Source organism: Buteo buteo, chromosome 2 (genome assembly GCF_964188355.1).
Source record: "Buteo buteo chromosome 2, bButBut1.hap1.1, whole genome shotgun sequence".
NCBI classification, from domain to species: domain Eukaryota; kingdom Metazoa; phylum Chordata; class Aves; order Accipitriformes; family Accipitridae; genus Buteo; species Buteo buteo.
In genome coordinates, this window is record NC_134172.1 from 70,693,794 (window position 1) to 70,809,389 (window position 115,596).

General features: G+C 46.7%; 5 protein-coding genes across 8 annotated transcripts; 3 read left to right on the forward strand and 2 right to left on the reverse strand.

Annotated features, from left to right (window-relative positions):
* The first annotated feature begins 4,058 nt into the window (after positions 1 to 4,058).
* Positions 4,059 to 35,429, forward strand: SLC9A8 (solute carrier family 9 member A8). The gene is made up of 16 exons (XM_075019060.1): positions 4,059 to 4,214; positions 4,934 to 5,112; positions 9,589 to 9,669; positions 14,079 to 14,137; positions 17,645 to 17,728; positions 18,688 to 18,789; positions 19,481 to 19,515; positions 20,595 to 20,738; positions 22,048 to 22,186; positions 24,048 to 24,153; positions 27,035 to 27,151; positions 28,688 to 28,770; positions 30,537 to 30,648; positions 31,081 to 31,301; positions 32,393 to 32,539; positions 33,804 to 35,429. Exons 1-16 carry the CDS (start codon positions 4,207 to 4,209, stop codon positions 33,909 to 33,911), a joined length of 1,725 nt encoding a protein of 574 aa, XP_074875161.1. The 5' UTR covers positions 4,059 to 4,206; the 3' UTR covers positions 33,912 to 35,429.
* A 6,510-nt stretch (positions 35,430 to 41,939) lies between these two features.
* On the reverse strand, positions 41,940 to 61,357 carry LOC142028735 (opsin-5-like). Of its 2 annotated transcripts, none has more exons than XM_075022571.1 (8): positions 60,882 to 61,357; positions 59,905 to 60,076; positions 52,217 to 52,351; positions 50,273 to 50,360; positions 48,578 to 48,740; positions 47,879 to 48,006; positions 45,628 to 45,956; positions 41,940 to 44,816 (listed from the first exon to the last, which is right to left on the reverse strand). In XM_075022571.1, exons 3-8 carry the CDS (start codon positions 52,217 to 52,219, stop codon positions 44,262 to 44,264), a joined length of 1,266 nt encoding a protein of 421 aa, XP_074878672.1. In that variant the 5' UTR covers positions 52,220 to 52,351; positions 59,905 to 60,076; positions 60,882 to 61,357; the 3' UTR covers positions 41,940 to 44,261. The 2 variants fall into 2 exon arrangements, with proteins under 2 accessions (XP_074878672.1, XP_074878671.1); XM_075022570.1 differs by having other exon boundaries at positions 52,217 to 52,417.
* A 19,613-nt stretch (positions 61,358 to 80,970) lies between these two features.
* On the reverse strand, positions 80,971 to 90,952 carry SPATA2 (spermatogenesis associated 2). Of its 3 annotated transcripts, XM_075019093.1 has the most exons (4): positions 90,030 to 90,515; positions 86,863 to 87,005; positions 86,580 to 86,736; positions 80,971 to 84,792 (listed from the first exon to the last, which is right to left on the reverse strand). In XM_075019093.1, exons 2-4 carry the CDS (start codon positions 86,895 to 86,897, stop codon positions 83,539 to 83,541), a joined length of 1,446 nt encoding a protein of 481 aa, XP_074875194.1. In that variant the 5' UTR covers positions 86,898 to 87,005; positions 90,030 to 90,515; the 3' UTR covers positions 80,971 to 83,538. The 3 variants fall into 3 exon arrangements, with proteins under 3 accessions (XP_074875194.1, XP_074875185.1, XP_074875175.1); XM_075019084.1 differs by lacking the exon at positions 90,030 to 90,515 and adding an exon at positions 90,590 to 90,952 and having other exon boundaries at positions 86,580 to 87,005; XM_075019074.1 differs by having other exon boundaries at positions 86,580 to 87,005; positions 90,030 to 90,516.
* Positions 90,953 to 91,181: 229 nt separating this feature from the next.
* Positions 91,182 to 97,871, forward strand: RNF114 (ring finger protein 114). The gene is made up of 6 exons (XM_075019108.1): positions 91,182 to 91,343; positions 92,006 to 92,156; positions 93,808 to 93,914; positions 94,552 to 94,666; positions 95,537 to 95,644; positions 95,869 to 97,871. The coding sequence occupies exons 1-6, from the start codon at positions 91,210 to 91,212 to the stop codon at positions 95,932 to 95,934; spliced, it is 681 nt and encodes a 226-aa protein (XP_074875209.1). The 5' UTR covers positions 91,182 to 91,209; the 3' UTR covers positions 95,935 to 97,871.
* Positions 97,872 to 102,457: 4,586 nt separating this feature from the next.
* On the forward strand, positions 102,458 to 106,164 carry SNAI1 (snail family transcriptional repressor 1). The gene is made up of 3 exons (XM_075022572.1): positions 102,458 to 102,553; positions 103,157 to 103,660; positions 104,930 to 106,164. Exons 1-3 carry the CDS (start codon positions 102,475 to 102,477, stop codon positions 105,109 to 105,111), a joined length of 765 nt encoding a protein of 254 aa, XP_074878673.1. The 5' UTR covers positions 102,458 to 102,474; the 3' UTR covers positions 105,112 to 106,164.
* The last annotated feature ends 9,432 nt before the right edge of the window (positions 106,165 to 115,596 follow it).

Consider the following 115,596-nt stretch of genomic DNA (forward strand, 5'->3'; position numbering starts at 1 on the left):
TGCTCCCCCTCCTACAGGGGTCCCTGGGATCCTTGTGCTCCTTCTACCTTTTCCCTTTTTCTTCTTTTTTTTTCCCTTCAGATCCTGGCATTTGTGAGGTTCAGTCCTGGGTTTGTGTTACTCTAAGTTCCCAGGCTTCTACTTTCCTGGCTCAATCCTCCTTCCTTCCATGTCCCTTCCTCGACCCTTCCCTTGGCCCCCAACACCCATGTGTGGTTCCCCTTGGCCAGGGCCAGCAGCCACAGAGAGGAGAAGGTCAGCTCACATCCTGAAGAGTTACATCTGCATTCATCCCTTTTCTACATCAATCTCTCATGATTAAAAGCACATGACAACTACAAGGCCAGTAAAGCAAAACAAGCGTGGAGTTTCCTGATTATGCCAGTTGAAAGATTTAAGGAACAAAAACAACTGAAAAAACGAGGCCAAGGCCAAAACCAAAAAACCCCAAAACAAAAGCAAAGAAAAAGCAACAAGAAAGCAAAACAGCTAAAATTTCTGGCTTTCATTCTTAGGCCAAATGACCTACTCTTCACGCCAAGCAAAACTCGAGTAACCAGGAAAGATAGTTTTAAGATTTTCTTTATTCTGCACCAGCCTGGTGCAGAATTGAACACCACTCTGGTGACAACTGCAAGAGCCCATTGCAACAGGTGAAGTTTACACAGGACTCTAGCCATGCCCTTTTCCCTGACCGACACTGCTGCAATGGCTCTACATCATCCACCATTTGCTGATTTGCTTTTAAGAAACTTTGCCCTTGCAGACAGATGCAGCTACTCCTTTTAACCCAGAGCAGCATAGGCACAGCTGTAAGATATGGAGGAAAAGGGGCTACAGGGAGGAGGAGCAGACTTCCGTCAGAGCTGCACAACAAAAGAGGCACCAGTTATTAAATGCAACAAGGGGGCTTCCAGCTGCACAATAGGGAAAAAGTTCTTCACCCTGAGAGTGGTGCAGCATGGGGACAGGTCTCCCAAAGCAGCTGGAGACTCTCCATCTTTAGAGATTTTCAATATTTCTCTGGACAAGGCCCTGACCAACCTCCTCTGACTTTGAAGCTGGTCCCACTTTAAGCAGGCGGTTAGACTGGAGCCCTCCGGAGGTGTTGTTCAATGATTTTTTTTTCTCTGATTTCTAGGTGGACAGGATAAGGACTGGGCGAGGAGGGCTGGGCTGCACATCACGGGAGCTTCTTCCTGTCACCCAAAGCACAAGCTGTACAGCGCAGAAGCAAGATGCATATGGCCCCCACTGTCCTTCTCTGCCACATTCCCACCCACCAGTTCTCCCCCAATTTCACTACTTTCAATTTCACTGGGCTTCCCAGAAAAGCAAAAGAAAAACCCCCAAAGTCATTATGACCTAAAACCATGCAAATTTGCAGAAGACCAATTTCTTTTTAGAAATGTTCTCAAGGGAAACACTGACAATTCACCTTTTAGTGACCAGCTACTTACAGCAATCTAGAGTGACCTGCACCAGTCTCAGTTCATCCTGAAGTGACCCTCCATATCCCTCTGGTGCTTTGACACAGCACATTTGGAGTAGTTCACAAATACTGGAACTGGTCAAGGCTTGGCAAACTTTGCATTTTAATTTTTGCACAAAAAAGGAAGACAGTGTTCATAAGGAAACTTCCTCTGTTTCACCAGCTGAAGTGTAACCCATTCTGGATCAAGCTTCATTATTTAGGGATGAAGTGCTGTTCATAATCTCCACTCCAGAGCATTGTGAAAACTGAGATCAAAGAGCAGAAGCACCTGAGCTTCTGACGTGTTGGAGGCCTACAGTCCCCCCAGTTTCCAAATGCAGTAAGATGTGCATATTACCTCTGGAAATCAGCTGAGAGCACCTTGCAAAGTGCCATCCTCGTTTTTCACTGGCACCAGTGAGTTTTAAGTGCACCACATCACATGTGCCTAAGCTGAAGTCATGCACTCTAAACTGTCCCAAATGCTACTGGGATGGAGAGAATGAGTTAAAGCAGATGGGGCTTGGCAAACTGCAGATTGTCGGAAATTAGCCAGTGTGGAAAAAAAATTTGGTTATAACTGTAGTAAGACTAAGTAGGTCACCAAAAAACAACATCAGAAGATGAGAGCAAAGAAGGAGGTGTGGGTTCAGTCTCAATACAGGAAACCAGACATTCTCCAGCTCTGCCTCACCTGTGACACAAAGAAAAAAACAGCTGCTGCCCAAATCTCACTGTTTTTTAAAACTCATGCATGTTCATACCTATTTGAATGGCCTTCACTTTCATTTAAACAGATCACATGAGTGTCAGTGTGTCTGTGCCATAAATCTACATTTTTGTTTTGATTAAATGGCACAGCTGATATTCTAATGGGCCTCCAAAAGGACCTGAGGGATACAAACCAATATGTCTGTTTGTACAACCCCCTTTTTTTTCCCTGAGGAAGTCAAACCAGAAATTAACAGAAACGCATGTGATGCTGTTATACTATTTGTTTCCGTAGTGCCTGTCATCTCAGCATCTCAAACTTTCACAGACTGGATGTATGTATGTCCATGACTGGCTTTGTAAGCTGGGAGGTGCTAATTAGCCCCATTTTCAAGGTAAGAACTGATACATGGGAGAGCTTAGAGATCCAAGTCACAGCAGCAGCCTGTGTCAGAGGAGGGCATTTGAAACTTACACCAGATAAGGCCGACAACTCAATGATATTTTAATTCAAGATTATTTTGACACTCATTTTGCAGCAGTGGCTTTCTGATTCAGCTTGATGGTAACTTGATAAACGCTAATTTGATACTTTCTTTTTGCTGTAAGGCTAGGCTTTCAGTCCGTGGTTGAGCAGTGAAAGCCAACCATGGATCAGCTGTGCACATACCCAGGTCTGCTCAGCCAGCAGGAAAGGGTTAGGGGAGCTGCAGGTTGAACATGTCTTATCTAAAAAGTCAGGATCCATTTCCTGCTTTTAGGCACCACACAATATTTTGATGTGATGCTTCAGCATACTTCTGCAGTCATTATACCCTGGGTTCCAGCACACCCTCTGAAACAATAACCCTGTGCCACCATGACCTCAGTCTCCATTTAAGCACGAGGGGTTACTTATGAGCTTGGGTAGTGGCAATCGAAGGGCAAGGAGCCACCAGGCAATGACAGTTGAGGGACAAGGAGCTGCTGGGCGATGGCAGCTGAAGGGAAAGGAGCCAGGCAATAGTGTCAGGGAAGGAGCTGCCAGGTAACAACTGAGGGACAAGGAGCTGCTGGGCGATGGCGCCTCTGAAGGAACGTGATGGGCCGCTTGGCAACAATGGCGACTGAGGGACAAGGAGGTGCTGGCTGATGGCGGTTCTGAGGGACACGATGCCCGGCAGCAATGGCGACTGAGGGACACGGAGCCGCCGGTGGGTGATGGCGGTTCTGAGGGACACGATGCCCGGCAGCAATGGCGACTGAGGGACACGGAGCCGGTGGGTGATGGCGGTTCTGAGGGACACGATGCCCGGCAGCAATGGCGACTGAGGGACACGGAGCCGGTGGGTGATGGCGGTTCTGAGGGACACGATGCCCGGCAGCAATGGCATCTGAGGGACACGGAGCCGGTGGGTGATGGCGGTTCTGAGGGACACGATGCCCGGCAGCAATGGCGACTGAGGGACACGGAGCCGGTGGGTGATGGCGGTTCTGAGGGACACGATGCCCGGCAGCAATGGCGACTGAGGGACACGGAGCCGCCGGAGGGTGATGGCGGTTCTGAGGGACACGATGCCCGGCAGCAATGGCGACTGAGGGACACGGAGCCGGTAGGCGACGGCGGCTGAAGGCCTGTCCGCAGCGCGAGCCTCCAGGAGCACGGGGCGCAGGGTGTGGCCCTGAGGGCGGGCCATCCCCGCCGGGCAGCGCGAGAAGGGTGACATCACACCGCGGCCCCAGCCCATGACGACGCCGCGCCGTCACGCCACGGCGGGACACCGCGCTGCCCTGCGCGCGCGCAGCCGCCCCCGCTCTCACGTGACACCCCACCCTCCCCGATCACGCGAGCGCTTGAAGGACGCCGGCGGCAGGCAGCCGCCGTGTACGCATGCGCGCTCTCGCCCCCCCGACCCTCCCCTTTCCTATCATAGAGATTGCGGACGCGCCCGCTAGAGTGTCGCCTAGGAGCCCCGGAAGTGGCTGCGTGCGGGGCGGCTCCGCAGGAGCGCGGTGGGAGGTTTAAGCCGGCGGCCGGCAAGATGGCGGAGTGAGTGTGGTGGCGGGGGGGGGGCGCGGGCGGCAGGAGGGGTCGGGCCGCTCCCCTTCCCCGGGCCCTGCTGGCGGGAAAGCGTCGCCTCCGTGGCAAGGCCTCGCTGCCGTGTGCCCGACGGGCGGTGCCTTTCCCCTCAGCAGGGTCTTGCGGGGGGGAGAGGGGGGGCAGTGTGTCCCCAGCCCCTCGGTGCCGGCCCCTCCGTGTAGCGGGAGCAGCCCGACGGGCTGTGCCTACCCCTGGGCTGAGGGCTGCAGCGCGGGCCCCTGGAGGGGGTCCAGGAGCATCCTGCCCACGGGAGGAGGAGGGGGGCCCTGAAGCGGCCCTGCGCGGCGGGGAGGGCTATGGGAGCTGGCAAGTACAGTCCCTGCGGGTGCCGTCGGTCTGGCACTGCGGGTTTGTTAACACTCGGTAGGTTAAGTGGGCTAGTTCGTTCTCTCTGTGTCAGGCTTTCACCTGCATCCCAAGCTGTAGTGCAGAATATTTGGTGTATGCTGTGCATGAAAGAACTCGGCAATAATCAGCCTCATGAATCTGAGCTTCCAGTATTTGTCTGTAATCAGAGTCCACTTTTAAAAGACAACCTTAACGTATTGGTCACTGGCACAAATTCAGTGTGATCTGGTGGTTGTTTCATGTGTGCGTGTCTTTTGTAGGCTAAGTCTTTATAATGCTGTTCCCATCCAGTATAATCACGTATTATATTATCCTGACAGGTCTGCAAATGCCACCCATGAAGTCATCAATGTCACCCTCCACGCTACGCTGGCTGCTACTACCAAATTGGTGGTACCTACACCTGCTAAACCTATCCTTCCAGTTCAGACTGGAGTCCAAGCACAGCAAGAGGAGCAATCTAGTGGCATGACGATTTTTTTTAGTCTTCTTGTTTTAGGTGAATGATGAACTGAAAAGTCTTTTAATCTCTGTTAATCATGCTCTGTATCTGAGGACATAGGCCACCTTTCAAAATCATAGCATTTTATTTCTCCTCTGGTTTTCTCTCTATGAAGTGGAATATTGTACAGGCACAGGGATTTAGAAAGTGGAGTATATAACTGCCTGAACCTCCCAAACCTGTGGAAAGCTGAGGACCATTGCAAACCTTTTCACCATGGTCTCAAAGTGCAAACAACCTGTTTAATTGTCTTTGCCTTCTTTATCAAGCACATGGCATATGTTCATGTTTGAAAAAGGACACTGTGAGAATACTCCATGGAGCTTGCAGCTGTGTTTGAGGACAGTGTACTAGATAGATGTCAGTTTAACTACTCCTAGCACTTCTGGACAGCCTCCAGATATTCTGTTATATAAGACAATAGAAGGCAGGCAGATTTACATGCACAAGGACTAAAGTTCAGTATCTATTCTTCTGGCTCTCCTTACTTTCTTACATTCCTGCAAGAGTGCGATAATAATATGCAGATTGCCATAATTATATTAACATTGTTGTACATATATAGACATTTTGAATGGCAGATGTGTGCCCAACTTTTCTGTAAGTCTGGGCTGTTACCTTTCTTTAATAGAGTGTAATTATCTCTCACCATCTGCTTAGAGAGCAATGCTGTAGTCAAAACTAACAGTCACAAAACTTTCATGGAGGGTTAAGGGTTTGTCTGTTTTCCTTCGTCTGTTTATGTGCTTGGTTCCTCCAAAGCAAGCTACACTGAGAGACTTTTTCTGTGACAGATGGGTCACCTAGTCTTCTATGTGGTTATTCTTTGCAGTAGCAAACGGAGAAAATAATAGGTATGGAGTTGGCAGCAATGCAGAAACTTCTGCAAATCATTTGGGCTTTAAAAAAAAATGTCTCCTATAAATAACTATTAAGTGCAGCAAAAAGTAGAAGGCTTCTGCTTATTTTTAAAGTATCTGTTTGTCTTCAGAGAGGGTTAACGTTTTCCCAGAGGTCAATGGCATATTAGAATTTGAACAGAAATGAAAGACCAAAGCAAAATGCGGTAGATCAGAAGACTTCTAAGATGAAAATAAAATTTCTGAATATGTGTGTCTCATGGATTTTAAAAGGGCCATTCATGGTAAAATTGTATTCCTAGGACTTAAGAGCAGAGCTATGACTTTTTTGGCTGTGTTCTGCCCTATTTATGCTAGTCTGATAACTTAATGGTTCTTAAAAGCATCACCCTCAGGACAGGGGAGTTCCCTGAACAAAGTAAAGCCAGTATAAAAGCTTCTTGTCCATAGTTATTCCCATTCATAATCTCTGATTTAAGAGTGTAGGAAGGGTGAAAATGAATGTGTATACCATAATCTTAAATCTGGATCTCATGAGCTGTAAAATGGTCTTTAGAATGTTCTAAACTGGAATAGACCCAGAAGCAGATCTGTTCTGAGCTGCATTGTGTCAAAGCCAAGCCCCAAATTTAAAGTGCCTGAAGTAGCATGAGTTAGTCTCTGACCCCAGATTTCTATGGTTCATTTATCTGTTCAAACACCACTTTGCTTTCAAAGTCATACCTCTGTTCTGCCATGTTCATGTGATCCATTAATTCCCTTCTGTTATGTTACATGCTTTTACTGTGCTCTTCCTTAAGGGGACACTGAAATGTTCTTTTACCCTGTCCAGAACACTGCTTTTTCCAGCCTCTTGCCCAGTTGTTATACTCCTGATACATGCAAGTGCTTGAAGCAGATGATATGCTGCCAGATACAAACTGAGCAGTCTTATACAAGGAATGGGTGACCAACAGCTAAAGAATGTACCAGGCTGCCATAATACTTAAGGTCGTGGGAGTTACTTCATAGACTATGGTTGCTTTTTGTTTTGTTGCCAAAGCAAAGTAGTCGAAAGCTGGTAGGAAGGAGATGGTGATTAGATCTGCTAAATAGAAAGCATGTTTGTGCTTGTGTTGGAGTTTGCTGGAAGTCCGAAATGTCCAGATGCCTTTATGGATCTATTCCAAAGAGCAGTATCAAATGCTCTTAACACAGTAATCCTAGATGTCTTTACTGGATGCATATTTTTCATGTTTAACAGGCAGGAAATTGATACGAAACTCAATAATACTGATTGACAGGTGAATAAAAACTTTGCTTAGGATATCATAAAGATTGGTGGAGTGGAAGTGGGGTAAATGGGGAAGGGAGCCCTGCCAATCTTCATGGATGGAGCCATCCCTGCTCATCACTCCGAACCCACAGCTTTGGCCCTGAACAAATTACATGCCAGTAGTTGAGCAAATATTACTGTTTTTCATGAGTCCTTGCTCAGTTCATAAGCCCAACCCTCTATTCATGTGCACATCAGTGAAATGCTCACCATGTTGTGTATGAACTGTGTGTACGAGATAACAAGTGGGAGAATACAGGTGTCAGTGTGATACCCATTCCTTAGCACTGTGTTGGAGAACAGGACGATGAAAAGTGGTATTTGTTTTTATGAGGTTTGTACTTGGTTTTGTGACACTGTATAGTAAATACAAATCATGTTGTAGACCCCAGTAGTTCACAGGTGGCATGATCCAGCAAACCATGTCAGTGCTCAGAACTACTTGTGGGCCATTTTGCACCTTTTCAGGTTGTAAATTGAAAGCATTCTTCTGAACCATCTGTGAGTGGCTGTTTGGTTTTTAGTTAACTAGAAGGAGCTGTTAAACCAAATCACTAAGAGCAGTTCCAAGAAGCGAGTTCATTCCCAAGTTCAAAATGTGTGCTGCTGTAGTGTGGCCTGGCACTGTGCTGCCCACACTGAAATAGGGTGAGAGTCACGGACGCAAGGCACAGAGTAAGAAGAATGAAGATTCCGATTGCAGTTATGACTAGGTTTGCCAAATACACAGTTTAAAACAGTCTCTGCTGCGATTAACAGGCCACAATTTGATTCCAGTATATAAGATGCTATTGACTTTGCTTGAGCTTCGGTTGCTTTCTGACAAAGCACAAGCAGTAATACTGCTTATATCCCAGGCCGCTGCAAAATGATTTGTTAGCAAATAGAGCGAAATACATGTATTACAGACATGCAGGCCAGATGTTGTTTCTTTGACCCTTTGTTGAGCTAAATTAAAATGGGAGAAGAATTGTGGTTTTCAATGCTTTTAAATTTCAATGCCGGGAATATTCAGATCAAAATTGTTAGGAATTTAATAATCCAGGATTATCTGATTCTTATAGATAAGTTTCCTGTCTACAGTAGTTCTAAAAGAATCAAGTGGTATCTTCCAACTATATCCACAGGTGGTACTCAGATCTGCTATAGATGCTTTGTAATTTGCCTTTACCATTGGCATAGAGGCTGTGATGGCATTTTCATATTACTGTAACCTTCATTTTTGTTGTGAGATATAGACTTTCTCCCAACTGGGTGAAATACATTACTACAGTACAAAATTCAGTTTTTAAAAATAATAAGTGAATGTTGCATCAGGTTTAAATTCTAATTATTTTTAACTTCAAGCCAAATCTGTTTTGTTTTTTTCCACACTGGTCCTTTCCCCTTACTGGTTTAAATTTCAGCAATGCTTAGCAGTAAATGTCTTTTGCTGATTTGGGTAAGAATTTGGCCGATGCTTATTATGAGAACCAGGATATTTAAATGGTTACCCATTCTGCAACCTCGTAGCCCCACTGAATGGGAGTTGCAGAGGGTATGAAGCCAGACTTTTCTGAGGTGCACAAAAGAACAAGAAGCACCAGTCACAACTTGCAACAAGGGAAATATGGATTGGAGAGAAGAGGAAAATTCTTCATCGTGAGAATTAAGCACTGGAACTGGGGTTGAGAGAGTTTTTGACTTCTTTATCTTCAGAGACTTGACTGGACAAGGCCCTGGGCAACCTTCTTTGACTTTAAAGTTAGCCCTGCTTTGAGCAGGAGGTTGAACTAGATGACCTCAAGAGATCCCTTCCAATGTAATTTTACTGATTCTGAGATTATCCATTTGGGTAAAGCCCATCTGCTCAGAGGAACTCAGATATGAAAGTGTGTAGCTTTGAAATTTTAATTAAGGCCATGTGTACATGTATGTTTTATTTCAAAATTACAAAATATTTACCAAAAACTTTTATTAAAACAGTCTATTCTGTATAACTGACATTTTTTATAGCTACTGCTCAAATACAGTTTTCTTGTAAGCTGACTCAGGCTCTAGAAGTACTAATACTGGTATTTTTAGAAGATAATTTTAAGTCCTAAAATTTGCCTTAGTTATTTTCTGTCATTTGTAGATCCATTTACGTACTTCAGTGAGAATTAGGTTTGAACTAAAATTTGGTTGCTTGCATTGGTGGATTTCTACTAAATCATTAGGTGAAGTTTTGCTGTGTGTATTTTAGAAATACTACTTAAAAGTATATTTTATTCTCTTCTAACAGTTCTAAATCTGCAATTTATTTTTTTTCCTTCACAGCTATCTGCATCATATTGGTGCATTTACTGATAAAATACCGACTTCACTTTTTACCAGAGAGTGTGGCTGTTGTTTCTTTAGGTGAGTAACCATGATGTTTTTATATTGAATTTGTGTTAATTCAGGGACTCTCAGTAGTCTGTACTTGAAATAATGCTCTGTTGTGTGTTAACCATGACTAGAAAGATGCAGCAAACTGGATGCAGTGCAGAAAACAACCAATTCATAGAATTAAATTCGTGGAAGAAGCATGGAGCATATGTGCAGAGACTGGCCCAGTAAAATGACACATACAGGCACTATAGGGTTGTCACTACATAAGTACTTTGCCAGCTTTCTCTATTTTGGCATCTGCACTGTAGTACAAGATACTGCAGCACTCCCTGGCAGCAGGGACCTGGCCTTCCCTTTGTAATGGTAAATGTGTTTGTATTACTTTCAGTAAAATTCTGTCTGTATGTGATTTTAATCTAGCTGGGGACTGTAATTGTATCCTGAAAACTTGCCTTTACTGGTAGATACTTAACTATCCCTGTAGTACCATGACAAGAGCTCTTCCTATGACTTAAGAATGCCACCCTTAATGAAGATCAAGTGCTTACTTAATTTCAATTAAATTTGGAGTATTTCTAAGCCTGTAGTTTTATGTTAGGGTAATTTAATTCATTTGTATGGTGTTGGTCCTGATTTATAAATGTGTAAATGAGGAGGAAATCAGGCCAAATACATTTATTATTTTCTGTACATACTGTCTAAGACAATGTTTAAAGAACCTGGTCTAACTAATCCCAGCAACAGTTTTTCGGTTGTCTCTATAACTTGCTTACTAGAATCTGTGGTATTTTTGCTTCTATTACTAGTGATAATTTCACTGACAGCAATTCTAAAAATACAACTAAAAGAGAAGGATGCTTAGCTGTAAAACTAACGTAGTGTGGAGGAGTATAATACTTGTTGAGCAGGTAGATTTTTGTCTTTCTCCTGGGCTTTGCCCACTGTACTTTCTGGAACCTTCTCTCATCTCTTAACTGTATTTTCACACAATTTTGCAGTGGGAGGAAATAAGCTTTCTGGTGCTTGTCAGTACCTTATGCTTTCTGGAAAACAGGAATCTTCTTGCATCTTGGGTGCTAGATTGAGAATATCTTAGAGCTGTTACTTAGCAGAAAGAAAAACATATTTTCCTACAGGCGTGACTCCCTGAATTTTTAGATAACTCTGTCTGGTGCAGACCACATCACATTACTAGCATAGTAGAAGGTGTTGAAGCTTAAAGAGACATTCACTTGCAAAGTCATATTGAGTTTTGATGTTTCTGTGCAGCTGAAAAACAAATAGACCTGTAAGAAATCTGTCATAATGCTGGTATGGATTTCCTGGGTGTTGCATGCACACCTTATCTTTGTAGGAGCAGCATCTATGAGACTTTTGTGTGTTTATGCTTCTGTCTATCATAGTATGACATAGAAAGATCAGAGCTGCTGCAGATCATCCTGACTTGCTTTGTCATCCCCACAGAAACCATGCAGTGTTTGTTTCACTATTGCCACACTTCTCTTTCCTTCCCTTCTTACATTATTGCTGTGGACAGGTGAGATGTCTTGTGTGGTATATCTTCCACTGTCTTGAAAGGTTCCAAAAGGATATTACTATCCCTTCAATATCCTTCCTCTTTGTACACAAAAATCCAGGTGAAAGGTGTTAATTTAGCTTCTAATCAGGTTAGTTACCATTGTTATCAAATAGCTAATCTAAATTTAAGCATAATCCCCAATTTAAAATGCAGCAGTATATTGGCTCTTGCTGGCCTACTTTTGGATTTTCTTTACTATCATTTCTTCTATTCTGCCCCAAGCCAACTACTGGGCAGTGCTGAGCTGAGGTGTTAGGCAAGCTTGCATCACTGCTCCTGCTGAGCTTTGCAAAGAGCAGCAGAGGCACAGACATTCTTTTCTTTCTGTTTCTTTTTTCTTGGCATCTCAGCAGCAGGGCAAGGATTTTAGCTGTGCTGGTATGTTTCGTGCTCCTGTCAGTCCCAACAAAAGCTTGTTCATGAAACTGGTAAGTTTTCTTGCTGGCACTGTCACTGCCACTCAAGATGGGTAAGAAGGAGCAGAGGGCATGTAGGAAACTTGAACAGTTCGGTTTTGAGTGTGAACCACAGCATAGCTGTAGTCTACTTCCCAAACCAGACAAGATGATACCAGCAAATGCAATTCTGCTAAGTCAAGAGAGTGTTATACCCAGTAGCAACCCAGCTAACAGATGTCCTGTGTCACTTAAGCCTTATTTATTTAGTTTATTGACTCAGTCGTGTTTAATCTACTGTCAGCTCTGTTGACAGGACGCGGCATCTGTATAATCATTGGAATTGCCAGCTAATTGCTGGTCAGTGAACCTCTGTTACTGGTAATGATCTGCACAGCTGCAAGAGCACAGCTTGAGTTTCAAGTATCCAGTTTTGCTAGCAGTGCCAGAAGTGAGATGTGTCCTATTTTGACTTGTAAATTAAGCAGATGTTCTGAGGAAATTATTGAAGACTAATAAAAATGGCAGCAGAGAAGGTAAGTATGATTTCTCACAGCTGTTTTTCCTCCCATTGGCTAAGCTGCTCAAAAGCTTCTGTTTTACAATTTCTAGGGCATGTTACTCTCCTGGTGGACAGGGCTGGAGTGGATTTTCTAAGGATGGATCCAAGTTATTCATTTAACTTTTGACATCATGAAAGGACCTTGTCTGTCTGTGGCACTGTTGTTAGGGTCAGTTTGTGATTAGCTCTTCCTCTAAAAAAGAGATTGAGACTGGCCTTTTACTTAAGCCTCTTGAGCTCATAGGATAGGGATGTCCAGCTTGTAGCCCACAGGCCAGAGTTGGCCTGCTCACAGGGGTCCAATTTCACAAAGTTGCACTGGAGTCCTTCCACTTCAGCAGAAGTGAGAAGGGATTCTCTTTTCTTTTAGATCCCCTCTAAACATAGTTTTATGTGAGGGCTCTCAATATACTAATTCATAAAATACTGGAAGTTTGTTCAGGAAGTACAGTTCCTGAAGTCTGCCTTCAGATGTATAGACTCTGGTTGTTGTGGTTTGTTTTTTCCCCACATAAACTTCTTGTTAAGTGATGCAAGTACTGCCTGTACCAGTTAAAGACAATGTTGCTGCTCTGCAAAAATTAGAAATGTTCTAGTCCTTGGCTTCTGACACTGCCTCCATCCCAGAATGGAAAGCCTGACTATTAGTAGGAGACCCGTGTTTATATGGTATGTGAGTGGCTATGCATTCTGTCCTCCTTCAAAGGACAGCAGACCTTTGATGTTCCTTCATTAATGTTTTTCTCTTCCTTTCCATATAAACCATTTCATGGAACAGCTATTTCTACCCTCTGGGACCAATGCCTTCACATATTTTTGTATGAAAGAAGGCTTAAGCCTCATGGTTTTGTGTGTATGACACATTTATCAGGAGTAATCCATGTGATGCTACTTGTAAGACTCTTTTGATAGCTACAGCGTGAGAGGATGAAAACACATGAGTTACAGGAAACCATACTTTAAGCTTCTCAGCCACTTTTTACCTTTCATTCAGTGTATTTCACTGCTACATCCCAGTGTTTGACTATGAAGACTCCATTCTGTAAATAATAAAACACAGCTATGCAGAAACACAGATCTGGAATCTGTGACTAAAGACAAATTCGTCATAACTCCTTGAAAGCAATTAATGACAGTTCATGAATTATCTTCATGACTTCCAGAAGAAATGTTATTAGTTTGGAGTTTTCTGTCTTATCTGTTTGGAGATGTGCAGGAGGAAAGAGCACGATAACCTTTAATCATTGATTTTGCAGCACCCTTGATAAGATTCTTTTATACTCAAATTAGTATTTCTACATGACTTAAAAGATGTGTAATTCATTTGGGAAATAGTTCTGACAGTGTCTCCACCCTGATCAGAATTTGTTGCCTACTTCATTGCCAGTAAGTGCTATGATTTCATTGAGACAAAATTCACTTCTGTGGAGAAGACTGATTTCACTTAAGCTGTGTTAGCATTGCAAATAGCATTGAAGTGACGTGAAGGTTTCATGCTATCACACAGATCTCTAACTCATAACTTTCTGATTCTTTAGCAAGAAAGGTGGAATTTTATTTGAATGCAGCTTAGATGAGAAGCGTTTTTGAGTAGTTATACCTGTTACCTTTATGAACCAATGAACACAGCACTCTCAATATGCGTGTTCAGTATTTGGATATCCCAAGTGACAATCTTTTGTGCAGGGAAGCTATGTAATTATGTAACATATTGGAAACTGTCATCTGTTGGACCCAAAACCACTTTGTGTTTTTGTGATTTGGGAATGAAAGACTTCCTGCTTTATGTTTTGCCTTGTTTTCACTTTTAAAACTTTGTTGACTGAGAGTCAATAAACAGTTAATGGAAACAGTGATGCTTTTTGTGAATATTTCAGAATGTTATCTCATTCTTTCCTAGGTATCCTTATGGGAGCTTTTATAAAAATCATAGAGGCTCAAAAGCTGGCCAACTGGAAGGTATATTTGAAGCAATTTTTAATTGTAGAACAATCCTTAAGTGTTCAAAATAAGACTGTTTGTAATACTCGTTTATTTCGATGTAATTTCCAAAAACTTATGTACATTATACTTGATGCCAGAGTTTTTGGGGGGGTTGATGCTAATAAAACCAATTTGAGGTCCCGATCCTGCTGGATATTTTCTACACAATATTTTTTCCCCTGAGTAATCCTTTTTGTGGTGCCAAATCTGTTCCTATTAGATACATGGTAGAAGAAGGTACTGGGCATCTTTGGGATCAGTTACAGTAAAAAAAATAGCAATTCATTTATTTGTCTTGCTTACTTTTTGACTGTATTTCATCCTCTTCCTCCTTTTGGAGTTAATTTTGTAGGTGTTTTCATAAAAAAAAAAAAAAAAAGTGTTTTAATAGGTTGTAAAGTCACATGTTTTACCTGAAGATGTTAACATAGATTTCACAGAGGTAAAAAGGAGCACTTCTTCAGAATAGCTGTGCTAAAAGTCATGTTATTTACTTATTTTATTTAGTTATACTTAAAACTGCAACAAATTGTGGTGCTAAGAATAGACAGTTCACAAAGCAATCCATTCAGCATGGCACATTTCTTGGGTACTCCATTGGTTCTTGTGGAAGGACTACCGAAACTGGTGTGCCTGAAGCAGCAGCATTTTTCATGCTGGCTGAGACAGTGGAAACATGATTTGAGCTTTATTTCCAGCAGAAAATACAGGCAAGGCTTCTGTGCAGAAGGTCATCCTTGTCCTGGTGCCCAGTGCTTTACAGACTGAGGTACTAGGAAGAAAATGTTAACAGTGATGCCAGCCAAACACAGGAACATGTGACCAGAGAGATTGTGGGAATCTCCATCCACAAAGATATTCAAAACTTGGCTGAATAAAGCCTTGACCAGCTGAAGTTGCTCTGAGTTGGCCCTGCTTTAAGCAGGGGCTTGAATCAGACAGCTCCAGAGGTCCCCTCCAACCTGAATTAGTGTGTGATGCTATGAGGTCTTACCTGTGCATGTGTGGAGTTCCAGAGGCTTGCTGAGGGAGAGAGAATCCTGGCAGAAGTGTTTCCAAGAGGTGAAGTCTACAGTGAAGCAAGGATTTTGCCTCCTACGGTTTATCTACATTATCAGAGCAATGAACTCTTCACTATTCCTGCTTTAATTTAAAATCTTGCAGTATTTAAATTGTGATTTTGTTTCATAGGATCAAACAGTTTATTAGGATTAGATCAGTGAACTGATTGAAATCACAGTGATTTGAATTGCCAGTTTTAACAGGATTTATATATCTTGCTCTGAGTAGTGGATTTTAATCCTAGCTTGCACTGTAATATTTCTTGGCAGTTATTTCACTAAAGAAAGATATTTTTTTTTCTCCTTAGTTGAAATACATTAAAATGCATAGATTTTCAATCAGATGTAGCTTTTTAATTACATATTATACTATTTTGTCAACTAAGTACACTAATTCTGTGTACATTCATTTAAGCAATTACATAGTTCAAGAGTCATGTTGTGATATTTCATTTTTACATATTTACTTATTGGAAACAGTGGGTAGTGCACAAGTTAGTGTTTTTTCATTTCTGATTTGTCAGCTGGATTTGACTTTAAATTGAAAGTCAGTTAAACAGCCACAAAATCAGTATTTTAATATAGCTTCTTACTGGTTAAATAAAATAATCTGAAGAACATCATGTATGTAGGAAGAAAAAAAAGCTTAAAGTATGCTCTGATTTGAGCACTGATTCTATAAACAGAGGAAATATTGATCATAGTGAATTATGTAGTTTATTTCTGGTAAGTATTGGTCAAATCTTGGGACGCACTGAGGGTGATGTGTCCAGTTGCTCACATTATCAGCTGAGGTAAAGGGTCACAGATACCATATTATTATTTGCTTATTTAAGTTACTTTCACTGTATTAAAGCTTAGGTTTTAACATAGGCTGTCATAATTTCAGATGTGAAATGTTCTAAGCAATAATTATTATGTACTTTATAAAATGGTTTTAAATGTTTTGAAATTTACTAGAGGATTTTTCTTTATCTGATATGGAAAAAAAAAATAGAGTATTTAACTGCAGGCTATATCTGTGTACAAAGCAAATCTTCGTTCATATCCCTGCCTTAAGAACTTTGTAATGCAATTTCTTGCAATCATGCCTTACCAAGTCTTCAGTGGACCTTGTACTAGCTGGTGATTCTTGCTGGCTAGCGTGGCTGATAATTACAGCTGTCATGTTTTGCTTTCCTGATCTCTGCTTCAATGCAGCACAAATGCAGTCCTTCCTTTTCATTATTTCTCACCTCCTTGTCCAGCTCTGCTTTCAGGGGCTTTTAAACAGTGTAATTAATCAGGTATGTGGGGTTTTTGTTCTAGCGAAGTTACTGTATTGACAGAAACTAGGTAGTGTTAACCATCGATGCATGGAATTGTGCGTGCAGAATAACGGACTGGAGCATTTCAGTATAAAGGATGAGTTTTATTTTCTAAGTCCCTTAAATCCTTTAAGATGATTATCACTGGTACAGACAGGAATGAGACTTTAAAGGGATGAGTACTTCTTTTTTGAAAGCTGGTGTTTTAACAGAACAGTCAATCAGCTGTTTAACCTGGATTTAAACAAATTAATCGTTACTTACAAAGGTGACAAGTTCTGCTGTATTCAGAACTGTGGGGACCAGGAGGGAGGCTGGTGGGTAAAGAGAGAGAAGCACATTCAGCCATGATTAATTTGTCTTCTGGGCTTAGTCAGCCAGCAGAAAAAAAACAGGGTGCCAGTTTGGCAGTACAACTCCAAAAAGCAATGTTAGCCAAGTGATGAGATAGGTGACAAAGAGTAAGGTCACCAAAACATAACATCTGACTTCACAGTAGATTTCATTTATATCACTCCGATGGTAGAAAGGAACCATCAGAATAGTGCCATTAAATTACAGGCATAAATTACATTTACCAAGAAGAATCAAGCCTCAGACTCTTAACAGTGGTGTATATATATTGAGCCTGTTCATTTGCAAGTGTACTAAGATGATGATCTGATTTCTTCTTGTCAAGTGATGAGTTTTCTAGTGAAACCGTACTTGTCACAGTTGACCTAGATTATAGTCAAACCAGTGGCCAAGAAGTCACCGTTCCTTGACAGTCCTTACAGATTTTGAGACTGTCCTATAAGATGGGAATACTTTTTGTGTAAACAGAAACAGTTTTCCTTTGCCATAAATAACCTGTTTTCTCTGCAGCTTATTTGGAGACAGTAATTTAAAATAAGTAATGCCTAGATTTCTATCACTGGATTAAAAAAAAACAATAGAAGTAGCAGCCCTGGAGTATTTTACTATTCCTCAGTCTTTTATTTTGTGATAAGAAGAGAGAAAGATTAATGCCATTTTCATTTCTCAACTTTTTTTCTAATGATTTCCTTTTTGGAAGATTTGATGTTATTTCAATAATTATGGTATCCTTGAAACTATACTTCATTTTTGTTTTGCAGGAAGAAGAAATGTTTCGTCCAAATATGTTTTTTCTGCTTTTGCTTCCACCTATTATATTTGAATCTGGATATTCGTTGCACAAGGTTAGCCCCTGCCAGACACTCATTTTACATGTTGAGGTTTTGTTTGGAACACATTCTGCTTTTAGTTATCTTCATTAAGTTTAGAATAATTGCATTAAATTCCATCGCGTTAATCATCAGGGAACTGGGAATGCAAAATTCAAACCTCTCCAACCCAGAATGCAGGGATTGTAGCTTGTTACTGTTAACTGAATGTTGGCAGGGTGTTAGGTACTGTGCAGTAGTTGTTTTCCTTGGTTTGAGAGGTTTCTTACCTCATCAGAGCTGTGCAAGGGCTGATGTGAAGAAGGCAAAATGGGAAGGAGCAGGATCAGAAGTGGAAAAGGTGGGGTCACTTCACAGCTAAAGGAGAGGAAAATGTTTACAAGGTTTTTCACCCTTTGCCTGGGAGCCTGTGTTTCCATGGACATATTTCTAATAGCACTAGTCCTGGCTGAAGTGGTTCTGGTCCTCCCTGTGTGCTGCCTTTCCACTTGAGCTGTGCTGCAGGGGAGGGAGGGAGCAGTGTGTGATAGTAATATCATGAATTGGTACCAACACTGAAGGTGTTTACATACAAAATCACAACCTAAGAAATGGACTAGCAACTGGGAAGTTTACAAGCCTTTTTCACATGCCCGGTCTACAATAGATGGATTAATCTACAGTTGTGTCAGGTGAGGAATGTGTCAAAGTGCTGATGAATATCCAGCTCTTCATCTGAGGATTAGTTTGTTAGGGTACCAGACTGACATCCTGTCCTGGGTATCAGAGAGATTGGCTGTTGTCTTCAAGAGAGCACGCTCTTTTGGGGAGATGGTATGGATGTATGTATGTCCTGGGGTACCTGGAACCAAACTAATGATGCTTTCTTATCAGAAACCCAGTTGTGTATCAGAATCTAATTTAGATGCAAACCCAAACATGAGTTTTCCCTGAGATCATTTTCACTAATTTACTACTTTATTATTGTGTTCCAGGGTAATTTTTTTCAGAACATCGGTTCCATCACTCTGTTTTCAGTATTTGGCACTGCAATATCAGCTTTCATTGTAGGTGGAGGAATTTATTTCCTGGGCCAGGTAAGAATAACTGCTTTGAAGCACTTAAGTTTATGTGGCTTGCTCTTTGAAAGTCCATTTTTTAAGAGCAGACAAATGTAGTGAAAATGAATTCCTGGATCACAAAGTCCAGTTCTCTGCTGTCACAAGGGCAATGTTATATAACCCCTTCCATAGATAGAGCATGCTCCATGTTAAAAGCAATTAAGACTTGAGTTTTACTTCTTTTTTTTACTTACTCAATCTTCCTATCAGAAGGCCGTTCCAAAACCTGTATTCTCTAGAGCCATCTTCTAATTTCCAGTATTAAACTTACTTGTTCTTCTGTCAATAATTTTTTTTAGCTTCTCTGCTTTGCTGTTCCCCCATTGATTAGATACAGACATAGATAATTATATTTTCTCTCAGACTTCTTTCTAGAAGGCCAAATAATCCATGCTTTCCTCTTTGCCGCTCAGATTTCCATTCCTTTGAATGCCTTAGTTACTCTACTCACCTGTACATGTTCCAGTTTCACCTGGTCTTCCCTGATTTTGAGTGACCAGAATTGTAACACTAGATCACTGTTGGAGGGCAGTGTAGACTGGGTAACATCACTACTGTGATTTTTTCATTATAACGAACTTAGGATTTGATGAATAGTTTCATTTTTAAAAACAGCAGAAAACCACAGTTGATTGTGATATTTTTTATGTTTTACCTATTCTTTCAGGCTGATGTAATTTATAAACTCAACATGACAGACAGGTAAGCTCTTGGGGAAATGGTGTAGTATATGAAATGAAGCATTCTTCAAGATAACTGTATATGGGAAATGCACTGTAGTTGGCCAGCTCTTCTGGTTACTGTTTAGATTGCTTAGATTCAACATGGTGTATGAAACTAATAAACAGATCAAACACTTCTAAACCCTATTTATTACACCCTTATTTCCAAATAGTGTTCTGTGCTCAGTGATTTTTCTAGATAGGAAAGATACTGGGTTTTTTAACCAAGCTTTAAAGTTAAAATATGTAAACTTTGATTAGTTTGTATTATTAATATATATGATAAGGGCATAACCTACGTGTCCAAATCTTCTCTTAAAAGACAAAATGAGTTTTTCAGCATCAATAATGTAGATATTTTAAGAGCTTGGCAAAGGATCTAACCAGTTTTTTAGGAGTACACTGCCCTACCATTAAATAAAGTTCATTCCTGGTTTATTTGGGGATTTTTGTTTGTTTGTTTATTGTATAGCAAATTCAGCAGTTTTCTGTTAAAATCCATAAATAAATTGGGTGGCAAGCAGGAAACATAACAAGTAAACCATGCATGAACAGCAAAACTCTTCCTTACTTGGTTCCAGTGTTTGACTTTACACAGCTGAGCAGTCCCATTACCTCTCTATTGTCTATCTTTGGATTCCAAAGTAATGATGTTTTAGCAGTTCCCTTTAAATGTTCCTCTCTAGTACTCCTGAACAGGTAACACTATGCATGTATGATACATAGTTTGGGCTGTGTCTGTAAAATTGTTTCGTTTCCCATTCCTCTGATTTTTTTCTGATTTAGCTGGAGTAAGATATTGACACTGTTGTTGAGAGCTAGGAGATAGGTATTTCTCCAACATCTCTTCCAGCTGGACAACTTTTCTCTTTGGTATATCAGTAAATGAAAAACAAACACTTCCCTTTTGTCAAGTTCTTATGAATGTGAAGAGCGCATAACTTTTCACTGTGTAGAAACAGTAACACATAACATCTTTCTTACTAATACTTCATATATGTTTACTAGGTACTTATTTTTCTTTCATCTAGTTTTCTTTTCTGTTTTGTGTTCTCCCAGTTTTGCATTCGGCTCTTTAATATCTGCAGTTGACCCTGTGGCTACTATTGCCATTTTCAATGCCCTCAATGTGGATCCTGTACTTAACATGTTGGTTTTTGGAGAAAGCATTCTCAATGATGCAGTCTCTATTGTCTTGACCAAGTAAGTGCATTTGAACTACACATGTTTATGGAAACAGCAACCACATTATTTTCTGTTAATTAGTTAATTCAGATATATAGTAATTCTTCCATCTCCATTTGGAACAAATCATGTATTTCTGGTGTAAAGCTGAATTTTGTATGATCTGTCTTTGTTAAAAGCAATCCACAACATGAACTGCATAGGCAGAAGACAGTAAATGGATGCCTTAGTACCACTATCTTAGTGCCTTATCTCATTGACTGCAGATAATAGATTGCTTTCTAAGTCCATACATTTACCAGCTCTCTTTCCATCTGAAGGTCCTGACAACAGAAAACCAACACGTGTCCTTTCAGGCTTGCACAAAATATTTACCTTGCCAAATATGCAGCTGTGTCTCCTGTATCATTAGCTTATTCCCAGAGGCACACTTCAATTGGCAGGGCGGGGGCATACATCAATGTCCATGCAATAGTTTTACATTTATGTTGGGGCTATCACAGGGAAGAAGAACATCCAATATCCTTATCCTTTGCCCATGATAATTCTTTGGGGCTGAAAGAGTGAAAAAAATTTAGATATACCTTCATGTTATTGCTGAAGTCAATAGATGTGACTATGAATGTATAGAAGGACTAGATATAGTAAGAAGGCAGTGAAGTTAAGAGTCATTTTTCAGTGAACTAATTGCTTTTAATACAGCCCTGGTTCTTTTATGGAAGACCATGAAGGCTAACAGCAGTCAAAAGGAACACTAGTTAGAATCCATGTTGTCTTTGCATGGAATTCTATGAAATACATTCCTGAAATTCAGAGATTTCTCCCCTTTCCCCATAAGAGCTTCTTTGTTTTTCTTCAGTGGCCGCCCTGTCTCTAATCCACACCTAAATATTTGATGAGAGGTCTTCCTGTTCATCTGTTCTTCTTTGAGGATCACATGATCCATCTCTTTTCTTCTTCATGCCCTGAGTTTTTATCACTGCAAAATGGGTTTCCTTTTCCTTTTCAGAGTTTGAAAATTGTTTTGTAATACTGGGCATTATCATAGCCTATTTACGCCATTCTGGGGATTCTTCAGAAGAGCAATGCTGGATTTCCAGATTTTTAGCAGAATTGGGTTTCCCTTTGGGGATTACACTAAGACTTGATTTAACATCTTTTGACATTCCTCTTGTTATATACATCACAGTAAAAGCCTTTTAAGAGAGGTAGCAACAAAGAAATGGAAGTCTTTGTTGTTGTTGTTGTCAAAAGTTGTTTGGTATTTTTGGATCCAGGCTTAGAATTTATAACCATTTCTTTTTATTTATTTTTTAATTATATCTAGCACAGCAGAAGGTTTGACAAGAGAAAATATGTCAGATGTAAGTGGATGGCAAACCTTTCTACAGGCTCTGGGATACTTTCTTAAGATGTTCTTTGGCTCTGCAGCACTTGGCACACTTACTGGTCTTATTTCTGCATTAATATCCTTTTTTAATTTTGGTGATACACATGTATAAATTGGTGAACTTCAACATTCCAATACTATTTTTCTTTCCCATCTTCTCCAGCATTTCTTAGGGGATATTTCTTATTAGACATTATTTTGTTAGCTGAGGATATTCTCATGCTCATGTTGTTTTTATGTTAGTGTGCATGGGTGTGTGTTAAACTTGCATCAAATTTTAATGAATATAATTAAGGTCTGAATTGTTGTATAGTAGCTTATGTGCATTGGAGCATTACAAAAATATGGTAATTGTTTTGTAAATTCAAAATATTAATTCCATTTCAATACTGATCCATTTTTACAAGCATATGGCTCCTTTTTTACATACATAAAATGGTTAATTAAAAAGAAAAAAAAAGCTGCTTTTCCCGAGGGCTTTTGAGTCAAACCGGCTCATTTGTCCCGATGTATCATATTCAGGCAGCTGAATACAGATACTGTTCTGTTTGGATTTACGTTGTGTTATATTTTGCCTCTTCCACTTCCATGAATTGGTTGCTAAACAACCCAGAAGCTTCTCTGCTGAGATAAGGAAGGGTGTTTGTTCTAAGTCAGACACCTTTGTTACTTTTCAGAGCTTGTTTAATGTTAACACTGACTTCACTGTAGGTAATCTTTTGTGCTAGGCTTGTAGAACAGTTATTCATGTCATCTGGGACATCCTGTTAAGCGCTTTCTTTGTAAATAACAAGAACAGTGTGTTTGATTAAATATAGAAATATTTCTTCTCTTGGTTCATTAGCCTGATTCCATGAAATTTTAAATTATTCCATACATTACAACAAAAGAGGAAGGCAGATGTTCAACACTTCTTTCACTGATACCTAAATGATATTAAGACAAAGTGAAAAGCAGCTTATTTGCCCTATTACAGTTATTTGTGCCTCCAAGTATTGGATTTACCCTAAGCATGCAAAATTTCAGTGCAGCAACATACATCTCTTACTAGTTGCCAGCGGATAAATATAGTTTAAGGTTATTGCTGGTTCATGACCCAGGAGGAATGTGAACTTCCATGTTACAGGCATCTAATCCTCTGAATTTTAACAAAGATGGTAGGTGGAGTATTTTAAGCATTAAGGCAAAGATGTGATTAAGGGAATATTCCTTACTGTTAATATTACTGCAGAGCTGTCACATCCATTTGAAAGGAACTAGAAGGCTAGTGACTGAACAGAGGATATTGCTTGCATGCTTAGTGTGGCAAATAACAATGTCTGAGGCAAAATCTACTTGTACTTGGCAGCTGTGCTGCAGAACTGTGCATGAGATGCAAAGCAGAACTTGCAGCCCTTGACAAATGTCCATGTTTATGACTACAAATGTAAAGTAAGTTTTAAGTATCTTGAGTATCAAAAGGACATTATCTTTGTTAAAACATAAATGAGAGCTATTTTAATTTTCTGTTTCATAGCTCTCCCCTATTTTTAGAAAAGCCTTTACTATTTAATGATTCTCGGTGGATTTTCTGCAGTAGTTTTAGAGCAGAGATTTCAAAGACTGAACGTGTAGGGAAATGGCCCTTCTAGATCCAAACAAACAATTTAGCTTGTTGTTTTCAGTATTACATAGGTACATCAGTAGCAGATGTTTTCTGTCTCTAGGTCTGTCCATTCTGATAGACTTCTACCAGCAGTAGCTTCTGTAAGAAACACTCCTTGTAAGAAATTACTAATCTTTCCATACTTGAGTCAAAGGCCAATGGGTAGACTTTATTAGGTATTCAGTAGATAAGTACATTAAGCATAATCGTTGTTTTGTAATGGAATGACACAGCTTTAAGTTTTTCTTTGAAATTTTTTTATTTACTTTTTCCATAACGTTTTCATGTGTACGTGCTAAAGCACATTGATTTAAGGAAGACACCCTCCCTAGAGTTTGGGATGATGATTATCTTCGCTTACCTTCCTTATGGACTTGCAGAAGGTATCTCGCTCTCAGGTGAGCAGCAAAATGAGTATGTGCAAGTTTCTTTGATAAATTTAGGGAGTAGGTATTATGTGTGGCTAAGAGGGCCCCTGGGTTTTTTTATGTTTTTTTTCCTTTAACCTGTGCTCTTACTTCTAACTTTGACTTATTTTAAAGGAACACTTATTCTCTACTTTATGTTACAAAAGTATAGAAAAGGTAACTGCAGTTTTCATAGATATTAGTTAGCCAACATAAATACTAGTATTCTCCCCAGTTACCTCTGCCTAACACAGAATTAAAATTTCAGCTGCACACTGTAGATCTCAGCCACATCAGCTAACTTAGATAATGTCCAGCCTACTACCCTGTAGCCGTTTTTCTGCCTGTCCTTCAGTGCCTTTGGGGAAATCAGCTGAGACCACTGAGTGTTGTATATATCTCTGAATACTTGGTAGAAGTTTTGCTGAAGGCCACGAGAAGAGGCTGACAGGTGAACTTCTTCCATAATTCTGTAGAATCAAGTACAAAGACAGGGTCAAGTTCTGCTGGATGCCCGATGTCTCTGAGCTTTGCTGATTTAAATGGGTTTTCAAGGCAATCAGCTTCCTGTCTCATTTCTCCAAGGAAAGTGGGAGGGATGCAACAGTTACTATAATTCAAATAGCTAGGGAATCTGCTTAGTTCCTTTTTTTTCTTTTTCCTGTTTTCTTGGGTTGTTGTTTGGGTTTTTTTTAAATAAGTTTTGAGTGCATTAAAAGATATATTTGCTCTACAGCTTGGATGGTACAAGAATGTTAGAAGTTTGTTACAAGTCCTGTTACAAGCAGGACTAGATTTCTTGTAAATAAGTTGCAGGTATGAAATCAGACTTTTTTGAAATGTGCATGTAAGCTAATGTGAGTATTTTTGGATGGATCTGTAGCAGTGTATATCAGCATAACTTCACTGATGTTAGTAGAGTTGTATTTTTTTATACATATGAAAATGTGGCCTATAATCATGGTAGTTACACAATCAAGATGTATAATCCTAATGCAAACATTCCATTCTGCCCACTTGCATCCAGAACTACTCTGTATGTGTGTATAGGGCAACACATATGTAGGGGAATGAAATTATATGAAACCTGAGCAAGCAGTTTGATAATGTTAAAATATTTGTATTGCTGCAAAAACAAGTTTTGCCTTGTGAGAAGTTTATTCTGGAGGGTCTCAGCGCATGGCCTTTTCTATTTCTAGTGTATGTTTCTTACTAATATAAAATTATAATAAAATATTACAGAATTACAGTGCCATAGCATTATATAACCAACACATCTGTGTGTTGGTATACAGTGAAAAAGAATTTACAGTAAAATTCCTACTTAGTTACTCTCAGGGTGATAGAGGTTCTTTGTCATTTTATTTGTGAAGACAACCTCTCTAATTTGCTCAAGTGCCTTCAAGAACAACTTCTCAAGAAATGTAAACTTTGAATGACCTTATTCAGGTCACCTCTGTGTCCAAACAAAGGATTCTTTTGACTATACCTCAGCTATTCTAATCCTTCCAGTTGTGGTCATCAGGGCCACTCCTGGGCACGTAGCTAGGAGTCTAGTCTTTTAAACTTCCCTTGTTTTGGGCAAAGCAGGTATACTCCCGCATGTCATCCTGTCCTCTCGAGATTTGCATTGCAATTGATTTCTTCTGGGTTATCTTGTCAATTTTGGTCAGTTATTTCCTCACAAGGAGTGCTGTAGTTCTTCATGTGGACTGCTAAATCTTTCCACAATCCTAACCATCATTTCAAATAACATCCTTTGTGGGTGTAAGTCTATGCAGCAGCTGTGGAAATGCTTAAAACTTCCTTCAAGGTACCCAGCTCCTTAGGAACAGTGAACAACTGACAGTGTCTGTGATATGTCTTGAGCAGTTAGCGAAATAGGTTGAAATTCAGATTCTTCCCATAAATAACCAAGAGCTGGGAAGCAAGGTAGATGGAAAAAATCCCTAACACAAATCAAAGATTTGTGAAATACATTGAAATCTGAGGTAGCTGTTCAGGCCTGTGATATCAGTTGCTGTCCAAGCTGTGCATGTCATTAGGGCAACTGAACTCTATAATGGAAAATGCGGTGGCTTTTTCCCGTAGTTGATAGCTGAGATTAATCTCTGTAATAATTTAGAGCAGATGGTTTAGTGACCCTTTCTGCTGGAGGCAAGGGACATTTTGCACAGTAGCATTCCTTGCAGGCCCTACGTATCTGGCTATACCTTCCTTATGGTTGGACTTGATCTTAAAGGTCTTTTCCAACATAAATGATTCTATGATTCCTACAAAGGTAATTTTTTGCCTTGAATTCTCAAGTATCAATAGCTTTTCTGATTCTCAGATTGATAGAAAATTGGTGGTACACCCATATGTGCTATTTGGTTTTAATTTTTTATGGTATTAGATGTGATACACCATACTGGAGTGGATTCACATCCGTGCCCTGTTGGTCTCATTCTAATTCTGGTGGAGTGATTGGGCCTGGCTGATCAGCAGGTGGGAAAGAATGACACACTTTCTGGGAGAACTGAATCATACAGTTCTCTAGCCCTGCTATTCTCAAATTGTTCTTATTCTTCTTTTGATCTCACCTCTCTGCTTATTAGGAGAGTGAAAAAGCAGAAAAAACACTCAAGGATTGGCTTTTTATTTCCCTCACTTTTATGGGAAAACCTGACATAACAGGTATTTATTCTAGCTTGCAAGTGACCTATACTGGACCTCATATGACTATGATCAGTGGAATGAGACCAGTATGAGTAACAATGGTGATAGAAACCCCACTTATTGTTTCATAAGCTTTTGCATTAGTAAGGATTATAAACAAATATTTGGAGAGCGCAAGCTATTCTTCTGTTGACTACCGTGTTTTTATCTACAGGTATCATGGCAATCCTCTTCTCTGGCATCGTGATGTCTCACTATACACACCATAACTTGTCCCCAGTTACACAGATTTTAATGCAGCAGACGCTGAGAACTGTTGCTTTCATGTGTGGTAGGTGCTACCTGCTATTCATATCTAATATTAATAGTTTAAAAATTTATTTGCCTGAAATGGTGATTCTGGGAGCAGCAGAGGTGTGAATTTTCTTCTAGCCATTTGTATGTCGGTAGTACATGTCTTTAAGGGAAGAATTCCTAATAGTGGAGGCTGGAAGGCAGTCAAAAGTCACCTTTCCTGCCATACTGGATAAAACACACAGTAAATCTCTCTCTCCCATCCTGCAGGCTCCTGCTAAGATTTGCCATAAGATTGATAACCGAATAGAGATCTCTGACTCCTGTATTCCTCTGGTCTATTTTTAGTTTTAGGAGATGGATTTTTAGCAGTATTTTTTTAAATGGTTTTGGATATACAAAGCTACTTGCAAAAACAATGGCTTCACAAATTGGGAAGAAGTGATAGAAGCAGCTCAGAGCCTTTCCGTTTCCTTTTACAAGTCAAACTTTTAAAGAAACTACTTGCTTCTGCATCACAAATATATCCCTGTTGTTTTTTTAGAGGATGGCATGAATGTTCTGTATTGTTTGCAAGAAGATGCATTTGGAACACGGTCAGGGAGTGGCCTTGCTGCAAACTAAACTTAACCACTCATTACCTGAACACCATAGCTCATCAGGGTTTGGTCTTAATCTATTACAAATGCTAGAAAAGCACGTATTCATTCAAGTCACTGTAAAGGTGTTATTTAAGATACTGTGCAATTTCACGCGTTTGCAGCAGGTTTTGAGCATGCAGATATAAGTAGCCAGTACCCAAACCATGACAAAACAATGTCTTATGCTACAGTAACTCAGGTATTGCTACTGTCTGTCCAAAACTGTCCTGTTTTTAACTGCCTTTATGATAAGGAACCTATCTTGCTACGACAGCAGTGAACTGACGAAACATCTTGACTCTGCGATTCTCTGATGGTAATGGGTTGGTGCTGTGGAAATAATATGTTTGAATTCTTGCAGTCACTGTGCAGTGGTGGTACTATTACAGATTTGCAAACATCTCTTCTAGAGGTTATTAGAATATACAAAGGTTGTTAGATCATACAGTGCAGTATTTTATTACAAAGCAAGCCATGAACTGCTGCCGTTTATAAGAATTTAATGAATTGAATACTTTATAATAGTGTTCAACTTGCAATACATGAGATTGTGCCTGGTGTTTCAGTTTTATATAGAATCTGATTCAAAGCTACAGAAGTCATTAGTAGTTACTCCTGTAGCTTGTGTTCTGCAGCTTGTCCTGTATTCCTCAAGGAAAAAATTCCTCAGTCTTTAAAGCAAGGTTTTGCTAGCTTTATTCATACTTATTAGTAATTTACAGCTGAAAAAAGCCTACACACACAGACTGAGGTGCTGCCCGCTGACAGCGAGCGTGGAAGAATCTGGCCTTTTGCATAATGGCATTTGTGCCTATTTGGTGCATTCAAAAGTCAGGAAATAATTATTTTATGTACTGTATGTAGTAACTTATAATAGGAGTAGAAAAGGTTTTATAGAATTGTTTATTTAAGATGTAATTTCTTTTTTTCAGAAACGTGTGTTTTTGCATTTCTTGGCCTGTCAATTTTTAGTTTTCCTCACAAGTTTGAAATGTCCTTTGTCATCTGGTGCATAGTAGGTATTTACTTTCTTCCATACTTGTTTAGAGGTGTTTTTGATATTGGGGAGGAGGGGAAACACCTTACAGTTAAAATATTTCAGAATAGTTGGGGGTTTTTGTAGGTTTTTATGAAAATGCTTTCATATTTTTATATATTGCACAAAGTTAACTCTAAGAGCATGAAATTATTCTTCTTGTTCTCAGCACTTTGGTGTATAAATACATCAGTCTTCTTTAAGAAATTCCAGTTTGCTGTTATTTTGGAGCCCTTCTGTATAAGGTTATTAAAAACAAGGAAAAGAACCTTGCTTGGTTTGACCCTATTAGATTTATTAAAAGAAATCTCAAAAGATATTGAGATTATTATACATGCCGCTTTATTCCAGAAGTTATTTTACCAGAAAACAATCCTGAGTTTTTACATATTTTTAGCTTCATAGGAACGATTTGTGTGAACAGACAGTTTGTAGAAACTGCAGAGCAAACTAGTATCAAACTCTGCTCCATTTCATTTCTCCAGGACTAGAGCTTTTGAGTCTTTCTCTCTCATATGTCACTACAGTTTGTTTACATAAAGCAATTTAGTCCAGACATCAATTCTTCACTCTGAGCTCACCTTCTTCAGAGGAAGTCTGTACTCAGACCTTCTCCAATGTGTATTCATTCTTTGACTGCATTTTTAATTCTTTTTCTTCTATTCTGTATTTCAGTGTAGCTTTATATAGTGGCACTTTGAATTATGTTTCACATGGGGGTTACCTACTTCTGTTGCTATTATAATTGTTTAATATAGACATGAAAAGCATGTTCACTTTTGCAGAGTCAAAAGAGGGAAATGTGAATCCATTTCCAGTTGCATATAGCAATGTATACTAGCATGATTTAGTCCATGGTTCAAGGGAAGAATTGTTCTCTACAATTTACAGATAGTGGTATCAGCATGGGGAACTCCTATTGCTGCATTACACCCAACTTCCTTATCTAATACATATCTAAGGTGTGACACTTCCTTCTCTGTAGCATTGCCCTCAAAAGTATAATGCAAATTGTGTAATTTTGGGGTGATTCATAAAGGAAAACAGCACAGCCCTTCAAGGATCCTGCTGACTAATTCTAGGATGTTTACCTTATCAAGGTCTGTTTGTGGTAGAACTTAAAAGCAATGCCATTGTGATAACCTTTGCTTTTCTGAGTTAAAGTTTTCACTCTATTTGTTAATTGTCTGCCATTAAATCAATAGGGGTTTTTTTTCCCCCCCATCTCAAAACCTTGCTTCAATGTGTGGTATATTTTATAACCATATACAGGGGAGTGTTGAGGAACCAGATTACATGCTATTTGGCTTCTGGCCTTTTTCTCTGAGGAACTGGTCCATGGGGAGACAATAGAAATATCTTATTGCCTCTTAGCTGCTGCGCCAAGGGAATGATTAAAGGAGGTGAACTGACTGAACTGAGGAGAACTTTTACCCAAAGTAATTCTTGGTCTCCCTGGAATGCCTCTTGGGTTTCATTTATTTATTATAAGTAAAGTAGTGTCTGGTCTCTGTCAGTGACAAGTCTGGTTTAGTTTCAGTTAAGCAGGCAAAATGTTTAAAAGGTTAAATTCCGCATCGACCTATGCTGAGAGATTTCTTTACATTAGTTTAGCAGCACAGCTACTTGCAAGGCTTGTGAGTGAAAAGAGCATATTCACCTTGCCCTGTACAAACCATATGCAACTGTGGCCTGTGTAAATGTAACACATCAAATGGTCTTTTGCTTTTGTTTCTGTTTTTCAGGTACTTGTTCTGTTCGGTAGAGCAGTGAATATTTTCCCACTTTCCTACCTACTCAACTTTTTCCGTGATCATAAAATCACCCCCAAAATGATGTTTATCATGTGGTTTAGTGGTAAGTTAAAGATCACGGTATGGAGAACTGGAAAAAATGTTTTATTTTTTTCATTATGTGGGCTACTCTGGGAAGAACTGATTTTCCATCTGTGGACCAAAACTCAACTGAACATTTGCACTGTTCTCAAACCCAAGTGCAATATGTTCTCTTTCCCCTTTGTGCTAGAGGACTGTGCAGTGGTGATCCCCACTAAAGCTTTTCTGCAGAGTCTAATTTTCTTTCTAGGCCTTGCAACTTCACAGTCTGAACAACAGTATCTGAAGAGCTCAGATTCATTTTAGGATGGTAACCAAATGATAGATAAATGGACATGGTATAGGATTGTAAAAATCTTTTAAAGATGGAGAATTCCTGTTGAGTTATCAGGGTACCGAGGACCAATATAGTTGTTGATTTACTCTTCATTGATTTACTGTTCTCTCTGATAAGGTTTACGTGGTGCAATTCCCTATGCCCTCAGCCTCCATTTGGGCTTGGAACCAATAGAGAAGCGGCAGCTCATTGGGACAACAACAATCATCATAGTACTGTTCACGATTTTGCTGCTGGGAGGAGGAACCATGCCCCTCATCAGACTGATTGACATTGAGGACTCCAAAGCACGCAAGAGGAACAAGAAGGACATTAATCTTAGCAAGACAGAGAAGATGGTTTGTTTGGGTTTTTTATTCAGAAGATCAATGATTTTTTTTTCTTAATTTTTTTATATTTTCCAAGACTAGTACATTATTTTTTACTAAAAGGTAAAATGAAAGCAATGGAAAATGCCCAGGGTGGTAGGAAAAAGCCAAGCAATATAATTTTAATATATCCCAAAGACAGAGCTTGGTTAGTGTTTACACAAGATAACTGCTTAGAGAAAGGGAGGAGAAATAGTCTCTTAACTCAATCTAATTATAAATTGATCCATACAAATTAAAGTAACCCCTGCAAAAGCATAAAGTAGATGATACAGGATTGAGTCATATACAGAGGGAAAGTAGCTAGTACAGTGTGAGTCATGAATTAATCATAAAAGGCAGATGGGAATTATTTTGAAAAAGTCAAAGCAAAGGCCATGAGAAGGTGGTAATAACAGCACCCTTCTGACTGGGTTTTATTTTAAAGCAATTTCTCGCTAAGCAAGACTACTGAAGAAAACTAACAGCCAGTCTGAAACCTCATGTGCAAAACGCTGGAGTACATAAAGCATCCCAGAGCATTTGCCTGGTTTTCCCCAAATCACTGAATAACACGTGCAGGGTATTGTTTTGTAGGATCCAAAGAACAGCTTCTCTTGGCATGAGGTTTCAAAAAGCTTGCAGTCTTTAGAATTATCTTACTCTGTCCATGTAGGAAGATGCATATAGGAAGAGCACAGGGACAGGGTGTGTTCCGATACAGGGCTTATTTCCAGTGACACAATGATACGAGCATTGCTTGCAGGATAAAATCATTGTCCAGCTCACAAGAGAAAACCAGCACACTAGAAGTCTGTTCCCAGCAAGTAATAATACAAAATATGGAACATTTGAGGTCTTTTACCTTTCAGCGTGGAAAAGGAAGCTAAGTGGCTCTGGGAATCAACAGCTGGACAGATTCATACAGCCATAAGCCCTGGTAGGCTGGGATGATAATTTCCATATTGTTCCAGCATGTGAATTGGTTGTGAGAAGGGAAAGCACAGAGCAGGGAGCTGAAGCAAGCTGGAGGGATGACTGCCACGTTTCTGAGGTTATTCCAATATTTGTGATCTTTCTAGGGAAATACCATAGAATCTGAACATTTATCAGAGCTCACAGAGGAAGAATATGAAGCCCAGTACATAAAACGCCAGGACCTCAAAGGGTTTATGTGGTTTGATGCCAAGTATTTGAATCCTTTCTTCACCAGAAGACTCACACAAGAAGTAAGTATTTCTTGTTTTCTTGAAGAAAAGAAACTGTGGTAGAGTTGGTTGTCATTTCACTCTGCACCATTCAAGGCTCATAGTGTAGCCATGCAACTTCTACATTAGGAACAGTAAGCTGTCTAATACATTACTTGTGCATATGTAGAGCAGCTGTAATGAAAAGCTGGACTGTAAAATTGCAGGTTGGATTAAATGAGCATCTCTCAGGGCTACCACAATTAAACTTTAAAAGGTGTATGGATTTATTGAACTAGCCTTTAATCTTGCAGAGTACCACAAAGAGTATCAGGAGTTACTAGTTACTACTGTTGTTAGGAAAAGCTGCTGCCACTCATACAGAGTTTTTAAAGTGCCTCTTACTGTACATGGTCCTGTGAATTCTGGAGCTGTAATTTTTCTGCAGACTGCAGTTTTTATGTGGGAAATATGTACCAGCATTGCAACCTTCACTTTTAAGACTTCTTGACTGGGAGACCAAGACTTTGAAGCTGTAAATGCAAAACGACACCTGATTGAACATGTAACTTAACACTGAGTGGCTCTGAGAGGTGTAAATACTATGCCATTTTCACTCCCATGACTCAGAAACCTGAGACTCCTTAGCCACATAATTCACTGTTTTTCCAATTTGCCATAGAATTAAGCATTTTTGCTGTGGAGCTGATAATTTTGTGTAAAGTGTGCACATTCCATCTTCCTAGCCTGCTCAAACATACTATTTTTCCTCTTGTTTTGTACATCCCTTTTCAAAAGAATGTTTTCAGCACTTTCCCACAAAAGCTAACGGCATTTTTTTGCAAAACCAAAAAGGAATCAAGAAACCAGAGTAAGCATCTGATTTGTAGTTGGTAGCCAAAAGCAAAGGCTGCCATTCAGATTTCAGCGAAAGGTTAGAAAAGTAAGTACATGAATCGCCAAAGCAGGCCACAAGCTTCCCACTGTCCCTGGGAACATATAGAGAGGAGTCAGATTCAAAGCCAGGCCATCCAGACGGTATTAGGATTTTTGAAACCCACAGAGCAGGACTGCCTAGAAGACACAGGTAAAAGTACCTGTCATCAAAAATACCATCCTTGGAAATAATTACTGACTGAACACTTGATAAATATTTTCTGGTAGGAAACAGAATTGCTTTGCATGCTTTAGAGACCAGGAATGGATTATTTCCTAAGGACTGTGTTAAACTAGCCTTTCTCTTTTGCTCTAACACAAGTAGTGTTGTAGCTAAGTAACAAACTGTTCTGGTTTGCTTTTGCCTTAGGACTTGCATAACGGGCGCATACAGATGAAAACCCTCACAAATAAATGGTATGAAGAGGTACGACAAGGACCCTCAGGATCTGAAGATGATGAGCAAGAGCTGCTATAGCAGACTGGGGCAGGAGTGCAATGAGTTTATCATTAGAAAGAGGATTTACGTATCAAGAGTCTGACTGCACAAAAGCTGGAAAGCTAAGAATGAACTTTCTGATTTCAGGCATGTCTTGTGCTACATGTTTAGGTATAAAACCGCAGATCTACTGTGCTTGATATTACTAGTCAGTGATGGAAACCCATTAAGTGTCACACACTGGACTGAATGAAGAACCTTTTGTTCAGACTTTACAGCATAACAAATTTCATGCAGCCTATTGAAAAGCAGAAACATCTGCCATGAAATGATTACATTGTTTAATGGGGGGGGTCTTCTTCCTGTTATGAAATCTGCTGTAAACATATGTTGAACTACAGAGCCATTGTATGACTCTGCAAAACAGACTGAATTGCACTTTATTTTTTTTTTTTAATATATATATTCATTCACAGCATGGGAAGTCCTGACAGTTTATACTGTGAATTTGTTTCAGCACTAGTAAGGGAATTTGACTGGAATAAATCTATAATTTATGGGATTTGCACATTATGAATCTGGAGAAGATGCATACTTTGACAAAAAGCAGATGTTGCACATACAAGGAAGCACCTCTGAAAACTGGTGGTTTTGTCAGTTAAGAAATTCTTGATTTCTATTTTATGGGTTTGTTTGTTTTTGTTTTTGTTTTTTTTAATATACTGAGGTATCCAATCCACAGTACTGATTATAGCATGGTTTGGGGGAGCGGGGGATTGTATGACACAGTACAGAACTGCATTTAAAATTGTAGTTTTAATGTATTTTTTTCTTTGGCTAAAGCCAGTTGCAGTTGGGTTTCTGTAATTGGCAGCTGCTCCTTGCTGGCACTTTGGCTTCAAATCTTAGAAAACAGCAGCTTTTGTTTTGCCTAATTCATGAAGCGTCCCTAACACTCCAGAATTCACTAGTGGAATTTTTAGGTTCTAGTGTGCACACAAGGGAGAAGAATCTACAAAATCTAATGCAGGTACAGGAAGGTTAATATTCCACGTTGCTGAAGCAGCCTCATTTGGGAAGTGCCAAACAGCTTTCATTAAGCTGTCCTATTTGTTAATACGATTTTTCTCTTCTGCTTACCTTGTTTCAAAATCAGCAGTATCACTTCACTTTTTCTACATGGCCTAGTCCATTTGCTCAAAATTGCATACACCTAAACAGACAACGCAGTGTTTGTTGCACATTTGCCATGGTTACACATGCAGCAGTTTGCTCTCGCTGCCAACCCAAATTCCTCATTAGTCATTTGCATATTCACTGTTGAAATGTGAATTGTAGTTCTGCACGTAAATCTGACCTGCAAGTGCACATGTTTGTTTCTGAAAGTGTGAGACTTATATTTTTGGTCTGGTTTTGCTACTAAGGTTTTTAATCAACTGCTTACATGCTGGGAAGAATAAAAGTTCAAGAATGTATTTGGAATCCTAAACCTGTGTTGTCTGAGCAGTTTTTAAAAATAACACGTCTTGCTAGAGGACTCCCTCTCCCCTTTCCCTGCCCCAGTAGTTCAAAGAACTCTGCTAATCCCAGATCTGAAACATGCACTGGTGGGAGTCTGAATGGGGCATGAACTCAGCTTCTGTTCTTGACCAGAAGGTAATCAGTGCTGCTTGCTTTATCCTTAGGAGAGGATCTTTGTAAAAATCAGTCTTTCTAGACTTTTCTTTTTTTCTTCACCCTTCTAGACAACAGTAGGCAGTTACATTTTAGTTACCCATCTGCCTTACTAGGTTTCTCAACTTGAACATTTAAGCCCAGGAGCTGGCTAGAAGGTCTCTGGGAGCTTCTCCTGTCACTGGAAGGTGTACATTGATCTAGATGCTATTACACTGGGCTTAGTTTTATGCCTTAGTCATGCTGAAATATAAAATAGCCTCTAATTTCTATTGTTACTCCAGTGAAATAGGTCACCTGCAAAATAGAGGTATGTACCGCCCTTTGATAACTTCCATCAAGACAAATTGATCGTTTCGTGCCCTCTGCTGGCAATTGGTGATAGTGCTCTGAGATCTAATGAGAGCCATTTGCTGGGAATAATTTTACACATTAAATTGAAGCAATTAACTGATATAGCTAGAACTAATCACTTTGAAGCAATTAAAGTGAAGAAAATTTGGATGGTTTAATTTAAAAGCAACGATTCTAAAACTTAAGAAAATACTGCATTTGTCAAAACTTGGAATTAAGACAACTTTGTTCTCTCTCAAAATACACACTAACTTCTTTATTTCAGAACCAATAGAAGAAGTTTTTACTGTTATTTCAGTGACCAATTTTCATATTCATTTATCAATACACTGACTTTTCTGTGACAGTCATTTCACAGTTTGGATTTCTTCACTTAATTTTTCTTTTCTAAGCATATTACTTTATCTATCTCCTTATTGACTTGCCTTGCTGTTACTTTAGGTCATTTCCTATTTTATCAGGCCAATATTAAACTAATTCTCTTTCCACAAGTACTAGTAGCCCCATCCTAACTTGGTGTCATCTACAAATTTGTGCAAGTGTAAACTTGATTTTTTTCTGCTCTCTTAAATACGGAACCATTGGGAAATACAATGCAAACATTACTAATTGCAGAAGCCCCGAAGTTCTGCCAGGCTGCAATCCCAGTGGCTGTTTCTCTTGATGACTAAGGAGCCATGAAAAAGAGAGGCAGGGGGAACCCAGAGCAGAGCTTTTGGCAACTCAGAGACTCCCAGAAGTCATTTTTTCCCTCTTCCAGCCCGTCCTGCAGCCCTGTGTTAGCCCATGACAAGGCGCCTTGGCTGCTGATGGCAAAACCCATCATCCACGGTGGGGAGACAACAATGGCACCCAGAAGCTCTGCCTGCCAGGCAGGGCTGAGCCCTGCCCCAGTTCCCCATTTCTGTGCCAGTGATGTGGCCACAGGCGCAGCGTTGGCTCAGGAGCGAGGGGAGACACTGAAAGTCCCCAGCCTCCCCTGGGGTGCTGGCACAGAGCAGGCATTTCCCCAAGCTCAGCAGCCCTGCCTGATTAAGGATGCAACAGAGCTGCTCACAGAAAACAAAAGAAAGGTGTTTTCAGCAGTGGCTTTTCTCCCATCAGTTAGTGCCCTGCCAGGCAATGTCCCCAAGGAATGGCTGTGACATGGCCAGTCCACAGCTGGGGTTGCAGGGAGCAGACCCCGTTTCCCTCCCGGCAGGCTGTGCCGGGAGGAGGCAGTCCCTGCACCGGGAGGAGACAACCCAGCCAGCCACCTCGGCCAGCAGATGCCTGCTGACACCGCCATGCCGTGGGAGACGAGGCAGGACACCCTGCAGAGCCTCTTCCCCAGGACAACACGGGCTTTTACCAGGTTTCGCTCCACTGCTCAAGAGGACAGCAAACCCACGCTGCCTTGTCACCACTGCCAGCTCACGTGCCTGCTCTGTGCCTCAGTTTCCCCACTAGACAAAATCCCTCTTGGAAAGCCCCCTCTGAGCTGCTCAACTCTTAAGACGACTAAAACTACAGTCAGACTGGCCAGCCTGACAACCACCCCTGTGCCAGGCAGGGAGGAAAGCGGGCAGGGATCAGGATGGCTTCACTGAGCACGGTTGTGCCACCAGGCTTGGGGCAGCAGCTGACCACCCCCCCAGGGCGACCAGCCGACGCTCAGCCAGGGCGAGCTCCCAGGTCTCACCCGTAAGACGCAACGGAGCACATGGCGGGGCTCCAGCCTGTCCTTCCTGCAGACACACCATCCCCACTCCTGTCCCCCACAGAGTGACATGTCTGGGGGCACCTTGCATCCCAAGACGGCCGCGCGACTGTCACAGATGAAGTGATCGTTGCCGTAGGGTCTGATTTACCTTCAGCCTGCACCATCTTTAAGCCCCACCTCTGTCCCAGGCACCCGAGAGCCAGACCCCAGCCCCAGCCTGCTCATGACTCACCAGCCAAATGTGAGCAAACACCTCCAGCTTTCCCTGCCTTGGTTTCATCATGATGAAGATGTTATTTTTAATTCAACCGCACCAAGAGGCACTCATTTATTTGAAACATTAAAGCACCTACAGGCTGTTTCTACAGCCTAATCTAAAAGCTGCCATAAAAGGACCAAAAGCAATAGTCATTATCTGCCGTTCAGAAGCTTAACCTTTGGAAAGAAAGACCAGGGCTCTGAGCTTTGCTTGCTAAACACCCTTTGCCTCTTCCCAGCAACTGTGCAGGCTGTAGGTGAGGTCACCCACCCCAGAGAGGAGGTTTCTACCCGTGGGGCTGCATTTAAAGGGCAGCGGCACTGACTGCAGCTGAGGCTGCCTGACCTTTGAGAAGAATGGGGCCACAGGAGGTGACACAGCCAGAGCGCAGATACCGGAGGGGAACGTGCACCGTCGACTTTGTGCAACCACCGATTTCAGAAGTACAAAGGGTCTGGATGCAAGGGGCTGCTGGCCGTTACTTGGAATAGTGGTGTGAGCTGAGGGCAGCTCTGATTTGAGCTGATGGGATCCTTCATCAGTCATTCTCACTTTAAATTTGAACAGGAGTGGGATGAACTTGTGTGGGACCTGGCAGAGCATTGGAGCTGCTAGGGAGGCTGCTCCTGCTCCCAGTCCTGCTGGTGGGGAGACCAACAGCAGCGCAACAACCAAGAGCCACGAGCTGGGAGAGTTTTACACATTCAATTAACCACCACAGCCAGAAGCAAGGAAATCACTCTGAAGCAATTAAGCTGGAGGAATGTTGGGGAGGCTGGGGGTCATGTTATTTAAAAAGCAACTGCACTAGAACTTCAGAAGGCACCCACTACACTTGTCAAAACTTGGAATTCAGACTGTTTTCCTTCAAACTACATGTTAACCTCCATAGTTTGGAGCCACTGGAAGAAATTTCTACTGTTATGTCAATGATTGATTTTCACATTCATTTATGAATTCGCTGACTTTCCTTGACAGTCACCTTATTCCCCATTTTTCCTTTCCTAGGACATGTGGTTTTGCTGCCACCTTGGAGCATGTTGTTGTGCCCTCAGACCCCCAAGCAATCCCCTGTTTTGGTGGGACACAGCTCACAGTGGACCCTGGGGACATATGATGTGCCCTGGCTGCAGGGCTTCTCCAGTTGTTCCAAGTTTTTCTGTCCATGGCAAACTGAAAACAAAGCAGAATGGTAGAGCATGTCCCTGCTGTCTCAGGGCAGCTCTGAGGGGAACACAGCAGGTACTAGTCACCTCATTTGAGGTGAAGCTGTCCTTGCAAAGCCCATTCATGGAACCATTGTTAATAGAAATTAAACTCAAAGGGCAGATTTTTTTTTCAAAGGTTCACATTTGTACACAATGTAACTGCTGCTAACTTTACCTGAGCCCGCTGTCCAGACAGGAGCAGAGAATGACATTTGCTCTCAGCTTCGTTTATGTAAAAAAAAAAAAAAAAAAACAAACAAAAAAAACCAAAAAAAACCCCCCACAAACAAACAAAAAAACCCATCATATTTTACTGGCCATGACTTCTGTGAAACGTGGCCCTAGAGATTGCTCCTGGGGTCTGTAAGACACAGCTCAACCAGGGCCTGGAACACACAGGGAGGGACAGCCTTTGGGTGAAGCCATTTGATAAATTAAGACAGAGACTCAAATCACACACCACCCATTTTGCCTGTGCTATCACACGGCCAGCTGCAGGATGCTGCATTGCCCCAGGGTCTGGCCCCATGTGCAGCCGAGGTCAGTGGAACATGACACTGATTTCAGGAGCGTGCCCATGTCCCCAGGATGAGTGGGAAGGCTGTGTGGATACACACTAGCTGCTTTAGTTCACCCTGAAATTCTCTTTCAAACCTAAACCCCTGCCAGGCCAGGGCTTTCCCGAGACAGGCAGGAGTGCATTGCTCACCTGCTTACCTTTCGAGGTAAGGCAGTGGATGGAGAAAGTGTCCTGGAACTGCTGCTGCTTTGCAGGTTATTAACAGAGCCACAGCGAGCAAACTGCATATCCCAGAGCCCTACAGTACTGTCAGTGGGGCAACACAGGAATCCCAGGAGTTATTGCCCTGTACAATCAGGTTATGTACCAAAGTGATTTTATGACACTGATAGATGTGAAATCGTGGGAGATTTGGGCAGAAAATAATCCCAGAATGGGCCAACTACCTTTTGGAACTGCCTTATGGTTGTAACTGGCCTCTGCCAGCTTGCCTTTGGGAAGGAATCTCTCTCCTTGAGAAAGATTTCTTGCTGCAGGTTTTCTGACTCAGGCTGGGCTTTCAGTAACCATATATTGCTTGTGTATAGATCAATGGAGCATATGTGTCTGCACTTGCCTCAGCATTTGCAACCTCAAGAGGGTGACTGAACTGGGAATATGATGGCTATTTGTAAATAAAGCCATCACTGGTAAAAGGCACAAGTGCTCTCACCCGGCCAGCAACAAGTAGGAAACGCAGCAACCGTAGCACACCTGCCCAGGCACCAAACCCAAACCAAGGCAGCCCTGGCTTGTTCCCTGCCCCAGGGCCAGGCTCTCACCGAGCAGCAACACAGCACTGCAACCCCAAGTCCCCCTTCCCAGCCAGCTCACAGCTGGGGACGGGGCTGCAGCAGCACCAAAAACTAAAGAAATCCATTCTCACAAACAGCAACCACCTCCCAATCCCTGCCAGACCACAGCGGCTAATGCAGACCCTACCTCAGCCCCGAGGGGTGAAGCCATCACCATCCTCCTCGCAGCCCCAGGCTCACCCCAGCAGCAACCACCACCACAAGAACTGCCCTTGCAGGGGGGGGGGGTCTTGTCCTCAGGTAATTGGTGGCAGCTGATGGCACTATTCTCAGTGGGGGACACTGATTAAATTGGCACCAGCTGTGCCCTGTCCCGAGAGAGGGGTCCAGCCTGGTAGGTGGCAGTGTGGGGGTTATGGCAGCCCCGGGTCCTGCTGGTGTAGGAGGGGGATAGGACACCCTGGACCTGCTCTTTGGCCTGGCCAGGGTACATGGTGTCAATTAAATTGATTGGGATTTTGCTAAGTGGCTGCAGTGCCGCTGCCTGGGCTCCCCAGCAGCAGGAGTGTCTCTGTGAATGTAGATTAAAGCACACTCAGCATTACATGCTCTCAATGTTCTGCATTCTCACACCAGAGATGGAGATGCTGATCTGGGCTTTTCCTGGAGTAACAAAGGACTGGGGGGATTTGCTCTTTTTTTTTTTTTCCCTGTCTCCTTTAGGTGATTTCTGGATGGCAGTGGTTTTTTGGCTAGCAGGAGACAAAGCGGCAGGCCAGGGGGGCTGATAAGCAAAGCAGGGACCCGACGCTGCATCAGTGGCTGGACCATACTGCGTCCCTGAGCCCGTCACAGCCCAAAGCACCAGCCTGCTCAAGGTCATGTCCTTGGCCCCTCCGCGTGTCCCAGGGCGGCCATGCCCTGAGACCCCCCACGAGATGGTAGCAGCCTTTCGTGTTCATGTCCTCTGGTGGGAAATCAGCCCTTGGTCACCTTCCTGGAGGCTCCTCTCCTCCCAGGGTGGCGATGGGCAGCAGGTACAGCCTGGGCTTGGCCGAGGGAGCAGCTCAAAGGTGCAGCCCACCCTGCCGACCCAGGTACCCCAGCACGGAGCGCTGCGGCAGGGCCCTGTCACACCAGCCATACCATCGCTGCTTCACCCCGGCAGGAGGAAGGCTCAGCTGCTGGGGAAGGAGAGGTTTGCTTGCCCCGAGTCCCGGCCGATGGGCTGTGCCCCGTCTCTGTAATCGCTCCCCCGCAGCACTAAGCCTTAGCCCACGCTCTCGCCCCGGCCACGCACAGCAGCGATATTTCCATTTATCCCAGAGCGCGGCCGCTAACACGTAACTGAACCAAAAGTCGAACGCCAGTTTTGCATGAGTCGATTTACTTTAAAAATGTACAATTTCTGGAACACGATGACTAGTCAGCAGAGACACCGAGTGCCTGTGATTCCCTCATGTGCCAGGGTGCCTGGGACGGGGCACGGGGAGCAGCACCCCGAGGGGGGGGAGCAGCCGTGCCCCCGGCTGGGCAGTGACTGGCCCTCCCAGAAACCTGCACCCACGTTGGAAACTTTGTCCTCTCTCTTCACCGTTTGCCCTGATTTTTCTTTCTTTGTTTGCAGCGTTTGCAAATATTGCACATATTTGGGTTGGGTGGGGGTTTTTTGCATAGCAGGAGTCGAAAGCGAAGGCAGGAGTGTCGCTCCCTGCGTGGCCTTTCAGTTATTACTTAGCTCTTGTGCATAAACCCTGCCCTGCCCCAACCCTCTGCGCCTACAGGTATCACACGTGGGCAAAACCATCGCGGGAAGATGCAAGTGCACCCCAGATTTACCGACGACCCTCTCTTGTCACAGGCCCTCTCCTGTCACAGGGAAACTGCTAGTTAAAGTGGCTAAGTGGAAATGACCAAGGGACAAAAGCAAGTGCCACGACTGCCATGCTGTCGTGCGCTAATTAGAGCCGTGCAGCAGCAGCCGGTAATGATGGCACACGCAGGGAAAGCAAGGGCAGGACCACCCGCGCCCCAGCACCCTTCGCTGCTTCGCTGGGTGCCTCTGCATGCGGCAACCACTTTCCCTGCCACAGAGCTCACACCGGCCCCGCTGCCACCTGAACTGGAATTGGGCCACAACATGGAGGCCAAAAACCTCCCTATTTTTAATGCCTAGGTTCAGCGGTACCAAGCTTGTAGCTGAAATGACTGGTGGTGGGCATCTGCCGCGCGCCCCCCGGGCAGCACACCCACCCCTCTGGATTTCTGCACGCCCCTGCAGCTAGCGGATCTTTCGTGAAGCGCTGTGTGTCCTCGGGAGAGAGGAGGCTGCTGCATCTGTGCTAAGAAAAGGCAGCGATACATCCTGGTTCTGGGAGCGACTGCTAAAAATAGCAATATCTGTATCTGGAGAGCGGAGAGGAGGAGGGAGAGCTCGGGGTCGGCTTCCAGGCAGGGCACAGCCAGCAAGAGCATCGGGGCAGAGGCTGTTTCCCAGCACTTGGTGAAGAAAACGGTTCACTATTCCCATTTAGCACATCCACGGTTTAACTCCGCAGCTCTGGCAACGGGTTGTGGCGTGGCTTTGTTCGTTAACCAGTGACAAGGTAAAGCGCTCGTGTGAGTAACTGGCTGGCTGGGTGCCGGAGGGCAGCACGTTTCCCACCTCTGTTACTGACTCTTATCATCACCTTGAATGCCTCTTTAAATTTTGGGGGGTATAACCAGCCTCTCTCAGCACCCTGGCTGCGTTATTCAGACCCCGCAAAGGAAAACCAGCTCCCGCCGTGCCTGAGGCTGGGCACACGAGCAGCTCGGTGCTGGGGGTGGGACGGGGACCCCCCGAGCTCAGCCCCAGGCGAGCTTCCCCAGGGGGCTGCCAGCACGCTACTGGAGGGAGATGTCTGCGAGCCTGCCCCGCGCCCGCCACGGCGGACAACGTGGGGACTTTTCTATTGATGGCTTTGCGTTGGGCCCTTCCACAGCTTCTTGGTCCTTTTCATCCCAGGCTCTTCCCCTGGCCGAACTGCCCGCGCTGATCTCTCCAAACGCCGACGACAAGCCCGCGGGATGCAGTTGCCCAGGCAGCTGCTCCCCTGCGCAGCGGTGCGGGTGGCGAGAGCTGCCCCCGCGTCCCAGCCGCCGGGAGACACCCTGCAGCCGCAGCCCCGGCTCCAGGGTGGTGCTCGGCCACAGATTTGCCATTCTCTGCCTGGAGAGCACGACCTGGGACTGCTATTACTCACACCGGGATTATTTTAACCCCAAATCCTTACTCTAAAGACAAGCTCCCATTTTGATCGATAGGCGGTGGTGGGTTTGCACTCAAATCGAGGGAGTGGGGTAACCCAGCCTGCACAGAGAGTAGTCTCTTGAGAGGTATATAAAGATGCTTCATAATCCCAAGTGAGGTAGCTGAGCGGCACGGTCCCGCTCCCCAACAGGACAGGACACGGTCAGCGGGGGCTGTAGGGGCTGGCGCTGGAGGCAGGATCCCTCTCAGGGCCTCCTGATCCCCAGCCCTCCCTGCCAGGCACAGTTTCTTAAGACAACCAAGTTCCTACTTGGTCATCAGAGCACCAGGATGGAAAAACAAAGGCCAAGGGCCCAGAGAGCAAGCCACAGGAGAAACTGCACCCTGGATTTGCACCCTGGGCAGATTTCAGGCACTGGGGGTCTTTTTTTTTTTCGCAAGTGCAAAGACTAGGCTCAGAGTTGCAAGAGCCAAGCCAGAGAAGGAGGCAAGGTTGGTCTTAAATTTTCGTGTCACTTCATCTACAGAACGTGCTGGGGACCCATCGGATATGTAGGTGAGAGAGATGCTGCGTTTGGGTTTGTCTTCCAGTGCGCTGGTGGGACACAGCCGGGCACGGTTGTGCTCAGAGAAGGTCTTTCATGATATCTGACGGCAGGGCTTCCCCTGCCACGTTCACAGCACCCAGGTCTGACCTTTTCCGTGTGACAAGCACCATCATCTGCACCGTCCTCTTCAGCCCCGGCTGGCAAGCAGCTCCATCAGCCAGGATAGCCAGGGGACCGTGCTGGGGCGAGCTGCCAGGCACCTGGGGGAGTTTGTAGCACTTGGGGTAGTTACTGAAACACTCAAAAGTGTCGTTGCAGTTTCTGCAAGCCCCAGGGTGGCCACTGAAGCCCGGGGATGGGAAGGGCTGGAGCGCGGCACTCGGGCACCCGCAGCAGAGGAGGGTGCGGATGGCCTGGAGGAGCATCACGTCCTTGGAGAGGAACTTCTGGAAGTTGGGCTTGAAGAGCAGGTACACCAGGGGGTTGTAGAGCGTCGAGGACTTGGCAAAGACGGCTGACAGCACAAAGGCCAGTGCCGGCACCTGGCTGGCGTCGCCAAGGACTGCCCACAGGGCAATGACGGCGTAAGGGGTCCAGGCAGCCAGAAACCCCAGGCACACGGCAATGCTCAGCTGGAAGAGAAGGAGATGGAGACGGCGGTGCCGTGAGCCTCCTGCGGCACACGCGGGATGCTGACCCCCCCCTAAAACTCAGCCACGTGCAACGGGACACTGAGCAGTCGGTCACATCCCCAGGGAAAGGTGCTCAGCCTTCTGGACCTGTCACACTGGATCATCGGGGTGTCAGACATCAGGGTAGCAACTCGGCACATCCCAGCGTGGGCACGTAAACCTGCACTCGCTTCAGGTGACTCACACCCCATCCCACCTGGGAAACTCAGCAATTGCCTCAGCCCGCTGCGACAGATGGGTACGAAGCACCCAGCGACCCGGCTGGGACCAGGCCAGCGTCAGACTCCAGCAGCATTTTGGCAGCACTCAAAATCCCTCCAGCAATCTGTGTGCCAGCGTGCAGACTGACCGAGAGGCTCTGGACAGGCCATGCTCAGACCCCCCTCCTCTAAGTAGACATGAAGGTTTCCTTCAAGGCCAGGCTTGCAAGCTGCTTTCTTTGGTGTTTGGGTTTTTTTTAAAGGTTATCCACTTTTTTTTTTTTTTGACATATCCTTGGTAAATTATAGTATTAGCTTGTAGTCTGGGGAGCAATGACTCATGCAAGCTCCTTTTAAGATCTTTTCCAATGTAATTTAAAATGAAAACTCCTCCACCTGATGGCTTTAAACGTGGAGAAAAGTGTTATTACCCACACTGATACAAACACCTGGAGAATTCATCAGGAGCGACAGACACCCTGGCAGAAGGGGTCCTGCCACATTCGCCTGTGGGCAGTGGGCACCCCGCAGCACCCCGAGCCCTCCCCTACCTTCACGATGAGGCCGTGCACGCTGCGGGCTCTGCGCTGGGGGGACGTGTGCTGCCTGACGGCTCTCCGGGACACCCGCACCGTCCAGAGGATCAGCGAGTAGGAGACGAGGATGAGGAGGCAGGGGAGAAGGTAGCAGAAGATGAAGAGGGCGAGGATGTAGAGCCTGGCCTCCCTGCTCGAGGCTTTCCACGTGATGCAGCAAGCTGTCCCATAGGGCTCGGGGCCGTAGCTGCCCCACTCGGCCAAGGGGGCCGTGGCAAACATCAGGGCGTACGCCCAGACGCACAGCAGCAGCACTCCGGCGTGGCAGGGCGAGAACTTGTTGCCTGTGGCAGAGGGATCGGCGTGAGGATGGTTTCCCACGGGCGAGGGGCGGCGGAGAGAGGGGCTGTGACCCTGAGCTGCCCGCACGTCCAGGCACCGGGGACGAAGCCAGCCACCCTGGGACACGGCTGGGGCCACCCGGGCAGGACAGGAGCTGCTGCACACAGCATGGCAGCACTGCAGCCATGGAGTGGGCAGAGCTGTGCCAGCACTCACCCCCAGGCCCTGGGACACACGGGCATCCTCTTGTACCCTCGGGTGGGCGGCCAGAGCAAGGCGCCAAGAGAAATGTAAGGGTTTGCCCCAATCTAGGCAGCAAGTGGCAGGATCAGCAGTGCAGCCTGTCTTGGCTTAGGGAGGAATTGCTGGGACATCATGCGGCTGCTGGTGGCTTGGCGGGGGACACAGCACCCACGGCCCCACAGGGATACTGCTGCACCCACGGCCCCACGGGTGGGAGGGAAGGGGGCTGCCTGGCTGCAGCAGCCTGAGCACGGGGCAGGGAGAGCTGGCTCCAGGACTGCTCAAAGCCATCACAGACACTGTCATTTGAAGGACCTTTTGCTCTCCGGCAGACTAAAGCACTGAGGAAGGTGGGTTTTTTTCCTTTTTGTCCCATCCCCCATCAAATCTAAAACTCCCTGATCTTCTAAGAGCTCGGTATAAAGTGCTAAATCTTCTGCCATACATAGGAGTAACATTTTTCTTTGAAACCAAGCAATTAAAAGCACATTGAGATTAGCCATTTCCTCATAGAAAATGGGCCAGGGCGTCATGGGGAGATAAGCTCAACGTGCCAGGCTGCCAAGTGCTGGCTCATCTAGAGAGCAGAACCTGCTCAGGGAAAAGCCACTGGTACCTGGGCTGCCTTTTAAGAGCCAACTTTTATCTTTATCTTTCCTTCCACCTTTTTAGCGATCTCCTGAGTTGTTGTGCTGGCGCATAACCAAGGTGACTCTGCTCCAGCATCGTCCTCGAGGCACCGTCAGCTGCTGGGGACAAAGCGTGTTGGTGGTTGGCAGCAGCCGCAGGCTGGGGGCAGAGAGGCAGCGAGCCATGGGAGAGGGGGTGAGGATGCACCCTGGGGTGCTGGCCTGCAAATCAAACTAAGATCTTTGATTTCCCATTTTATTTCTATTTTTGGTCTTTAATCCGATGTATATTCTGAACATACATGCTAGATGGAGGGTTAGCAGCTGAGCTGAGGAAATTAAGAAGCAACTTCAAATAGGAGGAGCTGTAAATGTGTAGGGGACGTTCCTGGATCCCCCCACTTCTCTCAGGTGCTTTTTGCGCTGAATGCCCAAGCTTATAGCTGCATATAGCTGTAGAGCTGCACTCATGTTAGCTCTACAGAGGAAGTCCAGGTGAAAATAAAGCTACGAAAGTGAGCTATAACACTGCACACCCAACCCTCCTGTATTAATTAATTCAGTCAATTAAATACATTTGGCCTATGGCTCTCCCACCAGGGACAAGGGAAAGCGGCTCTTCCTTGCACTGCCAGAGCTTGTGGCTTCCCAGATGCAGAGTCTGGTCTGGCCTAAGCTCAAGTCTGTGTATGGACGTTTGAAACCCTGTGACCTGCTATACAGCAGCTGGGACTTTTCCACAACCCCCTTGATACTTTCTGGGATGATGCTCCTGAGCCCTGGAGTGAAGCAGAGGATAGCTGAGATGCAAGCACAGGGCATGGGCACAGGGTGCTGGGGCTCCATAGCCCCACACGGGTAGAGGGGGGTGAATACACAAGTAATAAAAGCCTTCAGAGTCTGCTGCACCAGTGTATTAACTGGGAATAGGTCGCCCTTGGGCAAAGCTTTCCTAGAAGAGGTGTATCTGACCCATAAGAGAAGGAAGAAAAAGAGTTATGTTAATAGAGAAGGGTGTAAGTATAGATCAGATAACACATCCCAGCACCTACCATATGCTGGGTAACAGACCTTCAGGCAGCAAACCGTGCTGAGCACCGTCAGGCTGGTGAGGCTGCACAGCCCAAACAAGACCCCGCAGAAGGCGTAGAGGGTGCACACCGCCTCGTTGAACAGCCACCTGCAAGGGAAAGCCTGCGGGTAAACCCAGCCCTTCCCCTCTGCCCAGGGCAGCTGGCTGACAGCCCCTGCCATGCGGCTGGACAGGAATTGTCTCTGAAGTCCCTGCTCTGGAGGAAGGCTGGGTATTTCCCAGCTGCTCTCCTGGTGGTGGGGCCTCAGCTGCTGGTCCCACACTGGAAGCAAAGCTGACCGTGCGTGGGGTGACTGCAATGGGCTGCGTGGATAGCAGTGCGTGATTGCCCAAGAAAACATGGGCATGATCTTGCCCCAGATTTGTTCTCTGAGCATCCCAGAGACAGGCACAGACAGAGCCACAGGTACAGCAGCTGCCCTGATCCACGCCAGCTCGGAAACCCACCAGCAAACCCCTTTTACAGCACATCTGTGTGATAAACCGGAGGGACAGGGAACAGCAAAGCACCCTGCTGTGGGGCCGATGTCTGTGAAGGGCCACCAGACTGACTCCTTGGGTCCCTCTGCACCCCGTCAGGGATCTCCCCATTTCAAGACAAGGTTTGCAAACTGCACCCGGGGCCATTGGCCAGCGCAGAGCCGCTTCCACAAAGTACCTGTGTGCAAAGAAGGATGAGGTGGCCAAGGGAAAGAGCGTCACCGTCATACTCAGGTCACTGATGGCCAGGTTGACGATGAAGAACTCGGCAGGCTTCAGCATTGACCTCTTACGATAGGCCACCAGCAGGAGCAGCGAGTTCCCAGAGAGGGACACAATGCCTGTGGAGAAGGCAGAGGAATGGTGCTGTATGTAACAGAGCTGGGAAAGGAGCCAGGATCATCTTGAGATGTTTGGAAGCCAACACCGGAGATGTCTACAGAGGGTGGAAAGGGCTCCAGGCTTCCCTCCCCAGAGCGGGCTGAGCAGGGGAGCCCATGGGACCTGCAGAGCTCTGTGAGCACATCTGGAGATGCTGGACATTGAATTTGATCCCTTCCCCTTCCTGAGATCCTACAGAGGCTTTGGTAGGACGGCAGTGATGGGATGAGACTGCAATGGGCCCCGGGTGCAGGATCTGGCCAGAGTCACTTCTTCCAGCTGGAAGGAGCAAGGGGGGCACTTCCTTCCAGCTAGATAAATAACGGGAGCTTTGTGCGATTGCTCTTCTGATGTGAAGCCAAGGAGCTGCACCCCTTCGCCTTTTTAATTTCTTCCTGGCAATGTCACTCCTAAGTCTGTGTTGTCCAATATCATGGTAACAAAATAAACAAGAAGAAAGGCATTATGAAGATCAAGGAAAATCCAGACTAAGCAAACGAAGGCTCTTTGTTTGCTATTAGTGTATTTAAAACAACAGTGGTGATTAAAATTTTATAACAAGGGCTTTATCTCTTTTTTTAATTATAAGCGTGCTTTCATTGAAAAGAGGTTTTGGTGTCCTCAGAAGGGGAATCTCTGCTGCTCTTGGGGCAGGTTGGGTAGGACAAGAATTTCTCCCTAATGGATTAGGCTGTAAATTAAATACCGTGGTAAGAACCAGCTTGGAAAGCCGCTGAATGGCTAATACTAAAGTTCCCCTCAGGAACAGGATTCCCATGCAGGACTTGGCCAAATCCAGAGCTTTGGAGGCTTTGGAGTTACTGGAGGGTAGACTAATGAGATGTTTGTCCTTCTTCCCAGCCTCATGAGGCGTTTTTCCCACAGAGCTAGTCTCACATCTGTGCTAAGTACATTTTATTAGCTTTACTAACTCCTAGGAGCTGTAGGTGCCTGTAGGGCTGCTGGCAGTCCCAGTGGTGTGAGCATGCCTTGGGTTCCCCATCCTCACAGGCATGAAAAACTCTTCTAGCGTTTGGGAGACAACTTGCTCAGTGCTCCTAACTCCAAATCACAGGACATTCACCAGCTTCTTCTGCCAAAAGCAAGGACCAGCTGGAGGTCCAAATCACCTTCAATAGTCCTGAAGCTGGCAACGCTAACCGAGAGTCCCTACCTGTCTCACATCGGGTAGCTGCAGTAGGAGTTACAGCACATTTCTCAAAGGTTGTTCTTCAACTTTCCAAATATTTAAAAACATAACTGGTACTTGCACTTCCCCTGAGAGGGGAATGCAGTCACCAAGCTTTGGCCAGATCATCCTTTTGAGTAACATGGGGAGGGCTAATGTGGGAAGGGCCAGTTTGATTATTCTGCTAATGACTGAACGTTTCTGGAAGCATCAGTGACTGCAAAAGTCCTGAATGTCTCTCGAAGGCAGGCACCTGGGCTGCCCACAGCAGGGAGAGAGGTATAACAGGCTGTCTTTCCTTACCAAAGACTAAATAAAGTGTGCCAAAAATCAGGTCTTCTCTCTCCGATAAGGTGGAGATGAACACCAAGGCGTTGGACACATTTCCCATCTGCAAAGCAAAATACAAATACAAGTGAGAGCGAATTTTGGCTAATGAAGGAGTGCTCAGTTTCCTCCGTTCCCGGGGAGGACAGCTCTGCGACACGCTCCTGGCACGGTGCTACAACCAAGCCATAGCATGTACCTCGCTGCGGGAGGCGGCTTCATTAAGGCTGCACGCAGCACTGACCTAACCAGCTGGGCAGGGGGCCGATAATAGGATCAGGCTGGTAATCTCACTTAATTACCATTTCTTCAATTACAGATTTTACTGATTAGCATTAGCCTTTGGATCTAAATTTTCTTTGCAAGTCTCGGCCATGTGCTGACTGCAGCGGGCACTGTGCGTTTGGACATGGGGATTGGCAGCTCAGAGCTGGAGGCTTCGTGTTTTGCAAAGTCCCCCACCTCCTCCAGGTTTGTCCCATCCTTCGCGTGCCTCCACCAGTCCCTGCGTCCACATCAGCAGAGAGGCTTGGCCCAAACTCTCTTTGCGATGCAGCCAAGACCTGTTGATGTGCCATCCCGGTGGCATATTAATTGCCTCTACCGTGAGACATGCACTGTGTGTGCTGAGAAAGGCCCATGCAGACAAGGGGACTTGCAACAAGCTGGTCATCAAACCCCAGCCCAGGAGACCCCACAGCTGGGGACAGAAAGGAATTGTCACCGCAATCATCACTGCTCCTGGCTGGGACTCTCCTTCTTCTGCTGTAACTAAATGTGATCTGTGCTGCCAGTAGTGCAGGCAGTGAAGAACTTGAGGGTGAACACGTGTATTAACAACAACAAAAAAATAGTAGTAAAAAGTCATTCCCTTTCACACGGTGTCTGACTCAATCATTGAGTTTTATCAGCCTAATTAGTTTCCCTGGTATTTCATGCAGCTGAGCCAAAGGTTCCCAAGTGCTTAGGAAGTTAATAGGGGGTAGTAGAGCAGAACAGCAGACGTGTTTCAGTATATTCACTCCCTTCACTGATAACAAATAAATGGAAAAATATTTTGTTCAGGTGAAGAAAAAAAAAAAAAGAGAGAGGGGGCGAGAGAAAATAATGGTTTAATTATATGTTTCGATAGCTGTTAGCTTGCTTGCTGGGATGCTTAATGCATGCAATATTCCTGCCTCCTTCCCCAAGGTCCCTACCTGCACGCGGTGGGAGAACTGAAAACAGTGCCCTGCCGCGGAGCAGGGGCTGGGGAGGAGAAGGCAGCTGGGGCCACCCTGGGCATGGTTTAACCCGCACAAGTGGCAACAGGCTGCTTATTCCTGCCCCATAGCCTAGTCCTCATAGGGCCATGCTGCGAGCTGGAACAGGGAATAGATTTGACCTTATGGGGAGGAGGTGAATAACAATAATATCCCCAGCACAGATCCCTGCGTGACCTCTAACTGCCGTGAGGCAGCTTGGGAGCTACCGCATGGGCCAAGAGCCATGGGAGACGGAGCCTCTTTCCATGAGTTTTGCTGACATGGACTTCACAAACAAAGCGACTACCCTTGTTATCTTACCCGGGTGAAAATGCGCACCTCACATCCAAGGCTGCATTCAGACAGATGGAGCTAATTACTTGAAGTACCATGTAAATTAGCTTTGAGTGTAAATGTATTTTAAGACACTAACTGGTGTTAAACTGCCAAGAAATCCTGCCAGTAGTTTTTCATTCTCTGTGTTACTGGCGCATACAGATGAATATTGATCGACCATGGTTCCCCTGGCCTACTTCATGGCTTTCTTGGGTTAGGTGGGCACACAATCCATGGGATGTTTACAGCTCATCTAGTCCCACTTGCTACATTTCAGTGAACTTATCTCAAGCATCTGATGTTAAGCAATCAAATATTTTTATGGTTGGTGCCTACATACCATGAGTAGGATGAAGTTGCCTCTGCAGACCAGGCAGGATGCTGGTTAATTTAGTTAATGGGAGCTGCAATGGTCATCCATGGTTCTCAATTCACTCTGTTGACCGTCTGGCCTCTCTGGATGGTTCCTGCTCCCCTTATGAACAGAGACGGTGGAAAGCAAAAGAACTGGTCTGTGCAAAAGAGTCCCGACAAGTGTGTGCTGCAGAGAGAGGGGTGTCATGCACTGAAGACAGAAGGAGCAACAGCAAGCCAGGTTTTGGCTTGCTTGTTCTAGTAGACATGGCCAAAGCCCTTGTGCTGCTGGCATACTCCCACATCCTTGAGACATGTTTTGCCCAGGTTACTGGTTTGACAGCTTGATGCAAATGTGATTTTAAATTAAGCTCCATTTACATCATCCTGCTAAACTGACAGAGCCTCTCAGGAAGCTCAGCTAATGGTTGCTGAAGTGCAGCACACTTGCCTCCTTCCTCAACTCATTTATTGGGTTTTGGCATTGAGAAAGAGGTACCATACTGTTCTGAAATGCCACATCCTCCTGCCCGGGTCTGGAAAGTCTGCTCTGTGGCACTGCATGGACATCGTGAAGGCAAACATGAACAGCCAGGAGGTCTACCCACTTCTGTTCGGGTTTCCTAGTACAAACTTTCACTTCAGAGAAATGACCACCACACATGGGAGTTTTCCAATCCTTTGTTGTGCAAAACAAGGCACATCTAACAACAGCATGTGCTTTACCAATAAACTAAACCCCGGCTATTATCTGCCAGCTTGGAAGAGGCTGCTAGCCCTTAGGGTTTGATATGCAAGCACCTATGGGAAAAAGTGCCAAGCAGTGGATTGCCCAGGCAGGCTGACAGGCACACAGCTAATTTGCTACTTGAACATATCAAATGTCCCCTGTCTTGTTACCAGTACATACAAGTACAGTATGGCAACTTCTCATACATCATTATTTGTATTTATGTACATGCAGTTTTGATGTTCAGTCTTAAAAATTCAGTCTCTCTTAATAATTGCCTGGTAAAATATGTAAGGAAAACATTAACATTTGCATCCTAGAGGCTTCCTACTTTAACCAATATAGTATTGCTGTCAGAGCAGCAACCTGACTTGGAGGACTCCTTGCCAGCCCAGCACACACTTTGCAGGTGCACGCTCCCTTGACCCGCTTTTCCTTATGCTCTCCTGGCCGGTGGATGTTTATCTCAGTTCTGCTTTGGTACCAGGGTAGCCTTGGACCACTCGAACACATTTGAATGTCCTCATTTGCATGATATAGTTCAGCTGCATCAATTTGCTTTTCTTAGCAAACATAATTCACAAGGTGCTTGCTTTAAACCCTTATTATCCTCTCCCTACTCATCTTCCCTGGTCTCAGTGTGGAGGACCAAGTGCTGTCAGTGTGGCCCCACAGCAGCAGATGCTGCTCACGAGAAGTCACCATAACCTCCATCTACTCGCTTGGGCTTTCTAGCTGCTCTGGGCAGAGGGCAAACTCCCTGGCTGTCCCCATAGATGTCTACACAACATAATTACTAGGGCACGCAAGGTTGGAGTCTGAGCAGCAATGGGCCAAGATCCACCCTGAGCTCTGCTTAAGAGGGAAAAGGGGTTAGGCAGAAAACTATCCCAGCTAATATTAACTTGGGAAGCTGCACGCCAGTCCTCAGCCTGCACTGGATACCCAGGGAAGCAAGTCACTGTCTGATCTTTCTGCACTTGCACCACACTAAAAGCATCGCAGAGTAACTCAGTTTTCTCAGCTCGTCACCTCCTCACAGGCTTTCACTTACAGGTTTACATTGAAGGTGACTGTCCCCTCCCTGTGTCCTCAGCACGACTGATGGCACCTGCAGCTCCAGGAAGCTCCTCCCTGCCTGCCCGGCCGAGACACTGGGACGTGCCGGTGTCCAGCCAGGGTGGCCTTTCCCGTTTGCTCCCTGGGAGCTTAGGGAATCGAATTGACAGAAATCCTGAGCAGAGTCCATGAATCCCAGACAGAGGGACCAGCACAGAGGTGACATCAGACAGCTTTAAGCTGTCCCTCCTCACTCCGGTCTGTGCTGGCCCCATCTTTCAGCAGATATTAAAGCAATAGCAAAACTCTCGTTACCTGTTCTGGGAGCTGGGTAGCCCCAGGCCCTGTGACTTCGGTGTGCTCCCTCTGCAAGGGCAGCCTGCAGAAACCAGCCCAGCTGCTGCGCTCCTGCGAGAGTACGCCCCAGTGCAAGCCAGGATCTGGGCATCAAGTACAAATGGCTTGATGGCAGAGAAACTACAAAATCATTTAGGAGGGAAGCACAGCAGCTCCAGGGGTGGGAGATGACTGCTTTCTCCCTTTACAAGACCAATTATTTCAATAAAAGGGTGTTTCTGGCTAACTGCGATGTGAGCACCTTGCAAGCATTCCAAGCGCTTTCACACCCAGGGTTCAAGCTGAATCTCTCCCTTTATTGACTGTCCAGTGGAGACTTAGGTTCTCCCTTGAGATTTTCACTGACAATCCTGGCTTGCTGGACACAAGTGCTGGAAATCCCTAGCAGGAAAAAGGGAAACGTTTCCCACCCTTTCTTCACCTGCCCTGTGCAAATCTTGCCCCTAGCCTCAAATCCTCGCCATACTATGCAGTGACTCATAAAGAACAGCAAAATAAATGGGGCTTATGTTCAGGTTTTTGTTAAAATCTTGTGAGTCACTTTATCTTGGGAAAAAGCAGCAGTGGCAAATCTGGGCTTTAGTGGAAGACAGACAGCTGCAAGACAGACAACTAGGGGATCTAAGGCTTTAACTGAAGGGAGCAGGCAGAACTGATGGGACATTGCAAAAAAGTTCTCTGATGAGATTTTTCTATCACAAGGAAGCAGAAAACGTTGGAGCCCATCTTCTCCCTTTTCCAGGTCACCCTCTAAAAGGTTTGTGAGGAAATGGGCTTTCCTCCTCACCAGCACATGCAGTAGCAGGCAGGGCAGGGTGAGAACATCACTCTGATGCATATTCATAATTGTCAGGGTGAAAAAGCTGCTTCAGAGTATTTAATTTCACAGCTAACGAAAATCCAATCTCAATGTGCTTTCTATGATGAATGTTCTTAGGAGCCCACCTCTCCCTTCCTTGTGTGCCAAAGCATTTTAATTGATGCTAAGGTTAAATTTATTAGAAAACCACCAAGTTATTAGACCCACAGTATGACACTGTGGATGTGGAAAAGGAAGGAAGGAAGAGGGTTTGCTACATATTCATCAGCTTCTAAGTTTCTCTTCAGAATTTCTTGAGAAAGTGACTCTTTCACCTTAACCACAAACATGTCAAAAATGGGCAGAGCTTCCACAGACACATTTTGGATGCATGAACTAAGACATGAGCCTATGCCTTTGGGTTAAATGCACGCGCTGTCGGGCAGTTATAGCTCTGTCTGGGACACTGAGTAACAGCACTTGTCCATACAAGTGCCTTCAGCATTGCTTGTTGCTCTGACTACCCCTATACACAACCGACTGCAAGGAAGGGAGTTTCTGGTGATGAGAGCCCTGTGACGGTGCAAGCTAGGTGAGACCCAGCCAAGGGGTCAGAGTGCTGGAGTGATGTCCCAGGCTGCAGAGTGGCATTGGGGAATGAGACTGGGAGTCACTCACCCTGGAAGTAAAGTTGGTGCAGAGGAGAGTGAATCCAGGAGGAGAGGAGGATGTTGAGGTGCTGGAGACTGGCAGCCCCCCCTTGTATGATGGGTGGGCAGGAGGACATAGTGCCAGTGGTGAAAGGGGGCTGCTGGGTTCATCTCCTCCACAGAGCACCTTGGATCCTAAATGCTTCACAGCCCAGTGAAAATAATCTTCCTTACTCTCCTGTGCTTTTTGGAGGGTGAAGAGTGTCCATGTACGGGGAGGGGTGATTTATACCTCCCTGTACCAGACTGAGTGACTCTGGCCATGAGAATGACGTCCTTCATTAACTTAATTGGAAACAACCTTCATTTAGGGCTGAGCAAATCATTCCTGAAATTCTCATAATGCATAGTTCTCCCCTAGGCCACATTTCATTCTTCCTCAAGAGCCCTTGGAAGCAGACATGCTGAACACAGCACATGCACACCACCTCTCTGAGATGCTTTAGCAAAGCATACGTGTATTAAGAACATGGAGCCTGGGAAAAAGGAGGGACTGTGGTCACACAGCTGCATGATGACGAGACAGGGCAAGGCCCAGCATAAACAGTCTGGAAGGAATTGTTCCTGCTCCTCAGCGTGCAGGCACACACGCAGCAAAGGAAAGAGAGAACTGGCAAAGCTTGCAGGACTTTATTTCCTTCAGATCCCTGGCAGGTCTCCATCCTGCAATACATCAGGGGAGCTACAAGTGTCCTGTGAGATCAAGCTGGCAAAAAGTAACAATAATCCAGGGGAGAGGAACTTCTATTTCTGACATATTACTTGGACTAGGCCTTATTTTTATGGTTGTGCTTGAGCTATTTGTAAAGCACACGTCTCTCATTGCAATACAGAAAATTATAAAAAAGCATCTCTTGCACTGATAGATAAGCTGATGTCATTGACACATGGACAATAAATCAGTTTTATAGAAATATGGACAGCTATCATTTTTGTGTCTGAAAGTAAATCATAAACTAGATCCTGTAAACTTATTGTACCTATGTGCAGTGTACAGGCAAGTGAAGCTAGGATCAGTACAAAAACTACTGCAAAAATCTCAGACTTTCCCCTGCTGCTTTCACTGGGGGCTTGGAAAGCCTTCCCCCCCCAGATGAATTAGAAGGTGGTGCACTTGTCTGAGCTCCTCTGCGAGAGGGATGTTGGGACCTCTTCACACCTGGCCCCAAGAGGTGCTTACATGGTCTTTACCCTTGTGGAAACAAGACAGTGAGTAACCTGCTTCCCTGACAATTCACAAACCTGTTCTGGTTCTGCTTGCCTGCTGGAAACCTGCACAAAAGCCTTCCTCTCTCAGAGCTGCTCCCTCAGGTGAGTGTGCAACAGAGGGGGAAGCTTGCACAACCCTCCCCCTCTGCTGTCACGTTTAGTGGAGAGTCACAAGCTGCAGAAGCCTCAGTGCAGGTACTAAACACATTCACACTCATTTCTGACAGAAACAGCTGCTGGAGTTTTCTTCCAACTCAAAAACATTTCAAAAACGTGACTATGCTCAATCAAGGCTAAATCTGTAACTCCTCTGGGAGGGACTTCAGATGAGAATGTCTCATCAGGGGCTATCCAGCCAGCACAACGCAGCCCTTTGAAATCAAACTGCTTGGCCACGTAGTCTTTGGGCAATACAAAGCTGCTGTTCAATTTGATTTAAGCTCCATTGCTCAGACTCTGTTCTGAGAAGAGACAGACTGTGAAAGCTCCTTTCCCCTCAATTTAATCAGACTTCAAAATGAGATGAAGTTTTCCAAGCAGCTGCTGCCACAGGTACATTACCAGGAAACCCTCGTATTCTGCCTCCCAGACCCTATTCTTGTGTCCGCAGGAAGAATCAAATCTAAACCTACATCCCACGTCCACATCTGGCACCTGTGAGGACACTGGCATGGCTGGACTGGCCTGATCACATGCATTCTGTCTACCTGAAAAACCATACTTTTTATTTTGTGTGATTGTTGGTTTTGCCCTTTTCCTCTCCAGACTTGGACAGCTGCTTTTCTTCAGCCAACGTGCGACAAAGCCAGAGCCTTTCTTGGGCAGCAGAAGGAAACCTGATGAGCCTCAAAACTCCGCTGACCTCCAGTCTCTTTCAAAAGTAAATAGCGTGAATCGATTTCTGAAATTCCTAGCACAGGGGAAGCTTAGACACTGCTGCCTGCCTAGCAAATAAAGCAAGCCTTAAAAAGTCCTAGAAGAGCAAAAGAGCATAGCTGAGTGACTGCTCACTACATGAAGGACAGACTGCAGTGCAAGGAAAAGCAGTCCTCAGTCCCCTAGCCGAAATCCCTTTGGAGATTACAGAGTTTTTGTGTGCCAGGGCTGCTTTCCACCTCCCCGTTAGCCACCCAGGACTCTTGCAAACCCCTTCGAGAGGGGGTACGTCCCCACGCACACGCACACCCTAAAGCTCTCAGTGAGCTGTGTCACTCGCACACACGCACCAGTGCCCACGGCCGCCCAGGCGGGGAGCAGAGTTCATAGCCAGGGCTGGCACTGCCGGTCCCCCATGCCCACCCCGGGGCTGTGCTCCTTCACCCCCCCGGGGAAGCGTGTCTCCCACAGCCCCGGGGACACAGCTAGACGGGCTGGGCTCCCTGCCCTCCTGCACCCCGGGACACCCACGGGGACCGTGTCCTCCCCACTCCCAGGGTCGGGGACGCTCGGGGGCACCGTGTCCCTCCCGGGGATGCCCGGGGCGGCCCGACTCCCCGACCCCCTTACCTTTTCCGCAGAAGCCCCCGCCCCCGGCGCAGCCCTCTCCGCTCTCCGTCGCCAGAAACTTGCCGGGGCTCCCGCGGCAGCTCCGCGGGACGGCGGCGGGGAGAGCGCAGGTTCCGCGCCCGCGGGAGCGCGGCGGCTGCTGCCACCGCGGATCAGCACCGGCGCCCGCGGACAGCTCCGCTCCCGCCGCGCCCTGCCCGCGCCCGGCTCTGCCTGCACCGGGCTCTGCCTGCGCCGGGCTGGGCTCTGCCTGCGCCGGGCTCTGCCTGCACCGGGCTGGGCTCTGCCTGCACCGGGCTCTGCCTGCACCGGGCTGGGCTCTGCCTGCACCGGGCTCTGTCTGCACCGGGCTCTGCCTGCACCGGGCTGGGCTCTGCCTGCACCGGGCTCTGCCTGCACAGGGCTCTGCCTGCACCGGGCTGGGCTCTGCCTGCACCGGGCTCTGCCTGCACCGGGCTGGGCTCTGCCTGCACCGGGCTCTGTCTGCACCGGGCTCTGCCTGCACCGGGCTGGGCTCTGCCTGCACCGGGCTCTGCCTGCACAGGGCTCTGCCTGCACCGGGCTGGGCTCTGCCTGCACCGGGCTCTGCCTGCACCGGGCTGGGCTCTGCCTGCGCCGGGCTCTGCCTGCGCCGGGCTGGGCTCTGCCTGCACCGGGCTCTGCCTGCACCGGGCTGGGCTCTGCCTGCGCCGGGCTCTGCCTGCACCGGGCTCTGCCTGCGCCGGGCTGGGCTCTGCCTGCACCGGGCTCTGCCTGCACCGGGCTCTGCCTGCACCGGGCTGGGCTCTGCCTGCGCCGGGCTCTGCCTGCACCGGGCTGGGCTCTGCCTGCACCGGGCTCTGCCTGCGCCGGGCTGGGCTCTGCCTGCGCCGGGCTCTGCCTGCGCCGGGCTGGGCTCTGCCTGCACCGGGCTCTGCCTGCGCCGGGCTGGGCTCTGCCTGCGCCGGGCTCTGCCCTGCCCTCGGCGCTGGGCACGGTCCCAGGGCTGGGGAGGCCGGGGGACACCGTCCCCACAGCCGGGGCAGCTCCCGTGCTGGCACGGCCAGCTCAGCCCGGGGCACCCGGCTTCCCCTGCGATCTGGTCCCCACCAGGCACTCAGCCCAGGCACCCTGCTCCCCAGCCGCACATCCCCACCAACGGGCCTGGGAGCCGCTGTTTTCGTAGCGAGAGGAAACTGAGGCACGGAGAGGGTAGTTTAAAGCAGCACCCCGTGGCCTCAGAGCAGCCCCAGGCTCACTTTTCCCTCCCCTTGGCCACCTCCTCTCATCCCCCCGCAGGGGAGGCAGGCTGGTAATTCACTCACCTCTCCCTGAAGATCTGGCGGGCCACCCGGCATGACCCCATGCTGCGCCGTGAGGTGCTCCAAGGACATGTTCCAGAGTGACAGAGGAGACGAGGAGGTGGGGATCGCTGTGCTGAGGCTGTTGCCAATCAGAGCTGGGTTTTGTTTTCCACCCAAATCGCTTGACCTGCCTCTGCTTGGCAAAACACGAGTCATGACCATCACTTACCCATGCATTTTAATTCTCTCCACACCAAGAGCTTTCCCTTGGTTGCCAGTTAGAAATGGGAACAGTATCAAAAATCCTAGTGCTCATTTTTAGAGCTCCAAATACTGTCAGGACTGCTGGTCAGCTTGGATTCAGGTGCTTAAATTTGCTTCAGAAAGGAACCCTGAAGCTGGAGAAATGGACAGCAATAGCACAGCAATAGCCTTACGTACTCTACGTGCTTTGGAAAGAGCCTTCATGAGAAACTTTTATGGACTAAACAGCTATGTAAATAGATACATACTGAGATTATTATAAACTGAAAGTTAGTTGTTGTTTGTGTTCCAGAAACACAAAGGCCTCAGCCAAGTTTGAGGCCCCGTTGCGCAGTCCCCTCCACGTGGCCAGAGTTAACCCAAAGAGCCTGACATCCATCAGGCAACATGCTCCATTTTCTCCCTTTCACCTGGAATGGACCTGAGGCATGACATTCAGTGACACGCCAAGGGACACAGAGAGTTCTCAGCAGAGTCACAAGCACAAATAGGAGGAGCAGCACTTTCCGTGCTGCACACACCGTGCTACACACAAGGACTGCAAATAGTTACTAAACTCTGGCCACGTTTGCACAACTGCATTATTTTTTAGCAGTTTCCTTGGGAAAGAGACCTCCATCTCAGTCTGTCTTTCCACAGCAACACCGCTCCTCCCCAGTAGCACTTCATTCATTAGCCATTCTCACCCAGATTTGGAAGAGGGATTGAAGTCTTTGAGACAATTTAGTTCCCACCTGGTTTGTGCAGTAGGGAAAGATCCCAGGAGCTGGCTGAGATGCCATGGGGCAGGCAGCTGATCAAGCAGCACCCACAGACACCTGCTTGCTGCCTTCCTTCTTGTCTGCAAGAGATTTCTCAAGAGAGATGGAGGAGACGGGGTTACGGAGGTGATGAGACAGAAAGCCAAACCTGCAGGAAACTAGACTTCATAAGATCAGCTGTTCATGGAACAGCTTTTTTTCTTAAAGCCTAAGCACACGGTGAGCCCTGCTTAAACCCAGACCTACCGCACTCTCTCAACATTGCTTTTTTTATGGCGATGGTCGAGGCACAGAGCAAGTCTTTAAAGGAGCGCTTTTGATCTGGGATTTAACCAACAGGTTGATTTCTAGAAATCAAAATTGACCTGAAGCATAATTCCTTGCTGTGAATCCTAGGGAATTTGGTATAGCCTTTGTTATGTCAAGCATCTAATTTTGTTTTCTAAGCTCTGCCTTCTTCTTCCTCCCTCTCCCCCCACAACAGAAAGAAAGAATATTTGAGCTATAAGTCCCCCAAAGGAACAAGAGCCCAATTGACAGAAAATGACCACAGGATGCTGGCAGCATTACAAAGACAACAGAAGAGGTATGTCAAACCTACACAATGTCACCTGTCCCAGAAGTAATATTTCTGGCTGCCAGCCAGGAGAGTCTAAAGTGGAAAAGACTTGCCAAGCAGGTTACAGCCTGTGATTAGGCAGGCAACTCAGAGAACCCTGTTCCCCTTTCAAAATCAACATTAATCACAGCATTGGGACTGTAATTCTGTTTCATTTTTCTCTGTCTCTCCCTCTCTGCCCCGTGGGCCACAGGCAAAGGCTAACCAGAAGTTTTTGATTCCTCTCTGGCCACCTCCTGAAGAGTCCTACTCGAGTTCAATCTCAAGCCTGTAAGTCCTTCATTTTGCTCCCAGTCCATCGGAGCCCATTTGCACCAGCTGAGGTGGCTTTGTACAGCAGATCTGGTTGGTCTAAGGTCTTGGTTCCAGCTATTCATCCAAAAGACACCAGGGTTTAACTCTCTAAATGCCTGTTTAATCCTGTTCTCCTGTCAAGAACAGCTTCCCTGTTGGAAGATACTTTCTCCAGATGCTTTCATAAGTCTGCTAATCAAATCAAACAAGCTTTTTAATGTAATTAAACGTTTAGGTTTTTAACCATACAAATGCAGAATTTGCAGCATAATTGCAGAAAACTGAGGGGAATGGCAGTGAGCACAGGGATGGGGCAAATCTCCTGCTCACTTGTGAGCCAGGAGGACACTGCAGCAGCTGGTATGACCTCCCCTTTAACAACGCCAGCCACCAGACCTAGGAGCAAGTATTCCAGATTCCACCTTTGAAATGAAGCTTATGGGCTCTTTTTCTTACAAAGAACTTGAAAGTGAAAACAAAAAACTGAAAACTACTGTGGCTCTTCAAAATGGGTATCCGGGTTCTCCTTTAGCCAAGGGAAGCTGGTGGGGAAGAAAATGCACATCCACACACGTGTGTGCACGTGCTACATCTTCCTGTCCAGAGGAAACCAGTAAGTCGAGTTATAGCCAAAGAGCAACACAGCTCACCTCCTAAAGCTTTCAACCAGCTCTCCACACAGTGACAAAAATCTACAAAAGTTGCCTTGTTTTGCAGCTGCACCAATGAAACATTATATTCGCTGCTGCTTGCTCAGGCTTTCTTTCAGCCTTTCAGGGCAGGTTGCTGCTTCCTCAGCACGCTGCTCCCTCAGCACGCTGCTCTCCCGCCGTGGGGCCAGCTCTCCTGCTCCCCAGCTGGCCCAGCAAGGATGCGAGTATCACTTGTGCACCAGGTGAAGAAGGGACAGTGCAGCCCAGCTGCTACCCATCAGAGGTGCTTTGCAGCCCTGTGCCCTTGCCCAGGCTCAGCTCAGCATTTCTGCAGTCCAGATGGTGGGAAGTAACCTGAAACTCATATCCCTCTGCCTTTTAGAAACTACCAGCTCGCCACCAGATACGGGACCCTTTCCTGGGAGCACCCCATTAAAATGCTGGCAGCGCAATTCTGATAGTATTGGAGATAAGGAGATGAGACTTTGAGAACCACTGCTCTGGCTGTGTTTGGACTTCTTTCCCTGTGGTTCTGTCCCTGTGCTGGAAGACACTGACTGCAAGAATCTGTAAGCATACCAGTGCGTTCAGTCATTTAAACTACATAATTGTGCACCCAATTTCTATGTGCAAATACTACAACCTTTTCCATGCAAACTGGGCATTTTGACACTCAAGCATTCATTATGGAGATGTATGTTTACAGTTAATTTACTTGTGTAATAACTGTACATGGAAAATAGACACACAGCCGTGCCTCTCTTCTCCATATCAACCTTGATGCCGAATACTGCCCCAGCGGCAACCTCCGGCTGGGAATTCTCATCCTTACTGCAGTATGTGCTTTGCGAGAGTGAGCAGGGAAAGCTGTTTTTAAGAGGCCAAGGACAAGAGGATACACGGCTGTGGGCAGTGCTGCCAATGTTGTCAGGTGCTCAGTTCTCTCTCTGTTTCTTCCATCTCTGACCATTTTTCTGCATTGATGGTGAAATGAAAAAGCATTCCTTGGGGTACCAAAGGGACATGGCAGAGCATCTGTTTTCTGAGACAAAGGAGGAGGGATGCTGCTGCCCAGCAAAAGATAGCAAGCCAGCTCATCAGAACTGTAAGGAACTAATTTCAGTAAAGATAAGACAAACAAACATCAACTGGGGATAGAGAATATCCTGGGAAAACAGTGGAAGTTCCCCAGTACCAGGAGACTAAAATGATTCAAAGGGGGGAAAAAAGAAGACAGAAACAGATTGGTGTGGTGGAGAGTTAACTCCCGTGCTTGCTCTGCTGTGGAACAGGTGTCTGAGAGACCATCCAGCTACAGCATCATTGGAAGAAAATTCCAGCGTAATATATAAGATATTCTAATTGCTACATCTAATTATGAGGAAGAGTAAATCACCATGAAAATATTATCTGTCAAACAGAGTATAAACACGAAATTGACAATCAAACTGAGAGCTGTCATCCATCTTCAGAGGTTGCTGCTGTGTATAAAAAGACACTGCTTGTATTCGTGAAGTAGAAGAGTGCTTCTGGAGTTATTGTAAAGTCCTATTAATCCAATAAGTCTTTAAATATTTACATAAACTTGATCCAAAAATGAAAACTTTTTCAAGTATATTTTCTCAAACTGAAGACCAGTAGGAGCCTGCATTATCAAACTGGGTTTTGCAAAGGCAGCTGGAGAGATATTTATAACAGTGCTTTGTGAAACATCTGGTACTAATCTAACTAAAGAATTTTTAATTAGCCATTAATTTCCTCAATAACACAAAAGTCTAGACCACCTGCCATGACCACAGACAGGTCTAACTAAACCAGGGACCCTAAGAAGGCAGCATGATCTGTGCACCTTGCCCTTAAAGCTCAAATTTTTATACCTTTATTCATATCTTGCTCTTCCACCATCAAAGGCCACGTAAACAAAGTAAAACGGAGTCCCTGTCACGCAGGGATGATGCCTTCAACCAGACCTGAGCTACATGCCCACCAAGTGCCCCTAGGGCCTCACCCTTACCATTTTCAGTGAGTGACTCGTAGCAATTCCCAACCTCAGCCTGGAATTGAGCCCAGGCTCAGGAGGCCCCAACTGGCTCCTTGGGTCGATGCTGACGGCGAGCATGAACATCTGCTGTACAGCGGCCAAACCAGCCTGCGTCCCACGGCAAGATGGTTGTGTTGGCACTAGCGACAGGTTTGAGAGTGAGCTGTAGACAGACAGGCTCCTTTACGGGCTGTACTTCTCAGAGAGTGAATCAAGCAGCCCCTCCAATCTGTGATGGTTTCTTTAATGACCAAGGCTGAGATTTTGGCTTCTGCCTTTTGAACAGAAAGCTCTGTGGATGTGCTACACGCATTCACAAGCTGCTTCAGCTATATAAAAATGCTATTAGGCTTTTTCTTGTTACTGATCCATAGCCAAGGCAGCAAGTGCCAGTTTTATCGCACAGACCTCCTACCTTCCCGAACTGTTATTGGTCCTTTTGATGTATCTATCTATTTTGTTTTTAAGAAATGAAGGGCTGATGGAGTTCAGACTTCCATTTAGGATTTTTACAGCACTACAGCTGGGAGGTCATTTGTGAATTTATTGGATTTTATTGCTTTGGTGGTACAAATGTTTTATTTTAAAATTAAATTAAGTTATCCAGTATCCTCTGTAAGCACTTCCATCATTGATAAAAGCACTGAAGGACTCAGAGGCAGGACAGACTCTACATCATTGCAGTCAATCATGAGACTGAGACTATCCTGAAATCCATGGAATTCCAGGGTCTGAGGAATTTTGTAAGTGACCTGTTCCTGATTAGTAATGGCATTTAATTCCTCCCTAATGATCTCCTTAGCTCGAGTTGGGTCTTGAATCACAATTTTCTGCCCTCAGTCTTAAGCAGTGGTGTTTCTCTTCCTCTTTATGAAAACAGACATGGTTACACCCATTTTAAAGGTCTCTGGCAATGGCAGTACTGAATACAGTATCAACACAGATAATTATTCAGGCAAAATGTCCATGAAACCTGTATTGTTGGCAGATAATGTTGCTTACAAATAGCTACTCCTGCTTACATGAGGAACCTTTACAGACAATGAAAGTTGCAGCCTACACCTTGAACTTAAGCCCATACAACAATTCTAATCACACATTTCAGTTTTAAAAAGGGACAGGCATTTCTACGAGAAAACTGTAAGGAGACAACACTTAATAATAATACTTACTAACATCCAGGAATGTCAGAAAGTCAGGAATTGAGCAGCACATGAAAATATCATTCCCATTCAGCATAAAATTCTTGAGTTTGAACATTAACATCATTTCAACACACTGAACATTGATGTCAGGAGTAGATAAATGTGCATATATATCACTTGCACATACCATGGCAGCAGTGGCACTTCTAAATGTCCAGTGAAACACTTCATTTCCGTTCCAATGACTTCTAGGAACAAAGTCTTACAGAAACCTCTCAAATGAGAAGACCCTTAGCGCAAAGCCAAGAAAGAAGAAATTCTACCACACTTGAACCATTTCTTTGCAAAGCCGGGTGTTTCAGCTAGAAGGTGGTTTATAACGAAACACGAGGCTTGGACTGGAGGGGCTGACATACAGGAGTATGCTGCTTCCTGCAGCCTCTGCTGCAGTGACATTCATGTCCAGCAGAGAAACAGAGCAGTCATGGATGGGATTGCCTTAAATCACTACAACTAGATTTTCCAGAGCTTTCAACTGATGCCCTTGGTAACTCAGACTAGCCCCTGGCTGGCACACAGAGATGGTAACTGGACCATGCCCACTGACCCTGTACTGGCAGCAATAGATTTGCTTCCAGCATTAGGACTCTCAGTTTCCTTGGTCACCTCTGGTTGCCTCAGTTTCCCTCTCGGAAGAAAGCAGATTGCAGGGATGTTGTGAGGCATAAATTAAATTTGCAAAACTTGTGGACATCACTAGCTAGAGATCTGTTCTGAATGTCTAATTTTTATTTATCATAGCCTAAACAGAAAATCAGTCAGCAACACACAAATTAAAATTGAACCATTAGAGAAGCCTGCAACAGAAGCGATGTTTAGCTTTTTCATTAAGTAGCAGTGACAGATACAGATTGAGAACATGTTCCATAGCATGAACAGGAAGCCCAGCTGCAGCCTGAGGTATAGCAAAGCCTGGAAGAACCACAGTCGTCTGTATGCAAATGACAGAGTTGTACTCAGAAACATGAATCAATGACAGTACATGTGTGCAGAGATTTGGAAGCACATTGCTCAATCTCCTACAAAGAGGATGGGAATATTTTTCTCTCTTGTACACCTAGTTTGTTCCCACCGAATAAAGTGGCATGTACTTCAAATTGCTCTCATCAATAATCAGGCTGGGAGAGGCAAAAATAAAATGACAGGGAGCAGGAATCCAGGGCTCAAGTGGCAAAACAGCTCTAAGGATATTGTGCTCAAAAAAACATGATCTCAAAACTATTCATGAGAGAGAGAGGCTTGAATAATTACTCCTGTTGGTTGGGGAAGATGGAGACTCTGGGGGTGGCCTTGCCCTTCATGGTGTTTCAGACATGAGTCCTTTCCATCATCTCCCAAGCAGGTGAGCAGCAGGGTAATGGGATGGAGAGGAGGAATTAAAGCTGTTATGCCCCACAGTCATTCACCAGTGAAGAGGGAGGCTCAGGGAGACAGCACAAGGAGCCAAAGCGAACCTGTGCAGGAGCAGGCAGCCCAGGCAGGCCACTACAGCACGTCAGCAGGAGATGGAAATTCAAACTCCTGTGCGAAAGGGCACACAGCCACAAATCTGAGAGTGACTAGAAATAGCACAGCCCCGTGAAAGGGTCTCACCACCAGGACAGGGGTGGTCACGAGGAATACGAGTCAGCCAGCTGCGCTGCGATGCCCAAGCCAAATGCTGCCGCGTTCTGCATTGTCAGGGAGGTGAAAGGAGCCTCATCCTTCACTCAAATGAAAAATTAGTCCATGGATGTATTCATGGGACAAGGGAGTGCAGAGACAATTGGGAGGAAACTATCTCAGTACTCGCCTGCCTGGATTAATGACTCAGAAAACTGTCCAAACAGCTGTGTCCGATACCGAGGATATCTGCAGGCAGCAAAAGGCTCGATACCAGATGCAAACACTATCTCCACTGTGCAGCCCAGCGCTAGCAGCTGGAGGAAGGGGAGTTCCCTAAGAAAAAGCTCTATTTTGAGCATGAGGGGCAGCAACCAAACAGCCACAGGTGGGGTAGAAAGGTCTTGATGTGCAGATGGGCACACTTACCCACTTTGCCAGTCACGTATAGAGCACAACACTGCACAGTATCAAAACCAAAGGGTGAATCTTGCATGAGATCCTTGCTAGGGATTCACTTCTGCCCTTGTTTGGTGTTCTCCATACACTGCCATCAACACAACTGCAGCTCAAATCATTTTGAGCTAATGGAGAAGCTTCAGGTGGAAGCTGAAGGAAACAGTAACACTTAGGAGGACTTGCTCCCGTCAGCATTTTGTATGAGCAAAAAAAGGCCATGTGAGACTAAACAAGCCACTCTAAACAATTACTTACCTATTCACACACTGTTCCTGTGGTGCAACCAAAGTATATGCCTGTACTGATCAAACACAAAGAAAACGTGGCTGGCAGCAGGCTAATGACGTACCCACTGCGAGACAGCCAGCTTAGACCTCTGAAAGTCCCAGCTCCTAGATGCCTCTTGCAGTCTCTAGACAAATCGCATCCTTAAAACACCCTGTCTCAAAAGACAGTAAAAAGTTGTTTATTTTTCAAGGCACAGAAGTCCACAGAGATCAGGTGGTGGGCAACACTGCCCACCAGCCAAAGCCAAATTCCCAGCCAAATTCAAGGTGGAGCCTTCATTTCTGAAGCTATACAAGCACAGAAAACATTGTCTTGACATTGATTTCCCTCATAATTCTCAGAGTTAGAGTTTGCACTCCATCGGGTTCCCGCTAACATTTATCACCTCCGCAGAAGTATTGGAAAAACCCTTTTTCTAGCATTCCTCAGCCTGTGTTGGGAACTCATTTTCCCAAACAAGGACATTTCTCCCAGCTGCCTTCTTGCAGCCTTTGTATTGTCCTGCCCATTGCATGGCAAGCTACAGACCTTGCTACACACATCCGCAGAAACAGCTCCAAGCTCTGCTACTGAACTGTTCTGTAACTTCAGGCAAGTGACTGAAATTCTGCCTTGTTACCTCGATCATGCAACACTGACAATGCAGCTTTTGCAGCTCTTGGGGTGATATGAAGCTTTGGTGGCCACAACTGAGATGAAGAGTTAGTTAGGTCAGTACAAATCCTCACTCGTGCTTCCTTACATTAGAGATAAAACCTTTCACTGACAGAGCTGGTATTTAATTCCTTGTGAAAACCCTACTATTAAACCCATTTACTGGTAAGCGCTCAACAACACTGACATGACTTGCCTGCAGCCCATGACTGGCCTGGGAATACAAAACCCCAAAACTACCAGCACAGTGATGTGTTAGTCAGGTGTGCCACAGGAAATTTTAAAGTAATATCTGCAGCTGCCAGGCAAAATTCATTTGGGACAATCAACAAAAAGATTCTGAAAGAAATTTATAGTCTTCTGTAAGTGACAGACCAATATCTCACAGAATTATCAAGTATATTATAAGGAAAGGTCTATAAAAATAAGCAGTGTTGAGTTAAGACGATCATTTGTGAAGGAATACAGCCCATGAAGGACAACTTGGGGATTATTTCAGCTAAAACCAGGGATCTACAAGTAGATTAATTTTAAATACAATGGAAAACACAGAACTGATCCACTAAAAAAGCATGGAACTGAAGAGAGAGCTTTGGATTCTGCTCAAGTGGCTGTTTTATGCCCCTTACAGAAAGGCTCAAAGGGACTAAACACAGCAGATACAAAGTAAGTCACTTCCCAGCTCCCTGTATGAGGAGGGCATCTTAGTGAAGCATTATCATCCCCACTTGGCAGAAAATTTGGGAAGACCAGTTGAGAGGTCTCCAAGCCAGCCAGCTGCAGCTAAAATGTTGCATACTACCACTCTTGGCTTCCACTCAGACCACAAGAGCATTTAATTTTAGAGAGCAAACAGAGAGCAGAGAATAAAAGCGCTATTTTCAGTTGCATGCCTAAAGCAGACAGTGTCCTAAGCTTTAGAAAAGCCAGAGCTACAACATAATTAATGAGGTCAAAGATATTTCCCTAAAAGCATGCTCCTAATATTTGACCTCCATAACAGCAGACTGAAAGGTAAGTTCTCTTTCAAGATAGGCTTGGTGAGACTCATGAAGACAAAGATCATCATAAATAGGCACAGAAGAAAATTCTGAAGCAAAATTGCCTGAATGTAGAGCGAGGTTCTCTGTAAAGCCTCTCTCGGTACCCCACAATTATTTGGCTAGAGCAGGGATATACCAAAACAGTCACAGTACACCATACTAATGAAATTAATCTGGAAAACATTATTTCCAGTTCCATTGCTCTCCCTTTTGGCAAATCATGTCATCTTGCTGGGCCTGTTTCCCCACCTGCAAACAGCATTAACAGTATTTATTTTGCACACAGTGTGGTATGAGATTCTGCATATTAGCTGTCTGTGCATGGCTCCGAAATCTGCATGCAATGAGTTTTTCAGCATGCCAGTCACATTTGCTCCTTTGGTATCTCCCAGGCACATTTTGTATCTACTAATCCTACCCATCAGTCTGTTATACCTCGCTGTGCCAAGTGTCTTACAGATGTCTGTGTCCATCGCTTCCTGCGTGCGACTGCTCACTGCATCATCACCTTAAAAGCAGGGGCAGGGAGAAATCCCACTACATTTGTCTGACAAGATTTAGCCACACTGGCTGATTTTTATCGACTCATATTTCTCCCACTGCTTTGTGTTCTCATCTCATTTTATCGTCATTAGATTCTTACCTAGCCTGAGATCAGACTCACTGGCCTGTAATTTCCTGAGTATGCCTGTGCTGAGGAGGCAGCTCAGCATCATTGCAAGTGGGTTAGGGACGGATCTGAAGGGTAACATTTTGTGAGAAACAACGCTAGGTGATAGCATTCATTTAAGACAGATCTATGCTACAAGCTACACATGCTGTTGCCCAACTTCCTACCATCTGTATACCAAACTTTCAGCTTTATGTTAAATAGACATTAATCCCATGCTTGTATACTTGGATGGAGGCATGAGATAACACATATGTTGCTCTTGAGATGCACTTCACCCCCACCTCACAATTTGTGCTTGTGTCTGTAATGGAAATATATATTAAAATATATGTTTCTGTTCTTGTATTTGGCTTTTCGATGCCACCCACAATTCCCAATGCCTGCATATTCCGGCTTCTCACATCCCACTTGTCCGCTGTGCTTTGAATGCTGCCTGCTACTTAAAGTCCAGCTGGCCAGAGTTTAACCCTTAACTTTCAAGATCGTCTCCCAGGCTCTCCCTAAATCAGCCCCTTTCAGCTCCACAACCCCAGGCAGGATACTGCACAGCACCCCTGGGAGCACTTTGGGGGCTGGATCCCACCCGATGTCAGCACCGCCAGGAGGAAACAGCCCGCACAGTAACCAGGGTTCTCCTCTGCCACCTTCCCCTGCTGCAAAGAGCTCATCTTGCCCCTTGCCGTAGTTTCTCAGCAGTCAAACTTTAGTGAAGAGACCGAAGCAGAGGGGAACGCGGCAAACATCTGTGGAGCAACAAGCTGAAGGTCCTGGAGCAGGCTCTAATGCTGGGAGTCAAGGGTTAGCACATGCCTTGGTGTTATTTTCCTAGGATCAGACAAAAGCCTGGAAAACAAAGGGCATAAAACCCAAACATAAGTAGGTAGCACTCAGACCAGCTAAGAACCATCTGCAGAGACTGTAGTTATCCCAGTCACAACAGGGGATACCTGATCATCGCCTTTAAACATCAGTACAGAGAAAACTCTTCCAGCTCATGGCTATTTCATAGCAATGATAAGGGCTGAGCTGTGGGGATGGTGCAAAGGGTCTATGTGTTTCATGGAGTTATCTCAAAGGGAACAGATGTGCTGAGATCAAAGAGCACCTACTAGCTCAGCCATTCCTTGTGTCCTTCAGCTGTGGTGTCTCCTTTATGCCACATACCTGCCTGCTTTTCCCAACAAAACCTAAAAGACTGGCACACTTTTAGGATCCTATGATATATTCAACGCATTAGGCCTATAAGTCTCATTTTCTGCAAAATCTCTGCAAGCATGCAGACAGATCCATTAACATTCACCATGTCTCACATTTGCATTGCAAAGTAGAACTGGTGCACCCAGCACTGGCAGACCAGTGCATGCCTCATGGCCTTCAACACACGCACACACAGGAGCAAAATCCTGCTGGCCCTAAGGTGCATTGCTGCCAAGAATTTGGGTTTTGTCCAAGAAAGGAAAAATTTAGTATTTTAAAATCCTCTTGGGTCTGTCACTGCACTAAACTATTCTGCAAGGCTCTCTGTTTCATTAACAACTCCAAAGGCTGATTTTCTCAATACTTTTCCAGAGGTCACCAAGGGAGCATGGGTCTCAGTTGCACAAGGATGCAGTACATCATGCTTCAGAGTGCAGACAACACATGGCCGTACGACAAATCAAGTCCATCCCAACATAAGCAAATGGAAGTGTATGGAAATCTGTGTGCTGTGGCTTTGTAAGTCTCCATGTATGTGAAATGACCTGACAAGAAATATAACCTCTGTAGTCGTGAATAAGGCTTCATCCTTAGGAATTATGGACTAGATTCTCAACTGGCATAAATCAAACACAGCTCTAAGTGACACCAAAGGAACAACACACAGCAGCTGACAAAGGGTTGTAACATGAAATCAAAGAAAGAGGCTAACACATAACCAGAAAACTGGTTACTGTTGAATCACCCTCCTTCTGAGCCACATATCACACACAGATGCCCCAAATGCCATCTCCTCTCTTCTTTGAAAGCCACATACATCTGTTCTTCCCAGCCCTACCTGCTCCTCCCAGAACTGAAGCTTAGCTACCAGTTTGACAAAAACACTGCAAGGTACCCTTCTGCTTGGCATACAGCTTCTGCTAACTCGTATCTTAACAAGCTACAAAGAATCAGTATCTTCTTGCTCTAAACATCATGGAAAGACAGAAGAACTCAAATCAACCCCTCCTAGCAAGAGCTCTGTGGGTTTCCTAGCCCTGAGAGCAGCACTGCTGGAAGGGCTGCAAGCTGAGCCCTCTGGCACAGATCAAGCCACCCAGCCCTACACCAGGCAGCAGTATAGACCAGCCATTTCACACGCTCGAGCGAATTCCTTTAATTTTTGTTTTATTTTTTTTCTAATGTTCAAAGTCTACTTTGAACACATGCAGACTTAGTATCTTACCAAGTTATTTTTATTTTAGGAAAACACGTGGCAGATTAATTTCCATTAGAAATGCATCAATTTAAATAGATCTTTGGCTGGACTTTCAAATTGTTCCTAATTAATATTCCCTTTGAAATCTATCAACTTCCTTTGCTACTACCTCCTTTTTCTGCATTAGAATATAAAACTCTTAGTATTTCAAGGAAAAGTCACTTTTGCATGTAGAGTCATTAGATACCACTTCGTTATCAGGTTCAATTTTTAAGCCAATTTTTTCTCCTGCTCTCTGAAGGACTGTCAGGCCAATAACTTTCTCCCCTTATCTTCCAACTCTTACTGCTCTTTGGCATTGGCGTAATTTCTTTCCTGCATTTCTTTACTCCATGGCTTGATAGTTTTTAATGAGTCTTTCATGCCTGTGGTTTTATCTAGTATTAATTCTGTAATCCTCAGTTCCTCTCCCTGTTGTACAGACCAGGTTTAACCACATTGTAACCAGTGGTCCTTCACTAGCATTAAAACAGCACAAAGATTACGGCACCAGGCTTTGTATTCAATATACAACTGTGTCAGTCATGATTAAAAGATAGTGCCTTGGCAACTGGTGCATAAGCTAGTTCAGTGTCTCAATCAGGTTTCTAGCAGACAATTTTCACTAATCACAAACCCACTTAAAAACCTCTGTTTCCTGGCGATGGGAGAGCTGTTGACTGAACAGAACTGTAAATCGGGCTCCCCTTCATGAAGCTGCTTCTGGGGCAAAGCTGTTGGGTGTCATGACACTAGTGCATCAGGAAAAAAACTTCTCGGCTACAGCCCATCGAGGAGGTGGGTGAAATCTGGACATCCCCAGCAGCTAAGCTGGTGCTTTTCACAAGCACCACGTTCCAGGGAGTACAAATGGAGAAACTGGGACATGACTTTCAGTTTGACAGGGAAGGAGTCTACTGACAATGAATGAACCTCCCTGTGACTTCAAGCTTTGTTGGGGAAAAAGAGACAAATTTTAAGTGCCATGGAAATAAAAATACCCCATCACTTCATCTTATCCTGTCACACTGAACAAATGCAGTGCTTGTTTTTTTTAGGACTACTTTTCAGATGGCCATACGATTTCTGAACAGAAAATCCACAGTGCCGAGCACTGACACAAAAATCACTACCTCTAGCTATTATCTAGTCACACGGAAAATATTTGACTGAGGAAATAAAGTCCTTCATTGGAGAGCTTGAGTGATAAGCTGCAGGCAGAAAAAGCAGAATTAAATCAGTGTCAAACCTACATTCACTCCCAAGACATGTGAGCATCCTACTTGAGCTCAGTAAAAGTCATTTTGCCAACAGGCTTTGAGCCTGTTGAAAAGAAGTAGGAAGTACAATGAAAGGAAGAAGATTTTTAAATCAAGCACTGAAAAGCAAAGCACCAGAAGATGCCTATAACCTTCCCTGAGACTACAAACTCAGGAACAGCCAAGAAGCAAAATACAGTGATTATACCCTAGGCTTGTACTACAACAAGGAACATCTGGTTTTGATCTTTCCTAGCAGGTAGACTTCTTGGTGACAAAGTCCTGTAGGTTTTGCACTTCTGCAGCTGTATGTTGCTTCCAAGGATAGCTCATCTTTCTTTCCCTCAGATCATGTTTATAGACCTCACAGTGTTTTAACACATCTCAAAAACGACTTTATGGAAAACAGGTTGTTTTCTTCCTCAGCTTTCCATTGTATTGCAGCTAAACCCAAGTTGAACAATGGCTACACACCACGTCTTCATGTCTCAACCCCACTTCTGCTTACCAAATTCCCTGCAGAGCCAGACCAGACAGACACTAGGTTCCAAAAGTATCTAGACCATTGCAACATTTAACAGGCTGTATTTTAAGCAGTGAGCACTGAACCAGAAAGACTTTAACTCCAGCTCCAGGCAGTAGAACAACACTAAGACAAATTTGTGCCTAAAGTTTTAGGTGTGAGTTACTAACTGCACCTTCCTTCTTTCATTATGAAAGGAAGTTCTTAGACAGGAGTATCATTTTATTAAGCAGCACATAATGCTTACTGTAGTATATACAGCAGCACAGTTGTCATGCTCTATTTCACAGCATTAAAATGAACTATTTTCCAAGCAGGAGAAATCTTCATATCAAAGATTCAAACACCACAGGCTTCGATGATGCTAGAAGAGATTCTTTTAATTTTTGCTATGCCTCTAAATAGTCCAAGACTTTATGAGTTGCAATGGAAAAGGAATCAGGCTTTGATTCCTGAAACAGGCAGAAGTCACTAAGAGTCCAAGTGAATGAGTTTTGAAAACCTAGACATGGCAGACTTTTCATAGCACCTAGCAGTGATCTGTGGAGTAAAGAATGCATTTCAAATGAATCAGTGCTTCTCTACCTGAATATTGAAATGCAGCAGTAAGAAAGGGAAAGAAAGGGAGCCCCGAGACTGACTGTGCACATAAAGCACCCCTCAAGTCTGAACAAACTCTGAAGACGTAAGACCCTCCCCGGTAGGGCAAGAGCCACGCACAGAGCAAACATCTCCTTCTACCCTCAAGTACTCACCCGTTCTAAATCTTACTTCTATTACTGATTTACATGACGAAGTTTTGTGCTCTCAAGCTGAAATTCTCCACTGGTGACCTAGGAGTAGGAGACAGAGCATAATAGCACCCTCGACTCAGCTAACGCCTCCCCAGTTCTGTCCTGGAGCAGCACCAGGACAGCCAAACCCCTGAGCAGCACAGGCATTGCAGCCTGTGGGGCACCACAGCCTCCAGCACCAGTTCTTAGGGCATGGAAAGCCTGGGCAGACACTGAATAAAACATCCCTTTAAGTGAGGTACAAAGTTTCCTTAAATCCTTATCAACACAAGACCCAGAATGCCAGATCATCTACATGGAAGCACTGTCTATAAAAATCTGTATAGCAGTTAACAGTATTCCTACAATATGACGCTGTTCTGCCACTAGGCTTCACCTTATTCCTCAAACTTAATTTCTACCCTTCCTACCCTTAACTATAGCCTTGCTCACACCATGTGTTCGCTGCAGAAGCTGTACATAAATCTTCTCTCAGAAGCTGGCCAAATTGGTCTTACTCTCCCAAGACAGAGTTTCATTGTGCTCCATCCTCTCAGCACAAAAACGGCTAGGCACAGGCAGTAACCAATACCAGAGTGCCATCTATAGCTATTTCACATGACTTTGCAGCAAAGGAGAGTAGAAAATGCACACGCATGCTCATTCCCCTTCCAGGCATTAGGAATAACTCTCAGAGAAGCTTCTGTCATTAAGGTGTGGAGAATAAGGGAATTTAATCATAGCAAAAGATGTAAGAGTAGCTGCCCTAAGAGGGGCTTTAATTCTCCCAGAGTGAGAGGCAGAGCATGGGGAATAAAGCCCCTCTCCCCACTCTCCCCTAAAAAGAAGAGGCAGAGCATATGCATACAGCCCACTGATTTCTGCTGAGGTGGCCCTAAGCCAGCTTATAAAACAGGCTTGTTACAGCTATAAGAATACATCTTCTCATTTAATACTGTGTGAAAAGATGCTAAACAGGTTTGCATTTTTAGGGCCAGGAACCAAGCATAAAGCAAAAAGAGATGGAAATGGCATTCTACCATCAGTGCACATCCCAGAACCGATACATGAGCCACCTCCACCAGCTCTTTCCAAAGGAAACTGAGTTCCCGTGGAGGTGTTTCACAGCAGTGCTGAGCTGACCCCCCCGGACAGAAAGGCTTAGGGCTAACCCCAGCAATACAGCCTGAAGGAATAGGTTTTGAACAGGTGATGTGGCAGATGGCATCCTCGTCCCCTTCTGCTTCTGCCACTGAGTCAACCCGTGCTAGCTGCAGCCAGTAAATCCACACAGCCACCCTCCTGCTTGGGCACACCCAAGCACTGGTGCTGCCAGGCATGGAGAGAGCCATCAGTGGCACTCTGCCAACTCCCTCCACCATCCCTTTGGGGTCAAAACACAACAACCCTCTCCACGTGGGTTATTACAGGCTCCACTGCATGCTTGGTTGTAATGGGCAGTATGTCCAAAAAACCTAGCCAAACAAAAAGCCCATCACTTCAGAGTTAGACAAACCCACCTACGCATCCCAACCAAGCCAGCAAAGTGCCGTCAGGTGTCTGCTGGCTTCTAGTGTCAAAAACTGCCAAGGAACAATTATGCAGCTATTTCCACGGGTTGCATTCAGCATTCCCACCCAGCCATGCTCCACTTCAGAATGCAAAGGGAACCTTCGTGCTGGGACTCAGCTCTTCAGGAGATCCTCCAACCCTCTGCTAACGGGGATATCTAACAGGGTTCCTCTGTACCCTTTAAGGGACCACACGGATTCTTGTTACTAGTCAGTGAGCTTCTACCAGCTTCTGCGGTCCTGCTGTGGGACCACATGCACACGCACCACTCCCAGTGGCACGAGGGATGCACACAGCAGACCACACAGGAGAGGAAGAGGCCTCTCCTCTCCATCACAGAGCTGCTTTGTGGGAAGGTTCACCATGAATATAGTAGTTAGCCTAAATGCACTAAGACATGTAAACAGGCTGTTCCTTTCTTTTAGACTTGCTGGTTGGTAGCATCTATTTTGAATTAACAGTTAATTTATTAGGGTTTGGGGTTTACACATGCCACACTGGCAAGGATCCACAACTGGGTCACTACAGAAGCTCAGTCTTGCCTAACTGGAAGCTAAAGTGCAGAGCAGAGTTTACACATGTGCAATTATGGAGAGACATGCAGAGATTGCTGCTTCGATGAAGACACTTCACCAGTACTGGCCATGGTTTAGAAAGCTGGTATGTGAAAATTTCAGGTAAGGCAGTTAAATTAGAGCATGTTGCACACAAAGCTACAAAACAGATTTTACTTACTTGGGGGAAAAGTAACATTTTTCACTAAGGAGTTGATGAACAGTTGTGGGTTGATTTTTCTTTTTCTTTTTTTAAAGCAGGTTGATGATGAAAAAAATCTCAGAACAGTATGACTATCATGAGAATGATTTCTAAAGCAGGAAGCATGACAGCCCCACACCCACAATAGCAGAAGCAGCTGCCACATGCAAGTTGTCAGCCACACACTGCAGGTCTCATCCTGCACTACTTAAAACTACTTGGAGCTTTGACATTGTCTTCAATGCAACGAACTGCACAATGCAGAATTAACTAAAAGCCCAGTATAAGAGAGGAAAAACAAATGGGTGTTATTACCCAAGTCAGAAGGTATTTCACATCCTCATCTCAAAGCAGGAACTGCTATGATAGAGCCCAGCCTGAACAGAAGTACCACCACCACTTACACTCAGCATCTGCAGCACTAAGAAAGGATCCCACCAATAGGAAATATCAGTAATTAAAACAATCTCTAACCTCATCTGAAGTTCCCTGCAATATCACTTTAGTGCCTCCCAGATTCTGAATGCTGGAAGAGAAATTTCTTCTTGATACTGGGGGGGGGGGGGGAATCGGAGCAGGTTGTTTCATTTTTATCTGGAACATTTCCACCTGCCCACCTCTTTTCTGCACAAAGCCTTTCCAAGTTCAGTGGAAGTCCATGCCTGGTTTTAAGCACAGGCAACATAGGAAGCTTCTGGGTGTCAGGAAGATTTCCATAGCCCCTTTTCCTCTGCTACCGCAGTGGAAAACCAGACCCACTGCTGCCAGCTGAGAGAGGATGAGGAGTAGGGGCAGCTGACTGTACTGGTGGACCAGCAGTAATCATAGCCTCTGACCCTGCTGTTCCTCAGGGTAAGGAAACAGCAAACCCAGCTCTCCAGGAAGGTACCTGTGGCAGCGTGGCCCAGATGGAGGAAGCATTTTGCGTGCATTTGAAAAAGCCTGGAGCAACTCTGCCTTACAAAATGGCAGACACCAACTAGCAACACCCCACCGTCCCTGAGCAAGGCAGTGTCTTCCCTGCTTGCAGGGACTCCTAAGGAGATGAGATCCCTTCTTTTGCAGAGGTCAGGGTAGCAAAGCAGCTGTTCCCCAAAAAGCAACAACTTGTAGCAATGCCAGAGCTCCCATAGCCAGTTTCACACTGTGAAAGCAGCAAAAGCAGCGCAGGAGGGGAAAAATAAGGAATTAGAGGGATTGCTCCACTTTGGGCACCGCTATGTGCCATAAATTCCTGGTTACAGGTCAATCATCCCCACAGCTCTACGTGGACTGGTATTGCAATTGCCTTTTCTGACTTTGGCACAGAGCCTGGCTGCAAGTAGCTGCCCATCAGCACACCGCCTACCTCTAGTGCTACACAGGTTACCTTGTCGCAGGGCTCTAGATTCCAGTCTGAACCGAGGACCCACTACACAGTATAAAATATGCTAAGATATTTTCAAGGGAGAGAGCTTTCAATACTGTAAGGAACAGCCTTGCTTTCCACACATTAGCACATTGAAATCTGTACAGCAAGCCTGTCAAACAAAGCAGCTGCTCTCTGGCTCTCCTACACCTCTCCTCAGATGGAAGAGCTTCAATTATGTGGCATGTCTCCAGGATTTTAGAGTTAAAAGAGCTGCTGCCGCATCACATACCTTAACCTTTTGCCTTCTGCTAGGCACTGTGTAAGAAGATCTGATGCACTAGTCTATTCATTTTCATATAGTGGCTCAACGCAAAAGGTTGCCCTCGGAGTTTGTTTTCACAGCAGGGGTGTAGGAGTACAAAACCAGAAAGCTACTTAATTACTGATTCCCTGCCCCTACATTTTCAGACTGGCAAGACGAGTTACAGAAAATATTTTCTAGGGGAATATGATCAACTGAAGAAAAAAAGTAATTAAAAGTAACTGCAATGTCCAATTTTACTTCATTTTATACAAGAGCTCCAAGACATTTACATACTTACAATCTTTAGACAAACAGGACCACATCCCATGATTTTCAGAAGAAAGCATGGAACACCCTTCACAAATAACAGGAACATTTGTAGCCCAACTCAGTTGCTGCTTAAATACCACAGTAATGGCCATGCTAAAAGGCCTAATTAACTCCCACTGATTTCGGAGAAGTAAGTAAGTTAGAGCCAAAACAGGTACATCAACATGTTACCTTAACTTGTAGTCACCCCCTGCTTTTCTCTCAGTCACTCTGGCAACATATCAATTATCACCATGCTCAGATTAGCTCCTATTTCTAAACGAATATTGGAAAGGCGTATCTTTCCCCCTAAAAAGATGCTACAGCATAATTAGCAACATGTACTAAACACTTGTAATCCACAGTCATCTTCCAGAAAAAAAAATAAAAAATTAAGGAGCTGTCGGTTCAAACCATCAAATCTAAACTACTTGACAGCTTATTGAACGTTTAAACTTCTGTTGAGAGCAAAAGACACAGCAGACACACATATAGGTCTGTAATCAGAAATGTCAGACAGTAAAAAACAGGATAAAGTCTTGTTTTATATGCATCAGAAACACATCAGCACAAGCAGCACAGCAATATAAGGTAACATTTCCTGCAAGAATATTTGTTACCTTGAGCCCAATTTTTATAATCATCCCTGACACTCCCAGTAACCTCAACAGATCGTAAGACTAGAGGACTCGTCGAAATGGCACTTCAGGCATTTAAGCATTCACCTGACATGCTTTAACACAAAGAACAAACGAAAAAAATAATCTAGTTTGGAACTTGAGAAATTATCCTGCTCCAGAGCTAGCAGGATGAAAAAGGAGCCAGAAGGCCTAACTCAAGTGCCAAAAAGTATATCAATAGTATCACACATCTTCTGTGAGATGCAGCTTACATCAGGAAGCTAGTTAGAAAAAGTACATATGACATCGAGAGTCAAGGCTAGAAATCAATGTAGGTTAGCTTCACATCACACATGAAACCTGCTCTCTACCCCACATTAGTCTGTCTGCTGCAGACTGCTGACATATTGGCTTACATGCTCTTATGGAACAAACTGAGTCATGCTGCTAAGACTTGAAAATAAACGTTTTTAAAAAAGCTCTGCATTCTGCAGGCAGTACATCCAATTTCATAAAGCTGAGGCTCATGATACATACACTCTTGCCCATTTTGCCCCCAAGATTACCCTTGTGCACCAACTCTTTTCTGCATGCAAAACACAGTTGTGAAACAGACAGCTACATGCACTCGACTTTAAGAAAAGAGTTAAGCCTTTTCTTAAAGGCCTCTTTATTTTTAAATTCCTTCAAAACATAAATTAATATAAACAAATCAGATGCAAAACACCTGCATTTTAAATTAGCATATATTTTACTGTATCAATCACAGCAACCTCATACAGTAAGATACACAAAAATAGAGCATGGTATCACTTCAATTCAACACAGTTTTGTACTACAGTATTCCATGACATATATACACAGGACTTTTCTTTTTCAAAGCAAGTATAGTCCCTGCTATGTTCACCGTAAAAATTACGTGGCATCACAGTTTTAGTTATTCACTGTAGTGTGAGTAGCCATATGGAAATTGAACTAGTGAACTAGAAGATACACTGTATAGCAGCCAAACAGGCATGACACTTCAGAAGATGAACAAAAACAACATAACCACTGAAATGAAAACCACCCTTAGACTGTACTTTAATAGTAAAATTGTTTTTAAATTCTTCACTATATACATAATGTATCTACATTTGTGTCATATTTATATATATATATATTTATAAAAAACCATACAAGATTTTGAAAACCTTAAAATCATTCACCTAAACAATATTCACCCCAACCTTCAGGGTCAGCAAGGCAACACTTGCCTATAACATTATGTTCAGTTGCAGTCACTTAATTCAGAAATTTCCCTGATTGCTAAACACAGGCCATTCACTTTGTTTCTTAGTGCAAACTGTACAGTAACTTATTGTTCTCAGCCCTCTGTAAGACTCAGGTTTCATCTTATTTCCATAATACTTCTGACACCCATTTATGGCTAAAATTATTTTAGCTATTTTACAACATTAGCCTATATAGTTTCCCCCTCTACCTACCTCAAGCCCTCCCCCCACCCAAAAAATGTAAGACAAACAATCATTCATGCATGTTTCTGTCACACAGGGATCAATGGACATTTAAGTTTAGAAGCCTAGACTCTTAACAGTGTTTTAAAAAACCTTAAGTGAATAATTTTAGTGCAAAGTGGACTACATAGTTTACATCTCAGCTAGAGTTCTTTACAGATATTTTAAACACATTTAATTCTGCACATCAGGTTAGGTTGCCTGATACTTTGTTCTAACTAGCTAGTTGGAATAAGGAAGTTAGAAGGATTCTTGTGGGTTTCCTTTTAACAAAAAAACTAAAGCCTATTCATAATCAGGTGTTGTTTGGGGGTCAAACTGTACAGAGCCTAGCACAACAGAGTCCTGGTTCTCGGCTAGGGTTCCTATGTGCTACAGTAATACAGATAAATATTATTATCTGATTCACGTCCATAACTGATGGGTTTACTTTAACAGGAGTCACAAATGAGCTCTGATTTTTAACCAGGCCAGTGCTTTACTTGCTGGACTACACTACAGACTTTGCAGTGAATTTGGAAGCAACATAACACTTATACTTACAATTTCCATAACCACAAAGGAAAAGCGTGCACCGAGAACCAAAATCCTGCAATTCTTAAACAAGACTCCACTTAGACTAGTGATAGCCTTATCGGGGGGAAAAAAAAGTCAGATTAAAAAGCAAAAACTGATCAGAGCCAAGAACATCAGTCTGCCACAGTGACTATAATAAGCTATGAAATACAGTACAAGGAAAAACAAAAAGTCACCTGAAAAGTAACCCAGAGAGACTTCATAGTTATAATGATTCTACCACTTTTAAGAACTCAACATATTAAATATTTATTAAAAATAAACTGTTTCCAAATTACCTATTTACAGTACAAAGAACAGTACTTAATACATGTGCAACAGAAAGTAAAGAAAATCAGTACTCAGCCAGAAGGACAACACTCTAGGCATAATTTAAGTGACATGAATACAGGTTCACCTTTTTAAAATACCATACAGTAAAAACCATTAGGATGATATTGGCAACACCAGAAAATAAAGCACGTATTGTCCAGATTCAGATTACATAAGCTTGAGATAAACAACCGGGAGATAAGGGGAGAAGGAAGAAACATAAAGACGAAAGGAAGAGATGCTGTGGTGTTTGCATTTTGGAGATCAAGAAATGCAGACACGCGTCAAAAAATAGTCCTTGTTGGCAAAACAAGCCATTCACATACTTCCTGCACATTTTGAAGTCATACTTTATCAAAAACTGGCAGTAGTTTCATCACTCATAGAAAATGAGAATCTTAATTTTTAGACTTCATTTTCAAGCCTTGCATGGTTTTATTTGGGCAAGGAGATGACTGCAATGTAATAGAAAGGTGTGACGCCACTTTTCTAAAATACAACAGCTGCCAAGTTTTAAAGGAAAATGTGCTCTTCTCCCCCATTTAAATTGAAAAGTAATGATCATTTAGGAGTTACCTAAATTATAGCAGCATGAAATCTAATGTATCTGCAGCATCTGTGAAGCCACAAAAATCAAGAACTGGCACCTGATCACTGAACCATGGTTCCAAATATTTGGACATGTCATTTTGGTAAGAGGTCAGTGTATTTTCTTATCAATGGAGTCAGAACATTAGTTAGGATAGCCCTTTCCCCTCCCCCTTTCCTTCCCCTCCCAAACAGACTAATAAGTCTATCTGTAAACTACATGGGACAGCTGGGATGATTTATAGTTTAACTGATTGTTAGGCATGAATCTGTGAAGCTCGCTTTTTCTACAGCAGGGATCATAATAGTAAGCATTGAGGCAAGTGTCACATGAGACTTTTGAGCAAAACGTGCAAGTGTTTGCAGCTCCAGATCGGTTACAAAAGCCGCAGCGCGAGGTGCCTGAAGGTTTGGATTTTGAACTGAATTGAGCAGCTCTCTCTTGACTCTGAGTCTGTGATGTGTACTGAGATTTCTCCCTTAAAGCAGACGCAGGAGACAAGCCATCATTTGGAAGTGGTTTGATTGAATAGGTGCTCTGTTTCACTGCTGGGTATTCCTGCCTAGAGTTGAACAGATTGTCACACTTTTGGCAAACAGAAGTGCCACAAGGTACGCCACAGTTTTGGCACTTGAGGGAAGCTGTCTCTTTGGCTAGGTGGGTGCGTTTGTGGTAAACGGGGTTGGCATCATTTCTTAACAGCCATACATCAGGCTTAATAGCTTCTTGTCTTTTAAAATTTAACATACTTCTAGAATCAGGATCAGTATATAAATCTAAGTCCTCTTGAGCAGAAAAATAGGAGCTGTAAGGGACATTTGTTCTTAGCATGCCATTGTGATGAGATGAAGTTGGCAAGAATTCATCTGAACACCCGTGTGGGGAGCTTGACATTGTCAGAAGAGAGGGTGATGGACGGATAATTTCATCTTTGATGTCATCTTCTGCATCAACTAAAATTGGTTCTTTCCTGAGACTCAGTGAGCTCATCAAAGGTGGTTTCTTACTTTCCCAATAATTATCATATGTGTCCACTGATTTAGAAGGCTTGCTCACCTTTGGCTTGAAATAATCTTTAGAGGCCCGTTCACTTGCTGATTTCTGGAGTACCATTCGTGCCATGGAAGTGTTTAAGTTTTCTTTGCACTCTACACGCCGTTTCATGGCTTCTGAGCAGCCTCTAACATCTTCATTGCTATTTTTTCGTTCATTTATGACATCAATCTCTGAATAACCTTTATCCTTCACTTGCAAGTGAATTTCAAGAAGCTGCTCACATTCCACTTTGGCCAAAAAGAGTTCAAATGAAACCATTTTCACTTGAATGGCATCAACCTGCTCTTTGAGCTTATACATTGTTCCCAGTTCTTGGACATAGCCCATGTAGTTCAAAATCTGCCTTACATCATCTTCAGTTAGAGCAGACTTTACATAATAAACAAAGGGTCCAGTGTAGGTCTAAGGGGGGTAGGGGGGAAATAAAAGGAAAACTAGGTTACAAATTCAGTGGTGGACTAAATGTTCAGATAATTCAGTGACAGATACTATATAATTAAACAGAATAATAATGACAATGAACACATGCAACTCCCATGGCAAGATGAACTCCATCTCTGCATTCCTCCTGTTCAGCAGATGGAAATTCCACATGAAGCAAATTCAAAGTACAAGAGTTTTCATTCAAATTGAAATCCTGATTAGCATAGTGTCCTCCCTGTTGATTTAAATCACCATGCTTTACACTGACATTAACTTTTATGCATACCAGACACATTTGCATTTACAAGCAAGTCTACCACAAAAGGTAAAAAGGCAGAGACTTCATGTATTGCCCCTGGACAGAGGCTAGGTAGAGACAACAGGAACTTGGAATTACTGAGGGAGTACCCAAGTCCTCTTCAATTCAGCTTTAAATATACTTCAGGTGCGCTCTTTTTTGTGTACTATTACTATGCAGTTTCAAATGCCTGTTTTATTTAATTTTATATTAGGTCCAGAACTACCACTAAAAAAGCCCCAAAACCAAAGATTTGTGCAAGTTTGTGCAAGTTGAGGTATCCTTAGTATCTGGCATGCCTGAGGTATGTTCTTAACCCAGTTCAAACTGTTTTGGATTGCAGGCAAGAGTAGCCTGCCCATCACATCTTTGTATAGAACAGGTACTGGATCCACAGCGCACAACCAAAGTCAATATTGGCAGTGCATCAAGAGATATCCTCAATGGATCAGCCAACATTTCAAAGGCCAGAACTTAAGCATAATGTTGAAGATATATGGAGAGATCTTGGAGGAAGGTAGTTTCCCCTTGGGGAAAGAGGACTCTCAAATGCTCTAATAACATTCAAATTCTCTGCTAAATAGTGAAACAGAGTCTTTTTAAGGAAAACAAACAAAAATACCCACCACTAGTGCACACAACCTGCAAATGACTTTAAACACCTATACTGGTAGTGCTTTTATCCAGCTTCCAAGTCTCAAAACCGTTCTTGTAAGTCACCTGCAGCATTCATTACTGAAATGCTGCAGCAGTTTTGAATAAGCACATAAGAACACGTAAAAGATAAAATAGAAAAATCAACAGCAGAGAACTCACTATCTGACTTCCAGCACCCAAGCCGAGCAATATACAAGTTCCTACTTTTCCCTCTGAGACCCTGGCATAGGCAAATAATTTGAAAGTACATTAAAATCAGAACTTCATGAATTGAGAACTGACAAGCAGATAAAAGATATTGTGGAAACAATTCTTTCAGAGAAGTTCCTTTACCATTACCACATAACTTGTGGGAGCCTCAGCAAAGTATCCATTTGAATGCATGCATTGGTTGTTAGTACATGTGCTCTATTAATAGCTGTTGCAAGACAAAAATCAAACTTTGAGTGAGCTTCAACACAACTTGACCACTCACCCTATTGAAAGCATCTTCAAGTAGAAATTAAGGCACTGTAGCAGGGTAGGCTGAACAAAAACCTTAAATAAGCTCTTCCTCTATTTTATGGTTACAGTATAAATGCAGATAGTACTTGTACTTCTGCTCTCAGGATACTCTCACCAGCACAAACTTCACTTATTTTACATAGAAATTTTCCTATGGCTTCTGTTTACCAACTGTATACAGACGAATATATATATATCATGCTAACAGGTGGGAAAAAAGGAAGTCTTTAAAGGAAATGTATGAAATGTGTTAGAAGAAAGAAAAACAAATCATGTTCTCACTGTGGCCACACATAAAACACCTTACCTTAATATTTTTGAACTCCTTTTTCCAGGGGTAAAGAAAGAGATTAATTCCAACTGTTTCGAGCATGCTGAATGCATTATGGAGAGAATGTAAACTTGAAGATTTCACAGATCTCAGTGAGTTTTCAGCCATCTCATAAAATTTTATCAGCCGGAATCTATAAAAGGGATCAATTTTGGGAAGGCAAAGTAAGGCTGCCGCTGCCACTCGCAAATACTCATCATTAATAGGACGCTGCTTGTTGTCAGAGGCATTCAGTTTGCATTCATGGAACTGCACATACTTCCTAAATAAATCGTCTTTATATTTTGTATCCATTGAAATCAGTTTTTATCTCACACTTGGCCAGCTACCTCGTCTCTTTCATGGTTATTCGGCAGTAGGTTGATTATCTGGCATTAAGAATCTTCAGTAATGGCAACTCTTCTGGAATAAAAATTGAAAACAAAGACAAGTCATCACAGTTGCATAAATCCCAGATGTCCACAGCATCTATCTGCTTCATGGGATTCTATAAAATGGTTCACAGAGCAGCAGCTCCCAGAACAGCCTCTAAGTTTCTGAAAAACCGCAAGTCTACAGAAATGCTGTTGTCCTGCCTTTCACTGCCATTGTCTACTCCTCTTCCAGTTATCTGCCTAAAACAGCACAACAAACCTACATCAAGCAAGGCACTGAGAGTTCGATACAATACTGCTGGTGTGTAGGCTCAAGCCCAGACTGAGGGCTCCTTGGCTTAGGGAACCAAGGCAAAAGTTATGCACAGCAAAAAACTTAAAGGAGAAGCATGAGTTTTTATGGTCTCTTCTCTGTGTTTTATTTTGCCCTTTCAGTGCAAACAACTTACACAAACATTATTTTAATCAGTCGCTGTTTCGGTGGGGTTTTTTTTTTGCCCTGCACAGTGATATAATCATTAAAAAATCCCACAAAGAAGTTTCATTTTGCTCAACTTGGGAAAGCATCTACTTTTCTTTTCCCCTAGTGGCACAGAACTGCCCCTAGAGTAAGCATATTAATTAACTTTGCCTTTTTATTTTTAACATATTCTAGGCTTTTGACTGCCACTCACATTCCACCTGACAGCACCCCCAGGCCACCACTCTGCTGGGAGAGCTCTGTAGCCATCCTACAGAGAACACACTCCCCTGATTGCTGCAAACTACAGCCAAAGTTTCAGCTGAACGCTGGCAGCTGCAAAGATGATTGTAATCTTTTCAGAAAAAAAAGCTATACCTGCCATTTTTAGCAGCTTTATTAGAACAAAGCAGAATCATTTCTGGTTTTACAACATGTATGCTTTTGTTTGCTGGGACAGTTCCTTTTATATATATACCGATCTACATTTTCATCTCACTGAGCTCACATACTCCACAGAAAAAGCTGGTGACAAAAGAAGCTTCCTAATGCTACTTTACCAAAACCAAGGTAATTAACAGGCCAATGCACTCCATCTCAACTGCCTGAGGAACATCAGATCAAAAAGCAGACCACAGGCTTTGCTTTTTAAATAAAAACACGATACAGCCCTTACAGACTTCCCAACTGTGAACAAAGGGGAGGGGAGGCAGGAGAAATCAATGGACTGTTTCGGTTGTAGTCAGTCTGAAACAGCACTTCAGAAAATACTTTCCACCCAATATTAATTGCAGCTGCTAGAATACTGATCAATGCCCCCACACACTCCTGTTAAAATGAAAATCACTGTTAAGATCAAAATTAACTGAACGAAAGGAGCCATAACACAAAATACATGGGGGGACACGAAGGGGACCACAAACCAACAACCAAGAGGCCAGGAAAACAAACAAACAAACAAATCAACAGCCTAGCAGTTAATATTACTTCATGAAAGGCTGCACTTAATGACAATACCATGTGGGATAGTTAACTAGCAGTTCAATTTCTGCTCAAAGGCACACTGCTCTTCGTTTTTCCACAATCAGAAATTGCACCAATGTCAAGAGACAAGCTGTGAATCACAGGAAATGTGGAGTTCTAAATTAACATCTGAGCATAAGGGACAGGAGTAAACCCTTCTCCCTTCCCGAGATCTTTCCTCCTTAAGTCGTGCAAGATGAAGTCTGGAGACAAAGACAACAGAATGTCTGTTCCTTAGCAAGAAGAGCTCCGCAAGAGAATTTCAGAGAAATCTCTTTGTCTGGCACATCAGTAATACACGCCCAGGACAAGGAACAATCCTGTGCTGACAAGGAGCTGGATTAACTATTTACAGTTCTTCCACCTCCACTGTTAATAACTACCAAACAAAAGTGCTTGGTTACACGTACGAGATGTCAGGATTAGGAAAGTCCCCAAATGAAAGCAAAGTCCTGCATCAAGGCCCTATCGACCGTGACACTCAAAGCCACTGCCAGCTCTGATTTCGACTTGTGGTTTGTATACAAGTCAGAGTTCACACAACTGAAAAGCAAAACATGACAAACCAAGCACCCCAGCAAGCCTTTGCAGAGCTGCTCCTCTGCATGCAGAGCTTCCAGAAGCAAAACATCCCCATCCCAGGCAGCCCACCCAGCACCAGGAAGGCTCCGAACAGCTAACAACCATGGTTACAAGGCTCGATAAAAACCTCAATATGGGAGCAGGCACAGATAAATATAGTTTTAAGAAGCACACTGGCTGATGGAACAGATAAGGTAACAAGGCTGTTTTGCTGCAAATTATTGACTGAAAACCTCAAGATTTCACGGAGATGCATAAATAATAAGTTCTGGTCAGAATCTAGTTTCTGCTGGTGAGACAAGGAAACGCTTCTGTCCATCTCCTGGGTCAAAACCTCAGCTGAGGGAACCAACACTCTGCTACCCTGGACTGCCTGGCAGGGCACAGTCACGCAAAAACCTTCACGGCAGTAGGGGAGGGACACAGGACAGGTACAACCTTCTCCTGACACACACTAAGGAGGCCAGAAACGCCAGGCTTCCACCAAACACTTGAAAAGAAAACGATCCCCGATACAAAGGCTATTTAATGGCACCAGCGGACACCGCATTGCTGAGGAATTTCAGACCATAAAACAAGGAAGAGGGAAGGAACAACACACAAATCAACACCCGGCTGAAGCCATTTCGCTCCTCGATTCTCACGCAGACACTTGTTGCAGAGACGCCCAGCCCGGCCGAGAAAACGGGACGGGGCCGGCCGCTACCCAGAGCCGCGGGGCACGGCCCCGGGACACCGCCTTCGCCTCCCCGGCGTGAGCGGCACTCGCTGACCACCGAGCCTCGGGGGCCGGCCCCACGGGGGCTTCCCTCCAGCCTCTCGCCGGTGAAGGGGCGCAGCGCCCTCCGCAGCCCACGCCCCCAGCAAACCCGCCGCCCCCTCCCCTCAGCAGCCGGCGCGGCGCCGAGGGCCCGCAGTCCGGGCGGGCAGAGCCGGCCCACCCCCGCCCCCGCCGCCTCCCCCCCGCGGGCCGGGCCCGTCCCTCACCGCTCCGCGCCGCGTCGGGCCGCGCCAGCCGCCCGGGACCCGCCGCCGCTCAAGCCGGAAGCGCCCAGTGACCCGGATGCGGACCGCGGACCCCCTCGGCCCCTCACGCGCTCCCGCGACGTCTCAGCAGAGGCCACCACCCCCCCCCCCGGCCCCGGAAGGGCTGCCGGCTGGCCAGCGGCGGGGGACGCCCGCCCTCACAGTTACGGCCTTCCCGGCACCGGCCCGGGGGCTGCCGCCGGCCAGCGGGAGGGGGCGGCTGACAGCGGCGCCCCGGAAGTGGATGCCGCGAGGGGCGGGGCACTGCCTCCTACCGCGGGGAGCGCTTCCGCCGCGTGACGTCAGCGGGGTGGGGAGCGAGGGGGCGGGGCGACCGCCTCACGCCCCGCCCGGCGGAGGGGCAGCGGGGGGGGGGGGGGGGGGGGGGGGCTGGGGGGACCGGGGCCGGTCTCGGTCTCGGCCCCAGAGGCGGGCGGGAGCCGCCGTCCGTGGGAGCAAAACGCCCAAGCAGCCCCCGCGGCGGGTCCCGGGACTGCCCGCAGGCCGAGAAGGAACGTTACCGGGAAACGAAGCGGCTGTTTCATGGACGTGGGATGCCTTTGCGCGCTCCCCGTAAGGAAGGATGGCCCGTTAAAGCGCTGTGCTGCTACCGACAGCTTTTGTATCGCCTTGCAGCCCTAGAGGAGGGCCGCGTCGCCCCTCCCTTGTCTTTCCCCAACCAGACCGGCCTCAGCGGTCAGCGAGGGAGAGGGAGCAGCGCCGCGTCCCGCTGCTCGGCCGCGCACCGGCCCCTCCACCGCTCAGCAACGGGACGGATCCAGCACGCAGCGGGCCGAGCCGTGAGCCCGCGGTGAGGCGCCCGGCCTCCTGCTGTCCGCGGCTCCTCGGCCGTGGCGCTGGGCTGCCGTAGAAATCGCCCGTTCCCCAGGCACGGTGCGGAAGCGCAGCCCCCTCCCTCCCGTCCCCCCCCCCGCCGGCCTTGAGCGCGTCCCCGCCGGGGCGGGACCGGCGCTTCGGGGGCGGGACGAGCTCCTGGCCACGCCCCCTCCCGTGTGGTGACACGCCCACTCAGCCTGACCACGCCTCTGAGGGGGCGGTGCCTCGGCGGCAGGGGCGGTGCTGCGCCTGCGCACCGCCCGCTCCTCGGTTGGCTGGCGGGGCGGGGCGCGGCGGCGGGAAGATGGCGGTGGCCGGTGGAGGCGGCGGCGGCTCTTCTCGCTCCCCGGAGCGGCGGCACGACCCGCTGTCGCGCTTCACCTGCCCCGTGTGCCTGGAGGTGTACGAGAGCCCGGTGCGCGTGCCCTGCGGACACGTGTGAGCGGCTGCCGGCGGCGCGGAGCGGGGGCCTGAGGCGGTGGCGGTTTGGGGCCCTCTCAGCCCTCGGCGGGAGGGGACTGGAGCTGGGGCTGGGCCCGCCAGGCGCCTTCCCGGGCCGCAGGCTGTGAGGCCTTGGGAGGGAGCCGTGGCTCGGCTGGCCTTGGCCCTCCCCTTTCGCTCCCTCGGGAGCGGGGCGGGCCGGGATGGGCAAGGCCGCCGCCTGCGCGGCGGGGGCAGGATCCCGCTGGGGGTGGGGGGGGTCAGGCAGCGCTGCCAGAGGACCGGGGAGCTCCGCAGGCAGCTCCGCTTTTCGACAGCGTCTTAGGGTGGCCTGAGGCTTCCGTGAAAGAAGAGGGGGTGGAAAAAAACCAGCAGGGAAGAAAAGCTAATATTCTTTTACTTTTGATTCCTTTCTCTCCTGAAAGATGTAGACACTGAGGGAGCAGAGCACTGTCCAAAAGCTAATAACGCTGAGCATGACAAACTAGAATGCTACTCATCCCTTCATGCACAAATGTCAACAGGTTGCTGTTTTATTAGATAATATGTCTTGAGACTCCGTTATCGCTTAGAGCAGAAGACACGTAAGGGCTCTGGATATTTATGTTGCGTGTTCAGGAGGGCTGTTCTCACCACCCACTGTTTTTCTCCCACCCTAGCTTTTGCACTCCGTGCCTGCAGGAATGTCTTAAGCCGAAAAAGCCAGTTTGTGGCGTCTGCCGCAGCACCCTGTCACCTGGTAGCAGAGCTCTGGACCTGGAAAAGCAAATTGAAACAACAGAAACCACTTGCAATGGCTGCAATAAAAAAGTATGAAAGTATTTGGAAATTAAGTGCATGAGGTGTGCCTGCTCAGCTATACTGCTTAGAAGGAAATAAAGTGCTTGCTCTTCAGCTTTCTGCAGAATCAGGTCAAAATGTTTGTTCTGATAAGTGCTAAAGATATTTTATATAGGCAGCACCCAAATGTTGACGTTCTTTCCACAGTTTTTTATTGTTACCTCTTCAGGAAGTGAATTTCAAATGAAAGATACCGATTTTAAAATTATAGAAAAATATTGCTTCTGAAGTTGCTTCTGTGAACATGTCTCTGTGGGAGGAACATTGTCATGTGGACGTGGGTTTTGGATAGTGGTCTCTTTGGCTCTTAAACAGAAATTTTGTTGTTGTTTGAAATACTTACGTCAAAGTTGTCTTGTATGGGTGGTACTGTTTGTTAGTGTGCTGCATGTTGTATACCTGTATGGCATCTTTCCTGTTATTTCCTTTCTCTTTGTAAAGTTGGGCTGCTTAGTGTTAATTGAACATATAAGAAAATACCTTAGCAGGTGGCAAAACAACAAAAAAAGGATAATTAGACACAGTAAGGTGAGGGTAACAATTCAGTTACTTTCACTTTTTATTCCTGGGTAGTGTCTTCATTCTGTCTTCATTCCAGCTGATAGAAAACTGTAGTGCCTTGAATTACAGATTTTCTTACTGTAAATTTGAATTTTCATTAATGGGATTGAAAATTAGCAATCAATCTACACCAAGATCTGTGCTAAAAAACAAATTTTTTATACACTGTCTCTTCTTCTCAGTGACCAGGTAAACTGGCTTTATATAAAGCTTTTTTTATATATATTATAGTATAGGTTAAGAAAAGTGAGCTGTCCTGAACAGTGTTGTGTTTGTAAAATATTACAGGCAGCAGCGTTACGGGTTAACTAATCTATAATCTCAAAGCTTTCTGCCTCGCCATCTGAACTGTTTGGGTAATGCTGTTCTGGTTTTGGCTGGGATAATTTTCTTCCTAATAGCTGGTACAGTGTGTTTTAGATTTAGTGTGAGAATAATGTTGATAACATGCTGATGTTTTAGTTGTTGCTAAGTAGCGCTTATCCTAAGTCAAGGTTTTTTCAGTTTCCCATGCTCTGCCAGTGAGCAGGTGCACAAAAAGCTGGGAGGGAGCACGGCCAGGACAGCTGGCCCAAACTAGCCAAAGGGATATTCTATACCATAGAAGGTCATGCCCAGTATATAAATTGGGGGAGTTGGCTGGGAGGGGTGAATTGCTGCTCGGGCATTAGTCAGTGGGTGGTGAGCAATTGCATTGTGCATCACTTGTCTTTTCTTGGGTTTTATTACTCTCATTTTTGTTTTCCCTTTCATTACATTTATTATTATATTTTATTATTGTTGTTGCTATTATATTTTATTTTACTTTAGTTATTAAACCATTCTTATCTCAGCCTATGAGTTTTATTTCATTCTTTTGATTCTCCTCCCCATCCCCCTGGGAGCAGGGAGGAGTGAGCAAGTGGCTGCGTGGTACTTGGTTGTTGGCTGGGGTTAAACCATGACACACTGTCAGCAGAAAAGCTCCTTTGTTTTATGTGTTTACTACTTCTGCTTAAAAGTGTAGAAGTAACTGCAAATAGTTTAAATTAACCTTGCTATGCTATTGTTGCCTGCACAGATGTATCTCTCAAAGATGCGTAGCCATGCAGCTTCTTGTTCAAAGTACCAGAATTACATAATGGAAGGTGTCAAAGCCGTAACTAAAGAACCATTTCACAACACCAGGTAACTACCTCTTTTCTGGAAATACTTTTTTTGTCACAAAAAAAAAAATTTGAAGTATAAGCAGACTTTACCTCTTCGTTCAGTTTGCGTGTTAGTTTTTGTCATCCTTTCACATAGTTAAAAACTAAGCCTTAATCCTGCAACTAACTGTGCACAGACAAGATACTCTTTTTTCTACTTAGTCCATGCACAAGACATCTTTAAGATCAGGGTACTTGGTAAAAGTAGCTATTTTTTTAATAAGACCTTCATCTTTGTCTCTTGATTGTAGTAACTTATAATGAAGGGAAGTCAGAATTGATTGCAGTACATTCATCTGTATTGTAGCATACTGGGTGGTAGGTACCCTGTGCATTTTAAAAAAAAAAGGGGTGATAAATGACATTTATAACATTTGTAGAACAACTATTGTTCTGTGTAAATATGGGTGATATTAAAGAGTTCCTTAAGCCATTGTTAGGAATTTACAAGCTGATTGTTAAAATTAGCTTGTCTTAATTGCGTAGAATAAGATTATTGTTTTGAATAATTTGTATTCTCAATAGCTGGTAAGACAACTTTTGAGTATTGAATCCTAAAGTTTTTACTTTTAATTTTCTTACAATGGTAAATAACCTCTTTTTATCGCCCCAAACAGGAACTTCCCAAATCGCTTTACCTTTCCTTGTCCGTATTGCAGCGAGAAAAACTTTGATCAAGAAGGACTAGTTGAACACTGCAAAACATTGCACAGCATGGATGCAAAACAAGTGGTAATAAAAAGTCTTGGTGCAAGAATTGCAATGAAGTCTAGTCTTAAATCCCTTTGAAACAATGAATTAGAGACTTACTCTTGAAGTTAAGTACATATTTATAATTATTCCTGTTAAAGTAAAATGTGGGTATGCTGTTCATGCACTTAAATTTTACATAATTTTGATGTTAGTTTTTGGTACGTTCTCTGGAGATGACTAGTCTCTATTCCTATTGCAGCTATGTCACATTCTCCTTTCATATTTGAAAAATGGCAGCCATTCAAAGTTAATTTTAAAAGAAGTCAGATGTTTAATTTTCCCCTCTGCTGTTTTCAGCAAGAAGATACTATAAACCATGGGGAAAAATGCTTGCAAAAAATAGTATATCATTCTAGTAATCTTAATCTGCTGATACTCCCTCTCATATAAGAGGAATTGCAAAACATGGAACTGAATTTGAAATTTTCATTTTTCTGGAAAGTTTTTTGGAATTCCAAATTATTTAGGAAAAAAGTTCCTTTTTTCTCTTGGACAGAAGTGGTCTTTGTGAAGGAGGTCAAGGAAACTTTTCTGTTACTGAGAAATAAAGACTGAAATCTTCTAAAGCAAACAGCTGTAGTGAATTCTGATTTTCAGAATGTAGGGAGAAGAGTAAGCCATTCCATTTTGGACATCTAAGACATGAACTAAAATTATTCAGGGTTATCTGAGGCTTTTGTATTAAATGTCCCAGCAAACTATTTGGCATCACTTTGCATAAAGAATAGTGATTGTCACAAACCTCAAACTTCAGTCTTCCATGCTGTCTCTGTCCTGCCCTTCCTACGGTAAATGTTAAAGCATTTAACCATTGGGGCTTAATTGGCTTTTTTGGTTTTTTTCTTGAAGGTTTGCCCAATTTGTGCCTCAATGCCATGGGGAGACCCAAATTACAGGAGTGCTAACTTCATGGAGCACCTTCAAAGGCGACATCGCTTTTCTTATGATACTTTTGTGGTATGTGTTTCCTCACCCTTGGAATACAGCCTCATGACTCTTAAAACCCAGCTTTTTTTACGTAGCTGCTATTGTGAAATCTCATCCATGCAGATGCTATCATGAGAGAAATTGGGTTAATGGCAAGTCAAAGGAAAATACAGCTTGTTTTCTGTTTTTATTTGGTGTTGTATTAACCAGCATGGCTATTGTAGTAAAAGAATTTCTGTACCCTTTGTTTGTAGGATTATGATGCTGATGAAGATGATATGATGGCACAGGTTTTGATGCGTTCGTTGCGGGATAAATGAACCAACTAGAAGATTAACTGTAAAACCAAGCTTCCACGAGGGGGAAATGCCCAGCATCCTTGCACTTCTCCTGTACATCCCAAGATGAACTCAGGCATCCAGAAATATGGAAGACTTCAATCCCTATCTCAGTTTCAAATCCTGGTTTGATATTTCTGTACCACTCAGTCCTTTGTTAACATGGTCTATGTCATTCAACCCTGTCAGCCTAATTTTCTTACTTGCTTCATGCAAGCTTAATTGTAGATCAACATGGAGGAGACAAATCTGTTTACCTATTTCTTGGTTTCTTTTGCAGTTGTGTTCATTTGACTGTCTGAAAACAAAAACATTCCAAATGGAATGGCCTGAACTAGTTAATAAATATCTCTTCCCAATCTCATTTACATATCTTAAATGATAGTATGAGAGGTGTATTTGTAGCTCTGTTTTCCTTTAGTGAGACCTCTAGGTGCTAACTGTAATTGTCAGACCAGCTCTCATTTAAAGTGACCTACAATGCCTGTGATTTCATAATGTTTCCCAGTGTTTAAATTCTTATAGGCAGCCTCTCAACTATATGGAAAACATGTCTGCAGTATGTGTCTTCACACTACAAACTTTCTTAGCAAGTGTTTGCACCTGTGTAAGCAACTAGTTCAAAATATTTTAGTTCTGTGCATGATTATTACTTTCTTCCATACTTGGGCCATAATTTCTAGCCTGGAAAATAAACTTTAATGTTGGTCTTAGTTAAAATGCATCATTTTTTATCTGTCTTAGCAAATATTAATCATATTTGCTGGCATTATGATTAAATTGGTGGGTTTGAACTTGGTTTTCTAGTGATTTTAAGCCTTATGCTGATAGGGGAATTCAGAAGGGTTTTTTTCAATACCTCTGCTTTCTATTTAAACTAAAATTTTCTTATACATTCCTAGGTTTTCCGTCTCTCAAGGCAAGCTGGTAACAAAACTTACTAATAATTCATAGCACTTGCATAGCACTACCTTTCTGCATTACAGATTTTAACTGGTATTTTGAATTCCCGTTCTTCATCTAAATGTTGCTAAAGTAGCTGAAGCTGTACTTAGATTGTTTTCCATATATTATATGTACAGTATGCAGGTATAGCTTTCAAAGAAAAAGTAAAATATAACCGAGAAAGCAGGATGACAATTCCAGTACCTGGTAAATGGATACTCTATATTCAAGTCTACAATTTTACTATAGGGATTCCTTTTTAGTTTAACATTTTCGTTAACAGCACAGTCAAGATGCTGAGATCCAATGATCTAAGACACCCGACCAGAACTTGTAAATCACGGTAGTGTTGAGATGTGTAGTCTAATTTAAGCATGTTTAATTGGAGCAGTGGACCTGCACCACCACAGAACTGAGTACTAATTAATTTATTTGATGAGTAAACTTAATATCATTGCACTCTGCAGACTGAAGCATAGCCTTACCCTTAAAACAATGAAACGCACCCCAGCTAAAACCTCTTGATTAAACTTTGTGTCCAGCCAGACCTCTAACATATTTGAGTTGAACTTGGTTTTAGTATGTTTTCTCCAAGTTGGTACGGGCTCTTCTAGATTCATCCTTAAGTATCTGCTTGGTGACTGGAAGCTCGGTCTTGCGGGGGGGGGGCAGGGAATCTCATGGTACTGTGGAGTAAGTACTGTGTTTGGGGTTGGTTATTTCTAATGCTTGATCTGCAAAGAGATTACAATGTATTAGTGGTTGGATGGGGATTTCTGGGTTCTGGCTAGAACGCAGTTTGGTGATGCCCATTGACCAGAATCTAGATTTCTGCTACTATTCTAAGTGCACTTCCATGCAATTCTGTTAAAATGTTTAAGGAGCAGTTAGAAGCTTCCGAGCAATTACTTTGTCATGTTTTTGACTTTTGAAGACAAGTTACAAATAAAGGTCATTTAATTTATAAAATCCTATCTTCGTGTCAACTCTTGTGGTTTCTTCTTGCTTGTGGTCCATACATTTCATTTTGGCACCTTCCTAAAAACACTTCTTTCTGGCTGTGCAATGCTGCAGAGAGCACAATAGATGTTGAGAAATGCAGAGACTTCAACTTTTGGCTTCCATGAAATAGTTTGTACTGATTAGTTGCAATTTTATTTATAATCTTTCAAACTGTGGACCATGCAGGTTATGAAAAATAGTTCAGATTGAGTTCAGAGCAAGTTCTGCTAGAGCTGGCCAGAATACTGCAGGTGCAATCTTGTACGTGGATACTCCTATAAGCCATAGAAAAAAAACCCAAAGCTTCTTGTTAAATTGGGGAAGTGTGACTGTCCAGCAGGGCTTTTCTGAAATCTTTACAGCTCCCATAGCTTTAACTCCTCTGGCTGTCAAGTTTATGGTGTTTACATCCTTATGTTGTCCTCGGTTTAGGTAGCTCCAAATGAGGAGGTGAAGGCTGGCTTGCAGCAATGACTGGTCAGAAATTGCTTGCGCTGGGTGATTGTTCCCTGTCTGTGCAGACCCATTCCTTGACTATACAACTTGGGTTTGATTTGCATCAATTTATTACTTGGGAATTATTTCACAGAAGGTACAGACCAAAAATATTGACTGGAAAATGCATGCTAGTTCTACTTTTATCTTTGATTACATTAGTGTATGAGTAAGAAGCAGTGTCCTGGCACCTGCTAGCTTGGTAACAGCCAAATTCACAGCACTGCTTTCTGTGCTGTGATGAGCATCCCATAGAACCCCTCGGAGATAAACTTAGCCATAGGCTTCCACTTACTCCAGCTGCTGAAGAGCTTTGTGTCTCTATGCTGCTGACTTCATCAACTTAACAAATACAAACATGTTTATACATGCTGTGGTATGTCTTACTGATGCTGGTTGATTTAAAAAGACATTCTGTTGAGAGGCGCATGAGTTCCGTGTATAGCCTTGATTCATCTCATTTGCGTGCAGAAACTCGTGATGAAAAAAAGCCTTATTATAGAACAAGCTAGTTTGGGCTTCTAAATCCAGTGGAGTGTTAGTGCAGAAGAGTGAAGTACTCTGCCAGAGCTGCTCTCACCTCGTCAGCAGCCCATCTTGCAGCTGCAGCAAATCCCAAGTGCCCATTGTTGGTGATAATGCAATCGGGCCACCTTGGACCTGCGAAATTCCCCATGTCTGGCACAGGGAGTCAGCCTTAGGAGGACGATTAGTGCAGAGGGAGAGGGACAGAATGGGAGGAGGCAAGCTTGCAGTTGAGCTATTTTTTCAAACGAATCTGTCTCTGGTCAAAGACTGGCCTTAATAGGTCTGATAAAATGCTGTCAGCTTTAATTGCCTAACACAAAGGCATCACTTCAGCTGGAATTACAGCAATAAATCCCCCTGGTCTCTTTACACTGGGGGGGTGAGATCTTGTAAAGGATCCCATCTGTAATAAAGCATTAATGGTATATTCTAAGTCCTCATGTCACCTGATTGACAAAGGCACAGAAAATTTGCTTCGAGGCCTTTGGCCAGCTATACTGGATGGTCACTGGTAAGACCAGCGTAAGAAGGATTAACCTCTCGTGCAATACCGAGGCTATGTTAAGTCATGGAAAAGCAAATCAGGGATGTGCTTACAGTCCTAAAGCTTTTCTTTGGGTTAAATGTACTAAAAATGACAACGGGGCATTTGCCTGTTTTGGGGGTGGGGGTTTCTTTCTTTTTCTAATGCAGAGCTTCATGTCACAGTTGCATTGGTCCATGGTTCGTTCTTCAAAAGCAACTCATTTTTTATGGACTCCATTATTCTCCAGGTGATACAAACTAGGACTGTTGAAACCAGTATGAAAACTTCCTTTTCCTTCCCTACTCCTTCCTCAAAACTCACTTAGCGCTCAGTGAAAATAAGGGTTGCTGCTACAGGCTTGGGTCTCTCTTCTAGTCCTCCTCACATTTGTTCTGTCTTTACCTAGTACTCAGACACCGGGCTTTAAAAAAGTAATACAGTGGAGCTTCTGGGAGCTGTTTTAGTACCCCAGTGCAGTGGGGTTCCCTTTCATAACCTGGGCGTGGGGGAACAAACCCAGCCTGGTGGCTGGAGCCGCTGGAGCGGTGACCGGCCCGGCGAGCGCCGACAGCAGAGGGAGGTCTTGCATTTTGGAGAGAACGGGCCTCGCACCTCCCGACCCAGTGCTCGTCCCCATCGCTTCTCCGGTCTTGCGGTGAGGGTGCCCACCTCAGCCCCCCACCTCATGGCCAGAAATTCCCTTCGCCCCATCGCAGCCTCCCTTGGTGGCAGGAGCTTTGCTCTGCAGCGGGATATTTGAGATGCTTCATGTAGCCATGAGGCCAAGGAAGGTAAAAAGAAGAATTTGTGGCAGACTTGCCGCTCTGGAGGTGGTGAGCGTGTGCCTGCGAGCTCCACACTGGCCGTCCATGTGGGTCTGGGTCCGGAGCTGTGCCCCAGGCTGGTGGCAGGGCTGCTTCGACCACCCAGGGGCTCAGCAGCTGCCAGAGCCCGGTGGTCTAGTGCAGGGTGCCATGGCTCAGAAAACGCTGCCATTTCCAGCCCGTGAATCGTTGCAGAGCTTCCCCTCCCCTCTGGTCTCCTGCTTTCTGTCCCATAGCTCGCTGGCTCACGGGCACAGGCAGGTCAGGCCACTCTCTCCCTTGATCTCGATTTTTCCTCTAGCACATGCAAGTTTTTTCCACGCGCAGTGGTTGGAACAGATCTGATTATTAACATTTCAGAAAGAAGAGAGGAGCCGGCTTTGCTTCTTGAAAGAAAACCGCCTAGTTGGGTTCCTCGTACAAGTGTCCCCAGCTTAACCACATCCGCGACAGGTGGAAAAGCACGGGGGGGCACCGACGAGGCACGGGGGGAGGCACCTGCAGCAGCACCCAGGCTGCTGCCCCCTGCACCGCAGGGTGCTGCTGCACCTCTGGACCCCCATGAGAAATGGGGTGGACCTGGCCTCTGTGATTTGCATCCCCCAAGGCCTTCAGGGGCACATTTTCCCCTCAACGTCAGGCTGAGCCAGAGATGAGTAGTGCAGATAAAACACCTGCTGAAAGCCACGAGCAGAGGAGGGACAGATCCAGCTCCAGAGCACGTGGCTGCAGGGGGAGAGTTTGCAAACGCATCTCGGCTCTGCAGGACTGCGTGTGGCTGGCAGGACAAGCTTCCCAAGCTGTTCCTACTCCGAGGAAAGACTGACAGTGAGCTCAGCCCCCTCCCTGCACTGCAGCCGTGCCAGTGGAAAGCTTTGCTCCCCACTTCTGCATTTCAGGCGGGTTGTGGCTAAACAGCAACGTGTGGTCAGCAGGGCCTGGCGGAGCCGCGTGTGACGGCTGAGTCACAAGTGGCCCTGCACCACGGGCCCTTTTTCAAGTGGCAGGACTGGGCGCTGGCTGGGAGTGAGGAGGCATTCCCAGCAGGTCCCGTTCCTCCTCCTCCCGCAGCCGCCCGCCACCAGCAGCTGTCTTGGCCCAGAGCTGAGCGTGGCTCCCGCAGCAGGTGCCTGGATCCGTGCCCTGAGCCCTTCCAGCAGGGAAATCCCCACGTGAGCCAGAGGGATGGGGCAAGCTGGAAGCCCGGGCTGGGCTTTTTAGCTGCCAGGCCGGGGGAACTGCTCTGGCTCTGCTCACCACTCCCCCAGCACCTGCTAGAAAGGCCTGGGCACCTTCCCGTGGGCACATGTCCCCTGAGGAGCAGAAAGCCAAAGGGAGCGTGTGCCTCACTGGACCTGTTTGACCCCCACTGCCATGCCCGTGGGGAAGGAGTTCGGGGAAGGCAGGAGGGAAGAAAATGAGAGAGGAGCTTGCTAGGGGAGGCTGCGCTGCCTGAAACTTGCCCAGCAGAAGGGAGAAGCGTGCCCGGGCAGGTGCTCCTGACCCCTGCCTGGGGAAGGAGTCAGCAGAGGCTGTGCTGGATGCGTCGCGCTCCTCTGCAAGTCACTGCCTCTTCTCAGAGGATTAATAACCTGTGGCGAAGCGTGCTCCCCCCGCGTGGCCGTGTCCCGGCAGTGCTTTGGAGCAGCGGGGCACGGCAGAGGCTTGTCCTAATCTGCACCGCAGTCCCCAGCGGTGGGGCAGGGGCAAGGACAGGCACGCGTGGGGGGCCCGGGGCTCACCCTCCCGGCACACCGCCTTCCTCCAGCCCCGCCGCTGCAGGTCTCCCCAGAGACCGTGGGTCTGTGGCACGGCCCCTTGTCCTGCTTCGCTCCGAAGCATCGGCTGGTCCCCACGGGGAGCGCGGCACAGGGGAAACGCCAGAAATGGCTCCTTCATCATCATCATCATCAGCAGCAGCAGCAGCAGCAGCAGAGGTTTCTCCACCGGCACCCGGGCAGGCACCGCGGCCGCCCCGCGGGAGCGGACACCCGTGGGCGATCCCCACAGCCCGGCTCGGTCCCCGGCGGCCGCGGGGCCGACACCTGCCGGGCGCCCGCCCCGCCCCGCCCCGCCCCGCTCCGCCCATTGGCTCCGGGACCCGGGGGCGGCCCCGCCCCGCCCTCCCCGGCCCCCGGGCCCATATTAGCGGGCGCGGCGGCGCGGCGGCCCCGCAGCGGGCGGCGGCACCGGGGCTGCAAGATGCCGCGCTCCTTCCTGGTGAAGAAGCACTTCTCGGCCAGCAAGAAGCCCAACTACAGCGAGCTGGAGAGCCAGGCCGGTGCGTGGACGGGGCGCGGCGGGCCACGCGCGTGGGGCGCTCCGCGGGGTGGTGCGGGGGCTCCGCTACGGGATCTCCTTAGGTCCGCACACGGGAGCGGGTGGGTGGCTGGCTTTTTGCGGGGGTCCGGGTTTGGTTTTTGTTTTTTTTTTTCCGTTTCGTGCATCTCGAGTGGGATGAGGCGCGGGATCCTGCGTGTCTCGGGATGCGGAGCCGCCCCCTGGTACCCCGGGGTGGGCGGAGGCGCCGGGGGTTCCCCCGTGGGGTGGGGACGGGCGCGCGGGGAGCTCCCCATGACGGGGGTGGGCAGGGGCGCGGGGTCCCCCTCGCCCCATCCCACGCAGCAGTGCGGGGTGGGGTCGGGTCTCCTTTGCCCCCGGGTGGGCTGGGGCTCTGAGCCCCCGTGGGGTGGGCTGGGGTTCCTTTGCCCCTCCGGCTCCGGGGTGGAGCGCGGGGCTCCCACGGGTCGGGTCCCTTCGTCCCGGGGGTGGCGCCCCCCGCTCCCCTGGGTGCGGAGCCCCGCGGGGGGTGGGTCGGGGCCCCGTCGCTCCCGTTCCCGCGGGGAGCATCGGGGCCCCGGCTGAGCGCTGCCGCCTCCCGCAGTGCTGGCCGCCCCGCTGCTGTACGAGACGTGCCCGCTGCCCGTCATCCCCCCGCCCGAGGTGCTCGGCCCCGGCGCCTACTACCCGCCTCTGGTGTGGGACGCGGGGCTGCTCTCCAGCCTCTTCCCGGGCGGCCCGGGCAGCGAGGCGGCGGGCGGCGCGGCCCCCGCCCTGGACCTGACGGCACTCTCCAGCGAGGAGGACGAAGGCAAGAGCTCGGGGCCCCCCAGCCCGGCCTCGGCCCCCGCCGCCGCCGAGCGCTTCCGCTGCGCCCAGTGTGCCAAGGCTTACTCCACCTTCGCCGGGCTCTCCAAGCACAAGCAATTGCACTGCGACGCCCAGGCCAGGAAATCCTTCAGCTGCAAGTACTGCGAGAAGGAGTACGTGAGCCTGGGGGCTCTCAAGATGCACATCCGGAGCCACACGCTGCCCTGTGTCTGCAAGATGTGCGGCAAGGCCTTCTCCCGGCCCTGGCTGCTGCAGGGCCACATCCGGACGCACACCGGTAACGCCGGCTCTCGCCCCTCTCCCTCCCTCCCTTATCGCCTCCCGCTTCCCAGCTCCGCGGCCCCCCCGGCGAATCGGCGGGCCGGGCGTTATCTGGGAAGATAAGGGCTTCCCAAACCCCCTTGGCACATCTCTCTAAAATGTCCTTTAAATATCCCCTTGGCTGGAACTGAGCGCGGGGTCAAGGCTCGGCTTGTAAATCTGCGCCGCTGCCGTTAGCGCCCTGCCTTCCCGCCGGCCGGCCCGTCGGCCGCGGTGGGACGGCGCACGCTTCGGCTCGATTTCATAAATTGGGGCTACGAGACGGCTGGAGCCTTCCCTCCCTGTGCGCCGCCGTGCCCGAAGCATCCCTCCCTGCCCACGCCAAGGGCTCCCAGCCAGGGCAGCGTCCCAGAACCCTCCTGCCCACCGCCGTGGCCTCCGGCCTGGCGGCCACGAGGTCAGCCCAAAGCGCGCCCGCTGCCGAGATGTGCCCCAGCGAGGCTCGGCGAGGCCTGCGGGCAGGTGCTGGGGGCGCAGGGCCGGCCACCCCCCGCACCTGTTGGTGCGGGTGCGGGTGCCGCAGCTGCAGCCCACCCCACCGCCACGGCCGCCTGTACAAAGCCTCTCCCGAGCATCCTTTGTGGGGCTGCGGGGATAGTGTAATTGTTACTTGGCACTGATTTCACACCCTCTTAACGTCCTAAAGATGATGGCTGAAGGAAGCTGGGAAGACTTAATTGTGCTTTCCAAATTGAGCATACGCATTTGTTTCCTCCAAAAGAGTCTTTCTGGGAGGAATTCGCCCTGGCCAGGCTTTTCAATGCGAGCTGGGCGGGAGAAGGGGGAGTGTGGGGTTCGGCGGAGGAAATAGCTATACTCACCCTGGCGCTGGCGCCTTTCAGCCGCTGCCTGCTATGATATAATTAACACATAGCGCTTGGCTTTCCTGCCTCTCTGCAAACGGTTCGCTTGGCTCCAGGCAGGAGACGAATATCATGTCTTCGTTTGTATGCGCGACTGCCTTGCTGCTTGCAGATGTTTCCAGCGTTAATTTTCCGTGGCTCATAGGAGAGGTTTTTCTGGGAGGAGGAAATTCCCAAGTCCGCGGCTTTCCCCTGAAGTGAATGCTGTACATGCCTCGCCCGGCTTTCCCTGCGAACAATAACAGCCAGCACTTCTTTTCACTGTGCTCTTCACAAACTTTGGCTAATGAATGGCTCCTTCTTTGATATTCCCCATGTGTTGATGCACTGGTTAATTGGGAGCGTTTCTCTTTGTCCCATAGGTGAAAAGCCCTTTTCCTGTACACACTGCAACCGGGCCTTTGCTGACCGGTCTAATCTCCGAGCCCACCTGCAGACCCATTCAGATGTAAAGAAGTACCAATGCAAAACCTGCTCCCGGACTTTCTCCCGTATGTCGCTGCTCCACAAGCATGAGGAGACTGGCTGCTCCGGCTCTCGCTGAGGACTCCGCTCCCCCAGGCCTCTCACCACGCAAATACCTATATTATAACTAGTTTCTGTAGGAGTTAGTTTTCTCCGTCGCTGTCACAGCGTGCACCGGGGCCGGCCGCAGCTCCTCCGGCCCTCGCCACCCTCACCCTCCTCGCTATGTGCCTCCTGTGCGATGCAAAGGCCTGATCCTTCTCCCATCCCGGCGTCTGAGGGTGCAGGATTGGACTCCGGTGCAAAGCGTGGGTGGCAAAGGGAGTGCGTGAAACTCGGGGCGGGGGGGGGGGCCCTGAGCCTGACCCGCTGCTGCCGCAGCCCCTCAGCAGGTGCCCCCGCTTGCCGGAGGCACTCGGCACCTTGCAGGGTTGGACCTGCACCCTGGCCCCACCACCGGTATCAAACATTGCGACCATGTAGCTTGGGGGGGTTGGAGGTTTTTTGTTTGTTTTTTTTTTTTTGTTTTTGTTTTTCTTACCGTAACCACTTGGTAACTTTTAAGAACCAATGTTTTTTTTTAATGAAGGACAAAATGTTAACCACCCTGCCCCCCGCTCCGAGTGTATATATGCCGCCTGTAGAAGGTGTAACTATGCAATAATACAGTATCCCAGTAGTTGTGAAGCAGCTGCTTCTCCCCAGCACAATGACAATTTGCAATGCCTGCGAGATTAACAGTGTCCATAAAAGGCATGGGTAGCCATTTCAAACACCAACCCTGTTTACAGAGCAGCTATGCACTCAAGCACCTGTTAATATGACTCTTAACAACTGCTTTTCAAGAGAACTGTGACTAATAGCAGGCACTTGTCAGCCGATACAATGGTGGCCTGTCCCAAGGCTGCCCATCGACAGGTGTGTGCCAAAAGCCCTATTTATGGGTATTGACAGGTGCCTCCTGAATGCATCTTTCTTTGGACATTGTTTTCATGGAATCATTACAAAGAGGATGTTTACATTTCAAAGGTACACTGGTATTTATATTTTTGTGCCACAATTTTGTACTGATGAAACTTTTTATATAATTATATACAGTTTATTGATATTCAATAAAATCGTTAATTTATAATAGGGTTTTGTGGGTGCTTAGGGTGAATATGCAGCAGGGGGGGTGGGTGGGGAGCGCTGCGGCTCCCTCCTGTGCTGTGGGCGTCGGGGTGCTGGACTCGGTTCTCCTGCTCCTATCCTGCACTCCTGGCCTCTGGCTGCAGGTGAACGGCAAATGGCATTCACATGCCGGGAATCTGCGGAGCGCTCGCTTCTGAAGGAGGAAAAGGTAGCCTGAGTCAGTTCCTGCTAAAGGGCTGGGGAAGGGGCAGCTGTGCGGTGATGCAAGTTGGGGGGGGGGGTTCAGGCTGCTGGGGGTGCAGTGGATCTCCCTGACTCCATGTCTCCATGTGGGAAAGTGCAAGGGCTGGCCCTGTTCCTCCCAGCCTGCCCGGGTGGGTGCTGGCTTCCCCACGGGGCTACTGGAGCACCTGTAGCCTGGTCCGGTCCCTCAATGCTCCCTGGGGAGCAGGTCTGCGCCACAGCACTGGGGGGCTGCCCCAGTGGGGTAGTGGGGCTGCCTCTGGCTCCTGGTGGGCTCCTGAGCGTCCCTGGGGATGGCTAAAGCACCAGGCACCTCAGTGAGGCGAGCCTCCGGGTGGGTGACCCGCCGTGGGTGGTGTGGCAGCAGAGGTGACACATCCTGTCGTCACCGCAAAACCCTTTGGCAAGCGCAGGTGGGGCTGTCCCCTGCGCCCCCACAGCTGGGAGGGGATGGAGGGGCAGGTGCTCCGGGATACCCCCAGGTACCTGCCTCTAGGATTTCTATCACGAAACTGTCCCAGTGCCCCAAACCACCTGCCTCGCACCCTCCCAGCCACCTCTGAATCTGGGGCGCTTCGGGGACAGCGCAGCCGGTCTTGCCGCCTGTCTCTCCCCAGGGGCTGGGATTTTATCCTTCTGCCCCCGCGTTTCCTCCGTGCCATCTCCAGGATGTTGCTTTTAACCAGGGAATAAAAGCGCGTCCCCCCCAGCCCTCATCCCCCCGTCCAGCCCGTTGGCGTCCGGCTCCCTGCGCCTCTCCCAGGGGCTGTTACGGAGCAGGAAGAGGTGTGTGCCTGTAAAAGTGAGGAGAGCTGCTGCTCGGCCCTTCTTTAATTAAGAGCTCGCCCAGTATAAACTGACTTTCCCAGCCGAGTTGGACTCATTACTTGATTATTAAGCAGGGCAGGAAGTTTTGGGTTTTGCTCTTGTGTGTGCTTTTTTTCTTCCTTTTCCCAACAGGAAGCGGGGGAGGGGCACTAATTACTTTCAGCTTTCCATCCATAAAATCCTGGAGCCGCAAAAGCAGCTAAATAGTTAAAAAAAAAGACCAATTTTGAGAACGGACCACCTGCAGAAGCTGGAAAGGAGGGTCGAGGCGTGGGTAAGCAAGGAGCAGAAGCCGGGCGAGCCCTGCTTGCCGGGGAGGTAGCGGAGGCTGTCCCGCCAGCCCGGGGTTGGTCTCGGCTTTGTGGCTCTGACATGCGAAAGCCCTCCGTTACCGCTCAGCTTGAAGGCCCTACAGCATGCATCCTACTGCACCGCACAGGCTGTGCCTTACCCCCGTCCACGAGCGTCGTGGCTGTCACTGATTCGGATGGAGACGCTTTCCTGCATCATTCGGGCTGTTGCTTCGTCCCTGAGCTGGCACCCACCGGGGAACCCTGCCAGCTCCCTCTCAATGGGCTTCGACTAATATCGGTTAGGCAGGCAATGAGAGTTGTGAGAAACCCCTGCCTTAGCGATCTTTCCTGCTCTCAGTTGTGTTCCTGGCTTTGTCCAGAGCCTGGCTGGGACACGAGGCTTTTAGAGAGAAGGTATAAAACGGGTGGAGGACAGCCTAGGCTCGGACTGACAAATCCTGCTGGCATTCAAACACAAATGCAGCCTTAAAACACTGGAAAAAAAAGAAATGCTGCCTGTTCTGAATCACAAAAGCGCAGCCCACTGGCACTTGGGCTGCTGCTGCATCTGCTCCCTTCCCTGCCCTGCCCAAGCACTCAGAACCCCGGGGACCGGTGGCTGCTCAGATGCTGTCCCGCAGCTTGGGGCACTGCCTCTGACCTCCCCATGTTATGCCCAGGTCCAGACCAGATCCTGCCCTGTTGCAAAGTGATGGCCGTGGCCCAGATCCCTCCTTTTCTGACTGGCTGCTCATTTTCCTACTGCAAAAATGTTGCTCATTTCTACACTGAGGCTGTTGGGGTGAGCAGAGGGCTGGGGCCCATGACAAGGACAGGCTTGCCTCCAGCTCAAACCTGCTGCAAACGTGGGCAATCCCCTCTGTCCTTTCTCTGCCCCCATACACCTTTGGGGCTCTGTTGTGGTGGAGAATTGCACTCAGGAGCTGGGCCTGAGGATGACTTACAAGTGCTTTTTCATTTCATTTTTGGAAGGAAACCCCCCCTGAGCAGCATCCCTGGCAGCAAGGGCAGCTGGCAGCAGGGCCATGGTCCCCTGCCCTTGGTCCGCCGCGCTTGCCTGGGCAATGAGCGCTGCACAGCGAAGCCAGAGGGTTCATGGAGAAACCTCAGCAGTTTTTTCCCTGTTTTTTCCCCCCTTTCTGTTTTAATGCCGCAGGAACTAAACACACCGTAAAGCCGCTGCCCACAGCCCGGCTGTTTCATCCAGGTAGCGCAGGCTGCAGTTTCAGCGGTGGGGGGTGGTGGAGGGGGGGGGGGGCGGCCAGCGATTAATGGGAGGAACCATTTGGTGACCACCTTGTGTGACCATCTGTAACAGATTACGGTGTCAGCGCTCGTAAAAGCCGGGATTCAATCAAGCGCCCGGCAGGTAGCGGGGGGGCCCCGCTGGCAGGGGCCGTGGTGCCGGGGTGCGGGCTGTGCCGGCTCCGGGCTGCCGCACTCCCCGGGCGGCAGCACGGCCACGGCGTCGAGCGTTTGAACTCCACTGTTTAATTTCCACGGACCTCCACGGGACCTTTAAACAAGCACGTACGTCCCCTCGGTTCCTGGAGCCCTTTCAAAGGCTCTGGGAAAACCACAAAGTGCCTTTTCTTCCTAGAGAGGACTAGTTTTTTTCCCCCCCTCCCTGACCCGATGCAGAATGAAGGGTGTTTGGAAACCCACTCTGCCATGGGACCCCTCCCAAGGCAGAGAGCTGGGGCAGACCCATGCGGAGATACTGGGTTGAAAAGGGCTTTAAGACTTCCATGCCGCTGTTTGAAATCGTCCTGTCTCTGTGGGCATCTGGAGTGTCCCAAAGGGGACAAGAAGGGAAGCGGGTGGATTACAGGCACCTTTGCAAAGGCTTGGTGATTTGGGGCTGTCGTTCCCAAAACTACCTTTTTCACCCTTTTTTGTCCAAAGCTGCCTTTTTCACTCCTTTCTGTCCCCACCTCTCTCGGGGTCAGGCATGAGGCACGCCTGGCCTTGGTGCAGTGAGGGCAAAGAGCAGCTCCAGGGCCACTCTGTACCCAAAGTCCTTGGCAAATCCCCCCCATCCAGGCATTAGGAAGAGGAAACAGGGAAAAAGTCTGGAAAGTGTTTAAACACAAGGAACATGCTGAGCCCATCTCACGCTCAGCTGAGCTCGGGGCTCCCTGCAGAGCTCACCCGAGGCGGGGAGCCGGCGGCGGGTGGGTGACAGCCCTGACACTGCCTCCCAAAATTCCTCCCCCCACCTCCAAGGCAGTAGGAAGGAAAAAAATTTCTACTTTCTTCTCCTGCAAAACTGTCCCACAGAAATGTTCTCTTCGTGGTCTCCCAGATCCCCCGCAGCCTCCGGAGGAGAGTTTCCAGCATCCGAGCGTGCGGCCCTGGGAGAAGGCAGCCAAAGCTCAGCCCCTACAAAGCGTAGCTGCCTAATTCTTCTTTTGGCTCTTACCTTACCTAGAAAAAGCTGAATAAACAAACAAAAACCGGGCAGGATCCAGGGAAAGGCCCATTATTAAAGTCAATCGCTGGACGGCTGTTTCTGATTTGGGGAAGGGAATGACCGGAGCTTTGCGGCAGAGGCCGGGACGGCTCATGGACTGATCAGCAGAGACAACACGGGTTTCCCACTGAAGATATCTGGGACTGTGGAAGGCCTTGGAAGATGTGTGCGTTTATCCTTGGCTGGACAAGAAGGGCAGCAGGTGCCGGCAGAGGCCTCGGTGAGCCGCTGTCAACAGGCAGTCCTGGTGAAAGCCTTCGTCCATTAACAGCTCGCCATAAGGAGAGGGGTTCACAAACAAGCTGCAGGTGTAGCTATTGTTTTTCCTGCTCTGGGCTATTGACACGAGCAATAATCTCAAATTAATCTTTAATCGGATGATGAACTGATAGCGTGGGGCTGGGGAGGTGCGAGTCTTCCCATGGAGACAAAGAGCATGGCAAATGTGGAGGGATGGAGCCCAGGAGACCTGGGGAAGGGATGCAAGGCTAGAGGATTAAAATAAAGACGATTTCTCCCTGCAGATGCAGGTGGCCTGGGTTGCAGCATCACCGCGGTCTCGCTGCTGGCTGCTCTCGCCTTCCCGAGGGCATCGCCTCTCCTCGGCCACGCTGCCTGCAAGTCCCTCCCTGCCTGCCCCCGTGCCGGCGGGGCGAGGGGCGATGCCCTCCCCAGGGCTGCGCTGTGCCCCGGCAAAGCATCAGCCACCTGCCAAAACAGCACGAGCGCGCGCCTTGCTGGCTCAAAACTCAGACTGTAAATCCTCCCGGCAGAGTCCGGCTTTCCCCTGGGGGAAGCGAGCACAAACGCCTTGTCCCGAGCGTGCAGGGAACCTGCACTCACCCCACAGGGTTGAGAAACAGCTTCCCGGGGCTGTCTCACCCTCCAGCTATTTATGTCCCCCACGCTAATGTCGTCGGTGGAAGGATGGGCAGTGCCCGCCTGGGCTCGCAGGGGTCTGAGAGACCGTGGAGGGATGGACAAGCCCGATGTTGGGGGTTAAATGGTTGTTTCTCCTCTCTCCTTCACAGCCGGTCCCGAAGATGGTGAAAGCTTTGGGGGTGGCCGGTGCTGCCGCCCCGGCAGAGGCAATCTCGTGTGTGGTGGGAGTGGGTGTCCGTCCCCGGGTGAGTGCAGCAGATGGGGGACACTGAGCTACCAGCCAGGAGCGGCCACGGAGCCCCTCCACGGAGACACCCTTGCTGGAGCCCCGAGCACTTCACAAACCGCTCCGTTAACAGCAGTGGGTTAAAAATGAAAGCCATTATACTTAATTTTTTCACCTGAGGATGAACACTTTGGCACAAGGGACACAAGCGCACGCACAGCAGCGACCCGTGTCCTCCCCACAATAAGAAGTGCAGGAGTTACCAGCCTGCGCCGACAGCTTTACAATAGCAATGCTGTGCTGTAACTTATTGGAGATCTGCCTAGAAAATCATCAGAAAGTATTTTAAATCCAGCATAACATACATATTTATGGATCACCTTCTGTTTTACTGGGCTCCCTGAAAGCAATGCGAGGCCTGTTTTACTTTTCTCAATAAAAAGGCTCACATTTCACATGCGAGGAGATTGGCGTCTCCCGAGCTAATTAATCCGGGTTCCCCTCCACCTCCGCATTTTCCACGCAGGGTTAGGCTGGCGACACTTTGTCTGTGGCCGCTCCGGGGAGGACGGTGCTGCACATTAAGCCTCCTTTGCCGGCGATGTGCTGGAGGCAGAGCGGGGCGAGGCGAGGAAGTGGCGGCGTGTCGAGGCACAGAGTCATGGCCCGTTATAAAGAGCTTCAAGGGCCTGCATTATGTCATTACTCAATTAGCCTGTTGGTAATAGCACTTCATTAGAGAGACAGTTCCTATTCACTGGCCCTAATCCACTTTCTAAAGGCAGGGCTGGAGCCATTGATCACTTTTCCCGCTTTCCCGATGAGGCAGAAAGCGGGTTTGGAGAGCGGCCCCACGGCTGACGGCGTGGGGGGAGCGATCCCACTGCTGCGGCTGGGGCAGCCCCCCACCACCCTAAAACCGAGACAGGGGTGGCAGCACCCAGCCCCATCAGCTCAGGGATATGGGGGGGTGCAGAGCACCTGCCCTTCCCACCGACCTCAGAAATCAGGCTGTTAACCAGGGAGCAAAGGAGTTTTGGTGTCAAACCATAGGTGACCGCAGCTGGGGATGTGACCCCTCCTCGCCTGGCCGGATGCGATGGGTGAGCCGGTGCCAGGGATGCTCTCGAGGGATGGGCTGCGGGGATGGGTACCGCCTGCCCAGCCTGTGCCTCCCTTCCATCCACAGTGGGGGCAGAAAGAAAACCTACTTTTTTTATTTATTTTTTCTTTTTTTTTTTTTCTTCTTTATCTCCCCCCGCCTCCTCCGCTCTGCGACATGCAGTGCTCGGTGGAAACTGCAGCGGGGTAGGAAGTGGCACGAGAGCCGCGCGCAGGAAACCGATGTGTGTCAGGAAAGGATGTCAGCGCCGGCGGTGGGACCAACAGCCGGTGCAGGAGCTGCCCCCACCCTGCCGGCGACTCGCCGATGAGAGGGGCAGGAAGCGAAATGGAGCCCTTCCTGCAATCGAGGTGGTGATAGAGCAAACCCAGAGGTGCAGGGAGCTCCCAGCCAGGGCAGAGGTGCCCAGCCGGGGTAGCACCATGGGGCTGGGAAGAGTTCCCTGTGTCCTGCCCACCCTGTTGGCTTCAAAGCCATTGGGCTCCTGCGCCCCGCAGGGACCTGGTCCTCCAAATCCCCCCACCAGACAGCCAGAGCACCCTCAGCTACGGCCCCGAGCGAGGGTGCCTCATCCTGCAGCAAACCCCCAGCGGGACCCCGGCCCGCAGGCACCTCGCCCACCCCACGTCCTCCTTCCCTGGGGCATCCGTCAGCCAGATGCCCCCTTCATGCCGTGCTGCCACAGGAGGAGCTGGGCCTGGGGGTTTTCCCTCCCCCATAAAAAATAACCATCGCTCAGACTTCAGAAAGATGCAACCTAAGCACAGAAGTTACTTGAGGTCAAAAGAAGTACTGGGGTAGGAAAGTTTAATTGCCCTGGTTACAGCAGCTACTCTCTGTGATCAATATCATCCAAATTTTCTCCCCCAAAACCTCACTTTATAGCAATAGTCTTCCATCGTCACTTCCACCAGGCTGGAGGGCAGCAACATGGGGCCCCATTTGCTGGAAAAATTAATAGTTATTAGTACTTGTGACTCAGGCGAGGACCTGAAGGCCAGTTTTTAAATGCAGACACTGTGGTAGATGGCAACTGGTTTCCCTCAAACAGTCTTCAGAGCATCACAGGAGCCAAAACAGCGGCTGGCATGTGCCTGAGGGACAGGGACCATGGTCCTTGCCGGCTGCAGGGGAGGAAGGGAAGGCTGGGGCGTCACACACCATCACCCATCGGAAAGTCCGAATATTCCACGATTTAAGCAAACACCTTGTTTTCATTCAAATCCTTTTGCCATTTCATAATACTGGCTACTTCCCTCCGAAAGGAAATAGCTGTCCCATAAATAAAGGAAGGTGGGAGGGAGCACGGGGGAGGCTGCGAGCGCAGGCGAGGCAGTTGCAGAAAGCTTTTCCCGGTGTGCTCCAGCTCGTGGCCGCAGGATGACATTGGTAAGCGGAAGAGCAGAGAGGGGCCGCAGCGCACACGCGTGCCAAGGAGCCGCTCGCACATGGTCACGCCTGGGGCACCCCCAGCCCTCCCCTTGTCACCCCCAGAGCATCCTCCCCGAAAGCATCCTCCCGGTCGGCCGAGGTGCTAAGAGCGGTCCCCACAGTGAGCCCCGTGCACCGAGCACCGAGCCTGGGTTTCTGGGTAGCCGGAGCTGTTTTCCCACTGCGGCAGGAGCCTTGGATGGAGGCACCTGGAAAATAAACTTGTGGCACTGAGCGAGGGCAGGTCGGCAGCGCAGGGAACAGCCGGGCAGGTATCGCATCCCGTCTCCGATGCTGACTCTGCATGCTCGGTGGTGGCACACCATCTCCACGTGCACTCCTTTCCACGCACAGTGGGGAATATCGTACCGCAGCTGCAGCTGTGAGGAGCTCTCTGAGCCTGGTGGCGGGGAGCAGGCGTGCCCAGCAGACAAGCCAAGACATGAGAAGGGGCACGGGGACCAGGACCCTCCTGGGGGACCCTCACCGGCAGCCCCATTGGGAGGCCTGGGACCCGCTGGCCCTGCGTACCTGCGGGTTGGGGCTCTGCCAGCTGCGGGTTTCTCTCTGCTGGCCTGGCCTCAGCACTGAGCCATTAATAGCCAGCGCTAGTTGTGTCGCTCCAGCCCGCAGCTCCTATTTTCTTTCAAAACCAAGCTGCGATGGGAATGAATTATCTCTCTTCATTTTCATTTTCCCTCTGTCTCTGCTGCTGGCAAATTAACAGCTTCCCTTGATGCCAAACGGTCTGCAGTTTATCTCCCGAAGCACGAGTTTCACTCCCAATCTGCACTGGGGAATCTTAAAGTAATTGCACAAAACTATTCTGAAAGCGATCCAGCAGCAAAGAAGTCAAATAAATAGGGACCATATGCACCACGCCAGTCAGAGGCGCCGCACAAAGATGCTCTCATTTGCAGTGCTCAGTCCCACCCCGAGCCGGCAGCGTGGCTCGCCTGCCCCACACACAGGGCTCTGATCTGGTACAAAAACTTTCTCCAGGGTTGGTTTGCAGTGCCCGAAGCTTACCGGGTTTGCAGACTGAATTTTGCATGCACACGGGTGTGGTTTTGCCCAGGGTTTAGCTGGCTCTTGGTGGAGGACAGAGAAGAGAGCCGGTTGCTAACCCCGGGAAATGCCACCAGCAGGAATTTAGACTGGCCTCTGGGTGCAACACAGCGGGGAGGATTTCCAGTGCACCACGAAGGACTCTTCATCAGGGCCTCATTTTCTGTTGGGCTGCGTGGGATCTTGCTGACATGGTCTCATTCTAGCTAAGGCGGAGACTCGAGCTTTCTCAGCTGTGCCAGCCTTGGATCTTTGCTTCTTGTGACCCATTTTCCCCCATTAAATGGGAGGGACACTGTGAGGTCTGTCAGCCCCCAGCCAAGTTCCTGGTGCTGGGTTGGGGGTGTGCTGCCAAGCAGGATCCGGCCCCAGCCCCGCACCACGAAGGTCTGCCATGGCCCTTGGTGGCTCTTCAAGGGAGGGTAGAGGCGGATGCAAAGCACCTCCTAAAGCAGAAGACACCAGGACCTTTGATCCCTGTGCAGCCCATCCCTGCCTGGTCATGGACACGCATTTTGGGTGCTCCCTTGGTCCCCGTTGGCGAGGCCAGCGCTGCCTCGCTGCTCGGTGCCGCTGGGGCCACCAGCCCTGTTCCTCCTCGGCCGGGAGAGGCGGCAGCCAAAAGGCTCATCCCGCGGCTGCCTTCACCTGGTCCCTGCTTTACATCAAGGAGCCCCAGCACAGATCAAAGCGCTCTGAGGTTTCCCTTGCGCAGCCCAAAGTGCTCTCAGAGGGTGACGCGCTGCTGTCAGCAGCCCCCGGCCGCGGGGACGGGGTTATCCCCCCCATCACACCCACCTCCTTCTCGCCGCTCCTCCCGCGGGCAGGCGGGTCTGCGGACCCTC

Coding starts and splice junctions, on each gene's coding strand:
- SLC9A8 (XM_075019060.1), top strand. Junction 5,113..9,588: donor TTTTAGTCTTCTTGTTTTAG/GTGAATGATGAA, acceptor TTTCCTTCACAG/CTATCTGCATCATATTGGTG. Junction 19,516..20,594: donor AAACTCAACATGACAGACAG/GTAAGCTCTTGG, acceptor GTGTTCTCCCAG/TTTTGCATTCGGCTCTTTAA.
- LOC142028735 (XM_075022571.1), bottom strand. Junction 48,007..48,577: donor TCATCCTTCTTTGCACACAG/GTACTTTGTGGA, acceptor TTTCCCTTGCAG/GTGGCTGTTCAACGAGGCGG. Junction 44,817..45,627: donor TGCACGGCCTCATCGTGAAG/GTAGGGGAGGGC, acceptor CTTCTCTTCCAG/CTGAGCATTGCCGTGTGCCT.
- SPATA2 (XM_075019084.1), bottom strand. CDS start 86,897: ATGGATACAAAATATAAAGACGATTTATTTAGGAAGTATGTGCAGTTC. Junction 84,793..86,579: donor AGGAGTTCAAAAATATTAAG/GTAAGGTGTTTT, acceptor TACCCCCCTTAG/ACCTACACTGGACCCTTTGT.
- RNF114 (XM_075019108.1), top strand. CDS start 91,210: ATGGCGGTGGCCGGTGGAGGCGGCGGCGGCTCTTCTCGCTCCCCGGAG. Junction 92,157..93,807: donor GCAATGGCTGCAATAAAAAA/GTATGAAAGTAT, acceptor TTGCCTGCACAG/ATGTATCTCTCAAAGATGCG. Junction 93,915..94,551: donor GAACCATTTCACAACACCAG/GTAACTACCTCT, acceptor CGCCCCAAACAG/GAACTTCCCAAATCGCTTTA.
- SNAI1 (XM_075022572.1), top strand. CDS start 102,475: ATGCCGCGCTCCTTCCTGGTGAAGAAGCACTTCTCGGCCAGCAAGAAG. Junction 102,554..103,156: donor CGAGCTGGAGAGCCAGGCCG/GTGCGTGGACGG, acceptor CGCCTCCCGCAG/TGCTGGCCGCCCCGCTGCTG. Junction 103,661..104,929: donor CCACATCCGGACGCACACCG/GTAACGCCGGCT, acceptor TTTGTCCCATAG/GTGAAAAGCCCTTTTCCTGT.